The following is a 101,836-nucleotide window of genomic DNA, read 5'->3' as shown; positions in this document are numbered from 1 at the left end:
TCAAAAATGCTAATTAGCACAAATGTAGACATCATGCAAGACTACAAATCCCTGCAAGATCCTGCACTTCATCTCTAGCTGACACCTTTGCTAACATGTATTGTGTCAATATAAAACTTGTACGAGACAGTTCACAGAATTGTCAATTTAAAAGAAATATAGCCAATTTATTCACAACTACATTTAGCTAAATTTAGATAGTTATTCCAGAGATTCATACCTTTGCCTCGATTCGGCTGTCTCACCCAGACCATGGCATGTGTAGTTCTTTATGACAGCCATTTCATCAGCTAATTAGCATTTCATTTTTGTGGTGTAAATACAGGCAAATATATTGATAAAAGTCACCTTGTCCTAGAGATTTACGTGGTTATCAAAACGCCATGTCAGGGTATGCCTAGACAAAACACAGCCCTTATTTTAAGTGTTTCAAAAATCCCTTATGGGAAAAATTGTGAAGAAACGATTGGACAGCAAGGTTTTAATGGGTAGTATGACTCGTATTATATAGTCATACCAGATTCGGACTGATTTACTGATCCATGCCTCTACCTTAAAAAAAAAAGTTTCTGTGACCAACAGATGCATATGTGTATTCCCAGTCATGTGAAATCCATAGATTAGTGCCTAATGTATTTCAATTTGACTGATTTTCTTATATGAAAAATAACATATTTGAAATTGTTGCATTTATATTTGTGTTCAGTGTCGTTTAACTTTCTTTGGCTTTCACAAAACAACAATCTAGCTTGCTAGACAGCTAGCGAGTTAACTTAGGTGGTGAAGCAAGACGTTCTTATGTTTGTGTAGCAGTGTGATGTTGTTCCTCTTGATTATGCACCAAATTGCACACAAGGTCCAATTCAAATAGGCCAGGTCAAAAGGGGATGTTAATAATTTTATAATAATAATTCAGTGTATTTGTTTTATTTAATTACAGCTGCATAGCTAATGTTTTTCTTTGGTGTACAAACACTTTTTCATATTAATATTGTACATACATGTGATTGTAAAAGTTTAGTATATTTTGCTTTGGCCCATCGCGGGTTATCTGTATTTCCGTACCACCTTATTGTTCTCTTTTGCCTGACCATCGGCTAGCAAGGTGCCTGAGAGCTGGGACTGCGCCAAGGGTTAACATATTGTGTGTTGTCTCTTCCTGTGCAGGGCAAATAAAAATTATTCCAAGAGCAGACCTTCAGTTGTGGCAGCGTCCTAACTAAAAGTACACAACGCAGAACGAACCACGCTACAAACTGCCAGCTCAAGCCGACCGCCGGAGCTGTGCATGTGGATGAGATGCGCGATCTGCGCATGCGTATTTGTTTATTTATTTTTATTTTGTTTCACCTTTATTTAACCAGGTAGGCAAGTTGAGAACAAGTTCTAATTTACAATTGCGACCTGGCCAAGATAAAGCAAAGCAGTTCGACACATACAACGACACAGAGTTACACATGGAGTAAAACAAACATACAGTCAATAATACAGTATAAACAAGTCTATATACGATGTGAGCAAATGAGGTGAGATAAGGGAGGTAAAGGCAAAAAAAGGCCATGGTGGCAAAGTAAATACAATATAGCAAATAAAACACTGGAATGGTAGATTTGCAGTGGAAGAATGTGCAAAGTAGAAATAAAAATAATGGGGTGCAACGGAGCAAAATAAATACAGTAGGGAAAGAGGTAGTTGTTTGGGCTAAATTATAGGTGGGCTATGTACAGGTGCAGTAATCTGTGAGCTGCTCTGACAGTTGGTGCTTAAAGCTAGTGAGGGAGATAAGTGTTTCCAGTTTCAGAGATTTTTGTAGTTCGTTCCAGTCATTGGCAGCAGAGAACTGGAAGGAGAGGCGGCCAAAGAAATAATTGGTTTTGGGGGTGACCAGAGAGATATACCTGCTGGAGACGTGCTACAGGTGGGTGATGCTATGGGTGATGCTATGGCTATGGTCTTGTAGATGACATGGAGCCAGTGGGTTTGGCGACGAGTATGAAGCGAGGGCCAGCCAACGAGAGCGTACAGGTCGCAATGGTGGGTAGTATATGGGGCTTTGGTGAAAAAACGGATTGCACTGTGACAGACTGCATCCAATTTGTTGAGTAGGGTATTGGAGGCTATTTTGTAAATGACATCGCCGAAGTCGAGGATTGGTAGGATGGTCAGTTTTACAAGGGTATGTTTGGCAGCATGAGTGAAGGATGCTTTGTTGCGAAATAGGAAGCCAATTCTAGATTTAACTTTGGATTGTAGATGTTTGATGTGGGTCTGGAAGGAGAGTTTACAGTCTAACCAGACACCTAGGTATTTGTAGTTGTCCACGTATTCTAAGTCAGAGCCGTCCAGAGTAGTGATGTTGGACAGGCGGGCAGGTGCAGGCAGCGATCGGTTGAAGAGCATGCATTTAGTTTTACTTGTATTTAAGAGCAATTGGAGGCCACGGAAGGAGAGTTGTATGGCATTGAAGCTTGCCTGGAGGGTTGTTAACACAGTGTCCAAAGACGGGCCAGAAATATACAGAAAGGTGTCGTCTGCGTAGAGGTGGATCAGAGACTCACCAGCAGCAAGAGCGACATCATTGATGTATACAGAGAAGAGAGTCGGTCCAAGAATTGAACCCTGTGGCACCCCCATAGAGACTGCCAGAGGTTCGGACAGCAGACCCTCCGATTTGACACACTGAACTCAGCCTGAGAAGTAGTTGGTGAACCAGGCGAGGCAATCATTTGAGAAACCAAGGCTGTCGAGTCTGCCGATGAGGATGTGGTGATTGACAGAGTCGAAAGCCTTGGCCAGATCAATGAATACGGCTGCACAGTAATGTTTCTTATCGATGGCGGTTAATATATCGTTTAGGACCTTGAGCGTGGCTGAGGTGCACCCATGACCAGCTCTGAAACCAGATTGCATAGCAGAGAAGGTATGGTGAGATTCGAAATTGTCGGTAATCTGTTTGTTGACTTGGGTTTCGAAGACCTTAGAAAGGCAGGGTAGGATAAATATAGGTCTGTAGCAGTTTGATTCGCTATAAGTGAATTTATACTGTAAATAGTGAAGGTGAATGTAGCATATTCACTAGATAAGGGTATTTGTGTTTATTTGCTTGTTTTGAAGGAATTTGTTTATTGCATTTTTTTTGTATGCAGAATATTACATTGTATTTTAGTGCTCTATTGAGCCATGGAAGATTCTCAAGTCCATAAAATGAGTTATGCTGGGGATTTTAGTGTGGGTAGAGGGAGGGTTGTCCTTGCATTTACACCATTTGTACAGTCAGCTCCTGGGAGTAGAGTGTTTGCTAGTCCTGAGTTTACAAGCACTGGGAGGGGTAGGCTGTTTACTCCACCTGACCAGGGTATCCCACCTCTGTCTTTTGATGTACCATCATCCCCAGTCCTCAGTAATAATGGGACACTTCCGAGTCAGTTTAGTGACCTTATTAAGCAGATAGATTCTCCTATCTCTGAACCAATCAGAGCGAGTTTACTGCAGCCTGGGACTTCGAGTCTTTCTCCTGCCCATTCCCCTCAACAACCCCAGCAGTTTCCCCTGTCTGAGCAATGTGGGTCAACTTTTATTGATGCATCCAAGCTGAATCTGGTTGTGAAGTCAGATGTTAATGCTCCACCTTTCTTTAGGGGTGATGGCTCAGATAAGTACTCTGTCCTGGAGTACTTGGGAGTCTACCTAGAGAAGGGGTTACAATGGGCCTGAGAATGTTGGGGAAGTGATGTCTCGGCTCATGGGGAGGGCACGGGATGTGACCAAAGTCTGGATGTGTAACAACCCTGTTGTCACAGATGTTAAGGCAGTGTTCAGTGTTCTCAAGCAACACTTTGGGGATACTGTCTGCACAGGTATGCCATTAGCTCATTTCTACTCAATCAAACCATATGCTAATGAGGGTCCACTGGATTTCTGGATTAGGCTTAACAAAGCTGCAGAGGCAGCTGAACAGTACCTTGTAAGTGAGGGTAGAACCGTGCCCAATCAGTGCTCAGAGTTGGCAGTCATGTTTGTACGCAACTGTCCTGATAAAGAGTTGGACCAAGTGTTCAAATGTAAACCCCTTTGTGACTGGACAGCCAGTGAGGTACAGGATCGTTTGGATGAACTGTTAAGGGAGCGTAAAGTATGTACAGTTGGGCAAAAAAGTATTTAGTCAGCCACCAATTGTGCAAGTTCTCCCACTTAAAAAGATGAGAGAGGCCTGTAATTTTCATCATAGGTACACTTCAACTATGACAGACAAAATGAGAAACAAAATCACATTGTAGGATTTTTTATGAATTTATTTGCAAATTATGGTGGAAAATAAGTATTTGGTCACCTACAAACAAGCAAGATGTCTGGCTCTCACAGACTTGTAACTTCTTCTTTAAGAGGCTCCTCTGTCCTCCACTCGTTACCTGTATTAATGGCACCTGTATTAATGGCACCTTATCAGTATAAAAGACACATGTCCACAACCTCAAACAGTCACACTCCAAACTCCACTATGGCCAAGACCAAAGAGCTGTCAAAGGACACCAGAAACAAAATTGTAGACCTGCACCAGGCTGGGAAGACTGAATCTGCAATAGGTAAGCAGCTTGGTTTGAAGAAATCAACTGTGGGAGCAATTATTAGGAAATGGAAGACACAAGACCACTGATAATCTCCCTCGATCTGGGGCTCCACGCAAGATCTCACCCCGTGGGGTCAAAATGATCACAAGAACGGTGAGCAAAAATCCCAGAACCACACGGGGGGACCTAGTGAATGACCTGTAGAGAGCTGGGACCAAAGTAACAAAGCCTACCAACAGTAACACACTACGCCGCCAGGGACTCAAATCCTGCAGTGCCAGACGTGTCCCCCTGCTTAAGCCAGTACATGTCCAGGCCCGTCTGAAGTTTGCTAGAGAGCATTTGGATGATCCAGAAGAAGATTGGGAGAATGTCATATGGTCAGATGAAACCAAAATATAACTTTTTGGTAAAAACTCAACTCGTTGTGTTTGGAGGACAAAGAATGCTGAGTTGCATACAAATAACACCATACCTACTGTGAAGCATGGGGGTGGAAACATCATGCTTTGGGGATGTTTTTCTGCAGAGGGACCAGGACAACTGATCTGTGTAAAGGAAAGAATGAATGGGGCCATGTATCATGAGATTTTGAGTGAAAACCTCCTTCCATCAGCAAGGGCATTGAAGATGAAACGTGGCTGGGTCTTTCAGCATTACAATGATCCCAAACACACCGCCCGGGCAACGAAGGAGTGGCTTCTTTAGAAGCATTTCAAGGTCCTGGTGTGGCCTAGCCAGTCTCCAGATCTCAACCCCATAGAAAATCTTTGGAGGGAGTTGAAAGTCCGTGTTGCCCAGCAACAGCCCCAAAACATCACTGCTCTAGAGGAGATCTGCATGGAGGAATGGGACAAAATACCAGCAACAGTGTGTGAAAACCTTGTGAAGACTTACAGAAAAACGTTTGACCTCTGTCATTGCCAACACAGGGTATATAACAAAGTATTGAGATAAACATTTGTTATTGACCAAATACTTATTTTCCACCATAATTTGCAAATAAATTCATTAAAAATCCTACAATGTGATTTTCTGGATTTTTTTTTCTAATTTTGTCTGTCATAGTTGAAGTGTACCCATGATGAAAATTACAGGCCTCTCTCGTCTTTTTAAGTGGGAGAACTTGCACAATTGGTGGCTGACTAAATATTTTTTTGCCCCACTGTAGAACACAACTTTCACAGCAGGTGGCTGCTGACTTTGACTCCCCCCAGGAGGATGTGGATCCTATGAGCAGACCTAATGTTTCATCTTTTTCTCGATGTGGCCGTGAACCAGAGCAGGCCCCATCTGCATCTGAGTGTTGGACAATAGAGAAAGTTTTGAGTATGCTAGAGAAGGCTCTTGTCAGTAATACTTAGTCTGTGAACAGAGAACCCCGTAAACAGTTCCCCAAACGTCAGCGTGAGTGCGGTCTGTGGAAGCACTAATCACTGGACCAAAGCTCACTGTCAGATGCACCAGCATCTGTAGTGAGACTGGGCAGCAACAGATCCCTGGATGTGGACAGACTAGCAGGTCTCAGGAAAACTAGAAAGCCTCCATTCTGAGGAGGCCAATGTGAGGCAGTCTAATTTTTCCTCCACTGATGATGATATCCAATCTGTTTAATATTATTTTTGTGAGTCAGTACCCAAGAACAACACTGTAATATTTCAGAACACAATGAGAATTACTCAGAATGACAGTTTGTTGCACCACTGTGCTTGAACAGGATAAAGTTGAGCTGAAGGGGATGTTAGATAGTGGGTCCATGGCTACTATGCGAGTATATATTGTACCTCGGTTGAGGGAGGCGGGAGTGGTAGAGGGGAACTTTCTAGCTCCTTCAGACATCATCCTGGTGGGTTGTGGTGGGACGCAAACTAGCCCAGTGGGCATGTGTTACTTAAAAATACAGCTTTATGGCTTCAGTTATGTAGTCCCAGTGCTTATTGTAGATGGGCAGGTTGATGAACTCATTGTGGGCATTAATGTGTTGAAGTCTCTGATTAGACAGTTCAAATCGAATGGCAGCTACTGGCGGGTGGTGGGTACGCAAGGTCCTTCTGGCCAGTGTGATGACAGCTACTGGCGGGTGGTGGACACGCCAGGTCCTTCTGGCCAGTGTGATGACAGCCAGTTCCTGCGTCTCCTATCAAATCTGGAGCGATAGAGAGGAAACTCCATCCCAGATAAAGTGCGCACCATTAAGTTGAAGAGAGCAGTAACACTCCAACCCATGAGTGAGCATCTGGTGTGGGGCCGCCTACCCCCAAAGACAAAACTCTCTGTGGGCAGTACTGTTGTTGTCGATCTCAGCACATCTCGTTGTGTGAATCGACACATATTAGTAGGGAGAGTAGTTACACCTCTGGGGAGATGGGTGGCTCTCTGTGAAGATTGTGAATCCAACAACTTCGCCAGTTACCCTGTGACGAAATGCTAAAGTGGCAGATGTGTATGCTTGCATTGCATTGGAGGATTTTGATGATGGCAAGCAGCAAGCAGCATACCGGAACGTGGCAAAAGTACAATGTGACAGCTCACATGGCAGTCTTACAACTAACAGTTCAGTTGGTGGCAGTGTAATTAATGGCATCAGTACACTGAGCAATCTTGGACTTCAAGGCCTGTCTGTTGAGGAGTGTCCAGTTTCACTGTTCTGGAAAGACAAACTTGTCGGTTTAATTGAGAAGTATGACACAGTGTTCTCTAGACATAGCCTGGATTGTGGAGAGGCAAAAGAGTTCTGCCATCGCATACGGCTGACTGATGACCGACCATTTCGATTACCTTATCGTAGGCTTTCTCCAGCTCATTACCAAAAACTCAGGGAAACACTGGACGATATGGAGGAAAAGGAAATTGTCAGAAAATCCAGCAGCGAGTATGCCTCACCATTGGTGCTGATATGGAAAAAGAATGGGGACTTGCGTCTATGTACTGACTTTAGGTGGTTAAAGGATGCTCATCCCCTGCCTCAACAGGGTGATGTTCTGGCTGCGCTGGGAGGTAAAATGCCTTTTTCAGCACAATGGACTTGACGTCAGGGTACTACAATGTGCCACTGCATGAAGAGGATAAGAAATACACTGCCTTTTCCTCTCCTTTAGGTCCGCACGAGTACAATCGTTTACCTCAATGCCTTTGCAACAGCCCAGCTCCTTTTATGAGAATGATGCTGACCATCTTTGGTGACCAAAACTTTCTAAGTCTTCTTTGCTATTTGGATGATCTGATGGTTTTTGCTAAGACGGAGGAAGAGAGTCTGCAGAGACTTGAGATGGTTTTTCAGCGGTTGCAGGAGCACAATCTTAAACGGTCTCAGAGTGCAAGTTTTTGAGGAGGTCTGTTAAGTTTTTGGGCCACGTTATTTCTCAGGAGGGTGTAGCCACTGACCCTGCTAAGGTTCAAACCATTTTAAATGTGACTGAGAGTGGGATGATGGAAGCTGATGGTGTCACTCCATCTCCTAGCAAAATCCGTTCTTTCCTTGGTATGGTAGTATACTATCAACACTACATTGAGAATTGTTCCATGGTTGCTAGGCCATTGTTTCAGCTGACTACAGGTCAGAAGAAGCCTAGGAGAGGCAAGGGCAGAAAGAGGCCTGGTCCCTCTCGCAGGCTCACTGCTGCAGACTGGACTACTGAATGTCAACTCGCTTTTGAAGCTTTGAAAGCAGCACTAGTTGACCAGGCACTGCTGGCTCATCCAGATTTTTCTCAGCCATTTTTACTTTCTGTTGATGCATCTACTAGTGGTTTGGGAGCTGTACTATCCCAAGTGCAAGATGGGAAGGCCATAGCCAGGCCAATAGCTTTTGCTAGTAAATCTCTTAATCATGCACAATACAAGTAATGCTCACCGGCTGGAATTTCTAGCCATGAAATGGGCCATTCATGATAAGTCCAGCCATTGGCTGCGAGGGCATAAGTTTACTGTGTGGACCGACAACAATCCACTCAAATATATTCTTACAAAGCCGAGACTTGATGCATGCGAGCAGAGATGGGTTGCAAAGCTGGGACCTTTTGATTTTGATATCCAGTACATACCAGGGCCCAAGAATGTCGTTGCTGATGCTTTGAGCAGAGAGCCATTTGTCCGCTCCAAATTCTGCACCGACTGACAAGAATTCCATATGATGTCCTGCTGGAGGAAGCCAGAGGTTTTCGAGTGGATGATGTACAAGACATGTTCCGTCTCTCCTGTGAGAAGCCCGAGGCTGGCTGTAGAACGTCTATGGCTCCTGGGAGTGAGTTGAGTAGAGCTGGAGACTATGTCAGTGGGTTGGTTTCCTGTGAAGAGGTGTCTGCTGTCCTCCATGCCCATTGCCGATGGGATGATGGTGTCACAGTGAGGGCAGTTTCACATGTGCAGCACCTTGAGAAGTTGATGTCCATGGGTCAGAGCCCTTTACCTGTCCTTACACACAAGGAGCTGTATGATAACCAGTCACTGGATCCTATCATCAGCAGAGTCATGTTCTTTGTAGATAGAGGCCGGCGCCCATATAGGAGAGAGCGAGTCTTTGAAGCTAAAGAAACATTTTATACTCTAAGACAGTGGGGAAAACTCACCATGCGGTTAGGGATTCTGTATTGTGTCTCAAAACACCCAGTGAGTAAGAAGAAAATATTCCAGTATGTCGTACCCGTGTCTTTGAGAGGCGTTGTGTTGAAGGGAGTTCATGATGATGCTGGTCATCAGGGTCAGCAGCGCACATTGTGGCTCACGAGACAGCGGTTTTACTGGGAATCTATGGAGAAGGATGTCGAGGAATACGTGGCCCACTGTAAGAGATGTGTGTTGAGTAAAGCACCTGAGTCTGAAGCAAGAGCTCCACTGGTCTCCACTGTGACAACGGCACCTTTAGAACTTGTGTGTATTGATTTCTGGACTGCAGAAGATTCAAATAACAAGTCTATTGATGTGTTAGTAGTGACTGATAACTTTATTAAGCTGGCCTGTGCGTATCCATGTCCAAACCAGTCTGCTAAGACTGTTGCTCGTGTTCTCTGGAATAATTTCTTCTGCATTTATGGGTTTGCTGATTGTATCAGGGGTGCTAACTTTGAGAGTTAACTTATTGCAGAATTGCTTCAGTTATCTGGTGTTGAAAAGTCCCACACCACACCTTATCATCCCATGGGTAACGGTCAAGCAGAACGTCTGAATCGCACACTGGGCGGGATGATTAGAGCTCTGCCAGCTAGGTCCAAGGCTAAATGGCCTCAGATGTTGAACACATTGACATTCTCCTATAACTGCACTGTTCACGAGACTACTGGGTTTCCACCCTTCTTGTTGATGTTCGGATGCACCCCTAGGTTGCCGGTAGATGTTATGTTTGAAAGTGTGCTGTTGGATGGGGACACAGTAGATGTGGATAAGTATGTCTCTGGGTGAGGATCTGAGAGAGGCCATGACATTGGCCCAGCAGCATGCCAGTAAGCAACAAAAGAGACAAGCCGAGGTCTACAACAGACGGTCTAAGGGTCACTCGGTGCAGAAGGGAGACAGAGTTCTACTTGCTAACAAGGGGGAGAGGGGCAAGAAGAAACTGGCTGATCGCTGGGAGAGTGTGGTGTACACAGTGGTTGCGAAGAACAGCTCACTGAACACATGTCGTATCCAACACCCTACCACTGGACGCATCAAAACTGTGCATAGGAACCTGATTATGCCAGTCAACTTTCTGCCTTTGCCTTCGTGGGAGGAACCTGAGGGTCACGGATCTCTATCGAGTGGTGACGTGATCTCTGAGATGTTTGCGGAGTCCAGCCAAATGGATCGGAGTGACGCCATGACTGTCCACTGGGTAGCAGGCCTTCCTGAGTCTTCTGGGAGGATACTCCAAGAGGATGGTGAAGTCCCAGCTGATGGAAGTGAGGTGGAACAACCATATGAATTCCCCTTAAGTGAGGTGTGCTCAGCAGAAGTGGACCAGAGAGATATCCCCGAAGCCTACAAGAGTTCTGATTGCGAAACTCCATTCAGTGTGGATGATGCTGTGACAGATGATGTTACCTTTGTTGAAGATGCTTCATCAGTGTGGTCTGTGACAATCTACCAGGATTCTGATCAGTCGTCTGACACTACTAGTGTTGAGTCGGTAACTGAAAGTGTGCTGGCTCCAGATATGCAGATCTGTAATACTCCCCATCCTGAGGTCAGACCTCTGAGCAGGGTTAGTGCTGTCTGTGACATTCCTGCTGGGTTTTTGGGTGAGGGTGCTCGGACTAGACTAGGTAGATTTATTAAGGCAGTGAATAGGCGAATCCAAACTATGTCTACACAGGAAATGAAACAGTTCCTGGTTTCTCGTTGACGGTAGGATATTGCCTACCTTTTATTTTTTTTATATAAATATGTAGTAATCTAAGTGTCTTAGAATGATTTGTGGGTTTGTCTAATATACTTGACAATTCATGTAACTTTGTGTGTAGACCATTTGCATAAAATGTATATGGCATTTTTCGTATACGGTTGAATAAGGGATTAGCTACCCCTTATTTTTCCTAATCCTTCGCGGGATAGTTTTTCAGCTGATCGACCATTTGTGGGTCTAGAATCAAGGGACTACACTGGGTTACTCTGTCGTCCTGTGGGTGTGAAATGTTTTTTTTCTTTCTTTGCTTTGTTACCTTCGAGGTAATGTGGGTGAATGTAGCAGTGTGATGTTGTTCAATTTTCTTTCCGCATCTGCGTCTCCCACAGAGTCAGTTTGGTTTTAAATGCCTTCACTGTACTGTACATATCAGAGATGACACGATCCCGACCCTGCAGCTGCAAGTTTATTGCATTCAGATGACTCGTAATGTCACACAGAAAAGCCATTTCACACAGAAACATTTCGTCTCGGAGTTGTGTTGTGTCTTTCCCTTTGCTGTCCAAGAACAGACAAATCTCCTCACGAAGCTCGAAACATCTTTGAAGCACCTTTCCCTGGCTTAGCCATCGCACCTCTGTGTGATAAGGCAAATCACCATGCTCCGTTTCTAACTCCGTCAGAAATGCCTTGAACTGGCGGTGATTCAAACCTTTGGCTCTGATAAAGTTAACTGTGCGCGTGATGATGCTCATTACATGCTCCATTTTCAAGGCTTTACCGCACAACGCTTCCTGGTGTATGATACAATGATAAGCTGTCAGCTCACCTGTCGCGTTTTCCTCTTGCATCTTTTCCCGTATCTTCGCCACCAGTCCGCTCCTGTGTCCACACATCGCAGGTGCTCCGTCGGTTGTCAAACCCACGAGTTTTTCCCAAGGCAGCTCCATCTCATTTACACATCTTGACACCTCTTCATACAAATCATGCCCCGTAGTTGTGCCATGCATAGGACGTAAAGCCAAAAACTCCTCTGTCACGCTTAGGTTGGAGTCCACTCCGCGGATGAAAATTGACAACTGGGCAATGTCAGAAATGTCGGTGCTCTCATCCACAGCCAAGGAATATGCAATAAAATCTTTTCCCTTTTTCACAAGCTGCTCTTTTAGATTGATGGACAACTAGTCTACTCTCTCGGCAATGGTGTTTCTGCTCAGACTCACATTTAAAAAGAGTTGCCTTTTTTCTGGGCAAACTTCGTCACAAACTTTAATCATGCAGTTTTTGATGAAATCCCCCTCCGTAAATGGCCGGGCTGATTTAGCGATCTCTTCTGCCAAAATAAAACTGGCCTTGACAGCAGCCTGGCCTTGTGATTTGGCTTTTTTGAACAGAGCCTGTCGAGATTTGAGGCCTCGTTTTAATTCCTCTGCCTTTTGTAGCCTTTGTTCCATGTCCATATTCTTGTTTTTGTCCGCGTGTTTCGTTTCATAATGTCGTCTCAGATTATACTCTTTCAGTACCGCCACACTTTCTCCACACAGAAGACACACAGGTTTTCCAGCTACCTTCGTGAACATATACTCCGACTCCCACCTTGTTTGAAACCCCCGGTTCTCAGTATCCACCTTCCGTTTTGCCATTTTTGATGGGTATCTGAAAGTTAATTTTACTGTGATGCTGACGACTGCTGTGCCAATAAATATTGAAATGAAGCAGCCTACTGCTCGGTGCGTCACCTTTGCATTGTGGGAAATGTAGTATTGGTGCGTGTAAAAGATCTGCGGGCTGCCGGCTTGCTGCGGGCCGGTTCTAATAATAAATCAAGATCATCCCAGGGGCCGTAAAAAACCTTCTTGCGGGCCGGATGTGGCCCGCGGGCCTTGACTCTGACATATGTGCTCTAGATTATGCACCAAATTGCACACAAGGACCAATTCAAATAGGCCAGGTCAAAAGGGGATGTTAATAATTTGATAATAATAATAATAATAAATCAGTGTATTTTTTTTTATTTAATTACAGCTGCATATCTAATGTTTTTCTTTGGTGTACAAACACTTTTTCATATTAATATTGTACATACATGTGATTGTAAAAGTTTGTATATTTTGGTTTTGCCCATCGCGGGTTATCTGTATTTCCGTACCCCCTTACTGTTGTCTTTTGCCTGTCATTCGGCTAGCAAGGTGAGCTAGGACTGCGCCAAGGGTTAACATAACGTGTGTCGTCTCTTCGTGTGCAGGGCAAATAACAATTATTCCACTAGCAGACCTTCAGTTGTGACAGCGTCCTAATTAAAAGTACACAACGCAGAACGAACCACGCTACATTTGTATATGTGGGTGAGGGGTAAGTAGCCTATTTCAAGTACTACTTGACTTGTAGCTACTTTAGCTAGTTGTATTATTTTGGTCTGGCATTTTGAGAGGTTTCAGAGATCAACTGATTTGCATCCTCTCTTGAGTCAAGAGTTTGCTTACTGTACTATGGGAAGACTGATCTGTTTCTGTTACCCTCTGGCCAGCAGATCATTAGTATAGCTAGTAGGCAAGGTTATGTAACCTTATTTAGTCCTACCTCCTATGGTGGGTTTTAAATTAAATGGTATTCACGTTTTTTTTTAGGTACAATTACTGTTACGTTATTGATGCCAAATTGCAAACCTTAGTTGCACCTTCTGTATTCAAGAACCAATGGGTGTGCCTGTCTTATCACCTCTTAACTAGGTAAACTGTTTCAACCTGGAACACTATTATTTTGCTTTGGTCTGTTTCTGTCATTGAGTGTATGAAGGGTTTTGTCCCTGCCCATCTCTAACGCCTGCCTTAAATAACCAACATAATTAATCACGGCGATAGGCTATGATTTGTAATCATGTATGAGATGGGCTGGAACAAAAGCTTCAGATCTTCTCCATGTGTAGGCTATTGTACTGGCCTGTGTGGTGCAGTCTTTCATATGTGTAGTTGTAGTTTTCCATTTGTGTCAACTTTAAACTCAATCTAAGCCACTAACTTTCTCCATTTTGTAGTTGATCTTTATAGACACAGACCCGAAGACATTCAAGCAGAAAGCATCCCAAGTCTCTAATGGTCCCGGTACTGGTTGATATGCCGGCCTAAGTGACCACACACTCAAATGGACCTACAGCTGTTGGTTGGGGTAAGATTCTTCCATCATTCACACACAGTAGACATAGTGTAAATCACCATGTTATCAACAAAATGCTGTCCTTAATTCTTAATTTGTATTGTGTAAGGCTCAATTTGTTAAAATGCTGTGATCACTCATCTTTAATGTTGTGATCCAGACACACGATGAGCATGATTTGAATGCTGCAACTGAGACTGAATGACGTTTAGGGACACGTGCTGAGATCGTGTGACTGGACATGGGCCGGGTATTTGTGACCACGACCTACAAGGGGTGAAAAAGCACAGCAGCAACCACTTTTTTTTATGTTTATTCCATCCCTCTAGCTACCCCTTATTCCACACTATGCCGTTTATGTTCCCTCAACATCGGACACTTTGGAATGCTCCATCTTCTCTCAATAAACCCACCCTACCTTCACCCATTTTCCCTATACTGGTTCCTTCACTTGTTCTTCCCCCTCATTTGGTAACATCTAGACTCTGTAACACATTGAAGTGTTGTGGTGTACTGGTTTTGCAAGCTTTTTTCACCTGTGTAATGCTGTCCTGCTTATTCTGTGGTTCAGACTGAATGTAGTGGTAAATGTGCTTCTCACAATTGACAGCAGCAACATGGAACTGTTAAATTGAGAAGATGAGTGTTGACATTACTTTAGGCATGGCTTCCATGTTTTGAGTATGTTAGATTTTCTCATTTGATCTAGTACTTTTTAAAATTAAACCTACTTTAAGCATCCAGTTGTTTTGTCCATTTGTAACTCACCCACCAAAAATAATATGCTGTTTTACATTCTGTTATTTGTGGTGGTCTAATTCCTAAAAATGAAAAGCAGAAGAATATGTTGGCTCTCGCATAGTAATAATAGATTATATGGTGCTTTTCGATGTCACATGTTTGTGACATTGATGAATAATTGAATCTTTACCTCAAATCAGATGTTTATACAAGAAGTTTGACTTGATGGCTGGGTGACTAGGTGCATTCCTTTCAAATAAATTATGCTTATTTATTCATGAATATCTGCAATGAGTTAATCTGGCTTTGAATCTGCAACAGAACATGTCAGCAAATTAGTTCTGAATTAATACAGCAGTGCATTCGACTCCATGACTTGACATGGATTTCATATAGTATATAGTTGGCAGAAATTATAAATATTAAATATAGAGGATCTGGTAAAATAAAGTTGTTGCTAATATCATCTAGGTAGCTAACGTTAGCTTGCTAGCTTCTATGCAAAAACGAACCTAGTATTCGTGGCAAATTGTAAATATCTGGCTGCTACTAGGACAGTATTTTGTACAAGACACAACCAATTGCATAAAAGCTAAGACATATTAGCTTAAAATATTGAACAGTAAAATAAAATGTCCTATATCTTTAGTTTTGGATCAAGGTAACGTTAGCTATTAGCTAGATAGCTGACAGCAAAGGTGTCGGCTAGAGATGATGCAGGAGTTTGCAGTCTTGTGTGATGTCTACTTTGCTGCTAATGACCTTTTTTTATAATCTGAGAGTAAGTAGAGCCATATATAAAAGTCACCTTTTCCGGGAGAGAAGTGGTTCTAAAATGAGTGTTAACCCCGATTGGAACCATTTTTGTGTTTGACCGCTAGGTTTTATGGGTATTATTTTATTTGTCACATGAGCTGAATATAACTGGTGTAGACTTACTGTGAAATGCTTGCTTTACAGGCCCTTCCCAAAGATGCAGAGTTTAATAATACAAATAAAATAGTAACACAAGGAATAAAATAACCAAGAATGGAGCTATATACAGGGAGTACCAGGTGGCATCCTATGATGGTGCCATGCTTGAAAGTCACTGAGTTCTTCAGTAAGGCCAATGTTCGCTATGGAGATTGCATGGCTGCGTGTTCGATTTTATACTCCTGTCAGCAACGGGGGTCGCTGCAATAGCGGAATTCACTAACTGGAAGGGGTGTCCACATACGTTTGATTATATATAGGGTATGTACATGAAGGCAGGGTAAAGTGACTAGGCATCAGGATAGATAATGTGAGTGAAATAAACAACCGAGTAGCAGCAAATGATGCGTGTAAAAGTGTGTTTTTTGTGTGGGAGTGTCAATGTAGTGTGAGCGTGTACTAGTGTGTGAATACATAGTGAGTGTGCGAAGGATCAGTGCAAGAGAGTCAGTGTAGCTAGTTTGGGTACCAATCTGGCTACTTAGCTTCTACCCCCAAGCCTTAAAATTGCTGTCTCGGAGCCTGTTGGTCCGAGAGACGATGCTACGGTACCATTTGCCGGACGGTAGCAGAGTGAACATACTAAGGCTTTGGCGATGGGAGCCTGGCAGATTTTCGGGCATTCCTCTGACACCGCCTGGATAGAGGTCCTGGATGGTAGGTAGCTCGGCCCCAGTGATGTACTGGGCTGCCTGCATCACCCTCTGTGGATCTCAAAAACTGGACTTGGATCTGCATTAAGTAGAAATGATATCTTTCGCCACTATTGTCTTACAACAGAAAATTCGAACTAGTCACGATAATTCAACAATACATAATTTTCAAGTTTCTTTCCAGCAAAGTTCTTAGTTACATGATTGTTTAATAAATAGCAAAGGAATTTTGAAGTTGAGGGTGCAGTATCTATGAAGTTTAGCAATGAGGACGAAAACAATCATAGTTCAGCTAGCCAGGAATACCGGAAAAAAACCTTGGGACGGTATATAGCTGGGCGGCCATGGCACTAGTCTAATTCAGGACACAGATTGTCGTTTTTTTTAATCAACGGGCCAGAGTTCATGTCTAAGAAGCACGGCTTCGACTGCTCCTACAGTTTTGGTTCGGTACTGCAGTTTAACTGACGCCCTGCCCAGAAAGACAATTTCCATATATGGCAACATAGAGATGTCAGATTTGAACATTCGTAATAAAACACTTTAGTCATCAACTTTGAGCACAAAACATTAATTGAATTATTCAAATATTTTATTTTTATTTTTTATTCCTCATCATGTCTTTTCTTTTGGTGGCCTTAACTTCATGTTGTTTTGCAATTATAATATTGACAAAGTTCCAGTGAAACCTGCCGATGAAAAGCAGAAAGTTTTCTTGTCATGGTCCTTAATTTATAAACACAATTTTTCTCCACACAGATATTATATATGGAATAATCGGGATATATTGTATAAAAATACCTCTCTGTTTTTAGAATATAAGTTCCGAAATAATATCCTATTGGTGAGCCAACTGGTATCACTTTACAAGGTCCCTGTAACACCTACAGATTTTGCAATTGTTTTAGATGCCATTCCCTCAGGTGTTGCTATGTTATTCAGGAACATGTCAAGACCTGACCCTCAGAGCCTACCTTCTGTTGACCCTGTTGACTCATCAGTAGGAAAGATTTGTTTCTCTTTTGGTCCATTCAACAACAGAGCGATTACGATCCTTGTCATGCCTTATTGGAATGGATTTATTGATATCTGTTGGAAAAAAGTTTGGATGTTGCCACACACATACCTACTTGTTAACAAAATTAAGGAAGTTTCCTTTAAAATTATTCATAAATATTATCCTGCCAACCACTATATGAAGAAGTTTAAGGAAAACATCAACTCAAATTGCTCCTTTTGTAATGACCACCCAGAAACAGTTGTGCATATTTTTTGGCATTGTATGCATGTAAGAACTGTGGCAAGACATCAGTAGGTTTATAATTGAACACATTTATGAAGATTTTACACTATTGTGGAGAGATGTACTGTTTGGATTCTTTACATACAATATAAATAAGCGGAATCATTTTTATGTAATTCATTTCATTATTATTTTGGCCAAATTTCATATACACAAATGTAAATTTACAAACAGAAAACCACATTTTCGTACCCTACAAAAATAAATTGAACTGTATTTTAAGACAGTTAAATGCTCTACTAACAAAAAAGCTGTTAGAATTGTATATGCATGTCCCTTAAGGTCCTTGTGTAATTGTAATGTGATATTGTACCCCCTAGCTCGATTGTCTATTGTTTGTAATCTATGTATGCTTGTGTTCCCTCATGTGCTTTATGTATTGATTTGATATTAATAAAACAATTTTTTTTTTTTAAAGTGAGTAGATTACACTGAGTTATAAGAACTGGAGACTGTGTCCAAGATGTCCACCCGTTGTTTTGAAGGTAATATACCCATATGCTGATTCATGAACTGTCTATATCCTGGTTGCATCCGGTTTATATACATCGCATACGCGCCAGCATTCACAGGGAGCAGTGCAAACAGCAAAGCATTCCCCAAAAAACATGGCAGACAATGGATGAATATAAAATGTTAATATCTTCGGCCGTGAATGAAAAATACATTTGGCCTAAGCAACAAATATTTGAACAATTCAATGGATGTTTTGTGCACAAAAGGTGATGATTAAACAGTCTTATTACAGTATATATATATATTTTCCAATCTGGCCATGTATGGAAATGCTCTTTCCAGGCTGGGTGTCAATTAATCTGCAGCACTGAAACAACTGTAGGAGCAGTCACAACTGTGCTTCTAGACCGGAACCGCTGGGCCCTTCGTGATTACATTGCATCCAAGATGTCCAACCATTTTCAGTCTCCCGTTATTATACTTGTGGTTTTTATGCCCTGAAGCAAAAAACAATTACATATTTAAGGAGAGCAAATTCAAATACAATCCTGAAGTCAAGCTGTAACTAAGTCGTAAAACAAAGCTTTAAAAGGATGTTTGAGTCACTTCCGGACACGGTAGACTTCTCGTCACCGATTGCCAAAGGAACAAATTCCTAATTTAAAAAGGAGACCAACACCGTTAATTTATTATTTTATTAGAAAAATGAGCAACGGTACAACCTCCTGGCTCACAAACCCACCACATACCAGACGTATTTTTCCCCTCTTCCACTGTTGTCAACTTTGTCTGATAGCTGTCCTGTGCGAAATGCTGCCTCTGGCAAAACAAAATCTCCAGGGCAATGACTTACATTTTTAAAGTGAGATGTGTTACTAATGTGCCTCATCCAATTACACTCATTGGTATAGTCCACATTACCAATGTATCATACGTTGATGTTTCTATTTGTATGCAAAGTATTCTCTCCCAGTACAGACCCATGATAATGTCAAGAATGAGCCAACTCGGGGCTCCTCTGTACTGAAAGGAATACCAGCATTTAAGGATTCAAATGTCTAAGAACAGAAATAAAATGATACATCTTTAACCACACCTATGTGGCTTTACTCGTATCACTGTACATATATACTCTGTTTTCATAGAGCAGATAGACTTGATAAACAGGATGAAGCTAGAGAATATCCAAGCTTCTTCTATTGCATTTCCACTGGAGTCGTCAGTTGACCGGACAGAAGCAGAGCTACATGTACAAATGAAACCCAAATGGCGTCACGGTACGACAAACAAATAATTGCTATAAACAGATGCAAATAAATGTTTTTAAAATGGACAGGATATATTGTTTTTGACAATTAAATTAAAGGGGTGGAAGAACATACATTATTATACTGTATATTTTACTGCAAAAACACAGTATGTGAGAATGACTTGAAGGCAATAGCCGCCGTTCAGAACATGTATACGCTCCCAAGCCCATCAGTCCATGTTCCCATTGTCTCCATGACAATCGCAAAGGTTTTACTGCTGGCCTTCCTTCTTCTCTCCAGCTCCACCTTCAGACGATGATGATCCAGTGCTGTTGCCACTGCTGCCTTCCCGCTCTGCTGCCATCTAGCAAGAAATTGACAAATACTCAGTTAATAAATAAGTAATATTTCAATTTACCCATTGTAAAAAAAAATTGTGTTGGGCTCTAATTTGACAAGCTAAGCAAACAATCCAGGCTTATTCCAACTCTGTTAGAACTGCAAGTTAAGGAAAAAAGATCTGACAATATTGGGGTGTTGAGACAATTACCTTCTTGTAAGCAATTTCAAAGAGTTTGAGTGATGCCTGCTGGAGGGTGGTGGCAGCCTGTTTGATATTCTCGCCAGTCTCTTCGTCCTTCCGTGACAGCAAGTCTCTCACTTTGGTAATCTCTTCCTTCAGTTTGTTGCACTGAAAGATGGGGGAAGAAAGTGAAATACTGGGACTATGGAATTTCCTGATATTTGGGATGTTTCAGATGCATATCTGTTCTTGTCAATTTTGTTGTTCAGTGTCTGGGTTTTTTGAAAAGCCCTTTAAAACCAATGTATTAATATAATAAAATGTCCGACATGCCTCATCAGCAGGGAGCTGATCCTTGAACTCTTCCATCTTGGACTCAGTGTCATGGACGATGCCCTCGGCCTGGTTAACAGCCTCAACACGGTCCTGGGCAAAAACAAACGGATTCAAGGACAACTGTCAGCATTCAGTCACACGGTTATCAAAACACACAACTCCAGCTGGGAGTAGCCTGCAGTTGATGTAACTGATAAAAGTTTAATGGATGCTTGATAAGAAAATTGTCAACCCTACCTTTCGCCTCCTGTCCTCCTCGGCATACTTCTCTGCATTCTTAACCATGTTCTCAATGTCATCCTTGCTGAGGCCACCAGAGGACTGGATAACAACTGGAGAAGTGAGGGAAAAGGCAGTGTTAGACGAAGTAAATTCATACTATTGAAGACCTACTATAAGTTAACATGTATTTCAAGGGCAGGTTGTTAGATGATCTTACTCTGCTGTTCACGGCCTGTGCCTTTGTCTTTGGCAGACACATGCACGATTCCGTTGGCGTCAATGTCGAAGCAGACCTCGATCTGAGGTACTCCACGTGGGGCAGGTGGTATTCCAACCTGCATGAGAGAAACACCAGTAAGACATTAGTATCCTTCAGAGACTTAAAAGATACTAGACTTAAAGTGTAAGTATGAATCGGCTAGGACACTTACCAGAGTGAACTGTCCCAGGATCTTGTTATCTGCTGCCATCTCTCTTTCTCCCTGGCATACTTTGATCTCCACCTGGGTCTGGCCATCAGCTGCTGTAGAGAACACCTAAGCACAAGGAACAATCAGTACCACTGATGAAGTACATACAATTAATATAGGTTTCACCAGACTGCTTCAGACAGAACAAAATCTGATATTTGTCCCTCACCTGGCCCTTCTTGGTGGGAATAGTTGTGTTCCTGTTGATAAGTTTGGTGAACACCCCTCCAAGGGTCTCAATACCAAGAGACAGGGGCGTGACATCCAGAAGGAGCACATCAGTAACATCTCCAGCCAGCACACCTCCCTGGATGGCAGCTCCAATGGCCACAGCCTCGTCTGGGTTGACTGACTTGCTGGGGGCACGGCCAAACAGGTCCTGGACTGTCTGCTGGACCTGGGAGAGAAGACAACAGGATGGGTGGTCAGACGGGGGCAGAGCATGATGAAGAGGTGGGATAGAACCAGGGAGAGATCTGCTCACCTTGGGCATACGAGACATACCACCGACCAGAAGCACCTCGCCGATGTCCCCCTTGGAGACCTCTGCATCCTGCATGGCCTTCTGGCAGGGGGCCACTGTCCTGCGGATCAGGTCAGACACGATGCCTTCAAACTGGGAGCGGGTCATCTTCATGTTCAAGTGCTTGGGGCCAGAGGCATCCATGGTCAGGTAGGGCAGGTTGATGTCAGTCTGTGGGAGAACCAAGGATCTATGAGTGTTTTTTCCATCTTCACTGAAAAGGGGGTAACCTACAGTGAGCTCCAGAACTATTGGGACAGTGAATAATTTTTTTGTTGTTTTGGCTCTGTACTCCAGAACCTTGGATTTGAAATGATACAATGACTGAGGTTAACGTGCAGACTGTCAGCTTTAATGAGGGTATTTTCATCCATTTCCGGTAAACAGTTTAGCAATTACCACACTTTTCGTACATGGTCTCCTAAAATGGGGGGGCTAAGAGACTAAAAGTATTGGGACAAATTCACTTGTGTATTAAAGTTGTAAATCATTAAGGGTTTGGTCACATTCATAGCACGCAATGACTACAAATTTGTTGGATGCATTTACAGCTTGTTTTGGTTGTTTCTGTAGTCAAATTGTCCCTACCCTGACAGACAGTCCCCTCAGCAACGACCACCCCCTGTCCAATTCCACTCCAGAGGCGGGACTCCAGCACCTTCATATACCCACACCTGTCACTAACCAGTGTGGCAGACCTTACCGTTTGCAAGTGTTTTGTTACAAGACACCCTTTCTCTTGTAACCCTGTGTGTATTTTTTGGGATGAGTTTTAGTAAGATTGTTCTTAAAATTCATACACTCATTTGATTGAGGACATTTGTTTGATTTTGCCAGTTGCTTTATGCATTTCCTTTACTCATGTTTAATCACTTAAGTTACTTCACTAATATTATTGTTGAGATTCATGTACATTCGTTTCCTTTGCATCCTTGTTAACCAGCCCACCCTTACAGCCTCAACAATTCAACTGAAATAAACTGGGCAACAGCCCTTTGAACTCCACATCCCCATTAGTGTTTTAAAATGTACACAACCACAATAGCCCCAACTCAAACCAACAGTTACAGCAAGGTAGTCCTTTTATCACAACTCTGATCAGTTTTCACATTTCAGATTGTGCCCAATAGAAATGTTAAATAAATGCCATGTTTCTAAACAAAAATATAAATAAAAAAATGCAAATTTCAAAGACTTTACCGAGTTAGTTCATAAGGAAATCAGTCAACTGAAATAAACTCATGTGGCCCTAATCTATGGATTTCACATGACAGGGAATAAAGATATGCAGCTGTTGATCACATACCTTAAAACAAAAAAAGGTAGGGGCGGCATGGATCAGAAAACCAGTCAGTATCTGGTGTGACCACCATTTGCCTCATGCAGCGCAACATCTCCTTCGCATAGACTTTGTCGATAGTGGCGGGAACTGGAACACGCTGTCGTACACATCAATCCAGAGCATCTCAAACATACTCAACGGGTGACATGTCTGGGTAAGCAGGCCATTGAAGAACTGGGACATTCAGCTTCCAGAAAATGCAAGTGTTCATTTTCCGTAGCTTAAGCCTGCCCATACCATAACCCCACCATGAGACAGTGTTCACAACATTGACATCAGCAAACCGCTCGCCCACACAACACCATCTGCCTTGTACAGTTGAAACTGGGATTCATCCGTGAAGAGCCTACTTCTCCGGCGTGCCATTGAAAGTGAGCATTTGCACACTGAAGTGAGTTACGGCGCTGAATTGCAGTCAAGTTAAGACACCGGTGAGGATGACAAGCATGCAGAGAAGCTTCCCTGAGACTGTTTGAGCAGAAATGTTTCGATTGTGCAAACCCAGTTTCCTCAGCTGTCCGGGTGGTTGGTCCCAGACGATCCCACAGGTGAAGAAGCTAGATGTGGAGGTTATGGGCTGTTGTGGTTACATGTGGTCTGCAGTTGGGAGGCCGGTAGGCCATACAGCCAAATTCTCTAAAACGACGTTGGAGGTGGCTTTTGGTCGAGACACAAGACAGTCTGCACTTTTAACATCACAGCAATTGTATAATTTCAAATCCAAAGTGCTGGAGTAGAGAGCCAAAACAACAAATGTGTCACTGTCTCAATACTTGGAGCTCAATGTATATCAGTCTTACATACTTTACAATCTCCATATAGACAACATCTTAATTTGGTGTTAAGGTTTACTCGAGCTCCCGTAGGGCTGGGCGATGTGGCCTAAAAATCGGATTTTTTGTTGGTAATTTTATGTTCAATTCACAACTTCTTTTAAAAAAAAAAGTTATCTAAATAAGCTGTTGTACAATCAAAGGTAAAATATTCTGCATTTCAAACAGTCAGCAATAATCTCATGAATTGAGGGCTTGTGAAATTATACCTAGGCTAAATATAAGCCTTCCATAGGGGTTGATATCTATACAAGCATTATACTCAGATTTGTACCTCTACATATTGTACAATACACAAACAATAGCCTAAACTAATTAGCTGGGTGGCTATAGAGATTAGCCTTGAAATCAGTGCTGTGCAGACCAAATTTATTGAGTGTTTAAGGACAGCTCCCTGGTGCAAGAAGTATGAATGTTGACTTCTGCAGAGGCCGCATCACAGTAAATGCTGTATGGCCACTGCAGAGCCTTTAAAATGGGAACGTGCAGCCACAGCAGAAAGAGCATAAAACATGACAAACTTGATTCTTACGATACAGACATTTATATCACGCAAAACCACATTTGAATATTGCATGTTTGTTAGCCCTTTGAGTAGGGCTGCCCCAGTGTGCAGGTACAGCAGCTCTGCTACAGCTCATCATCCACTAAAACAGTTGCTCTAATGTGGCCTGGGCCAGAAGACTTCCTCACTCAGCAGTGTAGCTAGCTCAGGCATAGGGCTGGCCTCTACAGCCGACTACTGCTATGAGATTACATATTTTCAAATAAAGACAGAGTCCAGGGACTGTATAAATTACACATTTGTTAGCCCTTTGAGTAGGGCTGCCCCAGTGTGCAGGTACAGCAGCTCTGCTACAGCTCATCATCCACTAAAACAGTTGCTCTAATGTGGCCTGGGCCAGAAGACTTCCTCACTCAGCAGTGTAGCTAGCTCAGGCATAGGGCTGGCCTCTACAGCCGACTACTGCTATGAGATTACATATTTTCAAATAAAGACAGAGTCCAGGGACTGTATAAATTACAAACAAGTTACTTCTGTTGACAATGGTCTTATTTAGACTAATCATTAGCCTACCAAATAGGTAGGTCTGCTGTGGGATGATGAAACTCACCTGCAGGGATGATGACAGTTCACATTTGGCTTTCTCAGCTGCCTCCCTCACTCGCTGCAGAGCCATGCTGTCTTTGGTCAGATCAACTCCAGACTGGAAAGAAAAATCAAAGGTTTGATCAAAATGGTTGGCTCACATGAATTTGGCAGATGCGCTTGGTCATAGAACGGTGTGTATCCAGGATATTTCCCCCCTTCTCACCTCTCGCTTGAACTCCTTCACAATGTGGGTTAGTAGGTGCTGGTCAAAGTCCTCTCCACCCAAAAAAGTGTCTCCGTTGGTGGACTTCACCTCAAACACGCCCTTCTGGATCTCCAGGACAGAGATGTCAAAGGTGCCACCTCCCAGGTCATAGACTGCGATGCTACAAATCAGGGACAGGTATGAAATACGAGCCGAAACACCTTTAGGCATGGATCAAAAAAAAGTTAGGGTCATGGTCTCATAAGTTAACAGCAGTTTGTAGGGTTGTTGTAGTTACATTCTGTCCTGAGTCTTGTCCAAACCATAGGCCAGAGCAGCAGCAGTGGGCTCATTGATGACTCGCAGCACATTCAGCCCAGCAATCTGACCAGCATCCTTTGTGGCCTGTAAACAAAATTAGCTACTCATTACACACATACACATCTAAAATGTTATTGGTCACATGCGCCAAATACAACAGGTGAACTTAGTGAAATGCTTACAAGCCCTTAACCAACAAAGCAGTTAAGTGTTAAGTATTTACTAAAATAAATATAAAAACAAGTAATTAAAAAGAGCAACAATAAAATAGCGAGCCTATATACGGGGGGGGGGGTACCAGCACAGAGTCAATGTGCAGGGGCACAGGTTAGTCGAGGTAATATGTACAGTTTGGACACGCCTACTCACTCAAGGGTTTATTTATTTATACTATTTTCTACATTGTAGAGTAATAGTGAAGACATCAAAACTATTTATTTATCCTTTAACTAAGCAAGTCAGTTAAGAACAAATTCTTATTTACAATGACAGCCTAGGAACAGTGGATTAACTGCCTTGTTCAGGGGCAGAGCGACAGACTTGTCAGCTTTGGGATTCGATCTAGCAACCTTTCGGTTACTGGCCCAACACCCTAACCACTAGGCTACCTGGAGGTGTGTTTTAGGTCATTGCCCTGTTGAAAAACAAATGATAGTGGGACTAAGTGCAAACCAGATAGGATTGAGTAATACTGCAGAATGCTGTGGTAGCAACGCTGGTTAAGTGTGTCTTGAATTCTAAATAAATCACTGACAGTCACCAGCAAAGCACCCCCACACCTCCATGCTTCGTGGTGGGAACCACACATGTAGAGATCATCCGTTCAACTACTCTGCGTCTCACAAAGACTTTGGAACCAAAAATCTCAAATTTGGACTCATCAGACCAAAGGACAGATTTCCTCCGGTCTAATATCCATTGCTTGTGTTTCTTGGCCGAAGCAAGTCTTCTTACAGGAGTCCTTTTGTAGTGATTTCTTTGCAGCAATTTGACCATAAAGACCTGATTCACGCAGTCTCCTCTGAACAGTTCATGTTGAGGTGTAAAAAAACATTTTATTTTAATGTCGAGTTGTGTTACTTGAACTCTGAATTTCTGAGGCTGGTAACTAATGAAAGTATCCTCTGCAGTAGAAGTAACTCGGTCTTCCAATCCCGTGGCGGTCCTCATGAGTTTCATCATAGCGCTTAATGGTTTTTGCGACTGCACTTGAAGAAACTTTCAAAGTTTAACTTTTTACGAATTGACTGACCTTCGTGTCTTAAAGTAATGGACTGTCGTTTCTCTTTGCTTATTTGAGCTGTTCTTGCCCTAATATGGACTTGGTATTTTACCAAATAGGGCCATCTTCTGTATACCACACCTACCTTGTCACAACACAACTGATTGGCACAAACACATTAAGGTAAGTAAATCCACAAATTAACTTACGGCACACCGGTTAATTGAAAATGCATCAGGTGACTGACTACCTCATGAAGCTGGTTCAAAGAATGCCAAGAGTGTGCAAAGCTGTCATCAAGGCAAAGGGTGGCTACTTTGAAGATTCTCAAATATATTTTGATTTGTTTAACACTTTCGGTTACTACATGATTCCATATGTGTTATTTCATAGTTGATGTTTCCAGTATTATTCTACAATGTAGAAAATAGTACAAATAAAGAAAAACCCTTTTGACTGGTACTGTACATTAGGTAGAGGTAAAGTGATTTTGCATAGATAGAAGTCGACCGATTATGATTTTTCAACGCAGATAATTGGAGGACCAAAAAAGCCGATACCGATTAATCGGACGATTTTTGTATTTTATTTTTAATAATGACAATTACAACAATACTGAATGAACACTTATTTTAACTTAATAGATCAATAATATCAATTTAGCATCAAATAAATAATGAAACATGTTCAATTTGGTTTAAATAATGCAAAAACAAAGTGTTGGAGAAGAAAGTAAAAGTGCAATATGTAAGAAAGCTAACGTTTCAGTTCCTTGCTCAGAACATATGAAAGCTGGTGGTTCCTTTTAACATGAGTCTTCAATATTCCCAGGTAAGAAGTTTTAGGTTGAGGTTATTATAGGAATTATAATTATATTCCCTCTATACCATTTGTATTTCATTAACCTTTGACTATTGGACGTTCTTATATGCACTTTAGTATTGCCAGTGTAACAGTATAGCTTCCGTCCCTCTAGTTAGCGCGCGCTAACTAGCTAGCCATTTCACTTCGGTTACACCAGCCTCATCTCGGGAGTTGATAAGCTTGAAGTCGTAAACAGTGTAATGCTTGACGCACAACGAAGAGCTGCTGGCAAAACGCACGAAAGTGCTGTTTGAATGAATGTTCACGCGCCTGCTTCTGCCCATCACCGCTCAGTCAGATTATATACACAACGCAGGACACGCTAGATAATATCATCAACCATGTGTAGTTAACTAGTGATTATGATTGTTTTTATAAGATAAGTTTAATGCTAGCTAGGAGCTTACCTTGGCTTACTGCATTCATGTAACAGGCAGTAGTCTCCTTGTGGAGTGCAACGAGAGGCAGGTCGTTATTGCGTTGACTAGTTAACTGTAAGGTTGCAATATTGGATCCCCTGAGCTGACAAGGTGAAAATCTGTCATTTTTATTTGTTATAGGCAAGTCAGTTAAGAACACATTTTTATTTTCAATGACGGCCTAGGAACAGTGGGTTAAGTGCCTGAACAAGGCAGAACGGGTAGCCTAGTGGTTAGAGTGTTGGACTAGTAACCGGAAGGTTGCAAGTTCAAATCCCAGAGCTGTCTGAAAATAAGAATGTGTTCTTAACCGACTTGCCTAGTTAAATAAATGTAGAAAATTTGGCAAATCAGCGCCCAAAAATACCGATTGTTATGAAAACTTGAAATCGGCCCTAATTAAAATTGGCCATTCCGATTAATCGGTCGACCTAATAGATAATAAACAGAGTATGCAGATAGTCCTGGTAGGCATTTGATTAGCTGTTCAGGAGTCTTATGGCTTGGGGGTAGAAGCTGTTAAGAAGCCTTTAGGACCTAGACTTGGCAGTCCGGTACCGCTTGCCATGCAGTAGCAGAGAGAACCATCTATGAATAGGGTGGCTGGAGTTTGACAATTCTTCAGAGGATTTCTTATAAGTGCCCAGGATAGAGTCCCGCTCCTTGAAAGCGGCAGCTCTAGCCTTTTAGCTCAGTGCAGAGGTTGCCTGTAATCCATTGCTTCTGGTTGGGGTATGTACGTACGGTCACTGTGTGGACGAAGTCATCGATGCACTTATTGATGAAGCCAGTGACTGATGTGGGGTACTTAATTCCATCGGAAGAAACCCAGAATATATTCCAGTCTGCAAACAAAACAGTCCTGTAGCGTAGCATCTGCTTCATCTGACCACTTTCATATTGAGCGAATAACTGGTACTTACTGCTTTAGTTTTTGCATGTAAGCAGGAGGACTGAATTATGGTCAGATTTGCCAAATGGAGGGCGAGCTTTGTACGCGTCTCTGTGTGTGGAGTAAAGATGGTCTAGTTTTTGTCCCTCTGGTTGCACATTTAACACGCTGATAGAAATGAGGTAAAACAGATTTAAGTTTGCCTGCATTAAAGTATCTGGCCATTAGGAACGCCGCCTCTGGATGAGCATTTTCTTGTTTGCTTATTGTCTTATGCAGCTCGTTGAGTGAAATCTTATTGCCAGCATCGGTTTGTGGTGGTAAATAGACAGCTATGAAAAATAGATAAACTCCTGGTAAATAGTGTGGCCTACAGTTTATCATGAGATACTCTGCCTCAGGCGAGCAAAACCTAGAGACTTCCTTAATATTAGATTTCAGCTATTATTTACAAACAGACAGACCGCCATCCCGTCTTACCGGAGGCAGCTGTTCCATCTTGCCGATGCACGGAAAATTTCCATTTCCTGGTTCAGCCACGACTCGGTGAAACATAAGATACAGTTAAATGCCCCGTTGCTAGGTTAGTCTTGATCGGAGCTCATCCAGTTCTCTCCACTGATTGCACGTTGGCTAATAGGACTGATAGAGGCGGATTACACACTTGCTGTCGGATCCGTACAAGGCACCCCGACCTACACTACCATTCAAAAGATTGAGGTCACTTAGAAATGTTCTTGTTGTTGAAAGAACACATTTTTTGTCCATTAAAATATCAAATTGATCAGAAATACCATGTAGACATTGTTAATGTTGTAAATGACTATTGTAGCTGGAAATGGCAGATATATATATATATTATGTTATATTATATTATTATTATATTATATTATTATGATATATTTAAATATATCTACATAGGCCCATTATCAGCAACCATCACTCCTGTGTTCCAGTGGCATGTTGTGTTCGCTTATCATTTTAAAAAGGCTAATTGATCATTAGAAAAACATTTTGTAATTATATTTGCTGAAAACTGCTGTACTGATTACAGAAGCAATAAAACCGGCCTTCTTTAGACTAGTTGAGTATCAGGAGCGTCAGCAATTCTGGGCTCGATTACAGGCTTAAAATGGCCAGAAACAAAAAAAACTTTCTGAAACTCTTTAGTCTATTCTTGTTCTGAGAAATTATGGCTATTCCGTGAGAGAAATCTCCAAGAAACTGAAGATCTCATACAACGCTGTGTACTACTACCTTCACAGAACAGCGCAAACTGGCTCTAACCAGAATAGAAAGAGGAGTGAGAGGCCCCGGTGCACAACTGAGCAAGAGGACAAGTACATTAGTGTGTCTAGCTTGAGAAACAGATGCCTCAAGTCCTCAACTGGCAGCTTCATTAAATAGTACCCACAAAACACCAGTCTCAACGTCAAAAATGAAGAGGCAACTCCGGGATGCTGGCCTTCTAGGCAGAGTTGCAAAAAAAAAAAAAAGTCTCATCTCAGACTGGCCAATAAAAAGAAAAGATTAAGATGGGCAAAATAACAGACACTGGACAGAGGAACTCTGCCTAGAAGGCAGCTTCCCGAAGTAGCATCTTCACTGTTTAACTTTGAGACGAGTGTTTTGCGGGTACTATTAGCCTTCTAAAATGATAAACTTGGATTAGCTAACACAGCGTGCCATTGAAACACAGGAGTGATGGTTGCTGAGAATGGGCCTTTTTGGTCACAAGAGACAGTGGCAGAAACATTATGTACAAAATAAATTATAAATAATGCAAAAAAACAACAATAAGTTAGGAGCCCGTAAAACGGCAGCCATTATATGTACTGATCAGTTGAGAGGCTTGCTAGATCACCATTCTGTGAGTCAATTGCAAAGGAATAGCTTTTGGCCACCCGTGTGTTCCAGTCAAATTATTTAGCAGACAAAGAAAAGGCTATTACCTGTCTCTGGGAGTCATTGAAGTAGGCTGGCACGGTGACAACGGCATTCTTCACACTGTGACCCATGTAGTTCTCTAAAACCAAGACAATTTTACAATAAGCAAGGCTTTTTTTTAGAACACAGGCAGGCGTAGTTGGGAACAGAATTGGAATGCTAGTTTTCCCCCCTGGGGTCAATAAAGATTGATTGGTAGTTTACCTGCCGTCTCCTTCATCTTCATCAGCACGAAGGCACCGACTTGGCTGGGGGAGTATAGCTTTTCGTGGGCCTCCACCCAGGCATCACCATTGGAAGCACGGACAATTTTGTAGGGCACGTTCTTCCTGTAAAGCCACAACAATAACCATGTCATACATTCATCTCCAACTACAAAATATTTCTCAACTAATGATGCGTTACAATGGCTAGTATGGTCTGAGACCTAATTTAACAAAACACACTCACAGGTCCTTCTGAACCTCTGCGTCATCGTAACGGCGACCGATGAGACGCTTGGTGGCATAGAGGGTGTTGTTAGGGTTGGTGACTGCCTGTCTTTTAGCTGGCATGCCCACCAGTCTCTCCCCATCAGCTGTGAAGGCCACCACTGAAGGAGTTGTCCTTGCTCCCTCTGCATTCTCCAGTACCTGTCACACAACAAACTAATCAGTAACAATCTAGAAAAGGAACTATAAGAGGAGGATTTCAAAGGGATCTACGGTCTTTTCATTACACAGGTCACAAACATAAAATGACTGGTAAAACTTCAACCGACCTTTGCTTGTTTGCCCTCCATGACTGCCACACAGGAGTTTGTAGTTCCCAGGTCAATTCCAATCACGGATCCTTTGATCGCCTCCGATCTGTAAAACAATGTCAAACAGTAAGTAAAAATACAAAGAGCTGCTCATGGATGTTAAAGGAATAAATATTGTATAGTAACGTTAAATAACAATACTTACGCATAGTCACGTCTGGACATCGCTCTGAAAGCATCTTGTTGGAATCCATTCCAGCAAGCCTGGCAAAAAAACAAACATTGATTAGCTACCATGACTACTTATTAGTGAAATCTGTTTAACTTCAACCAATATGAGAAGAAACTCAAACAATCTAGTTTCAATTCACACAGTGCATAGACATGACGCACAGTAATCCACATTTGGTATAAAGAAATGCAAAGGTGTCCATGAGTGAAATAGTTACATAGATAAGCGTGTGTAACATTATGTTTGGTTATGATATTTTAACATTATGCCATAGGACTGCGGTTTACTAGGGTGGGTGGACAGGAACACCACAATGAAGGTCACAGATGTTCTCTTCACATAAAACAATAAATGACACCCCCATTCACAACAAGACCGGTAAACTTCAGCAGCTTGCTAATGCTAACATTATCTTGCGCAATAAAACGAACCGTGTCTATAACCAGCTAAAGGTCTTGACACCCCGCTTAAGTCAGTTTAAACCAACTCACTGGTTGAGGATTTAGCTAAAACACATTGAAATAACACGAGGTGGTTATACAAACATCCATGTTAGGTAACGTTAGCTAGATGGCATTAGCTTGCCTGAGAGGACTAGCCTCTGCTGCAGTTTTCAAATTCAATCAGACTATACGAGGGAAGCTAGCCAACTAACGTTAGTTACTTAACTTATCCCCACTGTGATCGTCAATGAACATGACTTAGTATGTTTAGTTCAGACGAAGGACACATGAATGATAAAACATCCTGGCTAACCTAAAAGTGAACTTGTTAGCTAACATTACTACTAGTTGCGTCATAGCTAACGTTAGCTGGCTAGTTCGTCTACCTGACCAGGCTCAAGCCCAGGCTGTTCCCACATAGTTAGCAAGCTAGATAATTATTTAACAGTTACTAACCTACCATGAATTGACAATTGTTAACTAGCTAGTTATTAGTTTTATCCACTAGCAGACGCTAGTTAACTTACGTTAGTAGCTAGCTAGTGTGGTAGCCAACTGCGACATTTATTTAACGTTTTTAGTTAGCAAGCGAGCTAACGCTTAGCCATCAGTTATCCTTCATTTCTTGTTACACCTCTTGGAAACATTTAATTAACCTAACATATTGGATATTTTGGGGGGACAATTTTAACTGACTTACCTTCTTTATCAAGGAGGACACGCTTATTGAGCAGTTCGGAGAGGGGAGAGACCTTGAAGCTGTTCTTGCAACACTTAACATTTTTGACAATTCTGGTTGGTTGGCTAGTTGGCTTTAAAATGGAGGCCGCAATGATCAAATCCAAACTGTTGAGCTTTTGTCGATTTTAGCGAGGACCCAGGTATAGATATCTTATTTCGTTGGAGAGATGTAAATTCCACGACAAATCTAGGAATATATTTAGCCTGTCAGAACCGGTATTGCAGCACGGCTACTCTCCAACAATGCAGTTGAACTTCCGATTTTCTCGAATTAACTGACACATGAGTTGCTCCATGCATTGAGAAACGGACCCATTTTAGAAACTTAAAGATTGCCTGGGTAAAATTACATCCTTCAAAAATAAATTACAACGTTATCCAAGTATTATATTACACAATTACACACTATATACTTACAAACACATGTAGTTTATGTTTAGGGTGCAGTATAATTATTTTACACAATAAATTATGCTAAAACAAAATCATGCCCAGACTGGGGCATCACACACCACTGGGCTTTTGAAGGTCATTTTGAAAAAGCGGTGAAAATTCTCACGTGAGTTTCATCAGCGATGCCGGCACTGTACTGTTTTTGATGCCAGTGTCTGGCCTGATGAAACATCTAGCTAAATGTGGACAAATTAGCTACATATTTAATTTATTTTGTATATTTATTTTTAAATACATTAAATTACCAAATAAAGGGATCAGTCGACCATTTTGCTCATCGGCATATTGCTACTCGGTTTGATTCTATTGGACTTTGCCTCTCACTCATGTCATCTGTATGTCATTGCAGCTCATCAATTTGGCAGCTTGCTGCAATTAATTAATAGTTTTTACCCCCTCTCTAATGTGGTGGCAACACGGTTTTGGGTCCGGTACTGTTCAGTTTATATATTGTAATGACCCTGGTTTTATAAGCACGGATATCGACTGCCACTTGAGCATGCTTTTGTGCCACAGTTGATAGTGGGCTGGAAAGTTGAGGGTTCGAGACCTGCTCCCTGCCAGTTTCAGTACATTATGGTACCCCTTGGCAGCATTATCAGAAAGCACAGCATTGATTATGACTGCTATGCAGCTCATACACAACTTTTCATTTCCGTGTCACCAAAGGATTTTAGCTCCATGGATAAATTATTAGACTGTATTAGTGATTTAATTACTTTGATGGATCATAACTTCCAGCAGCTAAATCAAGACAAGACTGAGGTACTTATTGTTGGAGCCAAAGCACAGAGAGAGAATCTGGCCACATATTTTAATTCCCAAGCAATAAAGATAAAACACCTGTTAAAAAAAAACCTAGGTGTTATTTTAGACTGAATTCAATTTTGAATCACACATTAGGAATGTGACCAAATTAGCTTTTTACCACCTGAGGAACATTGCCACTGTGCGACCATTTCTCTCTGAGGCTGATGCAGAGGGACGCATCCATGCTTTTATTACAAGCAGGCTTGATTACTGTAATGCTCCCCTGTCTGGTTTACCCAAGAAAGCCATTGGTCAACAGCAAAATATACAGAATGCTGCAGCATGGGTACTGACCAAGGTCTCCGCACTGGCTGCCTGTGAGTTAAAATACATTTTAAGATTCTTCTATTGGTTTTTAAATCAATCCACGATTGTGCACCCCAATACATGTCAGACATGCTTTTAAGTTATGTACCCAGTAGGTCCCTCAGGTCCTCTGGCACTGGCATTTTAACTATCCCAAAGCCTAGGACCAAGAGGCATGGAGAGGCAGCCTTTAGTTACCATGCCTTCAGCCTCTGGAATAGCCTGCCATGGAACCTGAGGGAGGCCGAAACTGTGATTAAAAACACACCTTTTTAGCTTTGTTTTTCCTTAGGGTGCTTTTTAGTCATTCAGTTTTGTTATTCTTTAGTTTATCCTCTTGTGTTTGTGTAGTAAATATTTCAGTTTATTTTTTCCTTGTTTTTATTCATTTTTTCCTGTAATGCACATTGTATTGCATTCCATGTCTGTCTATAAATAAAGCTTGATTTGAACACATAAAACCCAACAAATGCCAGAGATATAAAACCCTAAACAAGAAAGCATTATTGGACATCTTCAGTAATTCCACTACTATGCCAAAAGATGGAGCCCAATTTATGCTGTGAGATCTTTCTGCACCAGTCTATTTATGGCCCCACTCACCAACAACATGTAACATTGGCCTCTCCACAGGAAACAGTAACAGCAAAGTGAATGGATATAGGATGACAGTGAACTTCCATGTCAAATAGGCTACAACTGATTTTTTTATATATTTTTTTACATGTCCATTCACTACATCCTATTCAATGGAAATACTGCAACTTGACTCTCCATCCTGGTCCAGAGGGGTGCTGAAATACATTAGGTCTATCACAACTTAGGATATGACCCAGATGCAGACATGGGAGGCAGATAGTACAGTTCTCAGAGTATTTATTAATAACACAGGGAAGGCAAAGGTTCGTGATCAGGTCAGAGTCAGGCAGGTACAGGACAGCAGGCAGAATGGTCAGAACCAGGAAAAACTAGGAAACAGAACTAGCGCAACAGGAAGGTGGGAAAGACCACTGGTAAGACCTGACCAGACGAACTGGCAACAGACAAACATAGAACACAGGTATAAATACACAGGGGATAATGGGAAGATGGGTGACACCTGGAGGGTGTGGAGACAAGCACAAAGACAGGTAAAACAGATCAGGATGTGACAGTGTCCTTAGGGCAGAGAAAACAAATCTACTGTATTACCTTACTTATACCTTTTTAAAGATTTCATAATTTTAAGATTCAAGCATTTATATAATGAGGACAAAAACGCTGCACCTTTCTCTATAGCTATAGAGAAAGGTGCGTGATTTTACCCACGCCCCGCTACTGAACACATTACAGGCAGTGGAGGCTCCTCAGAGGAGGATGGGGAGGACCATCCTCCTCAGTGAAATTTCATAAAAATATAATTGTGAAACATTAAAACTATACTAAATATATTCATGTCACCAAATAATTGATTAAAATACACTGTTTTTGTCACACACAGATCTGTTTCACCTGTCCTTGTGCTTGTCTCCACCCCCTTCCAGGTGTTGCCCATCTTCTCCATTATCCCCTGTGTATTTATACCTGTGTTTTCTGTCTGTGCCAGTTTGTCTTGTTTGCCAAATCAACCAGCAGTTTTCTCCTAGCTCCTGGTTTTCCTCAATCTCTCTTTTTTCTCGTCCTCCTGGTTCTGACCCTTGCCTGTCCTGACTCTGAGCCCTCCTGCCTGCCACCCTGTACTGTTTTGGACTCTGACCTGCCTTTTGCCAACCCCTTGGAGTATAATAAATATCAGAGCTCAAACCATCTGCTTCCCGTGTCTGCATCTGGGTCTCGCCTTGTGTCGTTATAGATCAGTTTTATTATGACATGAAAAGGTGAGGGCTTCAACACTAACTCTAATCAAAAGTATAGCTGGTGAACAGGGAGCCTTTCATCAGGCGGCCTGTACTGCTGGCCTTACCTGCTTTTTGGAAAGTCTGAGCCTTGGTTGAAAGGTGGGTGGGTGCAGTAACCTGAAGATAGGGCTGGGCATTATAAAGTAATTTACTATATACCGGTATTGATGCGCGGACCGGTTTGGGTTTTGACTTTACCTTCTATAACGGTATTTGAATGTTTGGTTGGTTAAATGTGATACGCCATGTGTAACGTCCATTTAAAATAGTTTACTCCGTTACTTGAGCCTCCTCTTTCTCTCCATGCCGCTTACCACATAGACCTAGTCCCACTCCGTCACTCAAGGAGCGCATTTGTTGTTGCTTGACCATGAGACACTTTCGGTCAGTCTGCATGGTCAATGCAGCAACAATGTTGATGACAACGATGTTGTTTGCAATTTTATCTTAATATAAATCCACAAGCGTTCTATAATTACAATATTAGTTTGTGTTTCTTACATCTGGAAACAGCTAGTTTTTATTTTCTTAGCAAGTTAAGCTAAATTGTGTTAGCTGGCTAATACAAGTACTGAGTCAGAGCAAACGTTGCTAGCTAATACAGCCTGTTACCAGTGCTGATGGAGGCCTAAATCAGCATGTAGTTTGTGCAACAGTATCTTCTAAATCAAAGAGGAATAGGCGAAGCATGAATATGTTGGCTACATGAATAAAGATTTAATGTAGGCAAAGATTATATGGTCCCCTAGGAAACACTGGACATCACTTTTGTTCCTAACCTGTCACAATAACTCGTCCATGGCATTTTCATTCGTTGTCATGTCAAACAACACTGTATTCAAAGTGGCCACTATTATTTATATTCTAACTATAGAATTAGAATAAACATTCTATTTCCATGATTCCAAAAGTTCACCCAAGTGTTTTGATCTAAATCGCAATTGCAACATTTGGTTAAAAATTACATTTTGGCCATATCGCCCAGCCCTACCTGAAGAACATTGATGGTTCAGCTAAACGAAAAAACAAAAGCAGGGAATGCAATAATTTTATTTTAGGTGGACACTACGATATGAAAAGTTCCGTTAACAAGAGCTTGCAGAGGTAATTGCACATTATGATGCTTTACTTGCTGAACATATGGAACTTTCGACTGTCTTTTCTGGGAGTTGACCCAGGGCATTTTTTCGCGTGCGCTCAGGTAGGCTTTCCACTTTCTTCCGGTATTTATTTAGCAAAGAGGATAACACATAATCACTCCGGACAGACACAAGCAAAAATTCATGACATAGATGTTGCAGCAGCCTAGGCTACACCTAAACATTAGGAATCTGACATGCTGTATCGGATGAAAACGAGACAATTTTTCAGTCTCTTCAACTGTTAAAAATTGCCCCACCGCTCTGGGACCTGCACCAGTTTGCTTGCAGTTGTCAGTTATCTTCAGGTATGTGGATGGTCAGGGCTTTATTCAGGAACGTTTCTTGGGATACTTTAATGTGTCAAGTGGGCGAGATGCGCAATCTGTGTTTGACTTTATGAATTTTGAGATGTCTGAGTTTAAGTTGGAGACTTTTATCTTCCTCACCAACTTTAAACATCTGCTATCTGAGCAGCTAACCGATCGCTGCAGCTGTACATAGTCCATCGGTAAATAGCCCACCCAATTCACCTACCTCATCCCCATACTGTTTTTATTTACTTTTCTGCTCTTTTGCACACCAGTATCTCTACCTGCACATGACCATCTGATCATTTATCACTCCAGTGTTAATCTGCTAAATTGTAATTATTCGCCTACCTCCTCATGCCTTTTGCACACAATGTATATAGACTTTCTTTTTTTTCACCTGTGTTATTGACTTGTTTATTGTTTACTCCATGTGTAACTCTGTGTTGTTGTCTGTTCACACTGCTATGCTTTATCTTGTCCAGGTCGCAGTTGTAAATGAGAACTTGTTCTCAACTAGCCTACCTGGTTAAATAAAGGTTAAATAAAAAATAAAAAAGTTCATAGAGAAACTCGTTGTCCAAATCTATGATGGCGCTGCTGTAATGGAATGTATCTGCCATTTGTATTTACAGCTAAGTCCCCTCCACTACCATTGTCAACATTCTTTTGGCATGAACTGAAGCCAAGTCTCATGTGCCTGCTCATCCACTGGCACATTGAATGTTTCCGCTCCAAGCACTGTGAGTACCCTATCAATTTTCTCTCATTACTGCATGTAGAGTCAATCACTTACACAGTCACATTATTACATATCAATGATTTTACTCCTTGCTTGGACTAACTCATTCTTAGCTCTTTTGTCTAACTGTATAGTGTGTTGTCTTATATATATTTTTGTCTTTCCAGTCAAATCCTGTCCTGCATTGGTCAAGCCTCTGAACACCTCAACTCATGCCTCATACAATCATTCAATCACTGCTGTGATCCCTTTCCAAAATGGTGTAAGACGACCTCTCATTCCTATTCCCCATAATATTGTATTTTAAATGTCTTTATTAAATGCTTTAGGTTAAAATAATTAGTCTTTGACTATTTTTGAAATACACTTTGTCATCTCTGTGCATTCCGCCCCTATACTGTGGGTCTCCCATCCTCCTAAATGGTTCTAGTCACCAGCCTCCACTGGTTACAGGGAAGCCTACTCTGCTGACACTGACAAACATATCTATAAAAACGACATTGTCTGGTCCCTATAATAGGTTGACGAGAAGGGGAGACACAAATACAGTATGATGTCCATCCAAAAACAAAGGTTTATGTGGCACTGACCCAACAATGATATAGAATGAATATGAGTGCTCACCGGGGATATGACCGATGCGCTTTGCTGCATGGTGCCAGTATGATAGGCTATAGCCTACTGTTCGCTAAATTAAGTTGAGAAGAGGAATAGGTATTTCCATTGTCTTCTCTTTACCATTTTCCCTCTAGCCATTTGCATTCTGAACTATGTTTTCCCGCGATTGTATTTTGAAATATTGCAATATGCCAGGCTTGGCCTCTACTTTTCACTGACAGTCGCAACAATCATCTATTTCAGGGATGGGGAAACTTCAGTCCTCCGGGGCCTGTAGGGTGTCACACATTTGCCCCAGCCCCAGCTAACACACTGGAGTTGTCCATCCCTGATTCACACCAAGGGGCTCGGGTTCCCGTCTAGAAGCACTGTTTCGACTGCTTCTTTAGTCTTGCTTCGGTACTGCAGTTTGCAGAAAGCAAATGTCCATACATTTACCTGGAAGATGTAAATTGGGTGGTTATTTAACCTGACATTTTTAGCTGGTTCTTTGTAGAATTTTGACCTGGAGTCATACAAAGCTGTGCTTCTCTACTCCAACGATTAATCCACAGATAAAAGAGGGGAAAAGTATGTTTTTAGTTTAGTTTATCTTTAATGAATCTCTCCTTGATTGTCTTTCAAGCATCCATGTGGGTTTGTATCTTCCTGATATCCAGTAAGGAGTGGACTTGCTATCCAATAAGGAGGGGACTTGCAGCGCCTCAAATAAAACCAAGTTCTATTTTAGCCCTTGGTTACGCATACACGAGCGCAAGCGGTGTAGGTGAAATGATTGAATAACATGTCAACTTATTTTGCAATGCTCATGCACGCATACTTATCAGGTGACCCAGTGGGCAGAACCTGATTGAAAAGATGTCAGTCGCAAACTGGTTGAAAAATGAAGTTTTTATGAAGTCTTTCTCTAACCACCATATGACCAAAATGGTCATAATCCTGATCACTTTATTATGGGCTATATGATGTACTAGTCATAGTTAAAACCTCATCATAACCTGGCAATGACCACCAGACTACAAAAAAATAAAAAATAAAAATACTTTTAAGTACTACTTAAGTCGTTTTTTGGGGTATCTGAACTTTACTATTTATATTTTTAACTACTTTTAATTTTACTTCACTACATTCCTAAAGAAAATTATGTACTTTTTACTAGTATTAGTTACAATTTGAATGCTTAGCAAAAAGGTCAAATTCACACACTTATCAAGATAATGTCCCTTGTAAATTATGTTTGAGTGTTGCAGTGTGCCCTTGGCTTTCAAAAAAATAAATAAAAGGAAATTGTGCCGACTGGTTATAAGGAATTTGATGTTTAGCATTTACTTTTACCTTGTACTTTTACTCATGTATGAAAATGTAGTTATTTTTCCACCACTGTACTTAAGTACATTTTACATCTGATACTTTTACTCAAGTAGTATCTTACTGGGTTACTTTCACTTTAGTCATTTTATATTAAAGTATCTTTAATTTCTCAAGAATGACAATTGAGAACTTTTTCCACCTCTGTTATTACCTACTGTAAAAAGTATTGCAGAGGATAAAGTTGGATATTGAAAACATTATTCATTACATTTCACATTTTTTTCATAGGCACCAATTCAACTTAAAAGTGCAACATATTCTCACATTTCAAATATATCAAGCAATGGCAAAAACAAATCTACAGCACAATTTTTTTTGCACATCTGCATACATTAATCGTTTCATAATTCACCCACAGACATTACATCCATAGAAAGACTGGGACACAGAGTGTATGAAAGGCCTAGCCCAATATTGGACTAAATGAGCCTAACTTTACTCCTTACAGGCTGACTACACCACTCGCGTGCGTTGCAAAATAAATGTGGAAATCTATATTATTCAATTATTGCACCCACACTGCTCGTTCGTGCCAACGAGCGTCTGCGTTGCCAAGGGCTAAAATAGAAGTCAGTTCAATTTATGACGCAGATCGCGCTGCAAGTCCTGCCTCTCCCATCTCCTCATTGGTTTATAGAAGTAGGTACCCACGTGCCATCTCCTCATTGGTTATACCCACGTGGGTGACTGAAAGATGAACGAGGTCAGTGGCGGTAATGCAGCTAATTTATGAAAGTTGCCAATCGCAATATAAAGTTAAGAGAAGAAAAAGCATAGAAGGAGGAGAGGTGACTAGAAACGATTCGGTTCACCGTTTTATGTGTGGATTAATTGTCAGAGTAGAGGACCTTGTACATTTCAGGTAAAATAACAACTCAATGTTTATATCCCAGGACATATTAGCTAGCAACAGCAAGCTAGCTAAATCGGACAAATTAGCTAGCAAGTGCAAGCTAGCTAGCTAAATTGCCATAAATGTTTAATGCTTTTCGACCTGTCCCCAAATTAATGTAATTGGTTCAGAGTTTGTTTTGATATTTTAAGCTGCGTGTCGTGATTGCGTTTGGTGTGGGTTGACAAAATACATTTATGCATGATGGCGCACGCGCGCAGCCGGTTTCGGTTCGGTGTTAGCCCAAGGACCTTACATGTTCTGTTTAAAGGGCGAATTGGCTCTAGTAGCCAAAAAAGCGAAACACTCCATCTAAACTTGAATTGATTCTCAATTGTGGTATGATTCTAGTCATAAATCCCTCTACTTTCATATATCAAAATGATTTCACAAACGCAAAATACACGCTTAAAAACTTTTAACACAGTTGCAGCCAACAGTATTTTCCAGTGACAACACATTTGTGGTGTCTGTCTTCCATTTAAACACAGGTGTTCATAGATGCAGATAGCTACACTGAACACAAATATAAACGATACATGCAAATCAAATCAAATGTATTTATATAGCCCTTCGTACATCAGCTGATATCTCAAAGTGCTGTACAGAAACCCAGCCTAAAACCCCAAACAGCAAGCAATGCAGGTGTAGAAGCACGGTGGCTAGGAAAAACTCCCTAGAAAGGCCAAAACCTAGGAAGAAACCTAGAGAGGAACCAGGCTTTGTGGGGTGGCCAGTCCTCTTCTGGCTGTGCCGGGTGGAGATTATAACAGAACATGGCCAAGATGTTCAAATGTTCATAAATGACCAGCATGGTCAAATAATAATAATCACAGGCAGAATAGTTGAAACTGGAGCAGCAGCACGGCCAGGTGGACTGGGGACAGCAAGGAGTCATCATGTCAGGTAGTCCTGAGACATGGTTCTAGGGCTCAGGTCCTCCGAGAGAGAGAGAAAGAGAGAATTAGAGAGAGCATACTTAAATTCACACAGGACACTGGATAGGACAGGAGAAGTACTCCAGATATAACAAACTGTCCCTAGCCCCCCGACACATAAACTACTGCAGCATAAATACTGGAGGCTGAGACAGGAGGCGTCAGGAGACACTGTGGCCCCATCCGATGACACCCCCGGACAGGGCCAAACAGGAAGGATATAACCCCACCCACTTTGCCAAAGCACAGCCCCCACACCACTAGAGGGATATCTTCAACCACCAACTTACCATCCTGAGACAAGGCCGAGCAGAGCCCACAATGATCTCCGCCACGGCACGAGGGTAAAAAAAAAACACGCCCTGTTAAGAACTCTTTTTTTAATTTCATTTTTTATATATATTGACTTTCAATGCCAACCCAGACAGGAAGATCACATCAGTGACTCAACCCACTCAAGTGACGCACCCCTCCTAGGGACGGTATGAAAGAGCCCTAGTAAGCCAGTGACTCAGACCCTGTAATAGGGTTAGAGGCAGAGAATCCCAGTGGAAAGAGGGAAACCAGCCAGGCAGAGACAGCAACGGGGGGTTAGTTGCTCCAGAGCTTTTTCATTCACCTTCACACTCCTGGGCCAGACTACACTCAATCATATGACCCACTGAAGAGATGAGTCTTCAGTAAAGACTTAAAGGTTGAGACCGAGTTTGCATCTCTCACATGGGTAGGCAGACCATTCCATAAAAATGGAGCTCTATAGGAGAAAGCCCTGCCTCTAGCTGTTTGCTTAGAAATTCTAGGGACATTTAGGAGGCCTGCGTCTTGTGACCGTAGCGTACGTGTAGATATGTACGGCAGGACCAAATCAGAGAGACAGGTAGGAGCAAGCCCATGTAATGCTTTTTAGGTTAGCAGTAAAACCTTGAAATCAGCCCTTGCCTTGACAGGAAGCCAGTGTAGGGAGGCTAGCACTGGAGTAATATGATCAAATTTTTTGGTTCTAGTCAGGATTCTAGCAGCCGTATTTAGCACTAACTGAAGTTTATTTAGTGCTTTATCCGGGTAGCCAGAAAGTAGAGCATTGCAGTAGTCCAACCTAGAAGTGACAAAAGCATGGATTAATTTTTCTGCATAATGTTTGGACAGAAAGTTTCAGATTTTTGCAATGTTACGTAGATGGAAAAAAGCTGTCCTTGAAACAGTCTTGATATGTTCTTCAAAAGAGAGATCAGGGTCCAGAGTAACGCCGAGGTCCTTCACAGTTTTATTTGAGACGACTGTACAACCATTAAGATTGATTGTCAGATTCAACAGAAGATCTCTTTGTTTCTTGGGACCTAGAGTTTAAAAGTAGAAAAAAGTAGAAAGTAGAAAGTTTGCAGCCATCCACTTCCTTATATCTGAAATACAGTGCCTTGCGAAAGTATTCGGCCCCCTTGAACTTTGCGACCTTTTGCCACATTTCAGGCTTCAAACATAAAGATATAAAACTGTATTTTTTTGTGAAGAATCAACAACAAGTGGGACACAATCATGAAGTGGAACGACATTTATTGGATATTTCAAACTTTTTTAACAAATCAAAAACTGAAAAATTGGCCGTGCAAAATTATTCAGCCCCCTAAAGTTAATACTTTGTAGCGCCACCTTTTGCTGCGATTACAGCTGTAAGTCGCTTGGGGTATGTCTCTATCAGTTTTGCACATCGAGAGACTGACATTTTTTCCCATTCCTCCTTGCAAAACAGCTCGAGCTCAGTGAGGTTGGATGGAGAGCATTTGTGAACAGCAGTTTTCCGTTCTTTCCACAGATTCTCGATTGGATTCAGGTCTGGACTTTGACTTGGCCATTCTAACACCTGGATATGTTTATTTTTGAACCATTCCATTGTAGATTTTGCTTTATGTTTTGGATCATTGTCTTGTTGGAAGACAAATCTCCGTCCCAGTCTCAGGTCTTTTGCAGACTCCATCAGGTTTTCTTCCAGAATGGTCCTGTATTTGGCTCCATCCATCTTCCCATCAATTTTAACCATCTTCCCTGTCCCTGCTGAAGAAAAGCAGGCCCAAACCATGATGCTGCCACCACCATGTTTGACAGTGGGGATGGTGTGTTCAGCTGTGTTGCTTTTACGCCAAACATAACGTTTTGCATTGTTGCCAAAAAGTTCCATTTTGGTTTCATCTGACCAGAGCACCTTCTTCCACATGTTTGGTGTGTCTCCCAGGTGGCTTGTGGCAAACTTTAAACGACACTTTTTATGGATATCTTTAAGAAATGGCTTTCTTCTTGCCACTCTTCCATAAAGGCCAGATTTGTGCAATATACGACTGATTGTTGTCCTATGGACAGAGTCTCCCACCTCAGCTGTAGATCTCTGCAGTTCATCCAGAGTGATCATGGGCCTCTTGGCTGCATCTCTGATCAGTCTTCTCCTTGTATGAGCTGAAAGTTTAGAGGGACGGCCAGGTCTTGATAGATTTGCAGTGGTCTGATACTCCTTCCATTTCAATATTATCGCTTGCACAGTGCTCCTTGGGATGTTTAAAGCTTGGGAAATCTTTTTGTATCCAAATCCGGCTTTAAACTTCTTCACAACAGTATCTCGGACCTGCCTGGTGCGTTCCTTGTTCTTCATGATGCTCTCTGCGCTTTTAACGGACCTCTGAGACTATCACAGTGCAGGTGAATTTATACGGAGACTTGATTACACACAGGTGGATTGTATTTATCATCATTAGTCATTTAGGTCAACATTGGATCATTCAGAGATCCTCACTGAACTTCTGGAGAGAGTTTGCTGCACTGAAAGTAAAGGGGCTGAATAATTTTGCACGCCCAGTTTTTCAGTTTTTGATTTGTTAAAAAAGTTTGAAATATCCAATAAATGTCGTTCCACTTCATGATTGTGTCCCACTTGTTGTTGATTCTTCACAAAAAAATACAGTTTTAGATCTTTATGTTTGAAGCCTGAAATGTGGCAAAAGGTCGCAAAGTTCAAGGGGGCCGAATACTTTCGCAAGGCACTGTACATGCTTCTAGCGAGGGCAATTCTGAGGCTTCACCAACAATTTCAAAGATTTTACTGAGTTGAGGCGGCAGGTAACCAAAAGGTTGCTAGATCGAATCCCTGAGCTGACAAGGTAAAAATCTGTCACTATGTCCCTGTACAAGGCAGTTAACCCACTGTTCCTAGGCCGTCATTGTAAATAAGAATTTATTCTTAACTGACTTGCCTAGTTAACCAAAGGTTAAATAAAAAAATATATTAAAAAACTGTTCATATCAGGAAATCAGTCAATTGAAATAAATTCATTGGGCCCTAATCTATGAATTTCACATGACTGGGAGTCGGTTGGTCACAAATACTGTACCTTAAAAAAAGAGGTAGGGGCGTTGATCAGAAAACCAGTCAGTATCTGGTGTAACCACTATTTTCCACATGCAGTGCGACACATCTCCTTCTTACAGAGTTGATCAGGCTGTTGATTGTGGCCTGTGAAAATTTGTCCAACTCCTCTTCAATGGCTGTGCGAGGGAGGCAGAAGGATGGATGAACCCTGCAGAACCCTCAATGTAGGTCTCCATAGCCTTGGTCTCCGGACCCGACAGAGAGTACAGTTGTCCCCGGGGCGGAGTGGTGCCTGGGACAAGGTCAATCCCGCAGTCATAGGGTCGGTGCGGCGGAAGCTAAGTGGCCCAGGCCTTACTGAACACCATCCGGAGGTCCTGGTATTCCGTGGGAATGGCAGAGAGGTCCAGGGCAACTTCCGAGCCCCCAGGAAAACATCCCGTGGCAGGCTGCGCTGACTTTAGGCAGTGAGCGTGGCAGAACGGGATCCAATCCATGATGGCACCAGCAGACCAGTCTAAGGGGATTGGGTCGTTGGAGCCAAGATAATCCCAATACCACGGGAACCTGAGGCAACTTAATAATCAGGAATTGGATCGTCTCGCTGTGGTTCCCTGACACCTGTAGGTATTGTGGGTGACCTGGCCTATAGAGCGCCCATCCAGCACTCTAACGTCTATGGGAATGGAGAGGGGCTGAGTGGGAATGCCTAGCTCAGACGCCAGAGTAGTGTCCATAAAGCTCTCATCAGCCACAGAGTCGCTGAGTACCCGGAGAGATTTTGTCTGGTTTCCCCACAGCAAAATGGCATTAAAAGGGGTGCAAGTTAAAGGGAGAGGAAAAGTTCTCTGTATGGCCCACCAGAGCACTCGGTCCTACCGGTGAGCCTGGTCTTTTAGTGGACAAGTCTTCATTTGTAATTGTTTGTTTTGTCTTCTTAATTGATGTTGGACCCCATGAAGATTAGCTAACGTAAACAGCATTAACTAATTGGGATCCTAATAAAAATTCACAAAATTTACATGAGATGTCTCATCACGGTATCTCTGTACATTCAAATTGCCATTGATAAAATGCAGTTGTGTTCGTTGTCCGTAGGTTATGCCTGCCCAAACCATAACCCCACCGCCACCATGAGGCACTCGGTTCACAACGTTGACATCAGCATACAGCTCCCCCACACGGCGCCATACATGATGCCATAACGCGTGTCTGCCATCTGCCCTGATAGTTGAAACCGGGTTTTATCCATGAAGATCACACTTCTCCCGCATGCCAGTGGCCATCGAAGGTGAGCATTTGCACACTGAATTTCGGATACAAAGCCAAACTGCAGTCAGGTCAAGACCCTGGTGAGGACGACAAGCACGCAGATGAGCTTCCATGAGACGGTTTCTGTGCAAACCCACAGTTTCATCAGCTGTCCGGGTGGCTGCTCTCAGACCATCCTGCAGGCAAAGAAGCCGTATGTGGAGGTACTGGGCTGGCGTGGTTACATGGCGTCTGTTTTGTTTTATCCTAATACATGTTGTAAGATTCAAACAACATTTTATAAACAAACTGAGGACATTTTCCCGGAGGTTCAACCAATTGAGGACAGCTTGGCAGTCTTAAGAGTCAAGTTACCTTTATTTTTTATTTGAGACAATTCACACACTGCAAGGCCCCTCCTTGTTGGATATTTGCACTAAGATCAGGCAATCATAGGGAGCTGAATAGCATGTCTTTTGGGAATCCAGTCTCAGTGAGATCTGGTGCAGTGAAAAAAAACATTTATGACCATCAGCATAGCTAGTGTAACAGTATAGCTTCTGTCCCTCTCTTCGCCTCGAACCAGGGACCCTCAGCACACATCACCCACGAAGCAACAGTCACCCACGAAGCATCGTTACCCATCGCGCCACAAAAGCCTTGCAGAGCAAGGGGAACAACTACTTCAGGTCTCAGAGCGAGTGACGTCACCGATTGAAACACTATTAGCGCGCACCACCACTAACTAGCTAGCCATTTCACATTGGTTACACTAGTACAAACCTAGCTATTACCAGGCTGGTTAGTAGGAACCAATACACCTTTAACATCAGAGTATCAAAGAGAAAAAACAAAAATGTTCACACAAAACCTACGGTCAATGACAATAGATCAATGATATAAAAAACTTTGGAGTACTTTAAATGAAATTATGGGCAGAAAGACAAATTCAACTCCATCTTTCATTGAATCAGATGGCTTATTAATCACAAAACCATCTTACATATTGTGGATTCAGAGCTAACTATCTAATAGAACTCAGAGGGTTTTCTTTAATGGTGTACAGCAGGACAGCTCTTTAAGCCCTCTATTTTTACCAATGACCTGCCACTGGCATTAAACAAAGCCTGTGTGTCCATGTATGATGATGACTCGACCATATACATGACAGCAACCACAGCTAATGAAGTAACTGAAACCCTTAACAAGGAGTTGCAGTCTGTTTTGGAATGGGTGGCCAGTTATAAATTGGTTCTGAACATCTCAAAAGCTAGGAGCATTGTATTTGGTACAAATCATTCCATAAGCTCTAGACTTCAGCTGAATCTGCCAATGGTGTGGCTGTTGAACAGTTGAGGAGACTGAATTACTTTGTGTTACCTTAGATTGTAAATTGTCATGGTCAAAACATATAGATTCAATGGTTGTAAAGATGGGGAGAGGTACACTACATGGCGAGGTAGACTATATGGAGAGGTACACTACAAAAGTGTGTGGACACCTGCTTGTCGAACATCACATTCCAAAATCATGGACATTAATATGGAGTTGGTCCCCCCCTTTACTTTTGTAACAGCCTCCACTCTTCTGGGAAAGCTCTCCACTAGATGTTGAAACATTGCTGTGGGGACTTGCCTCCAGCCACAAACGAGACTATTAGTGAGGTTGGGAACTAATGTTGGTCGATTAGGCCTGGCTCACAGTCGGCATTACAATTCATCCCAAAGGTGTTAGAATGGGGTTCCGGTCAGGGGTCTATGTAGGCCAGTCATGTTCTTCCTCACCGATCTTGACATACCAGGACCTCAATTTGCCATGCTGAAACAGGAAAGGGCCTTCTCCAAACTGTTGCCACAAAGTTGGAAGCACAGAATTGTCTCAAATTTCATTGTATGCTGTATTGTTAAGATTTCCCTTCACTGGAACTAAGAGGCCTAGCCCGAACCTTGAAATACAGCCCCAGACCATTATTCCGCCTGAACGTGAATCAATTCTCAACTGTGACACGATTCTAAAAACATGAATCCCTTTACTTTTATATCACAAGAAAATTATTTAATAAATGCAAAAATACCCACTTACTGTACACTGTTTTAACACAGTTGCAGCCGACAGTATTTTTCAATGACAACACGTTTGTGGTGGGGCCTTCCCCAAACTGTTGCCACAAAGTTGGAGTCACAGAATCAAGTAATTAGCACAGGTGTCTTCTGTCTGTTTACAGTAAACACGAGCTGTAACATGGCGATATGGCTGTGTGGGAACACTAACCCTATAAAAGGTGTATATAAATGTAACTATTTCTTATTATTATTCATAGCTGATATTAAAGATAATGTCCTAATGCTTCCAAAACCGTACCACAAGAGATGCGTGTCAATGTTCAGACTGCAGGTTGGGGCACGTTGGGACATAAGAGGACTTAGTTCAATGACTTACATTATGTGTAAATGTAATGGAACTGAGATTCATGATCAAGGACTAGCAGCTCATTAATTTACACACAGCTAGCTAGCTAGCTAATAATACAAGTCATTTCAAAATGTATTTACTAACTTGAATAGGTTCATGTGTATGCCCTCTAAGCGGCCAATCGTTTGTAGCGAAGAGTTGTCAAGCCGGGCTGCCGGTTCTGGTGAAAACCATCTGAATTGTTGTGCATTGACTGCTTGTCAGAATGTATGTTTTCCTCCCTATGGCTCTCGTCATTGAATGCACCTTGAGAGTACCTGGTTTACTGGGAGGGGTACGGTCCAGAGGAGTGGTGTTGGGTTCCGGTGGATGATATTCTAGATCCCAACATCATCTGATAATTCCATTTTCGCCGTCCAGACCGGCCCGATCCTCGCCCTCAGGGCCGTCCTCCTGATCAGAGTCGTCCTACTGCTGGAGCTGCGCATCGGGGGGTGGGGGGGGGGTTTACTGTCACGTCTACTCCCGATCCCCCCCTCCGGGGCTCGACGTCGTCGGTCTACTAACCACAGGTCCTGGTGTAACAGTTGTTAAAGTACTATGTGAATTTCACCAGGTTCATATATTAATATGTCATGTTGATTTGTTATTATGCATGCCTGCATCCTGGGAGAAGGGGAGTGTGTACTTACGTTTTGCCCTGCGTGCTCAAATCATTTTGATGCACTGAGAGAGGTAGGCAAGCTTTTCTGTCTTCAGAAAAGTTTGATTCTTTACAAAGTCATACACAGTGTTTTGTTCATGAATAATTATGTATATTTAGAGGTTACTCATAAGTGGATGGTATTGTTAAGATGCACGTGTAATTGTACTTTTTAGGATATCAACATTCTGAATTCAACATGTGGTTAATAGCTAGCAAAGGTATTAGCAGGCTATTGTATGTGTGAACGATGGCTAGCTCCTCGAATGATCCCAGTCCCCCCTATTGTGCATCTGTTGTAGAAAGAGGCAACGATTCTCAGAACTAATGTGCTCTACAAATGTTTTATTTCCTTTTGGATGCAGGATGCAGAGAGTGAGTTCTGCTTGATTAAAACTACCTGATCTCCAAAGTCCACGTCTATAGTCTCAATCAACCACACACAACGCAGTTACAGCGGTGCAGTATAGCACCGGTTACACTGACAACCCATCATTATGCACACCTGGCAACCTTCATTATGCACACCTAGGCCTCATCATTAGGCACACCTGGACTTCATCAATTCCCTGATTACTCCCCCTTTATCTAGCACTCCGTTTTAATCACCCATCAGGCAGTATTGTTTCTGTGTTCATGTTCAGACGATACGCTTGTTTGTGTGTGTGTTCACGCTGTTTGTTCTTATTAAACTCACTGACTGCACTTGCTTCCTGACTGCCTGCATCTTCGTTACAATAACAGGATGATGGCTTCAAATGAATTATTTAAATTTTTGTACACATTTTTGCGTAAAGTCAACGAGTCAAATAACCTTTTCACCCCAAGTTCTTATCTTTACTTTTTCCTACCTAGTGTGTCAGTAATTCTCTGGTTGATGTGTAGATTAACCTCGTTTGAAAACCATGTTGTGGGCTTCAGTATTGTCTGTACACGGCTCATCACGGGGAAAGCCAAGTGTTGTGCATGATGTGGTTACGATGTTTAGATTGATAACTATTTGACCTTCTATCAGCATGCATTGTAAAATATAAAAATATTTTTTTATAGCCAACGGTAAGGGCATTTTATGTTAAATGGGCAATCTGCTATTGCTACATCCATTTTTGTATTAATGATATTCAGCCATTGATTTAAGAATATAACTTATAAATGCCTTAGGAGTTAAACTAAACTGTATAGTCCCACCAGAACCCAAAATATGAGTTTGCTTTTACTAATCCATCCAATAGGTCAGTTCTTGCATCCATCGATGAATTTGAGAGTGGTTCCATTTTTCCAGCCCCATTCCTCAACAATTTACCCAAAAAGGTGGTGGGGTGACCACTTTGCTGTTTGAACTGCAGATTGCCCCTGACATTTAATTGTGTTAGCCAATGAAGCGGAACATGGTGGTGAGAGAGGCTACTGCCAATAACAGGAACAAGACCAACAGGTTAATCCTATGATTAACCTCTACCTTCTGCATTTTGTCAATATATTCAATTTGTTATGCGAAGTATGTTTTGAAATGATATTGAGAGCATGCTGTCCTTAAAATGATATGGGAAAATGTATGGGGCACTGATTTTATTAGTCTGTAAGATTGTCAAAGGCTCTTTATTGCAAATTAATTGATAGTTGAGATAATAAAAGCACAACATAATTACTGTTTCTATATTCCTAGCAGAATGGAAGATCACTCTAGGAAATACCACACAAACAATGAGATTTCAGTGATATGTGGTTGACAGTAGCACACATCGCACTCACGCCTTGGCATCTGACTAAAGTGGCCTGAGTGGGAAAATAGTCTGACAAATAATTATAGTGAGACAACTGGCATCAGGGATTCCCCAGTTGTTTGGAAATGTCAATAATGGGCCTTAAAAGCTGCCACACAGGTCCAGAATCAAATCATTGGGAACCAGTTGTTTATTCGGGTTTATCAATAGAGAAATGGCAATGCACAAACGCAAAATGCTTCTTCTGCTGCTCTCAATGATGATTAGTTTGGCCACCTCATCTCCAGCACCACTTCAAGGAAGAACTGAATATGATAATGATATCAATACAATTAAAAATGTACTTAAGGTAAGGTAGTTATTATTACACTAAAACCTTTTTAACAAATGTTCAAGTGCAGACTTGTTGTAGCGATTAAAGTAATGTAACTAATGTCACCTCTGTTTCCTGAACAACAGAACTGTCATGAAGGCTGCAGCACATCTGGAATGGTGAGTCCATAACAATCTCAGATAATTGGCTTAATCTTTTCTTCACTTCATTACACTCGATCTTTAAAAAAACGTCTCAGTGCCAGTCTGATTCTTGTGTACACTGTACACTTCATGAAACACCCCTTTTGAGCAAAGAGCTAAATAATCTCTAATCTGTTTTGTGACATTGCTAATCTTAATCAGAATACACACAGCTACAACAGCCGACCACAGCAGGCTGCCCTAACTTCCTCTGTTGTGTTATTTCAATCTGCAAAGCATATTTCATATCTTAGTATATTCAGTCCTAACGTAATGCATTGCTCTCTGATAGAGGAATATTGACCTAAATGTATGTTTTGTATTGCAATACAGTGGTTATAGTAAACAGTTCTGTACCGGCAGTGGTACAATTCTGTATCCAATTGTCATACTTGAGTAAAAGTAAAGACCTTAATAGAGAGTGACTCAAGTAAAAGTCACCCAGTAAAATATTACTTGAGTAAAGTCTAAAAGTATTTGCTTTTAAATATACTTAAGTATCAAAAATACATGTAATTGCTCAAATATACTTAAGTATCAAAAGTAAAAGTATAAATAATTGAAAATGTCTTATAATAAGCAAACCAGAGCCTCATTTTCTTGTTTTTTAAATTACGGATAGCCAGGGGCACACTCCTACACTAAGATATAATTTACAAACGAAGCATTTGCTAAGTGGGTCGCCATATCAGAGGCAGTAGGGATGACCAGGGGTGTTCTCTTGATAAGTGCGTGAATTGAACAATTTTCCTGTCTTGACAAGCATAAAAAATGTAACTAGTACTTTTGGGTGTCCGGGAAAATGTATGGAGTAAAAAGTACATTATTTTCTTTAGGAAGTCAAAGTAAAAGTTGTCAAAAAATATTAATAGTAAAGTACAGATACCCCCCCAAAACGACTTAAGTAGTACTTTTTTGACACTTACTTTTCTCTGCAGGATCTAAAATGCCAGTGTCTCCAAATCCCCATCACATTAGTGGTAAGCGACGCATAATATGTACATTGGAGTTTATACAGTAGTCATTTCATCCAATGTGTACCTTTATAACCGTTTTCTTCCGTTACTTTGAATAGGAAACGTGCACACCAGACTACTTCAAACAGGGACTTGCTTCACTGAGTAGTGTGCATCCTGTTGCACGCTTACTGATTAGAAGATTACATTTTTGGTCCAAGGTAAGTTCTTTTCCTTAAACATGCACAGAATTGCTCTTAGACTATAATGCCATTCTGAATATGGCAGAGATAACAGAAGAGCCATGAAATTACCATTACATTGCTTACATTTACAACGATCTTACCGGATGTATATGTTATTCTCTCTCATAGCCGGGCTTTCAGCAGCTGGCCCCTCACTGTGAACCAGTGGTGTCTCCACGGGTGTTTCTGGAGCAGCTGAGACAAGTGTTCCAAGGACTGAACAGCTTCAAACCATAACAAAATGATTGAAATATTCTATATGTATAATGTATTTATTTACTATTTATCAATTTGAAATTGTACGGCTAAATGGTTGAATAAACACCTGAAACAGACATATCTACTCCTGAGTTTGCTTTTTCTCTATTGACTTGATTGGGAAATGACCAGTAAATTAAATTGTGTAGGTCTATGTATGGCAAAGTGCATCACAGATAAATCTGTCTAAAGAATGTTATGGCCATATATTTTATTGACCTTTCAATCATGATTATTGGCTGAATCAAACAACACTTCTTTATGATTAGAAACGAAGATAGGCTATTACATTTAAAAAAAATAATAATCTTAACCCAAAACCATGATGCTACAAATCATGTAACACATAATAAAGACAACACTGGATGTTTTTGAACATCGAGCTGAAATACCAAGGTATGCCACCTTTTGGGGTTCTCCTGACCTAGGCTCTCCAACAATACAGTGGACAGGCTATTGTCAATCAAACGTGAAACTCTTGGGGACAGCATTAGAAGTATACATTCAGGAAGGAGCCTAATTGCACAAAAGGGAGAGGCTATACAGACACTTCTGGAGCCAAAATGGATAACCTATGTCGCACAGCTGAGAGTCGAGACGAATGGATTTGGTTTAGTCAGTCATCCTGATGAGCACTTACCAGCTAGCTGGTTTATGCTGGCTATCTGGCAACAACAGCTTGGCTCTAGTTAAAACTTGTAAAAGAAAGTGATGTTTATTTCAATGGGCAAGGGAGAAATAACTTGTAGTGTTGTTCACCATCTGGAATCTGGATGTCACCATGACATGCCAATTAGCTAACCTAACGACAAGCCAGTGTGAATGACCAATGCAACGGTGTTGTACCGAGGTGCTTCCCACTGTTGCTTCCCACAGCACAGAAAGAGTCCAGGGAGGCCCCTCTGAACAGGGCCAATGAAGTGGCCATACCCCTGATGGAGAGGGCTACCATGTCGTCTTGAGTTGGTCTACCTGCTGCAGCGTATGATTTTGGCACTGCGTTGGTAATCCAATGTGCCAGTCTCTGCTTCGAGACAATGCGAACTTTGGTGTTCTCTCCATAACACACAAAAAGCTATTCTGTTTGACGAGAAATTCTTAAAATACATTTCTAATACCACCATGCATAATTGTGTGTAGACTGCGTGTGCTGGCGTGTGTGTGAGTATACGTGTGTGTGCCTGGGTTTGTGTCTCCTCACAGTTTTATCAGTTTTTTAAATCTTATTTTACTGCTTGCATGAGTTACTTGATGTGGAATAGATGTCCATGTAGTTATGGCTCTTTGTAGTCCTGTGCATTTCCCAAGTCCGTTCTGGACTTGGTGGATTGTATTGTGGGGTATTCATGGGTGTCTGAGCTGTCAAATAGTGATGACAAGTAGTGATGCAGTCAATCTCTCCTCTACTGTGAGCCAGGAGAGATAGGTCCTCTTTGTGGCACATGGCCATATGACTGGGCAGTAGTCCAGGTGCGACAAAACTAGGTAGGATTGGTTTTGTTTATAGCAATGTCAAGAAAGCAATGCAATGTCATGAGGTTCTGAAGGAGCCTTGTGGGGCCATAGTCTGCAGGCACCATTCATGAATTGCGATACTAGAGGGTGCACCCCTGGTGATGCACCCGCAAACTGGTCTTGACCCATAGAGATACAGTGCCTTGCGAAAGTATTCGGCCCCCTTGAACTTTGCGACCTTTTGCCACATTTCAGGCTTCAAACATAAAGATATAAAACTGTATTTTTTTTGTGAAGAATCAACAACAAGTGGGACACAATCATGAAGTGGAACGACATTTATTGGATATTTCAAACTTTTTTAACAAATCAAAAACTGAAAAATTGGGCGTGCAAAATTATTCAGCCCCTTTACTTTCAGTGCAGCAAACTATCTTCAGAAGTTCAGTAAGGATCTCTGAATGATCCAATGTTGACCTAAATGACTAATGATGATAAATACAATCCACCTGTGTGTAATCAGGTCTCCGTATAAATGCACCTGCACTGTGATAGTCTCAGAGGTCCGTTAAAAGCGCAGAGAGCATCATGAAGAACAAGGAACACACCAGGCAGGTCCGAGATACTGTTGTGAAGAAGTTTAAAGCCGGATTTGGATACAATAAGATTTCCCAAGCTTTAAACATCCCAAGGAGCACTGTGCAAGCGATAATATTGAAATGGAAGGAGTATCAGACCACTGCAAATCTACCAAGACCTGGCCGTCCCTCTAAACTTTCAGCTCATACAAGGAGTAGACTGATCAGAGATGCAGCCAAGAGGCCCATGATCACTCTGGATGAACTGCAGAAATCTACATCTGAGGTGGGAGACTCTGTCCATAGGACAACAATCAGTCGTATATTGCACAAATCTGGCCTTTATGGAAGAGTGGCAAGAAGAAAGCTATTTCTTATAGATATCCATAAAAAGTGTTGTTTAAAGTTTGCCACAAGCCATCTGGGAGACACACCAAACATGTGGAAGAAGGTGCTCTGGTCAGATGAAACCAAAATGGAACTTTTTGGCAACAATGCAAAATGTTATGTTTGGCGTAAAAGCAACACAGCTGAACACACCATCCCCACTGTCAAACATGGTGGTGGCAGCATCATGGTTTGGGCCTGCTTTTCTTCAGCAGGGACAGGGAAGATGGTTAAAATTGATGGGAAGATGGATGGAGCCAAATACAGGACCATTCTGGAAAAAAACCTGATGGAGTCTGCAAAAGACCTGAAACTGGGACGGAGATTTGTCTTCCAACAAGACAATGATCCAAAACATAAAGCAAAATCTACAATGGAATGGTTCAAAAATAAACATATCCAGGTGTTAGAATGGCCAAGTCAAAGTCCAGACCTGAATCCAATTGAGAATCTGTGGAAAGAACTGAAAACTGCTGTTCACAAATGCTCTCCATCCAACCTCACTGAGCTCGAGCTGTTTTGCAAGGAGGAATGGGAAAAAATGTCAGTCTCTCGATGTGCAAAACTGATAGAGACATACCCCAAGCGACTTACAGCTGTAATCGCAGCAAAAGGTGGCGCTACAAAGTATTAACTTAAGGGGGCTGAATAATTTTGCACGCCCAATTTTTCAGTTTTTGATTTGTTAAAAAAGTTTGAAATATTACTGTAAGGTCTACCTACACCTGTTGTATTCGGCGCATGTAACTAATACAATTTGATTTGATATATAGGTCAATGCCAGTACCTTATTTAATGTGGACGGGTACTGGAGAGTTGAGTTTGGTTTATACATGAAAAGTGACTGGTAGTAGGATATACATGTAAGCAGTAATAATTGTCACACCCTGATGTGTTTCACCTGTCTTTGTGCTCGTCTCCACCCCCCTCCAGGTGTCGCCCATCTCCCCCATTATCCCCAGTGTATTTATACCTGTGTTCTCTGTTTTGTCTGTTGCCAGTTTGTTTTGTTCGTCAAACCTACCAACGGATTTCCCCTTGTGCCTGTCTGTTTCTAGTTTTCCCGGTTTTAACCATTCTGCCTGCCCTAAGCCTGCCGTTCCGTTCTGTACCCGGAGACTGCCTGCCGTTCTGTACCTCTTTATTTTTTTTTATTTAACCTTTATTTAACCAGGAAGGGATCATTAAAATTTGAAATCTCTTTTTCAAGCGTGTCCTGGCCAAGATAGGCAGCACCAAGCCATTACACAATTAAGGGCAGACAACATGAAAAACTACAGGTAATCTAGTAAAAAAAACATAGAATTCACAAGAGTATAACAAAAAGTCATAAAACAGCAAATTAAAAACATTGACAGGCCAGGGAATCAGCCTCAAAATCATTCATCAATGATTTAAAAACACCAATCGGGACAAGTTCTTCCAGTTTAAAAGTATTTTGTAAGGCGTTCCAAGCCGATGGTGCGGAGTACATAAAAGCCCTTTAACCAAATTCAGTTTGGAATTTAAGCATGCTCCCTCTAATTCTCTCTCCCTCCCCTTCCGGAGGACATGAGCCCTGGGACCATGCCTCAGGACTACCTGGCCTGTTGACTCCTTGCTGTCCCCAGTCCACCTTGTCGTGCTGCTGCTCCAGTTTCAACTGTTCTGCCTGCTGCTATGGAACCCTGATCTGTTCACCGGACGTGCTACCTTGTCTCGGACCTGCTGTTTTCAACTCTTTCTCTACCGCACCTGCTGTCTAACTCTGAATGCTCGGCTATGAAAAGCCAACTGACATTTACTCCTGAGATGCTGACCTGTTGCACCCTCTACAACCACTGTGATTATTATTATTATCTGACCCTGCTGGTCATCTATAAATGTTTGAACATCTTGGCCATTTATACTCTCAACCCAGCACAGCAAGAAGAGGACTGGCCACGCCTCAGAGCCTGGCTCTTCTCTAGGTTTCTTCCTAGGTTCCTGCCTTTCTAGGAAGTTTTACTTAGCCACCGTGCTTCTACATCTGCATTTCTTGCTGTTTGGGGTTTTAGGCTGGGTTTCTGTATAGCACTTTGTGACATCGACTGATTTTAAAAGGGCTTTATAAATAAATTTGATTGATTGATACCCACCACATTTCTGAACAATTTAAATGGTAGTAAACCCCAAATGGTTTTGTAAATAAAAGTATACCAGTGACTGAGCCTACGATTGACTAGAGAAGGCCAGCCAACCCTTGTATATAACGTGCAGTGGTGCGTAAGGGTTTTGCAGTTTAAAATAAATCTCAATGCGCCATGGTAAAGGGTGTCAATTGATTTCAAACACAGAGCGGAAGCATTCATATATATAAAATATCCTCATAGTCTAGTATAGGCATATATGTAGCCAATACTTACCTCCTTATGGCTTCAAAAGAAAAGCAGGCCTTATTCTTAAAATAAAATCCAAACTTCAGCTTCAATTTTTGTTGTTGAAGTTGTTGAATATGCAATTTTGGACTCTGATCTGGATTACTGACCTCTGTCTGCCCTTTACCTGTTGTTTTGTCTGCCCCCTGTTCTATTAATAAACTTTTGTTACTTCAACACTGTCTGGATATGGGTCTTCCCTAAAACGTGATAGTAATAGTGACCAGTAGCAAGATAAATACTAATGGTAATGGCAATCAATAATCAATGGACAGCAGCGTAATGAAGTAATACATCTAATCATTCATCATTTTAGAAATTATTATTGATTAGAACTGGTAGCGATGATATTCAAAATGATCCAACCTACGGAATAAACCAACAGATGACTTCAACTACAATAACTGTGATACACTATATATACAAAAGTATGTGGACACCCCTTCAAATGAGTGGATTCAGCTATTTCAGCCACACCCGTTGCTGACAGGTATATAAAATTGACCACACAGCCATGCAATCTCCATAGACAAACATTGGCAGTATAATGGCCTTACTGAAGAATTCAGTGACTTACAACGTGGCACGTAATAGCATGCCACCTAACAAGTCAGCTCATCACATTTATGCCCTGCTAGAGCTGCCCTTTTTCCTTGGTTGCAACACTCACTACTGAGTTCCAAACTGCCTCTGGAAGCAACGTCAGCACAAGAACAAGAACTGTTGGTTGGGAGCTTCATGAAATGGGTTTCCATGGCCGAACAGCCACACACAAGCCTAAGATCACCATGCACAATGCCAAGCATCGGCTGGAGTGGTGTAAAGCTAGCCGCCATTGGACCCTGGAGTAGTGGAAACGCTTTCTCTGGAGGGATGAATCACGCTTCACCATCTGGCAGTTCAACAGACAAATCTGGGTTTGGCGGATGCCAGAAGAACGATACCTGCCCGAATGCATAATGCCATCTGTAAAGTTTTGTGAAGTAGGAATAATGGTCTGGGGCTGTTTTTCATGGGTTGGGCTAGGCGCCTTAGTTCCAGGGAAATAACAGTACAGCATACAATGACATTCTACACAATTCTGTGCTTCCAACTTTGTGGCAACAGTTTGGGGAAGGCCCCTTCCTGATTCAGCATGACAAATTGAGGTCGATACAGAAATGGTTTGTTGAGATCAGTGTGGAAGAACTTGACTGGCCTACACAGAGCCCTGACCTCAACCCCATCAAACACCTTTGGGATGAATTGGAACGGCCGACTGCAAGCCAGGCCTAATTGCCCAACATCAGTGCCCTACCTCACTAATGCTCGTGGCTGAATGGAAGCAAGTCCCGACAGCAATGTTACTACTGCTCGTGGAAAGCCTTCCCAGAAGAGTGGAGGCTGTTAGAGCAGCAAAGGGGGGACCAAGTCCATATTAATGCCCATGATTTTGGAATGAGATATTCATGTAGTGTAGATAATAAACAGAGTAGAAGCAACGTATGTGAAGAGTGTGAAAGAATCAAAATCAAATGTTATTTGACAAATGCTCCGAATACAACAGGTGACTTACACACCTTAGCGTGAAATGCTTACTTACAAGCCATTATGAACAGTGCAGTGAGAAAATATTTGTAAAATATATAAAAGTTTAAAAAAGGAGCACAATAAAATAACAATAACCAGCCAAGTCAATGTGCAGGGGTACGGGTTAATTTGAGGTAATTGAGGTCATATGTAAATGTAGGTAGGGGTATAGTGACTATGCATAGATAAACAGTAGCAGCAGCGTAAGAAAAGGGGGTCAATGCAAATAGTGCGGGAAACCATTTGATTAACTGTTCATGAATCTTATGGCTTGGGGTAGAAGCTTTTAACTAGCTTTTTGGACATTAACTTGTCACTCCAGTACCGCTTGCCGTGCGGTAGTAGAGCAAACAGTCTATGACTTGTTCCTTCATACTGAAGCCTATGTTTGTATAAATACAGTTGAAGTTGTAAGTTTACATACTCCTTAGCCAAATACATTTAAACTCTGTTTTTCACTATTCCTGACATTTAATCCTAGTAAAAATGACCTGTTTTAGGTCAGTTAGGATCACCACTTTATTTAAGAATGTGAAATGTCAGAATAATAGTAGAGAGAAGGATTTCTTTCAGATTTGATTTCTTTCATCTAATTCCCAGTGGGTCAGAAGTTTACATACACTCAATTAGTATTTGGTAGCATTTTTTGAAGTCTTGTCTGATTTATTTTGTTTTCCCATGATGTCAAGCAAAGAGGCACTGAGTTTGAATGTTGGCCTTGAAATACATCCACATGTACACCTCCAATTGACTCATATGATGTCAATTAGCCTATCAGAAGCTTCTAAAGCCATGACATTTTCTGAAATTGTCCAAGCTGTTTAAAGGCACAGTCAACTTAGTGTATGTAAACTTCTGACCCATTGGAATTGTGATACAGTGAATTATAAGTTAAATAATCTGTCTGTAAACAATTTTTGGAAAAAATGACTTGTGTCATACATAAAGTAGACTAACCGACTTGCCAAAACTATAGTTTGTTAACAAGAAATTTGTGGAGTTGGCGAAAATTAGTTTTAATGACTACAACCTATGTAACAACCTATGACTTCAACTGTACATACTGTACATACCTGATAAGTATGGCTGTATATGGCGCAAGTATGGCTGCAATTTGCATTGTAGACATCACAAGAACCATTAGATACACTAAGGATGCTAAGGAGTATGTGAAACAGAATGATCTATGGCTGAGCTTTCAGCTCCAGTCTAGCATCTGATCAGTGTTTAGAGATATTAGCTTTCAAGGTATGTGCTGTGAGCCTATTGCTTTCTGCCAATTATTGTATCTTAGAGAGCGAGAGGGAGGGCGAGAGGGGGATATAATTACAGCCTAAATGCAGTTCACTGACATATCTTGGATGAAACTGTCTCTATGTGATGTTTATTTTTCTTTGCCCAGGTCTTTCAGTAAACAACGGGTTGCCATAGAGAAAGAGTACGGTCAGGTGAGAGGACTCTCATCCTACTAATGCTAAATGAGAAGCTGTGGTCGGGTGTGTGTGTGCGTTATAATGTACCCTTATATGTTCTGTACCACGTCACCCTCTCCAGTCATGGTGGGCAGTACACCCTGTGATACGACCTGCCATATCGTAGAGTGGCATATCATTGAGCTAAAATTGGTTTGGAATATCCCCTGGACACTTACCTGCCCTCTCAGGGTCTGTTTTTGTTAGCATCATTTCTACAACTACTTTAACCAACACTCTCACAGCCCTCCCTACATTAAGGGCATTACTGGGTTAACACTGAGATGCGTGCTAAGCTAAAGGACAGAGCTACCACTCACAGGGCTATCGCAGCCATCTCTGTGGCTACGGCTGAGGACACAGACGCGTACAAGAAGTCCCTCGACCACCTCCGCAGAGCCATCAAACAGGCAAATGACAATATCGGAAAACAATACCGGCTCAGACGTTCAATGTATGTGGCAGTGGCTACAGTACATTACGGACTAGAAAGGAAGCCCTATCCATGATCTGCCCAATGATGCTTCTCTACCAGACGAACTCAATGCCTTTTACACACACTTCGACAAAAACAACACAGAGCCCTGCATGAAGGCCCCTGCTGATCCGGAGGACTGGGGGGGATCTCTCTCCGAGGCTGACGTGAGTAAGGTTTTTAAACAGATCAACACTTGTAAGGCCGCAGGGCCAGACGGTATTCCAGGGCGTGACGTCAGGGCATGTGCAGACCAGCTGGCAGGCGTCTTCACGGACTTTTTAAACCTCTCCTTGTAATCCCCACGTTTCAAACCGACTACCATCATTCCTTTTCCCATAAACTCTTAAGGCATCCTGCCACAATGACTACCACCCTGTAGCACTAGCATCTGTAATAAAGAAGTGCTTTGAAAGGCTGTTGCACTCCACACTGCCCTCTCTCACCTTGCAAAGAGGAATACCTATGTGAGGATGCTGTTCATCAACTACAGCTCAGCGTTCAACACCATAGTGCCTTCCAAGCACGTCACCATGCTCAGGACCCTGGGACTGAACACCTCCCTTTGCAACTGGATCCTGGACTTCCGGACGGGCCGCCCCCAGGTGGTGAGGGTAGGCAACAACACCTCTGCCACTCTGACCCTCAACACGTGGGCTCCTTAGGGGTGTGTGCTTAGCCCCCTCCTGTATTCCCTGTTCACCCATGGCTGTGTGGCCACGCACGAGTGCAACTGATGACACAGTAGTGGTAGGCCTGAATACCAATGGCGATGAGACAGCCTACAGGGAGGAGGTCAAAGACCTGGGAGTGTGGTGCCAGGACAACAACCTCCCCCTTAACGTCAGTAAGACCAAGGAGCTGATCGTGAACCACAGGAAACATGGGTGGATACACACCCTCATCCACATCAAAGGTACCGCAGTGCACAAGCTCAAGAGCTTCAAGTTCCTCTGTGTCCACTTAAAATTGTTCTCTCACATCAGCACAGTCATGAAGAAGGCATGGCAGTGTCTCTTCTCCCTCCGGAGTCTGAAATGATTTGGCATGGCCCCTCAGATCCTTAAGAACTTATACGGCTGCACCATTGAGAGCATCCTAACTGGTTGTATCACCGTCTGGTATGGCAACTGCACCGCCCTCGACCGGAAGGCAAGGCCCTACAGAGGGTGGAGCGGACGACCCAGCAAATCACTGGGGCTCCCAGCCATCCAGGACGTCCATGCCAGGCGGTGTCTGAGAAAGGCCAAAAAATTGACTAGACTCCAGCCACCCAAGACATGGACTGTTCTCAATGCTCCCGTCCGGCAGGCAGTACCAGTGCATCAATGTTCAGAGCAACAGACTCCTAAACAGCTTCTATCCCCTGGCCATAAGACTGTTTTATGGCTAACAACTACTGCTCCCCCTCACACCAACGCTGCTAAAATAGATATTTATTATATTTAATACTACCGCTACACTTCTGTTCATTGATTGCCATTACCATTCATATCTACCTATTTATCCTGCTAATGGTCACTATTACTCCTGTTTACATATTACCATAAGTATTTATATATTCCTGCTACCAGTCACTTTTCAGCCCTGTTTACATGTATATCCACCTATCACTCACACACCCACCCACCATGTATGTTGCTGCCATACTGTTTACTATTATTATTATAATTTATCCTACTATCAGTCACTTTCTCCTAATCCCTACATACAGTACTCAAATACTCCAGTATCCATGCTCATTGTAAATTTGGTACCGGCATTGACCCTGTATATTGTGTAGCGGTTTCAGGGCTTGTGTGGTAGATGGACATTATGTGCCTGTGAGGTTTCTTTGTTTTTTTGGCTGCCAGGGCCACGGACAGCAATGTGAAGTATTCCCTAGAGGCAGGACCAGGGGAAAACTTTGAGACTGCATCAGAACAGCCACACATGTCTCCACTTGTAATCAGAGCCAAACTGCAGACAGGTGAAACCAATCAGTGCCTCTACTGAACCTCGTCTACTGTTTCAACCCTTCACTTGGACTGGTGGTGTGTGTTTGCGTGTGTAAACCCTGCCTTACAAAGACCTTCGCCACAATATCTTCCTCTCTTATTTCTCTTGTTTTTTTTAAAAATAGATTATTTTATTAGTTATACTATTTTGATATTGAATACTTCACTGTTGGATAGGGCTTGCAAGTTAAGCTTGTCACTGTACTTGTGCATGTGACATACAACTTGAAACTACTCAAAACACTCATATTGAATGTTTTCATAGAATGTATTCAGATATTGAGCTGGTGACTTTCAGGGACCTTGGTGTTGTCTATGTCCTTAAGCAAGGCAGGGGAATACAGCACACATTGTGCATTTGTTTCAGGAACCAGGGAAACAGTTCTAGTTGTGTCATACAGTAGTGCTGATTTCCAATTGGATGTTTCCCCATGGAGCAATATGGATGGTGTAGGTCATTCTGTAAGATTTGCATAATAGGGTTTTTGATTATCTGATATCTTCATTAAATGATTGAATGGCTGTGCCTGCTTTAAATGTACTGAACTGACCTAATCCTATTAGTTTTCTAACATTAGGACTGGCTGCGTTATAGTGTAGTAACTTCCTATAGTGCCAGACTTAAGAGCATTCCTAATGAGTCTTCTATCGACATGTTGCCGTGGACATTGGACTTGCCTCTGACCATTGTGGTTTGTAGTTTGTTTCCATAGTGAAATAACTGTCCTGTTGTGCTTTTCCTGGTGTTTGTGCTTTTGGCTCTGCTGGTAGTTAGCATCAGTATTGCACCTACAGAGTAGGTCTAACAGTTATAATAATTTTCACATAAACACTCAGGCAAGTCTTTTCCACCCATGGACTGTGAGACTTTGTCCATCTCAGACCCTAGCATCATGGAGAATATGGCAGGGTGGTGATGGTGAAATAAGGGCCTGTGAACCAATCCCTCCACGTCTGAACATTTCAGAATAAAAGCGCTCTGTGGCTTCAGTGCTACTGGTGGCTAGCCCGTAGCGGCTCTGCTATTTGATGTCTGGGTGTGAAGGAGCCAGTTTGTTTCTGAGCCAGGCTCCTGGATCAGTTCTCTGACGTCGGCAGTGAGTTCACCTAAAACAGGAAGTGAACACTGGACAGGCCTGTTTTCACTGGGGTGTTGACTTTCCACCAAGTATTGATAGCAAACTCCTGCCTTTAGCTCCAAACATCTGCAAGTTCTCCCGTACACAAAAACAAGACGTGTTTACTTTAAATTGGGCTCTGCACTTGCATTACAAACCAAATTCCTATTTATGGATCATTACAAGGTTTATAAGGTGAATTAAATACCCCTGACTGTGTGTCCAATCAACTTTAAAACATTCCTTATTCAGGCTCCCCAGAGGCTGGCCATACAGTTCCAAAAGAAAGACTGGCAAAGAGGCAAGGAAGACTTTGAACTCTGGGTAACCTATAAGGAGCTTGATAGTTTGATCCCACAACACAATAACATTTTTACCTCCCATTTTGGTAAGACAAGATGCATGCAATGTTTCAAAGGCATATATGAAGGAAATATGTCAGATACAGTGCCTTCGGAAAGTATTCATACCCCTTGACTTGTTCCTCATTTTGTTGTTACAGGCTGAATTCAAGATTGATTAAAAAAAAAAAAAATCTCCCATTTACACACAATACCCCATAATGAGAAAGTGAAAACATTTTTTTTTTATTTCATTTATTGAAAATGAAATACAGAAATCTAGTATTCACAACCCTGAGTCAATACTTTGTAGAAGAAACTTTGGCGGCAATTACGTCTTTGTGTAGTCTTGGGTATGTCTGTATCTGCTTTGCACATCTGGATTTTTCTCAAGCGCTGTTAAGTTAAATGGGAAGTGGGGGTGAACAGCAATCTTCAATTCTTTCCACAGATTTTCAATGAGATTCAAGTCTAGGCTTTGGCTGGGCCACTCATGGACTTTCACATTCTTGTTCTGAAGCCATTCCAGCTTTGCTTTGGCTTTTTTCCATTTCCCACTCTGCTCTTGGAAACTTTCAAGAGCACAGAAAATATAAATAGTTTTATACCCTTTCCCAGAATGATGCCTTATCACAATTCTATCTCGGGAATCTACAGACAGTTCCTTGGACTTCATGGTATAGCTTTTGCTTCGACATGCGCTGTTACTGTGGGACCTTATATAGACAGGTGTGTTTCTTTCTAATTCATGTCCAAATCATTGGATTGGCCACAGGTGTACTACAATCAAATTGTAGTGACATCTCAAGGATGATCAAAGGAAATTGGATGCACCCCAGCTCCATTTGGAGTGTCATAGCAAAGGGGTGTGAATACTTATGTAAATGAGCCATTTCTGTATTTAACTTTCAATAAATGTGAGAAAAAAATATAAAAACATGTTTTCACTTTGTCATTACGAGGTATTGTGTGTAGATGGGTGAGGAAAAAAACATCAATTTGATCAATTTTGAATTCAGGCTGTAACACAACAAAATGTGCAATAAGTCAAGGGGTATGAATACTATACTCTCGTCTCTAATCAGACATTCTAACATCAGGGGATGCCATAGCGCTGGTGTAATACCCTACCTTTGTGAGTGTGTCTGTGTCTTATTCCCAGGAATGTGTTTGCTGTGTGTAGGTCTCTGAGGCCACAGCGCAGAGCGGACCATGTCATCTCACGGCCGCCGACCGATATCGCTCACTCACCACTGACACTAAAGAAGTCAACCAAGAAGCTGAGAGCCAAAAGGGTGAGCTGAGCTGTGCAGTGGCTTATTGGAGGACACACTGAAGTAATGTATGATACACATTGCAGTGCAGCCTAGTTTGAGTACCCAGATATACTACTTCGCAAAAGTAGTGTAGCGTTCACAACTGTAAATTGTCTTCATCAGGCTTTGCTAAGTTGAGACTGTTGTGTAGAGATTGTTTTGGAGTCTGTTAAAGCTTATCTACACATTGTGTCTACACATTCACTTATCTACAGCTTGCCTACACATTCACGTCAAGCCCAAAATAATGATCTACTCCGATTAAGTACACTTATTTACTATTTTTTCTCCATGTAAATGAGGAGATATTAGTTTAACAGAGTGAAGTTTACGATAGACTCCTCCATGCTTATGGAAATGACACAATGATGTAACCATGGCACGTTGTTCTAAGCCCACAATGCATCCCCTCACAAAACCATACAACTCATTACCAGAGGTTTTCTCATGTTATACTTTCAGCTTTTCTCTAGGAGGGAAATACATTCTAACACAATCTAACTCAAACAACCAAAGCCTTTCATTTCCTCTAAACCTTTGTAGACAAGGCAGCAAATTGATCAGTTCTTACTGTGGACTTCCTCTCAATCTTTATGCTACTCTGAGGTAGTTGTTGTTAATGACAGATAATCAAACAAAGCAGGGATGTGAGTTACTCATTAGTCTCGAAAAGATTGTGATCTAATGGTCACTATTGGAGCGGTGGAGAACCCTAGAAAACCCATCACAATATCACAGCTTAGACCTCCACATGCTACATGCACTGTTAAACTATGTACAGTATTTGTCATTCAATACACATAAAGTGTAAATGCCGTAAACTCGTTTCCCTGTGATATAGATACTTTTGTACCTGTTTCCTCCAGCATCTTCCTGTGTAGGTATTTCAAGGCCTACCTTCAAACTCAGTGCATCTTTGCTTGACATCATTGAAAAATCAACAGAAAGCAGCCAAGACCCCAGAAAAACAATTGTAGACCACCACAAGTCTGGTTCATCCTTGGGAGCAATTTCTAAAAGTGTGAAGGTACCACGTTCATCTGTACAAACAATAGTATGCAAGTATAAATACCATGGGACTACGCAGCCGTCATACCGCTCAGGAAGGAGATGTGTTCTGTCTCCAAGAGATGAACGTACTTTGGTGCGAAAAGTGCAAATCAATCCCAGAACAACAGCAAATGACCTTGTGAAGATGCTGGAGGAAACAGGTACCAAAGTATTTATATCTACAGTAAAATGAGTCCTATATCGACATAACCTGAAAGGCTGCTCAGCAAGGAAGAAGCCGCTGCTCCAAAACTGCCATAAAAAATCCAGACTACGGTTTGAACTGCACATAATGACAAAGATCGTACTTTTTGGAGAAATGTCCTCTGGTCTGATGAAACAAAAGTATAACTGTTTGGCCATAATGACCATCGTTATGTTTGGAGGAATATAAGACGAAGAACACCATCCCAACTGTGAAGCACGGGGGTGGCAGCATCATGTTGTGGGGGTGCTTTGCTGCAGTATGGACTGGTGCACTACACAAAATAGATGGCATCACGAGGAGGAAAATTATGTGGATATAGTTCAAGCTTGGTCGCAAATGGGTCTTCCAAATGAACAATGACCCCAAGCACACTTCCAAAGGCAAAATGGCTTAAGGACAGCAAAGTAAAGGTATTGGAGTGGCAATCACAAAGCCCAAAAGAAAATGTGAAAATGTGACCTCAATCCAAAATAAATTGTGTGGGCAGAACTGAAAAAGCGTGTGTGAGCAAGGAGGCCTGCAAACCTGACTCAGTTACACCAGCTCTGTCAGGAGGAATGGGCCAATATTCACCCAACTTATTGTGGGAAGATTGTGGAAGGCTACCCAAAACGTTTGACCGAAGTTAAACAATTTAAAGGCAATGCTACCAAATACTAATTGAATGTATGTACATTTCTGACCCACTGGGAATGTGATGAAAGAAATAAAAGCTGAAATAAATCATTCTCTCTACTATTTTTCTGAAATTTCACATTCTTAAAATAAAGTGGTGATCTTAACTGACCAAAGACAGGGAATTTTTACTAGGATAAAATGTCAGGAATTGTGAAAAACTGAGTTTAAATGTATTTGGCTAAGGTGTATGTAAACTTTCAACTTCAACTGTATATACAGTGGGGCAAAAAAGTATTTAGTCAGCCACCAATTGTGCAAGTTCTCCCACTTAAAAAGATGAGAGAAGCCTGTAATTTTCATCATAGGTACACTTCAACTATGACAGACAAAATGAGAAAAACAAATCCAGAAAATCACATTGTAGGATTTTTTATGAATTTATTTGCAAATTATGGTGGAAAATAAGTATTTGGTCACCTACAAACAAGCACGATTTCTGTCTCTCACAGACCTGTAACTGCTTTTTTAAGAGGTTCCTCTGTCCTCCACTCGTTACCTGTATTAATGGCACATGTTTGAACTTGTTATTAGTATAAAAGACACCTATCCACAACCTCAAACAGTCACACTCCAAACTCCACAAGACCAAAGAGCTGTCAAAGGACACCAGAAACAAAATTGTAGACCTGCACCAGGCAGGGAAGACTGAATCTGCAATAGGTAAGCAGCTTGGTTTGAAGAAATCAACTGTGGGAGCAATTATTAGGAAATGGAAGACATACAAGACCACTGATAATCTCCCTCGATCTGGGGCTCCACGCAAGATCTCACCCCGTGGGGTCAAAATGATCACAAGAACGGTGAGCAAAAATCCCAGAACCACACGGGGGGACCTAGTGAATGACCTGCAGAGAGCTGGGACCAAAGTAACAAAGCCTACCATCAGTAACACACTACGCCGCCAGGGACTCAAATCCTGCAGTGCCAGACGTGTCCCCCTGCTTAAGCCAGTGCATGTCCAGGCCCGTCTGAAGTTTGCTAGAGAGCATTTGGATGATCCAGAAGAAGATTGGGAGAATGTCATATGGTCAGATGAAACCAAAATCTAACTTTTTGGTAAAAACTCAACTCGTTGTGTTTGGAGGACAAAGAATGCTGAGTTGCATCCAAAGAACCCCATACCTACTGTGAAGCATGGGGGTGGAAACATCATGCTTTGGGGCTGTTTTTCTGCAAAGGGACCAGGACGACTGATCCATGTAAAGGAAAGAATGAATGGGGCCATGTATCGTGCGATGAGTGAAAACCTCCTTCCATCAGCATATATATATTTGGGCAGATGAACACTTGTGGCAGGGGCAGAAGGGACAGGGCTTGGTGCAGTGGTGCTGTAGCCAGCAAACTCCTTGATGCTCCCTCTAATGTAGACTGATTGGAGGAAGCATGCTGGCTGTTTTGAGATGTAAGGGGTTGCATTCTACACAATACCATTTTATATAAAATGAAATGGGTAAAGTACACGTTAGCTAGTCATTGTGAGTGAGGGTCTGTTTGTTTGTATAAGAACGACCATAGCCTATGTCTATATACAGTGCCTTGCGAAAGTATTCGGCCCCCTTGAACTTTGCGACCTTTTGCCACATTTCAGGCTTCAAACATAAAGATATAAAACTGTATTTTTTGTGAAGAATCAACAACAAGTGGGACACAATCATGAAGTGGAACGACATTTATTGGATATTTCAAACTTTCAAACTGAAAAATTGGGCGTGCAAAATTATTCAGCCCCCTTAAGTTAATACTTTGTAGCGCCACCTTTTGCTGCGATTACAGCTGTAAGTCGCTTGGGGTATGTCTCTATCAGCTTTGCACATCGAGAGACTGAAATGTTTTCCCATTCCTCCTTGCAAAACAGCTCGAGCTCAGTGAGGTTGGATGGAGAGCATTTGTGAACAGCAGTTTTCAGTTCTTTCCACAGATTCTCGATTGGATTCAGGTCTGGACTTTGACTTGGCCATTCTAACACCTGGATATGTTTATTATTGAACCATTCCATTGTAGATTTTGCTTTATGTTTTGGATCATTGTCTTGTTGGAAGACAAATCTCCATCCCAGTCTCAGGTCTTTTGCAGACTCCATCAGGTTTTCTTCCAGAATGGTCCTGTATTTGGCTCCATCCATCTTCCCATTAATTTTAACCATCTTCCCTGTCCCTGCTGAAGAAAAGCAGGCCCAAACCATGATGCTGCCACCACCATGTTTGACAGTGGGGATGGTGTGTTCAGGGTGATGAGCTGTGTTGCTTTTACGCCAAACATAACGTTTTGCATTGTTGCCAAAAAGTTCAATTTTGGTTTCATCTGACCAGAGCACCTTCTTCCACATGTTTGGTGTGTCTCCCAGGTGGCTTGTGGCAAACTTTAAACAACACTTTTTATGGATATCTTTAAGAAATGGCTTTCTTCTTGCCACTCTTTCATAAAGGGCAGATTTGTGCAATATACAACTGATTTCTGTCCTATGGACAGAGTCTCCCACCTCAGCTGTAGATCTCTGCAGTTCATCCAGAGTGATCATGGGCCTCTTGGCTGCATCTCTGATCAGTCTTCTCCTTGTATGAGCTGAAAGTTTAGAGGGACGGCCAGGTCTTCGTAGATTTGCAGTGGTCTGATACTCCTTCCATTTCAATATTATCGCTTGCACAATGCTCCTTGGGATGTTTAAAGCTTGGGAAATCTTTTTTGTATCCAAATCCGGCTTTAAACTTCTTCGCAACAGTATCTCGGACCTGCCTGGTGTGTTCCTTGTTCTTCATGATGCTCTCTGCGCTTTTAACGGACCTCTGAGACTATCACAGTGCAGGTGCATTTATATGGAGACTTGATTACACACAGGTGGATTGTATTTATCATCATTAGTCATTTAGCTCAACATTGGATCATTCAGAGATCTTCACTGAACTTCTGGAGAGAGTTTGCTGCACTGAAAGTAAAGGGGCTGAATAATTTTGCACGCCCAATTTTTCAGTTTTTGATTTGTTAAAAAAGTTTGAAATATCCAATAAATGTCGTTCCACTTCATGATTGTGTCCTACTCTGTGTTGATTCTTCACAAATGTTTGAAGCCTGAAACCACTCTTAAAGGTTGCAAAGTTCAAGAGGGCCGAATACTTTCGCAAGGCACTGTATATATACTTTTGGCCCTTTGGCACTTTTGGCCCTTTGGCACCTGATAATTAACCCTATTTCAAGTTTAGAAGTCAGAACCCATCAATGAGGGATAAAAAAGATTTAAACAATTTTAGAATAAGTCTGTAACCTAACAAAATGTGGATAAAGTCAAGGGGTCTGAATACTTTCCGAAGGCACTGTAGAGTACACCAGGGGCACAACTTTGGTTTTAGAACTGGAAAGGACATAACATACATGTGTAATATTTTTATTTATTATCCAGTCTGATAAACACTCCAGACAGCCTACCTGACCACTTGGAGGCGTGCGCATGGTCCTAAAGCACACCGTTGCCTCGTTTTGTATCACATTCCAGTGATAAAACTGGGAGGACAAAAATGGGGTGACATGGGGGGACATGTCCCCCCCCACCCCGTCCCCAGTGAAAGTTGCGCCCTTGGAGTACACATATTTCCAAAGGTTAATGGTTTGCGATCGGTTATATGCTTTACTATGTAGAAATGCCTTCAATAAAGCATGTACGAATAATGTAGTTGAGTTTTTAAATATTGTCCTCTACTTAGACACCTTACCCTTTGCCTTTTGATTACCTGTAATATTAGAATTTATTGCAAAATGGAGCACATTTTATAATCTACTCACTCCTCCCTGTTACCCTTGTCCAGCTGAATGCCAAGCTCAAAGAGTATGACCAGAGACTGACAGAGGTGCGTAATGAGTACCTTCCATCAAATCCCATCACCAGTACTACTACACTGCAGAGCTGACTGCCATCATGAGGGTAAGACCACCTGGCATCTCCTAACTTCATACTGTCTCTCTGGATTCTCATCATTGGCTGTTGTCTTAGGCATATTAGATGGGCTCTTATAGGAATGAGCACTTTGCATAGTCTGCACTCTCAGACGTCTCTTATCACTGAAAAAAAAACATTCCTTTGTGTGTATGACTTTAATCATTTCCTGTCTGTGGTTGTCTTAGCTGTAGAGCTGAGAGCACCAACGTCAGCGAAATTAACCCAAACATGAAATCCTCAAATGTTTTCTTTTCCCTTTTTGCCTTTGCAAAGTAATCAGGTGAGTCAAAAGTTCAGCTCATTAATGTAAGGGTTATTTTCCCCACAGAACATTCATAACACCACAATCTACTTGAATGTGCCTCTTCATCTCTCACTCAAGGGAAATCTCTCTGTGACTCAACTCTTATTATTGCAGTAACAAATGCAATTCATTATGAATCAGTTGATTAAAATCCTCCCAAGTAAATTTCCCCCTCAAATCACCTCTGATTTTGTCTGGCATGAGGGCTTCAGCCATAACCCCAGTTTTCCCTTCTGCCTTTACCCAACAGAGACTGTACGGCGACCTGTATGACTAAATCCGAGAGAACTTCACTCTGCTGTGCTGCACAGATATCGACACCTGCCAGTCCACGCACAGTGGCTTTAGTGAGATCTGCGAAAACTTCACCAAGGTGAGGTCAGGCGTGGGACCCACTGGAGCTCTTTTCACAGTAAAACCCTACATGGACAGTAGTCCCTCTCTTATGCCAAGAGCTTTTTACATTCCTCACTTGGGCACTGCTGACGGTGGCCAGGCAGAATGTTCTGTTCTGTGGCAGTCAGTCAGACAGATTTGTTTGGTTGTTTTTCCTCCTGGAGTCCCCAGCCTTCACCAGAAACGGCCGGCTTTCACTTCCAGGTTGCCCCTAAAGACAAGGTGTGGCTCGCTTTGATACCACTCTCCTTGGTTACCATGTAAACACCATTATATGGCAATTAATATCCACAAGGCTGTTTTGATCAAAGCCCGATTGTGGTGAAAATGTTTATGTTTTCATGGAGTGAATGGTCCTTTGTGTGTGAGATAATCCCAGCTTCACCTCTCCTGTTCTTCCTAAAGGTGTGCATTCTGAAGCAATAGAGCTCCAGGACTGACCTTCCATGATATCAACATTATAGTGTTTAAAGGCTATACAGTGTTTGTTTACATTTACATTGTTTACAAACAAGCGCATATTTTGGGTTCTGATGGGTACCCAAATGGGTGGAATCGTTGAACTAAGCCCATGAGGCATTTATAAGTTCTATTCTTCAGGAATCAATGGGTATATATCATTAATTTATAAGTCCAAATCGATGTAGCAACTAAGCTTTTAAGCAGGCTCTATTAACAGACCAGAGTTCCTCTTTTATTCACCCGTGTTAGCCTTCTGCAGAGGTGGACTAAGCTATTTTATGCTAAGTGAGTGGTGTGTGTGATGAAGAAAGAAACGAAGGCTGCATCATGTGTCCTAGGCCTATAGACAAGCCTCTGCAGATGCCGGATGCTTTGTGCTACTAGATCCATTCGTAGATCTAATGGCAGGGCTCTCTCCTGCACTCTGCCTGGCCCATTGAGGCAGGTGGCTGCCCCGTATTTGTATCCGAACGGAACGCGTGAGTCACTGTCTACTTCCCACATCACACAAGGACAAATGCAAATGCAGCCGGCACCGTGAGTCAGTTGGCACTGTTCCTTCAATCCACACACCTCACCCACCTCCTCCTGCTGCTTTACTCGGTTGTCTTTGTCTTCAATAAAAAAAATGGTGATCAAGACTTTGCAGTGGCCTGGAAAACCATGTTTCTTTACTTTACTTTACGGGACAGACGTTGGGTTTAGGAAGAATAATGCAGACAATATGCTGCTGATATTATCCTAGTATGATGCTAATGCCCACCCCAGATGTCCTTGTTGACGTCAACCCTTGTTTTGCTGTGCTGTATAATGATGAAATCTATCATCCTTAATTGGTGAAACGGCCACGTCCATTTGGGATATTACAGCAAAAAAAGAAGTTACTGCAAACAACAAACACTGTCGTCATCGCCCTAATTTTGAGCATCACTGCATGTGTGCTCTTTTTGCAGGCCCATAATGCAGCAGGCCAGGTTGGCTATGTCCCTGAGAGGTACCTGCAGTTCCTGTTGTCCCTAGCAGAAGGCTCCTCTGCCTACCTTAAGCTGGGCATCCCTGGTCCCCAGCTGGACTGGTCCTTGAACAGCTCCGGTTCTTCATCAGAACACTCCAAGAAGGAGCAGGGCCGCTTCCCCTCACTCTGGGGGTTAGTAGAAGCTCTCCTCTCTTAAGAATCATCGCTCAACAATAACCAGAAAGCCAGTTCCTCTCTCCCACCTCTGAATGCGTGTGAGACGATTCACCAAATTCCAGGTTCAATGTGTAATTGATATTACTGTGTCTCCATCTTGTTAATCATTAGTAATGTAAACAATGTTTCCCCCCATGTATTATTGTCTCTGATTTCCGAGTGTGGGTGTGCTCTGTGACGCAGGTCTGGCGCGGGCACCGAATGAGTACCAGGGCCAGGGGACAGAGGAGCTGACCTTCCTAAAAGCGGCAGTCATCAGACACCTGCGCTACCACCAGGAAGAGGTGGATAACGGCTTCTGGGAGGAAGAGCTGGACGGATGTGTGGGGGGGTCTTCCCTTCTCTGGTTGTGGAGCTGTTGGGAGACCCGAGAGATCTGGTTAACCCTCTGAAAGAGACATTGTCGTCAAATGTACCTTCAATCAAAGCATACAGGGGTTGATGAGAAAGAAAGCTCTGAACAGTACGGATGAGGTCTAATGGTGTGGTGTGCCACCATGTGGCATATTGTTGTAGTACTGTACAACACATTCCATAAGACTAGTCAGGTGATAGATGAATCTCTGCAGATAGAATTGGAGGATGTTGAAAAAGATCTGTGCATTCTCTACTCAAGGGGATTATCTGATGTTGTTTTTATGATCTGAAGTCCCATTGTTTCGACATTCTATTCCGCAGCATTCACACCCCTACTCTTCCTCCGTTCTCTCCACCCACTCCTATCTCTGGAAGACTCTGCAGTCTCTTCTGCTCCTCACCTGGCCCTGGGTCCTGTTCTGTAAACAGTACACCTTCTAGAGATCTGGAGGACAGGTTGCAAGCTGCTGTCCCACTGGAAATACAGAGGCTGTCAGACAGCAAGGCAGGAGGGGATTCACATTCTCAGTCATTAAACCTCATAGACTTCATAGACTTCGTTGTCAAGGAACAGTACCATGCAAGTCCTTGAATATCAAGCCAATTATTAAGAAGTGGAAGGTGTAACACACCACAAAGACCCTGCCTAGATCAGGCAATTCCTCCAAACAGGATTACCGAGCAAGTAGGAGACTGATCAGAGAGGCTAACAAGAGTCCAATGGCACCCTTGAAAGAGCTGCATGTGTGCATGTGATGACAATATCCCAAGCATATATGTTAGGGTGGCAAGCAGGAAGCCATTACTCAAGAAAACCCACTTTGAATCCCATTTGAAGTAAGCAAAAAAAAGACTTGGGAGATTCTGTAGCCTTGTGACAAAAACGTTTGTGGTTTGACGAAACAAAAATGCAAAGCGTTTACAAGCCCAGCGTGGCACATCACCCAAAGAACACCATACCTACTGTGAAGCATGTTGGTGGCAGTATGTTATGGGGATATTTTCTAGGGCACTTATAAGGATAGAAGGGGCAATTCATTGACCAATGTACAGAAAAGTCCTTGAGGAAAACCTGCTGCCATCTGCAAGAATTTGAAACTGTGACAGAAGTTCACCTTTCAGCATGACAACGACCCGAAGCACACAGCCAAGTGGAGTGGCTAAGGAATAAAAAGGTAAATGTCCTTGAGTGGCCGATCAGAGCCCCGACCTAAATCCAATAGAACATTTTGTGGCATGACTTGAAGATTGCTGTCCATTAACGCTCCCAAGGAACTTGACATAGCATGAACAGTTTTGTAAAGAAGAATGACCAAATATTGCCAAAGTTGGTAGAGATTAATGAGGGGGGGGGGGGGTGTGGAGACTTAACCAATTGTGATATTTCTGTTTTGTATTTTTTATATTTTTTCACAACTCTGAGGCACTGACACAATAAAATGTGAAAAAGATTCAACAAGTGTAGACTTTCTATAGGCACTGTATGTATTTGCTTATGATCAATACAGGATTGTTTGTGATCCTGTAGAAATGTGCAGTATTGTGGTATTAATTATACAGCAGTAAATAATATTATATTTTACATATTCTACATGTCATGTTCTATTTCCATGATAAACAGAATGAAACATGGACACTGGGATTTATTAAACAATCTTCCTGGCGTGTGTGTGTTTACGCTTATTAATATCTTACCAATGTATTACAGGATGAGTATCAAAAAGCAATGTTCTCATCAGAATTACACTCCTAAATTGTGTTAAAAGCAAGTCAACTGCAAAATTAGTAATATGGACACAAGATAAAATTCATAGCTTTAATATATACTTTGATTCCTTAATAATTCTTTGTTGTACAGCTGCATTTTCACATTTGAGACATACTCAAATCATTTGGACACACCTACTCATTCCAGGGTTTGTGTTTATTTTTATTACCATTTTATACATTGTAGAATAATAGTGAAGACATCAAAACTATGAAATAACACATATGGAATCATGTAGTAACCAAAAAAGTGTTCAACAAATCACAATATATTTTATATTTTTGATTCTTCTTTGTAGCCACCCTTTGCCTTGATGATAGCTTTGCACAGTCTTGGCATTTGTGGAATTAGTTTCCTTTTTAATGCATATGAGCCAATCAGTTGTTTTGTGACAAGGTAGGGGTGGTATACAGAAGATAGTCCTATTTGGTAAAAGACCAAGTCCATATTATGGCAAGAACATCTCAAATAAACAGAGATAAATGACAGTCCATCATTACTTTAGGACATGAAGGTCAGTCAATTCAGAAAATCCAGGAAAAAAAACTTTGAAAGTTTCTTCAAGTGCAGTCGCAAAAACCATCAAGCGCTATGATGAAACTGGCTCTCATGAGGACCACCACAAAAAAATGAAGACCCAGAGTTACCTCTACTGAAAGGATACGTACATTAGAGTTAACTGCAACTCAGACTGCAGCCCAAATAAATGCTTCACAGAATTCAAGTAACAGACACATCTCAATATCAACTGTTCAGAGGAGACTGTGTAAATCAGGCCTCAATGGTCAAATTGCTACAAAGAAACCACTACTAAAGGACACCAATATGCAGAGGAGACTTGCTTGGGCCAAGAAAAATGAGCAATGGATATTAGCCTGGTGCAAATCTGTCCTTTGGTCTGATGAATTTGAGATTTTTGGTTCCAACCACCGTGTCTTTGTGAGATGCAGAGGAGGTGAACGGATGATCTCCGCATGTGCGATTCCCGCCGTGAAGAATGGAGGAGGTGTGGAGTGCTTTGCTGGTGACACTGTCAGTGATACATTTAGAATTTCAGGTACACTTAACCAGCATGGGGACCACAGCATTCTGCAGCTATACGCCATCCCAACTGGTTTGAGCTTAGTGGGACTATCATTTGTTTTTCAATAGGACAATGACACAACACATCTCCAGGCTGTGTAAGGGCTATTTGACCAAGAAGGAGAGTGAAGGAGTGCTGCATCAGAAGACCTAGCCATCACAATCACCCAACCTCAACCCAATTGAGGTGGTTTGGGATGTGTTGGACCGCAGTGTGAAGGAAAAGCAGCCAACAAGTGCTCAGCATATGTGGGAACTCCTTCAAGACTGTTGGAAAATAATTTCAGGTGAAGCTGGTTGAGAGAATGCCAAGAGTGTGCAAAGCTATCATCAAGGCAAAGGGTGGCTACAAAGAAGAATCAAAAATATAAAATATATTTTGATTTGTTTAACACTTTTTTGGTTACTACATGATTCCATATGTGTTATTTCATAGTTTTGATGTCTTCACTATTATTCTACAATGTAGAAAATAGTAAAAATAAAGAACAACCCTTGAATGAGTAGGTGTGTCCAAACTGGTTCTGTACATCCATGTATGTACCTTATGTTTTTCCAGCTTCTGTCAATTAAGACACATGCAATATATGATTCTAAGGCCACTACAAACACATTTAGATATAGTTTAAACTCAATGGACACAGAGTGAGACTACTTGAGGAGTTAGGTAATTGCTGTGAACTGGTAATACATGTAGCAGCCATAAACAGCAGAAGGGACCAAATGTAGGTAACTAAAATATTGCTTTGCTTAGTGTGCTTTTGTTTACCAGTTCATTTGAAAACATTAAATCTTAATTGAAATCAGTCATATTCTGTGCTTGGTGGAGCTGTAACCATATTACCATTCACATGTATAGTGACAGTACTATTTGCTGGTGAAACATTTATGACTGTGGCATACAGTATATAGTAAGCTCTTCATTTCTTGACCATCTCACACCACTGATGTATATTAAAGTAAACAGTATATCTAATGCATTTAAGCACTGTTATGTTAGCTGTTCTTTATTGAGTATTATAATTTTAAATGTTTATACTATCTCTACAAGGCTACACAAACAATCCCATTCAAATCTGATCAACCCTTTACATTCTGAAGTGGATCACAGTCATTTAACCTGGCATTTGCTTCCTTGACAAAACAAAAATCATACATTTTTTCAAAACAAGTATTCAATTAAGGATTTAGTCACATCAAAACCTTACACTTTCTAAGTTCAATGCATCTGTAGTAAATTGACACAGATGTCTTCACTTTCAACAAATATTCAATTACATCCCTGTTGACATTAAGGAAGCAAATCTAGATTAAATAAACTGGTATTCAACAGTGCACATTATTTCCATAAAGTCAAGTAAAGCTCAGGAATATTGTCATCGCATGGCTAAAACCGTATTCTCTGCATAACAATAAAGACATATGTTGTGCAAAAAGAATTACACAGCCTTAATGCCTTCTTGACATAGAATATGTTTCACATCAAGGCTGCGTTTACACAGGCAGCCCAATTCTGATCTTTTGCCACTAATTTGCCTTTTGACCAATCAGATCTTTTTCACATAATTGGGCAAAAGATCTGAATTTGGCTGCCTGTGTAAACAGCCTAAAAATCACATTGGCATTTTGTTAAAAGGATGAAGTGTAGTGAGAAGAAATGGGAATCGATGAGAGAGAAGAGGTGAGATGTGTGCTGTGTGTATACAATAGAGGGAAACACTGTTCACTACTACAGATCTGGGGGATATTCATTAGTGCACATTGTAGCAAAATGCTTTGCAACGGAAAACAAAAACAAACCTTTCTCATTGGACAAAATCAGGTAGGTCCCTCCATGTTTCGGCCCTTTTGCTTCTATTTCGTTCCTTGTAAATACACCCCTGAAAATATATGTTTTTGTTCAGAACAACACATTCTAACTATTAGCATCTGAGTGTCTTCTTTGCCAAAGAGTATGTAGGCCAGTGGGAATAGTGAGGTCACCCTGACAGTAAACAAATTACTTCCAAACAAATGAATACTGTGAATCACAATACATAAACTAGCATCCTAATGATGTGTATTTATCAACTACAGTGCTGGCCTATGATTTCTATATAATTTCTAAAATAGGATCAGAATAATACTTTGGATTGTACGTTGCTCCTGTATGCTTCCAAGTAAACAAATAAACAACAATAATAATATGTTCCAGTACCTTAACATTTTATTCTAAAAGTCATTAGCTAATAGCACTATTCAGACTGAAATATGATTGAGTATTTGTTATAGTTGTTTAAGGACTATTTATTTCAGATGGCTAGATAAAAACGTACATTTATGAATAAAACTACTGTTCCCTGAAGGAGGGAATGAGGTATAACATACAAATAAAATTACATTTTATTTGTCACATGCGCTGAATACAACAGGTATAGTGAGGTCACCTTACTGTGATGCTTACTTACAAGTCCTTAACCAACAATGCAGTTTTAAGAAAATAGAGTTAAGAAAATATTTACTAAATAAACTAAAGTAAAAAATTAAAAACATACTATGGAGAGTTAACGACCAATCACACCTGAAGCAAACTAAAAACACCCATACATGTCCACCCTCTGGAGCCCCGCCTTCCTGGCTATAACACCGGGGCTTGCATTAATTTCCTCAAATCAGTACCACTACAGCGAACCCAAAACACCCTGACGGCACAGGGCCAAAATATGTTATACCTCGTTCCTTCCTTTAGGGAACATTACTTATATTCATAACTGTACATTCCCTTTCAGTCGGTCACTCGGCATAACATACTATGGGGACATACAATCATACCAAAAGCCGGCTCAGGGGGTACCAAACTAGGAGGCCCACGGCAGCCCAAGCACCAAGGTTCCACAGGCTCCAGAAAGGGGTTATAGAAGCCATATTTTTCCCTAACACTTATCCGAGAGGCATGACCTGTCAGAGCCTCATGAGGCCTGAACTATCAGAGCCCGATATAGATAACCAGAACCTGCAGCAACTTGGTTAAGCGCACTGACACGCTGCCACTGCATAGACCCCACGGTTCCAAGAACAATACTTATTTACCTTACGAGCCTGAAATGTCATAACTTGTACAAGGCACTGCAAGTCCAAAACAACAGAACACCTGTCGTGACTTGGTAAAGCACACATGTGCACTGCATAGCATTGACCAGAGCCCAAGGCTCAAATCTACAGGGAATTGTGGTAACCCTAAAAAAATATATGTTTTATTGTCACGTACTGTACACCGGATAGGTGCAGTGAAATGTGTTGTTTTACAGGGTCGGGTATTCGACCCAGCTACCTTTCGGTTACTGGCCCAACGCTCTAACGGTTACTGGCCCAATTCTACCTGCCGCTGCCTGACAAATGCATACTGCGCACTGCCACCCATCAAGGCAGCCCAAGGCTCAAATCTACAGGAAAACTGTGGTAACCCGGACAAAACGCTGCCTAACATCGACCACGGCGGCCCAAGTCCGTAGACACTACCGGTTCCAAAAAGGCTCCCACAGAGACCCAAGGAGTCTGGAATGCCAGAACTCACACAAGGAGCCGCAAGTCCAAACCAACAGGGCATCTGCTGTGACTTGAAAATTAGCATTTGTGTGCCGCCTCATCAACGAACCACGGCAGTCCAAGGCTCAAACCCACAAGGAAACTGTAGCAACCCGGATAAATGCACAATCTGCGCTCTGTCTAACTCCCGGACCCAGCCATAAGAACACTATGAATCACACTGGGAGCAGTTTTGTCCAAGAGATAAAACCTCACAAAGGCCTGTGGGGAACCCCAACTCGCTGCAGCACAGATATCAATAATCATAATTCCCCTGAACAATGCCCAAGACACAGCCACACCCATAACGGAGCGAGGATGCACACCGCTAGGTAACCCTTGTCTTTTGCTGTACATGCTAATTAGATAGCCTCCACAATCCAATGAGAAAGATGAAAGCAACCTACCCCAATCTGGATTAGCGAAACAGACAAAAAACTGGTCACAAACATGGATATCCTTGAACCTATCCATATACTGTATGTGCGTAAAGCACGCACCAGACACAGGCCATGCAACTTCCTTTGTTCGCTGGAAGCAAACGAAGGAGGTGAGACAGGGAACAGCTGAAAAGCTGCAGGAATTAGGGTTAACCGTTAGGAGCAAAAGGTGCATTAGGACGTAACACCACCTTGCAGGCGCAAACTCCAAACAGGAAGGGTGTACTGATAGCGTGTGGAGATCGCCCCAACGCACTTTGCCGCCAAGGCCATAAGCAGGACAGTCTTCTAGGAAAGGACCTTCAGGTCCACAGACTCCAATGGTTCAAAAAGAGGCTCACACAATGTGTCCAGGATCAAATCCAGGTCCCAGGTCGGTGCCATAGACTTAGACACTGGTCTGAGCCGACGCACGCTTTTCAGGAACCGTACCACCAGAGGATGAAACCCCGGGGTAGAGCCATCAATCCCTACATGACACGCGAAGATGGCTGCCACAAACTTATAGTGTAGAAAAAGAAATGCCCTGCTCATAAAGCTCTTGCAAGAACATCAACATGTCCACCAAAGAGCTCTGTAAATGAGAAAATCCTTTAATCTTACACCAACTCTCAAACGCGCACAACTTAGACGTTAGAGGAAGCTCGTGCCCGACTGTATAGTCATAATCAAGTTTGAGGGTATAAACCCCTAGCCGCCAATTTCAGCCTTTCAGGGGCCAAACCCACATATTTCATATCTACAGTTGTGTATGCCAAACATATCGTGCACCTGGGACAACAGATACCGACAACACGGAGCTCTCCAGAGGTCCCCGCCTAACAGGTGGATGATGGGAACCAGGGTGGTCTGGCCCCCAGAATCAACAACAGACCCTCCTGACAGACCTTTTCAAGGTGGCATGAATGAGGTCCACCGGAGGAAAAGCATAAAGCCAAACCTGAGGCCACTGATGTGCCAAAGTATTCGTTCCCTAGATCCTTTATTGAGAAGAACAAGCAACAATTAGTGGTTTTCTCACAATGTGTAAAGATCTACCTAGGCCTTGCCGAACAGATCCCATATCTGGGCAACCACCGAGGGGTGGAGTTTCCACTCCATTAAGAGAGGACCCACCCTGGAAAGTAGATCCACACCCACGTTGAGAGATCTGGAAGGTATGTCACCCTGAGCAACACGAAACGCCCATTGCTCCCTATGAGCAGATAACGAGCCAGGTTCAAGAAAGAGACTGTTGTCAGAACTTACCAACACATGCTGGCCCTCCAATATCGGAAGAAAGCGCCTTAGTGCTTTCAATAGCTCCAGGTAATTGTCGACCAAATCCCACTTTCCGAGTAGCCCACACACAGCGCTTGTCATCCCAGTGAAAATGCGTCTGTCGTGATCACCCTGCAGGACACTACCCAGCCAATGGCAACAACAGTCGCAGGGTTCTATAAGGAGTTAACACCCTCAGGCACGATGGGGATATCATAAGCAACTGATGGCAATGGCGAGATGCACCCAGACACGTAGCTACGTGAACCAATCGCGGTGAAGCCTCGACTCTAGTAGCCTCAGAAGCGTGAGTAATTTGAACTTGCACTCCTTAAGGTGCTTGTCCAAACCACACAAGTCCAGGATTGGATGCAGCATTCCATTGCTCTTAGGAACTTGGGAATACCGGCTATACCAACCGCTCTGTACTTCTAACACAAGAACCAACCGAATAGCCCACTTCCAAAAAAGTGAGGAAATGTCCTCTCTCAAAACAGGTGCTAGGACACACCCATGGTGACACCTCACATGCCCACCACTGGGCGGAGCACACGGCCAACCTCCCATACATTGTCATCTGCAGGGGCGGAGCACCACCTTGAGGACTGGGATAATGTGGTTATTTTGTCATGTCCTCTCACAGCCACCACTCCCGACAACCTTGTGTCTGACTCAGGGAAGAGACTGATTTATGCTCACATATGGGTGATACCATACTTTTGATACCCTTGGACACCATAGACCCTTGGGTAGAAGCATTGCACTCATTACTGCAAGTTGCTCTGGATAAGAGCGTCCACCAAATTACCAAAATGCAAATGCACAACGTCACCATTGACAAACAAAAGAAAGTGCCCTTGTTTGTCATTCTCAGTGGTGCATGACATCAAGGCCCTGCATATGAAAAAGATCGGGGTCCAGATATCATAACCGAGTCTCCTAGTCATAGAGTTGGACGGGCGTTCACATGCTTTTTCCCAGCAGGAAAGCACTTCTACTTCCTGCTTTTGCTTCTTCTAGGAACGGGACTGCATGGACTCCATTGCTGAGCCAAACACTCCTTCGGCGAAATTGGCTTTCCCAAAACTCATTCTCCCGGCTCCGATAGGTTATTTATGACCAACTAGCATGCAAGCCATGCTCTATATGGGAGCAAAGGACAAGGATTAGCCTCTCTGTTTGCATCAGAGGCCAGGTGGCTAACTAGCGTTCCATACTAGCATGCAAGCGAAACGTGCCCCCTCTAAAACAGTTCCACATTTCATGCAACATGGCTGAATGTGAGTTATTTCAAATCAAAAAACGTAAAGAGAGTCAAGTGACACTTTATCGCAGTCATCACAGGTGGTAAAACTTTCCCCAACCTGGGCTACCTCCGTTGCGAAGGAGAGCCATACCGCCGGCCACTGCTCTGCAGCTCAACGTGACAACTGTGGTAGAAAAATGAAGCTGCCTGAGCTAGCTCATCCACCTCCTTCTCCGAAAACCCCCCAGAACCAGTCAGAGACACCACATCCTTTCCAGAATGCGGTTGCCCTTCAGGGAAGAAGAGAACCCAGCCAACTAGCCCATAGCTTGGCTGGGTTGCCCATCAGGGAATTGAACCCCAGTCCCCTGCATGACGGAGGGGAACAATTCCAACCACAAAACAGCCCCTCTCTCCCAGGCCGCCATTATTAAAACAATTTTTTTTAAAGAAAGGGACTTCTTCAGTAACCCCAATCTAAGAAGCCAACATACAATAGAGTCTAAATTCAGTCTAAATTCAGCCGGTGACACCAGTCACACGAACTAGTCCATGCCAAGGCAGCCTGAGTGTATGTTTCCACCCCAGGCAAACAGGACAGCACTTGTGAGCATCTTTCAATTTTATTGTGAAATCATATGCCATAGGCCATGGTCGGAGGTTCAAATCCAGCAGGTTAGCCTTTTTGACCATCTTACTTAAGCAAGGAAGCACTTGCTACACAAGCACAGCAGAGGTAGTTGGCTTTTTGCAAACACAAAACCTACTCAAGCAACGAAGCATTAGCTACACAAGCAGAGCAGAAAGTAATTAGCTTTTAGCTAACACAAAAACCGATACCAAGACCCAAAACTCGCAACATCTTGGGGGACGAGTACAGAGCCGAATCCAGTAATCTTTGTGTGCTTGTAAATCGAGTGACAAGTTCTCCTTCAGGCGAGCTGAAGAACGGAGAATTGAGGAAATGAATGCGAGCCCAGGTGTTATGGCTAGGAAAGTTGGGGCTTCTGATGGCGAACTTTGCATTTATTGGCCCGTTGGGCGTGTTTTTAGTTTTCTTCAGGTGACTCCTCATAGTATGTTATACCGAGTGACCAACTGAAAGGGAACCTTGAGTTACTCATAGGCAGTTTCTGGCTCTAATTCCATAGTATGGTATATACAGTTGAAGTCGGAAGTTTACATACACTTAGTCATTATAACTTGTTTTTCAACCACTCTACAAATTTCTTGTTAACAAACTATAGTTTTGGCAAGTCGGTTAGGACATCTACTTTGTGCATGACACAACATTTCTTTCAAAAAATGGTTTACAGACAGATTATTTCACTTATATTTAACTGTATCACAATTCCAGTGGATCAGAAGTTTACATACACTAAGTTGACTGTGCCTTTAAACAGCTTGGAAAATTCCATAAAATGATGTCATGGCTTTAGAAGCTTTTGATAGCCTAATTGACATCATTTGAGTCAATTGGAGGTGTACCTGTGGATGTATTTCATGGCCTACCTTCAAACGCAGTGCCTCTTTGCTTGACATCATGGGAAAATTAAAAGAAATCAGTCAAAAAATGTTGACCTCCAAAAGTCTGGTTCATCCTTGGGAGCAATTTCCAAACGCCTGAAGGTACCACGTTAATCTGTACAAACAATAGTATGCAAGTATAAATACCATGGGACCATGCAGCCGTCATACCGCTCAGGAAGGAGATGCATTCTGTCTCCTACAGATGAACGTACTTTGGTGTGAGAAGTGCAAATCAATCCCAGAACAACAGCAAAGGACCTTGTGAAGATGCTGGAGGAAACCGGCACAAAAGTATCTATATCCACAGTAAAAACGAGTCCTATATCGACATAACCTGAAAGGCCACTCAGCAAGGAAGAAGCCACTGCTCCGAACTGCCATAAAAATCCAGGCTACGGTTTGCAACTGCACATGGGGACAAAGATCCTACTTTTTGGAGAAATGTCCTCTGGCCTGATGAAACAAAAATATAACTGTTTGGCCATAATGACCATTGTTATGTTTGGAGGAAAAATGGGTAGGCTTGCAAGACGAAGAACACCATCCCAACCGTGAAGCACGGGGGTGGCAGCATCATGTTGTGGCGTGCTTTGCTGCAAGAGGGACTGGTGAAGCAACATCTCCAGACATCATTCGGGAAGTTAGAGCTTGGTCGCAAATGGGTCTTCCAAATGGACAATGGCCCCAAGCATACTTCCAAAGTTGTGGCAAAATGGTTTAAGAACAACAAAGTCAAGGTATTGGAGTGGCCCTCACAAAGCCCTGACCTCAATCCCATAGAAAATTTGTGGGCAGAACTGAAAAAGCGTGTGTGAGCAAGGAGGCCTTACAAACCTGACTCAGTTACACCAGCTCTGTCAGAAGGAACGGGCCAAAATTCACCCAACTTATTGTGGGAAGCTTGTGGAAGGCTACCCAAAACTTTTGACCCAAGTTAAACAATTTAAAGGCAATGCTACCAAATACTAATTGAGTGTATGTAAACTTCTGACCCACTGGGAATGTGATGAAATAAATAAAAGCTGAAATAAATCATTCTCTCTACTATTATTCTATTCTATTATTCTATTCTATTCTATTATTAGACATTTCACATTCTTAAAATAAAGTGGAGATCCTAACTAATCTAAGACATGGAATTTTTACTAGGATTAAATGTCAGGGAAATGTGAAAAACTGAGTTTAAATGTATTTGGCTAAGGTGTATGTAAACTTCCGACTTCAACTCTATAGAACAGTGGAGGCTACTGAGGGGAGGTCGGCTCATAATAATGGCTGGAATGGAGTACATGGAATGTTATAAAACACATGGAAACCACGTTTGATATCATTCCATTTATTCCGTTCCATCCATTACTATGAGCCGTCCTCCCCTCAGCAGCCCCCGCTGATGTAGAAGAGTTAGAGATCGGACTGACAATAAATTAGAATACACAGATATTACCCGTTATTTGCTGTTGGTCGATTTACACTGTGGTGTAGTTGATTGTTGTTGGGGTTAAAGTTGATTGTTGTAAAATCAGTCTGTGAGCAGTGTTTTCAAAAAAAGTGCACTTGTAGATGGAGGCCTGGGCTTGCACTGTCTGTTGATAATAGAAGTAGTACTGTAGCAGTGCTGTTAGCCACATTATGCAAGCCTTTAAGATCAATACATCTGGATATAAGGTGCCAGTGCTTAGCTAACCACAACTTGTCTATATCAATGAATAAATCACAGCCTTGCTGGTACGCCCCCGCCGTCAAGGTCTAGTTGGTTCCAGACAGCCAGTCTCAGTCTGGTATAGTTCAGTTTTGGCATGGCCTGGTTCGGTTTACCTCCGTAGTATTGCAATATATCCGTTTGTCACAGTTGGGTGTGGCCAGTCTTTCCCCCTCCCCCATCCCAGCGTGTCCTCTCTCTATCTCTCTTTCTCTCTCTCTCTTTCACCACTTGTGCTGACTGTGCACTGATCTCTTCTCCTCCAGAGACACACCCTCCTCCTGGCTGACCCGACAGTCCTTTATGTCCTCCATCTCCACCTCATCATCCTTCCCTTTCTCTGGGGGGCTCTGAGCCACAGCAGGGTCCTCCTCTTCCTCCTCCTTCATTAACTCAGCCGTACGCACCACATAGAACTCCATCTGACTGTCCGGGCTGGCTTTGACTATGGTAACACTCCCCACCTCCAGCTTGTCCTCTAAAGGGCCTCCGCTGGTGGGGGAGATCTTGACGGAGGTTGAGGTGGGGGAGACTTTCATGGGGTCCACAGTGGGGCAGACTTTCACAGGAACAGCAGTGGGAGAAACTTTGTCGGCCCTGACAGTAGCAAGGCTCTCAAACTTGTCCTCTGGCCCTTTCGTGGTGGGTGAGGTTTCGTCCACCTTGACAAAAGTAGTAGTATTCTTTAGAATGCTACGGGGTAGAGTGGTGGGGGACACCATTAAGGGGGTAGGGGCAGGAGAGACATTTAACGGGCTAGAGGAAGGAAACACTTTTCTGGACGACTGGCCAGGGGAGACTTGTATGGGGAAAGGGGTAGGAGAAACATTTAAATGAGTAGGGGAGGGGGACACATTTCTGGAGGACAGGTCAGGTGAGACATTCAAGAGGTTAGAGGTTGGAGAGGCTTGTACAGGGGTAGGGGTAAGAGAGACATTTAAGGCGCTAAGACTAGGGTTATTATATGAGCCTTGGGTAAGGGGTAATATCTCAGGGGTCATGGGGGTGACTTGTACTGGGGTGGTGGTGGGGGAATCTTGCATTGGGGGTGTTAGAGGGGAGACGCCTCTTGGACTCGCGTTGGGAGAGACTGGTACGGGACTCTCTGTGGGGGACACTACAAAAGTGACCCTAGTAGGGTACATTTTAACAGGAGCCATCTCAGTGTCGTCAGGTGCACCAGAGTCCAGGCTGGGCTGGGACGACAGGATCTTCACAGGGCTGGAGGTCTGCACTGGAGCAGCGAAGAGGGGTTCCTCTTCTACCATGGGCTGGCTCAGTGGCACTTTGGCCCCCACTGGATCACTACCTCTGCGTGGGGAGAACAGAACCAGACTCTTCTTCCGCTTGGCCACGATGGGAACCACACCGTTGGTGCTGTCCGTTTTGACGTCTTTGAACATGCTCCGCAGGTTGTACCCCTCCTTCCTCTGGGGGTCGTCCTCATCCCCCTTCTCACTATCCAGAGCCTCCGATTGGTCTAACTGGTCGCCAGACCCCTGATCCTTTTTGTCCATGTGGGTGACTCGGAACCTGTAGGTACACGGACCTCTATTAAGTACATCACTACGATAAGGACATTACATAGCATAACTGTACTCATGTAAAGTACTTAAACACAAACACAAAGGCCTCTGAATCCTCATAATCCTAAATCCTAAACCCCCTAGAGTCGAATGAGCACAATAAAAACAAAAACATCAAAATCTGTCAGTTTAAGCTAGAGATATCAGCATCTGCGGTGGAAGGTGGCAGATCGGTGTCTGTCAGACCAGGACACATCCCGGAAAGTATTTTAGAACACGCACACTACATGACCAAAAGTATGTGGACACCTGGTCCTGCTAGTCTAACATCTCATTCCAAAATATGGAGTTGGTCCCCCTTTGCTGCTATAACAGCCTCCACTCTTCTGGGAAGGCTTTCCATGAGATGTAGTAACATTGCTACAGGGACTTGCTTCCATTCAGCCACAAGAGCATTGGTGAGGTCGGGCACTGATGTTGGGCGACTTAGGCCTGGCTTGCAGTCGGCATTCCAATTAATCCCAAAGGTGTTTGATGGGGTTGAGGTCAGGCCTCTGTGTAGACTAGTCAAGTTCTTCCACACCAATCTCGACAAACCAGTTTTGGATGGACCTCGCTTTGTACACGGGGGCATTGTCATGCTGAAACAGGAAAGGGCCTTCCCCAAACTGTTGCCACAAAGTTGGAAGCACAGAATCATCTAGAATGTCATTTTATGCTGTAGCGTTAAGATTTCCCTTCACTGGATCTAAGCCCCAGACCATTATTCCTTTACAAATTTTACGGCGAGCTCTACACCACTCCAGCCGATGCTTGGCATTGCACATGGTGATCTTAGGCTTGTGTCCGGCTGCTAGGCCATGGAAAACAATTTCCTGAAGCTCCCGATGAACAGTTATTGTGCTGACGTTGCTTCCAGAGCAGTGGTCTAAAGTACTTAAGTAAAATTACTTTAAAGTACTACTTAAGTAGTTTTTTGGGGGTATCTGTACTTTACTTTACTATTTATATTTTTGACAACTTTTACTTCACTACATTCCTAAGGAAAAGAATGTACTTTTTACTTCATACATTTTCCCTGACACCCAAAAGTACTAGTTACAATTTGAAAGCTTAGCAGGACAGGAAAATGGTCCAATTCACACACTTATCAAGAGAATATCCCTGGTCATCTCTACTGCCTCTGATCTGATGGACTCACTAAACACAAATGATTTGTTTGTCAATTACAGTGCATTCGGAAAGTATTCAGACCCCTTCCCTTTTTCCATATTTTGTTACATTACAGCATTATTCTAAAATGTATTAAATACATGTTTTTCCTCATCAATGTACACATGGTACCTCATAATGACAAAGCAAAAGGTTTTTAGAAATTGTTGCAAATGTATTAACATTTTTAAACAGAAATACCTTATTTATATAAGACCGTTTTGCTATGAGACTCAAACTAGAGCTTAGGTGAATCCTGTTTTCATTGATCCTCCTTGAGATGTTTTTACAACTTGATTGGAGTGCACCTGTGGTAAATTCAATTGATTGGACATGATTTGGAAAGGCACACACCTGTCTATATATGGTCCCAAAGTTGACAGTGTATGTTAGAGCAAAAACCAAGCAATGAGGTCAAAGGAATTGTCCGTAGAGCTCCGAAACAGGATTGTTTTTAGGCACAGATCTGGGGAAGGGTACCAAATGATGTCTGTAGCATTGAAGGTCCCCAAGAACAGAGTGGCCTACATCATTCATAAATGGAAGACGTTTGGAACCAGAGACTTTTCTAAGAGCTGGCTGCCCGGCCAAACTAAGTATTCGGGGGAGAAGGGCCTTGGTCAGGGAGGTGACCAATAACCTGACTCTAACAGAGCTCCAGAGTTCCTCTGTGGAGATGGGAGAACTTTCCAGAAGGATAATCATCTCTACACCACTCCACCAATCAGACATGTATGGTAGTATGGTCAGACGAAAACCACTCCTCATTAACAGGCGCATGGCAGCCCACTTGGAATTTGCCAAAAGGCACCTAAAGGACTCCCAGACCATGAGAAACAAGTTTCTCTGGTTTGATGAAACTAAGATTGAACTCTTTGGCCTGAATGCCAAGTGTCACATCTGGAGGAAACCTGGCACCATCCCTAAGGTGAAGCATGGTGGTGACAGCATCATGCTGTGGGGAACAGGATCGAGGGAAAGATGAACAGAGCAAAGTACTGAGAGATCCTTGATGAAAACCTGCCCCAGAGCACTCATGACCTCAGACTGGGGCAAAGGTTCACCTTCCAACAGGACAACAACCTTATGCACACAGCCAAGACAACGCAGTAGTGGCTTCGGAACAAAAAGCCCTTGAGTCTCTAAAAGCCCTTGAGTGGCCAGAGTGTGGCCCAGCCAGAGCCCGGACTTGAACCCGATCAAACATCTCTGGAGAGTGTCGGGGAATAATCAGAATTGGTTGGTAACATAGGTAAGATGTTTTATATTCATCATATGTTTGTAAGTTACTTCTCATCAGAATGTTATTTTTGTATAATACTGAGGCGGGGTTGCAGTATCTGTTCTATGTCAAGACTAAGTTGTTTGGGCCGGAGAGAGGGGAGAGGTCAAGCGCGTATCTCTTGGCTCCACAATGTCTGTGTGCCAGTCAGTGTGTCTCTGTGATCTTGTCAAGATAGGATGGATTTGATATATGCCTGTTGATATGGAGGATTGGTTTATGGTTCTGAGTTTGAGAAAAGAACATGTTTTAGGAGACAAAGCTGAACGATGAATTATGCCGATGCTGTCTTATCCTGTGTGTGTCTTTGCTATAAAGGAACTAAGTTGAAATGTGGAAGGGACTCTCAGAGAATTCATTGATAGACACTGAATTGATCTGAGAGTCACAGGGTTGTGATAGAGCTCATATAATTAAAAATTGACTTTGTGATAACTAACTCTGACGTGTGTGTGGTTTGCTCTCATGATTTGGTAAATAGAGGAAATTTCCACGACAAGAGACCTGAAATTAGCTGTGCAGCGACACTTCCCATCCATCCTGACAAAGCTTGAGAGGATCTGCAGAGAAGAATGGGAGAAACTCCCCAAATACAGGTTTGCCAAGCTTGTAGCGTCATACCCAAGAAGACTTGAGGTTGTAATTGCTGGCAAAGGTGCTTCAACAAAGTACTAAGTAAAGGGTCTGAATACTTATGTACATTTTATATTTCAGTTTTTTTTATACATTTGCAAAAACTTCAAACTTTTTTGCTTTGTCATTATGGGGTATTGTGTGTAGATTTATGAGGAAAAAACAATTTAAGAAATTTTTAAATAAGGCTGTAACATAACAAAATGGGGGAAAAAGTCAAAGGGTCTGAATACTTTCCAAATGCACTGAGTGCTGGAGTATGACCCTGGCTATTCGTAATACTTTTCTTAATGGTGCAGTCTGGTTTGCGTAATATAACGAATTTGAAATGAGTTATACTTTTACTTTTGATACTTAAGTATATTATAGCAATTACATTTACTTTTGATATTTAAATACATTCAAAACAAAATACTTTTAGACTTTTACTCAAGTAGTATTTTACTCGATGACTTTCACTTTTACTTGAGTCATTTTCTATTTAGGTACCTTTACTTTTACTCAAGTATGACAATTGGATACTTTTCCCACCACTGTTCAAGAGGCCGTTTGGAACTCGGTAGTGAGTGTTGCAACCGAGGACAGATGATTTTTACACTCTATTTAACTTATTTAAGCGCAATAGCACTTGGCGGTCCCGTTCTGTGAGTTTGTGTGGCCTACCACTTTGCGGCTGAGCCGTTGTTGATCCTAGACGTTTTCACTTCACTATAACAGCACTTACAGTTGACCGGGGCAGCTTTAGCAGGGCAGAAATCTGATGAATTTACTTGTTGGAAAGGTGGCATCCTGTGGCGGTGCCACGTTGAAAGTCAGTGAGCTCTTCCTTAAGGTCATTCTAATGTCAGTGTTTGTCTATGGAGATTGCATTGCTGTGTGCTCAATTTTATACACCTGTCAGCAGCGGGTGTGGCTGAAATAGTTAAATTCACTCATTTGAAGGGGTGTCCACATACTTTTGTGTATATATTGTACATGTCGGTTGTTTTGCTCTAATATGCTCACAAGACTCATCTGAAGATAGCCTGGTAGCTGTTTAAAAAAAATGGAAGTATATATGAAAGTAGTTTCAGTGGTGTAAAGTACTAAAGTAAAAGTACTTGAAAGTACTACTTAAGTCGTTTTTTGGGGTATCTGTACTTTACTATTTATATTTCTGACTACTTTTACTTCACTACATTCCTAAAGTAAAATGTAGTTTTTACTCCATACATTTTCCCTGACACCTAAAAGCAATTTAAACGCTTAGCAGGACAGAAGAATTGCCTAAATCACACACCTATCAAGAGAACATCCCTGGTCATCCCTACTGTTTCTGATCTGGTGGACTCACTAAGCACATGCTTTGTTTGTAAATTATATTTTAGTGTTGGAGCGTGCCCCTAGCTATCCGTAAATTAAAAGAACAAGAAAATGAGGCTGTCTGGTTTGCTTAACATAAGTAATTTTACATTATTTATACACTGCTCAAAAAAATAAAGGGAACACTAAAATAACACATCCTAGATCTGAATGAATGAAATATTCTTAAATACTTTTTTCTTTACATAGTTGAATGTGCTGACAACAAAATCACACAAATTATCAATGGAAATCAAATTTATCAACCCATGGAGGTCTGGATTTGGAGTCACACTCAAAATTAAAGTGGAAAACCACACTACAGGCTGATCTAACTTTGATGTAATGTCCTTAAAACAAGTCAAAATGAGGCTCAGTAGTGTGTGTGGCATCCACGTGCCTGTATCACCTTCCTACAATGCCTGGGCATGCTCCTGATGAGGTGGCGGATGGTCTCCTGAGGGATCTCCTCCCAGACCTGGACTAAAGCATCCACCAACTCCTGGACAGTCTGTGGTGCAACGTGGCGTTGGTGGATGGAGCGAGACATGATGTCCCAGATGTGCTCAATTGGATTCAGGTCTGGGGAACGGGCGGGCCAGTCCATAGCATCAATGCCTTCCTCTTGCAGGAACTGCTGACACACTCCAGCCACATGAGGTCTAGCATTGTCTTGCATTAGGAGGAACCCAGGGCCAACCGCACCAGCATATGGTCTCACAAGGGGTCTGAGGATCTCATCTCGGTACCTAATGGCAGTCAGGCTACCTCTGGCGAGCACATGGAGGGCTGTGCGGCCCCCCCAAAGAAATGCCACCCCACACCATGACTGACCCACCGCCAAACCGGTCATGCTGGATGGAGGATGTTGCAGGCAGCAGAATGTTCTCCATGGCGTCTCCAGACTGTCACGTCTGTCACATGTGCTCAGTGTGAACCTGCTTTCATCTGTGAAGAGCACAGGGCGCCAGTGGCGAATTTGCCAATCTTGGTGTTCTCTGGCAAATGCCAAACGTCCTGTACGGTGTTGGGCTGTAAGCACAACCCCCACCTGTGGACGTCGGGCAATCATACCACCCTCATGGAGTCTGTTTCTGACCGTTTGAGCAGACACATGCACATTTGTGGCCTGCTGGAGGTCATTTTGCAGGGCTCTGGCAGTGCTCCTCCTGCTCCTCCTTGCACAAAGGCGGAGGTAGTGGTCCTGCTGCTGGGTTGTTGCCCTCCTACGACCTCCTCCACGTCTCCTGATGTACTGGCCTGTCTCCTGGTAGCGCCTCCATGCTCTGGACACTACGCTGACAGACACAGCAAACCTTCTTGCCACATCTCGCATTGATGTGCCATCCTGGATGAGCTGCACTACCTGAGCCACTTGTATGGGTTGTAGACTCCGTCTCATGCTACCACTAGAGTGAAAGCACCGCCAGCATTCAAAAGTGACCAAAACATCAGCCAGGAAGCATAGGAACTGAGAAGTGGTCTGTGGTTACCACCTGAAGAACTACTCCTTTATTGGGGGTGTCTTGCTAATTGCCTATAATTTCCACCTGTTGTCTATTCCATTTGCACAACAGCATGTGCAATTTATTGTCAATCAGTGTTGCTTCCTAAGTGGACAGTTTGATTTCACAGAAGTGTGATTGACTTGGAGTTACATTGTGTTGTTTAAGTGTTCTCTTTATTTTTTTGAGCAGTGTACTTAAGTATACTTGGCTACACTCTTACTTGGCTACACTCTACACTCCTCTGTGGAAGGGGTTCTACTTGGAACGCAAAAGAGTTCTACCTGGAACCAAAAGGGTGCTATCTTCAACCTAAAATGTTTTTTTGGCTGTCTCCATAGGAGAACCCTTTGAGGAAACCTTTTTGGTTCCAGCTAGAACCCTTTAGGTTCCAGGTACAACTCTTTTGGATTCCATGTAGAAACCTTTCCACAGAGGGTTCTACATGGAAACCAAAGGGGTTCTACCTGGAACCAGACAGGGTTCTCCTATAAGGACAGCCGAATAACCCTATTGGAGCACTTTTTCTAAGAGTGTAAATAAATAAATATGAATGTATTGTGTTGTCAAATATTAGTGAGCAGTCCAGTGTGACTCACCTTCCCACAGCGAACACAGTGGACTCTCTCCTCTCTCCCGGCGTTCTCGGCTTAATGGTCCGAGGTACACGGCTCCGGCGTCGGGCCTTCTTGGAGCGCCCTTGCACACAGAGCGTGCAGGACTTGTGGTCAAGCTGGGCTCCAGAGTGCACGGTGTGGTGATGAGGTGGAATACCCCCCAGGCTCTCTTTGCGCAGTAACCTTTCGGAAAGACAAAGAAGGAATCACTCTGTCATATGTATTTTCCATTTAAACACACTGAACCATAGAAGCCTGACTAAGCAAAAACATCCAAAGACAAATACACTTTTCCAAGAAGCAGCTGCCGGTTTATAGCATATTAATTGGAATCTGTCTGTGAAATATGAATCTCTAGTGTGATCTATTAGTCCCTTGGTTCCCGACGCTGACCGCCTCTGTCCGTGACCTCCCTCCCATCAGGACTACAGCGTCCCTGGGGAGGTGTCTGTAGCTGTGCTGAAGCTGGCTAAGAGAGGAGAGTGTGGGAAGAATACGAATGGGTGGCCAACGAATGCCACAGCCCTGTAGGCTGCTATCAGTCTGAGCACTAGCTTGGCAAACAGGCAGGAACACTAAAACACTCAACCTAGGGGTGCCAAGTAAGAATCTGGATTTAATTAAAAAGCATAAATCAGTTTTCCTTTCTCTAGTACGCTAGTAGCACATCACAGCTATATTACCACAGCACATCACTGGGTCGGAGTTTCTCTCAAATGCCCTCGATTATCTCAACCTAGAATGCTTTATATGCAGTGGTGGAAAAAGTATCCAATTGTCATACTTGATTAAAAGTAAAGATACCTTAATAGAAAATAACTCACGTAGAAGTCATCCAGTAAAATACTACTTGAGTAAAAGTCTCAAATGTAAAAAGTAAATTATTTTCTTTAGGAATGTAGTAAAGTAAAAGTTGTCAAAAAATATAAATAGTAAAGTACAGATACCCCCAAAAACTACTTTAGTAGTACCTTAGTGTTTTTACTTAAGTACTTTACACCACTGTTTATTTATATGGATGAGGGTAGTAGTAGAATACATGTTTTCTCTTGTTCTGTATCTTCCTCAAATGCTTTATATGAATGTGAGCAACACTTCGTTGGCATACAGTTGTAGCATAATATGTTGAGAGGCTATTTGTGTTTTGCTTCAGAACACAGCAGTAAAGATCAGACCCCATAATAGAGCTGCGGATGCAGCAGGGCAACAATAAGCCAGGTGGCCCTATGGGACAGGCAGCCCAAGGTAAGAGACACTGACTGCATACACAGCTGTCTACAGGGACACAGGAACAGAGGGGCTGGGCACGCCACTGTAAAGCTACCATCTGGTCCCAGGATAAATTCAAGCTACACACAATACACTTCATCCAGACTCAGTCTGACTACTACAGGCACAGTGAAATGTACACCCATTATTGTGGCCTCTCTGAAAACTCCACACCCTAAAGAAGGAGGGAAAAGCCTGTAGTATAGTACACCGAGTACAGAAGACCTACATTTGAACCATATGTATTATGTACCACATAAAGACTGGTTTGTTTAAGTGCTAAAAGGAACTGTGACTGTATTACTTGAGAGAGTTGGTGATCTTAGGAAGTAAGGTGCTTGTTTACCTTAGCTCTGCACACTAAAAGACTTTCACCAAGGGTGATAATACAACCATGGAGTAATGCCAGTCAGATGAACTAAACATCATGTAAATCAATGTTTTATATCTAAAGGAGGCTTAATGTTTGAACAAGCTATGCTTACATTTTATGAATCAAAACAGTTCACATTTTAAGTGTACTTATTTTCAGTATATTTTTAAGACCAGGTGAATGTGAATCCACTTACATGACTAATAGATAGCATAACCAAATCAAAAAAGTTGGTATTAGCTATACATACGTAGGATCATGATGTTCACAAATATCCTGTTTTCCTAGCATCTCCTTGAAGGCTTCCATGTTGGCTAGAAGGCAAAACAGAACACAAAAAAATACACATTTATTTTAAAGTGTAATTCCTAAGGTATTGACAAAATCTAGTGTCTATTGTGTTGTTTCTCGAGTTACTACCTTCATTTTCAATGATGCACTTCAGGATTTGTTCAACAGTGTCTTGATGGTCCTCTTCTTCATCATCTGTAATACATGAAAGATTGTCTGGCGAAGTAGCTTGCCCCCAAGCTTGCTCCGTCATCATTCGAGATTATTAAAGGAAATTCTCAATGTTGTCGACCTTAACCCTGTTTTAACCATTTTTAAAAGGAGCTTATTTCTGTTTGTGTGAATCAACCGATTCTACAGCTCCTTTAAGGTAGTTTATTTCAACTAAAGCATCCACTGATTGGCCGGCTTCATTTAATATGGAAAATATGACTTCTTTGTGAGTATCCAATGTTGACATAGGAATTAATTATATTCAAGCTGAATAACATCCTCTTAAACTAAATAGTACAACAGAGTTCCTCTGTTTCCTGTTTAGGAAAGGGCCAAGGCCCTTTGGATAAAAACCGACACCTCTGAAAAAAGTCACACATACCATATGTATCTGCCTCAAAAATCAATAGTGGACGCTTGTTAACTTCTTCAAGCCATATCCCCGATACTGACATCAATGGATAGATCAAAGCCAATATATAAAACTATTTCTGACAGATCCTTGTTTTCCCTGGTAGATACTTACCATTCTTGTCTGGTCCCAGTTTCTGCTCACACTCCTCCTCATCTTCATCTTCTTCCTCCCCTGTCCTGCAGCGGTAGCCCTTCTTCTTCAGAAGGTGGCAGACCAGGAAACCCAGGAGGCCCGTGATGAAGAAGAAGAAAACCAGGAGGAAGATCATGTATGGAGGAGGGGGTTCACCCACTGTCGATGCCTCCAGGTCCGTCATCTCTCAGCAGTCTTCACTCACCCTCTATCTGTACCGTAGTCCTAAATAGGCAATGGGCACATACATATGTACTGTACTGTAGAGTCAGTGATGAAACCTTGAAGGGGGTCCCCCACCACACTTAACAGACGTCAACTGTTGATCCATTCAGCAGCATTGATGGGCCTGCGTGCGTGGTCTTGTCTGGCCATCTGAGCCTCCTGTGTGGAATAGATACCCCCCCACCCTCAGCTTCCGTGCGTACCGCTGGCTAAAGCCAACTTTATCTATCTCAGCAGGCAGAGCTGGGCCAGTGGGTACACACCCTCTGTTTTTTCACTGGGCATCTTAACCAACACACACAGACACACTGTGCTAAATTCCACAGGCCATGGAGTGAGGTATTCATCGGTGACTCATTAATTCAAATTCCGTTGTATGGTACTTGATAGGTTGTAAACCTGGCCAGCAAAATAACTCAATGTTTGTACTACAATGTTATTTTTAAAGTTGTGAATTAAAGTTTGGAGCTTCTGCTTACAGAGGAAGTTGGTCAATATTTTGGTCCATATTTTTTATTACAGAGGGCCTAGACACAACCACCTAAAGCCCATCACTCCAGCAGTTCAGACATATACTTCATTGCAGTTCCCCAGCAGCAGTAGAATTATTATGTCCCTCTAAAGAAAAAAAGTACATTCCCTTCTGCCTACTCTCACCAGCCTGACATTTTTACAATATGTGGGTGGAATTGGAAATGTATGGCAACTAATGTTTCTGTGAAATGTACAGTCTATCTGTCCCTCTAAATCATGCCACTTACTGATAAGGCTGTCACTAGTCTAGTGCCACAGTCACAAGAGGACCAGTCCTGTATACAGCTGACATGTTCTGTCAGACTTACATCAATTGATTATAGATTCTCAGTAAATCTGTTGAATTACAATGAGGTAATTTGCAGTAAACATTGAATTTGCAGCAAAAAATGACAGGAAAGGACACGAGCAAACTGAAATATGGGGCAGAATATCTCTGCATCAGCATAAGCACAGATAATCTTGAGGTGACTCAGCAATATAATGCACTCCATCAGGAACACACACATTGATGACACTGCAGCAACATACTGTGTTTTTCCCTGTCACTGACAGCAAGCTCTGCACTAACAACACTGCAAACAGCATTTTTAAGAATAGCATAAAAAAATGTGATTCAATTGAGCCAACGATTTTTATTTGTGATGCATGCTGTTGTTTATTTGTGATGCAAGCTTTTGTTTATTTGTGATGCCTGCTGTTTTCCCCTTTTATTTCCTAAAGATTCATATCATTTCAAACTAGCTACAAATTGGCCATTTGAATTTCATAGATTAGTATCATATCAAATATACCCGACTTCTACTCACCATGGCTGACTGTTTCCACATTCTGACTCCTTCAGTGACATACATGACCTTTTGAATATCAACTTATTTTCAGATAACCTTTACTATAACTTAAACTGTGAAGAATGCACAGCTGTGCAGTAAATGTTTTTGGGGAGGGTAAGTGTTTAGGGGCATATTTGCATTACTTGCATCATCAACATAAATTGTCTCAGTTCAAGTTCAAGTCTAGGGCTACACAAGTGACCTTGAGCTCAGTGATGACTACCTGACCTGCTGTTACTAATCCTATTACAAAAAACACTACAGCTACATGCTTACATAATTCACTATAAACTAAAGACCGGCAATGGACAATCAAGACAGTTATTAGGCAATAGCCACCAACTAGCATGTTGGTTAGGTGGGTGACAGAAGGTGAGCCCTTGAAAAAATCATGAAGAATTTTGATCAATGGATCAATGGATACATCTTTCCACACTTTGTTATGGAAACACTGTAGTTAACTTCAAGTTTGTTTAGATTTTGTAAAGACTTTAATCACTATTATTTAGTAAGAACACCTTTATACACTGATTATAGTGCATCCTTTGTCAGACAGCATTTAGGAATGTTCAAGTTCAACTTTTGTACTATCCTTTTAAACATAAATAGTGAAGTCCGTTAATAAATTGTGACGTGAGCGGCGTTGGCCCATGACTGCAACAGTAGCCTTGAAGACCCAGAACAGAGTGACCATGACCATCCCGCAGTGCACTCGATCTTTTACAAGTTTTGGGCGGCCTCGTTGCCCATGATGGCACATCTGCCCTTGGCTTTGTAAATGCGCTAGTTTAGCTACGACACGCACACATATGATGGAATTTTGACAATGACAAATGTGACAAAACCAGATATTCGTGCTGAGTCTAGTCTGAGTCGGAACTTGACCGAGAATGCACTTGAGTGTATGATACGCTCCATCATCCTGACTAAAACAGGCGCTCTTCCATAATTAATCAATGACACAATGCTGCGCCAAATCACAAATATATATATATATTAATTCTAATAATATCATTGCATAGTAATACTGCATCTATCGCTGAGCATAACAACATAGTCGCAATTAATTTGCTGCATCATACGTTCCCCAGGTTCGCTTGCTGATTTGAACATCCCACCCGCCCATCGACAACCTATAATAAAACATCCCCTTGATCATTATTTAACGAGCCCTACTCACGTTATTTCCGAAACATTAGGAACCCCTAGTAAATGTGGATGCTATCCCCATAGGTGTGTGATCTCCTGTAGTAAGTCTTTTGAGGTGCGCTTGTTGTCTGACTGAACGAGAGCTGCTCTGGAGTAAACCGAAGGGACGAGATTCGTTATTTAAAGGGAAAATTATTATTTAAAGGGAAAATAACCAGTGTTTTTTTTACTGTTATATTTGAACAATTCATCCAATTGGTCCAATTAATCTAGGCTAACCATTAAATCCTTTAAAACGATTATTATAGTAGTCCTGTTAAAACTACAAACTACACAAATTAGGGTTAACTAGAAT

At 42.2% G+C, this 101,836-nt stretch overlaps 2 protein-coding genes across 4 annotated transcripts; both read right to left on the bottom strand.

Moving 5' to 3' along the window:
• Positions 1–18,849: 18,849 nt before the first annotated feature.
• Positions 18,850–33,107, bottom strand: LOC139366127 (stress-70 protein, mitochondrial). The gene is made up of 17 exons (XM_071103255.1): positions 32,748–33,107; positions 31,578–31,636; positions 31,391–31,478; positions 31,081–31,262; positions 30,835–30,959; positions 30,636–30,709; positions 25,264–25,370; positions 24,984–25,146; positions 24,783–24,875; positions 21,454–21,663; positions 21,139–21,366; positions 20,931–21,035; positions 20,717–20,834; positions 20,515–20,609; positions 20,275–20,367; positions 19,969–20,109; positions 18,850–19,782 (listed from the first exon to the last, which is right to left on the bottom strand). The coding sequence occupies exons 1-17, from the start codon at positions 32,826–32,828 to the stop codon at positions 19,690–19,692; spliced, it is 2,055 nt and encodes a 684-aa protein (XP_070959356.1). The 5' UTR covers positions 32,829–33,107; the 3' UTR covers positions 18,850–19,689.
• A 7,489-nt stretch (positions 33,108–40,596) lies between these two features.
• LOC139366126 (coagulation factor V-like) lies at positions 40,597–101,582 on the bottom strand. 3 transcript variants are annotated; one of them, XM_071103252.1, is made up of 8 exons: positions 98,720–99,059; positions 98,110–98,220; positions 97,940–98,003; positions 96,030–96,230; positions 87,677–89,464; positions 79,993–80,072; positions 74,833–75,339; positions 40,597–42,246 (listed from the first exon to the last, which is right to left on the bottom strand). In XM_071103252.1, exons 1-5 carry the CDS (start codon positions 98,922–98,924, stop codon positions 88,156–88,158), a joined length of 1,890 nt encoding a protein of 629 aa, XP_070959353.1. In that variant the 5' UTR covers positions 98,925–99,059; the 3' UTR covers positions 40,597–42,246; positions 74,833–75,339; positions 79,993–80,072; positions 87,677–88,155. The 3 variants fall into 3 exon arrangements, with proteins under 3 accessions (XP_070959353.1, XP_070959352.1, XP_070959354.1); XM_071103251.1 differs by lacking the exons at positions 40,597–42,246; positions 74,833–75,339 and adding an exon at positions 101,513–101,582 and having other exon boundaries at positions 79,179–80,072; positions 98,720–98,965; XM_071103253.1 differs by lacking the exons at positions 40,597–42,246; positions 74,833–75,339 and having other exon boundaries at positions 79,179–80,072; positions 98,110–98,175.
• Positions 101,583–101,836: the final 254 nt, after the last annotated feature.

Source organism: Oncorhynchus clarkii, chromosome 14, assembly GCF_045791955.1.
Source record: "Oncorhynchus clarkii lewisi isolate Uvic-CL-2024 chromosome 14, UVic_Ocla_1.0, whole genome shotgun sequence".
Classification (NCBI taxonomy): Eukaryota; Metazoa; Chordata; class Actinopteri; order Salmoniformes; family Salmonidae; genus Oncorhynchus; species Oncorhynchus clarkii.
This window is presented reverse-complemented; position numbering and strand designations above follow the sequence as displayed.

Coding starts and splice junctions, on each gene's coding strand:
- LOC139366127 (XM_071103255.1), bottom strand. CDS start 32,828: ATGTTAAGTGTTGCAAGAACAGCTTCAAGGTCTCTCCCCTCTCCGAAC. Junction 25,371..30,635: donor TCAATGACTCCCAGAGACAG/GTAATAGCCTTT, acceptor TTTTGTTTACAG/GCCACAAAGGATGCTGGTCA. Junction 20,110..20,274: donor ATCAGCTCCCTGCTGATGAG/GCATGTCGGACA, acceptor CCCATCTTTCAG/TGCAACAAACTGAAGGAAGA.
- LOC139366126 (XM_071103251.1), bottom strand. CDS start 98,924: ATGACGGACCTGGAGGCATCGACAGTGGGTGAACCCCCTCCTCCATAC. Junction 98,221..98,719: donor ACTGGGACCAGACAAGAATG/GTAAGTATCTAC, acceptor TGACGGAGCAAG/CTTGGGGGCAAGCTACTTCG. Junction 98,004..98,109: donor GTGCATCATTGAAAATGAAG/GTAGTAACTCGA, acceptor TTTGCCTTCTAG/CCAACATGGAAGCCTTCAAG.